At 46.3% G+C, this 141640-nt stretch overlaps 4 protein-coding genes across 12 annotated transcripts in view; 3 read left to right on the top strand and 1 right to left on the bottom strand.

Annotated features, from left to right (window-relative positions):
• Positions 1-8864: 8864 nt before the first annotated feature.
• COMMD7 (COMM domain containing 7) lies at positions 8865-29606 on the bottom strand. 2 transcript variants are annotated; one of them, XM_021688902.1, is made up of 9 exons: positions 29446-29606; positions 22146-22199; positions 21949-22051; positions 12030-12086; positions 11911-11948; positions 11363-11453; positions 10986-11035; positions 10555-10603; positions 8865-10023 (listed from the first exon to the last, which is right to left on the bottom strand). In XM_021688902.1, the coding sequence occupies exons 1-9, from the start codon at positions 29527-29529 to the stop codon at positions 9947-9949; spliced, it is 603 nt and encodes a 200-aa protein (XP_021544577.1). In that variant the 5' UTR covers positions 29530-29606; the 3' UTR covers positions 8865-9946. The 2 variants fall into 2 exon arrangements, with proteins under 2 accessions (XP_021544577.1, XP_044775074.1); XM_044919139.1 differs by having other exon boundaries at positions 22146-22196.
• A 36369-nt stretch (positions 29607-65975) lies between these two features.
• On the top strand, positions 65976-90537 carry DNMT3B (DNA methyltransferase 3 beta). Of its 5 annotated transcripts, none has more exons than XM_021689051.1 (22): positions 65976-66005; positions 66188-66350; positions 67314-67375; positions 69573-69680; positions 70834-70959; positions 71625-71834; positions 72933-73091; positions 75280-75387; positions 76284-76428; positions 78126-78251; positions 78418-78462; positions 79862-79941; positions 80252-80364; positions 80865-81048; positions 81660-81744; positions 82758-82903; positions 83384-83474; positions 83764-83912; positions 84767-84852; positions 87876-87945; positions 88678-88796; positions 90396-90537. In XM_021689051.1, exons 1-22 carry the CDS (start codon positions 65976-65978, stop codon positions 90535-90537), a joined length of 2547 nt encoding a protein of 848 aa, XP_021544726.1. The 5 variants fall into 5 exon arrangements, with proteins under 5 accessions (XP_021544726.1, XP_021544725.1, XP_021544727.1 ...); XM_021689050.1 differs by lacking the exon at positions 65976-66005 and adding an exon at positions 77010-77069 and having other exon boundaries at positions 66194-66350; XM_021689052.1 differs by lacking the exons at positions 65976-66005; positions 87876-87945; positions 88678-88796 and having other exon boundaries at positions 66194-66350.
• Positions 90538-98347: 7810 nt separating this feature from the next.
• Positions 98348-128725, top strand: MAPRE1 (microtubule associated protein RP/EB family member 1). 4 transcript variants are annotated; one of them, XM_021689349.1, is made up of 7 exons: positions 98348-98423; positions 104133-104256; positions 114974-115119; positions 117746-117953; positions 121284-121405; positions 126470-126622; positions 128255-128725. In XM_021689349.1, the coding sequence occupies exons 2-7, from the start codon at positions 104136-104138 to the stop codon at positions 128309-128311; spliced, it is 807 nt and encodes a 268-aa protein (XP_021545024.1). In that variant the 5' UTR covers positions 98348-98423; positions 104133-104135; the 3' UTR covers positions 128312-128725. The 4 variants fall into 4 exon arrangements, with proteins under 4 accessions (XP_021545024.1, XP_021545025.1, XP_044775043.1 ...); XM_021689350.1 differs by having other exon boundaries at positions 98403-98423; positions 104136-104256; XM_044919108.1 differs by lacking the exon at positions 98348-98423 and adding an exon at positions 98671-98709.
• Positions 128726-140568: 11843 nt separating this feature from the next.
• EFCAB8 (EF-hand calcium binding domain 8) overlaps positions 140569-141640 on the top strand; it is a 58988-nt gene continuing 57916 nt past the window's right edge. The window contains exon 1 of the mRNA XM_021689325.1: positions 140569-140637. Within this exon, the coding sequence (XP_021545000.1) occupies positions 140569-140637 (69 nt within the window). The remainder of the gene's footprint in view (positions 140638-141640) is intronic.

Here is a 141640-nt window from a genome sequence, read left to right as displayed (position 1 = left end):
ATCAGCAAAAACCCACAATGCCTTTGGCTGAGCACTTTTCCTCTTCTTGTTGAAGCCCAGGGGTATTTTCTAGGAAATTGAGTCCATCTGTTTCTGATTCATTTGTACTTAACTCATCACTGAGCTGTTTTGTAAGAGCCCTTTGATGTGAAAGCCGCCTTATCCCATAAGCCTCTGTAAGCCTTTATTTAGTCAACAGTAGGTAAACGGTCTCTCAGAAGAGGCCAGAGGCAGCTTCTTGATCTCCCTCAACACACTGGCCATGGCCAGGAGAAGGGAAAGTGTGGCCCTGGCACTCCCCCTCCTTGGGCCTGTCAGGACCAAGCAACAGCTCCTGGGTCTGCAAGGGGGCCTCCCCAACCACCCAGCGCCTCTCCTCCGGGGCCGGCGCTCCCCCTTGTCCACCATGCGCAGCCTGTCCACATGGATTTACGATTTCCTGTGTGTTGCCTGGGTTTCTCGAACTTCATTTCCAGTTCCTCGAAGATGAGAGGCCAGGCCTCCCAATTCACTGTGCCCCTGCCATCCCAGCACCATGCCTTGTACACAGTTTACAGGGACCATTACTTCCAAACCAAAAACCTATGGAAAAGATCTCACAAGCTTTAAGGGCCCCCAAAGGGACAAGGGGGCAGAATTTTGAAACTGGGGCTGCCATATACACAGTAAGCAGCTAAAAGAACCATTGATTGAACTGCACACAGTAGAGTATAAAGGGAAGAATCTGCCTCCCCCTCCCTCTGACATCCAGACAAAGCACTCCACAAGTCTCAAATCTCCCGTTTCATACAGCAGGATGAAAAAAAAATCGAAGAACCCCCTAATCCAATAGATGAAACTCTTCACTAAATTCAAGGGTGGCTGAGTTATAAGATATTCCTGGAGGAAGCCAAGCAAGGTGTTTTTGTTTTGTTTTTTTTTTTAAAGATTTATTTATTCACTTGAGAGAGCGAGAATGAGAGAGAGTACATGAGAGGGGGGAGGGTCAGAGGGAGAAGCAGGCTCCTCGCCGAGCAGGGAGCCCGATGCGGGACTCGATCCCGGGACTCCAGGATCATGACCTGAGCCGAAGGCAGTCGCTTAACCAACTGAGCCACCCAGGCGCCCCAAGCAAGGTGTTTTAAGGGCTGTCCCTAAATTTCAAGGCTCCACAACCCATGATCCAGAAGCATCTCTGTCAGAGGTAGACTGTTGGCAGGGTCCCCGTTGGGCTGGTCATCTTCTGTGTTTATTAAAGATGTATTCAGGGGTCTCTCAAAGGCAGGGGATGGTGTATGTAATCCAGTGGTTCTCAAATTGGAGCATATATCACAAGCACACCCCGAGGGCTTGTTAAAACACAGATCACTAGGTCCCACCCCAGAATTCCTGACTCAGTAGGTCTAGAGCAGGGTCTTTTTTTTCTTTTTAAGATTTTATTTAATTATTTGAGAGAGAGAACATGAGTTGGGGAAGGAGCAGAGGGAGAAGCAGACTCCCATGGAGCAGGGAGCCCAATGTGGGACTCGATCCCAGGACCCCAGGATCATGACCTGAGCCATAGGCAGATGCTTAACCGACTGAGCCACCCAGTGGCCCTTAGAGCAGGGTCTAAGACTGTATTTCTAGCAAGTTGTCAGGTAATACTGATGCTACTGGTCTAGGGACCACACTTTGAGAACCACTGGTCTAGCCAGTCCCTCTGTCCTGGGATGAAAATTTTAGGGGAGGGGTGTAGCTACCCAGTGTCAATGGCTCAGTTGGTTAAGCGTCTGTCTTCAGCCCAGGTCATGATCCTAGGGTCCTGGGATCAAGCCCCACATCAGGCTCCCTGCTCAGTGGCAAACCTGCTTCTCCCTCTTCCTTTCCCTCTGTGATCTCTCTTGCTCTCTCTCAAATAAAGAAATAAAATCTTAAAAAAAAAAAAAGAGGCAGATTTGAACCTTAGTCTGACTCCAAAGCTCAAACTCATTCTACCACATCATCAGGAAGCATTAAAGGCCATGCAAGCTCTGGGAGGCAAAGGACTAAAGCTTCTCTTTCTGTCTTTACCCTCCCTCCCTGCTTTTTTTTTCTTTCCCTCCTTTCCTTCTTGATTTTATAACAGTAGTGTTACGCTAAAGCTTTTCTGAGTCAAATGTACTGTCAAGATGTTCAGGTTTGGGGGCACCTGGGTGGTTCAGTCAGTTATGTGTCAACTCTTGGTTTTGGCTCAGGTCACGATCTCAGGGTCGTAAGATGGAGCCCCACGCTGGGCCTCACACTCAACCCGGAGTCTGCTTGTCCCTCTCCCTCCCCCACTCATGCTCATGCTCTCTAAGTAAATAAAATCTTAAAAAGAAAAAAAAAATGTTCAGGGTTGGATCTAGGGGAGTGACAATGAAAAGAAATGGTAAGGAGCTGGTTCCAGAGGGGCCATGGAAGAGAAGTGGGACTACCAGCTAGAAGAATGGAAGACTCCCAGGTTATGGGTCCAGACCAGCCCTGGGGAATCATCATGGCCTTGTTAGAGACAAAGTATCCAGCATTAATTCAGGTATGAATTAATTGGTTGGTATGAAGGAAGTTCAATTGTTTGGGTTGAAACATTTTTCACAAAAATAATAGGTGTTCTTTGCAATCCGGGGGTCAGGGAAGATGGTTGTTTTGAATTTTCACCATTTTCAGTTCTGTTTGAACATATGATTATGCACCTTTCATGTATTATCTCTACAAATAGAGCACACTTATTTATGTTCATATTGAAAAATTCAGAAACTACAAATAAGCAAAAGAAAAAATTAAAAACCTGTTTTTTTTTTTAAGATTTTATTTATTTGACAGAGAGAGATACAGCGAGAGAGGGAACACAAGCAGCGGGAGTGGGAGAGGGAGAAGCAGGCTTCCCACCAAGCAGGGAGCCCGATGCGGGGCTCCATCCCAGGACCCTGGGATCATGACCTGAGCCGAAGGCAGACGCTTAACGACTGAGCCACCCAGGCACCCCAGATTCTTCCTACTTTAAAACAGAATAAGAAATAAAATATTATTGGAGTGCCTGGGTGGCTCAGTCAGCTAAGCGTCTGCCTTCAGCTTGGGTCATGATCCTAGGGTCCTGGGATCACATCCCACATTGGACTCCCTGCTCAGCGGGGAGTCGGCTCCTCCCTTTCCCCCACCCTGCCCCGCCCCGCCCCCGGCATATGCTCTCTCTCTCTCACTCTCAAATAAATAAATAAAATCTTTAAAAGAAAATATTATTGGAGATGTTTCAGTGGGGGTTAGCTTGTGTAATACTTTCTAGTTTAAGTTCTGTTAAAACCTTTCCAATTTTATGGAATTTTATGGAATGTGGATTATGTCTTAAACAAACAAAAACCCTTTCTAGTTGGGAGTTAGATGACCAAGGCTCCAAATGTCGCCCTGTGACCCCATGCAAGTGTAACCCTTGGTGTATCCTTCTTCTCAGACCTGGTGTAACAACTCCCAACTCTGAGGGTGTCTTGGGCTTCAGATGAGATGATGCCTGTGAAGGAATGAATGCTGGAAACTATCCTACTATTCTTGATTCATAATCATCAATGCGGGAAACAACCCATTCCATTGGTCAGCAGTAAATGGACAAAAATAAAACACCTGGATGTATCCATACCATGAAATACAAGCCAGGTGTAAAAAGGAAAAAACTCCTGATGTGTCAGTAACGTAGAGGAACCTGAAAAACATTACGCTAAGTGGAAGAAGCAGGGCACAAAAGGGTTCATATTGAATGATTTTATTTACACTCTGCAAAAGGCAAAACATGAAGTCAGCAATCAGGTCAGTGGTTGCCTGAACTAGGGGTAAGGGGAAGGGACTGCCTATAAAGAACATGGGGGAACTTTTTGGGGTGATGGAAATATTCTATACGTTGATTGTGGTAATGGTTACATGACTATATACATTTATCAAAATTCATTCAGCTGCACACTTATAAAGAGTGAGTTTTTAAAGATTTTATTTATTTGAGAGAGTGTGAGAGTAAGAGCACAAGTGGGAGGATTGAGCCACCCTGGTGCCCCCAAAATAGTGAGTTTTACTGCATGTAAGTTATGTCTTAATAAACTTGACTCCCCTCGAAACACACACACACACACACCCCTATAGTGTCATCCAAATACAAGGTATCATCCATCAGACATTACCTATAATGCTTTTCACAGAAATTCTGAAATACCTTTGTGAAATATAACAAATGCAAAAAAAATGCAATCCAGAAAAGACCAAATATGCTTCAGGAAGATATTTGTTGTTGGGTTATCTGCCTTTTGGGAAGGCCATTTCTACACACTCCAGCAAATGCTCATGTGTGAGGCAGCTGGTCCCACTGAGGAGCAGCTGACCACTTGGGACTGTTTGGGGATTTTCCTTGTCACCACCAGCTTGTTTTTGTTTTTGTTTTCTTTTTTAAATCACCAGAGTAAAAAGAAACTGTGTCAGAACCAAACAGTGAATGTTTTCCCCACCCCAACCAGGACAGCCCTTTTCCCTCCAGGGAAAAATACAGGTATTTCTGGTTGATCTTCTCTTGGCTTGACCATTGCCATCTTAATGAACACTATGCTCCAAAAGCAAATAAAATACAAAATAAGAATAACCTGCAGCCAAAAACTAGGTTAACGGACAGCAGATTTCTAAGCAGAATAGGAACAAGAGTGAATCGATGCAAAGATGAAGTACTCACGGGTGCCTGGGTGGCTCAGTTGGTTAAGCGACTGCCTTCAGCTCAGGTCATGATCCTGGAGTCCCGGGATCGAGTCCCGCATCGGGCTCCCTGCTCGGCAGGGAGCCTGCTTCTCCCTCTGACCCTCCCCCCTCTCATGTACTCTCTCTCTCTCTCTCATTCTCTCTCTCAAATAAATAAATAAAATCTTAAAAAAAAAATGAAGTACTCACAGTAAAGAAGACCCTGCTCAAATCTCCCAGCATTTTTTTTTTTTAAGATTTTATTTATTTATTTGACAGAGAGAGAGACACAGTGAGAGAGAGAACACAAGCAGGGAGAGTGGGAGAGGGAGAAGCAGGCTTCCCGCTGAGCAGGGAGCCCAGTGCGGGGCTCGATCCCAGGACCCTGGGATCATGACCTGAGCAGAAGGCAGACGCGTAACGACGGAGCCACCCAGGCGCCCCAAATCCCCCAGCATTGCCACAAAATCCCTATCTAATAGTCTACAGGCCCTGATCAATGCCCCTGATTTCAATAGATTTTATTTGTGACAAGATCCCAATACAACAAAGCGACTGGAGGAGTTCCTGGAGTTCATAATGAAATCTGAATTAGAGCAAATGGGAGTGAGGATATACTCTCCACTTGCATGGAAATAGAGGTGCTGAAAAGACAAAACTATCAGTTACTTGTGCACCCAGCTTATCTCCCCACTCCCATAGGAACCAGCGGAGCTCTGGCCCACAGGAGGCGCTCCAAGAGCGTCCTTGGAATCACGGAGCAAGGAGGTCGGCGGCTGGTCGAAGATGGCGGCCCAGCCTGGCTGGCTGCCTTATATCTACGATCTCTGTTAAAACTAACCAACAATCTAACTTCCCCAGATTTACTCTTCTAAAGCTAGGTAGGTTCATTAACAGTTCTGCCATGGAGGATCTACACACAGGCTCATTTCATTTCAACTGACGGGACCTGTGACCAGGTGGGGGTGCGGCGGAGTGGAGCTGACTGTTAGGGTTACTGAGCTGAAAAACAAGTCTTATCGGGAAGCTCACAGGCTGGTGCGGAAGAGAATCCTGGAAACAAATAATGATAATAATTTGATCATGAATAGCTCACCGTTAGTTGAGCAGGCATAGTGATCTGCCCAATAGCCCTGTGAGGCAAGAACTATACCCATTTCACAAAGGAGGATACTAAGGTTCTGAGAAGTCAGGAGCTTGCCTGAGGTCACACCGTTGGAAAGCCGAGGAGCTAGGACTGGAACCAAGCATTCTGACTTGAGCCTACACGCCTGGCTTCTGTTGCAGATGTATTAACAAAGACCAGAGATCTCCTTATAATGGCCTGGACATGTCAGGGGAGGCCCTCAGAGGTGCCCTGGCTGCTACATCACAAAGCATGGGCAAGCCCAAGGGGAGAAGAGGCAGATGGCCTCATGGCTTGGCAGCTGTCAGCAGTCTGGTAGGACCAGACACTCCTGTATAGGATACATGCCAAGACGCAAGGCAGATGGAGGGGTAGAAGGTATAAGCAGGGCCAGACTGTGGGGGTTGGGTGTGCTGAGAGATTTGGGCTTTACCCTGGATACCATGCAGAGTCATGAGTGTTTGGATCTGTCTGCTGACATGAGACTTGCCCATACAAGGCTCACACAGGAAACAGATCAGATTGCAGAAGCTATGAGGCTGAAGACTGGGGTGGGACCATCAGGAAGCCACTGTTGTGATCCAGGCGGGGCAGGGAGGCCTCACTTGGGCAGGGCAAGGAACTCCTTGGTCAGACTCTGTCCAGTGGCCAGCTGGGTGCAACTCTTATGGATTATCCTGAGATCAGCACTGGATGGCGTACCAGGCTGAATCCATTTCAGGTCTCTCAGAATATCCCTTCTGAACTAAAGCAGGATACCCATGGCTCACAGGGTAGCACTGACCTCTGGCCAGAGACCAGTTTGTCTCTAGGATTCCATTTCCCTATATATAATATGAGTGGATGTAACTAGATTGCATTTTGGGTGTCTTCCTGTTCTGACATTGTGAATTCTTTTTACCTTAGAGCTTCATGGTAGGCACGAGGCCCTCAGAAACCTCACAGACACATTTGGACACTGTCCAAAGGCACCAATTTGCTCTTTGTAAGATTAATTTGGTAATCCTGCATAAATTGAAACAATCTCTATGTAAGTCAGTTGGGCACTGTGTTAGTTAAGGTTGTGTAACTGACTGGCCTGCTATGTCCAAATATTTGGTCAAACATTATTCTGAATGTTTCTGTGAAAGTGATATTTTGGGGAATGAGACTTTAAATGAGAACATTTAAATTGGTGGGGACACCTGGGTGGCTCAGTCAGTTGAGCGGCTGCCTTCGGCTCAGGTCGTGGTCCTGGGGTCCTGGGGTCAAGTCCGGCATCGGGCTCTATGCTCAGTGGGGAGCCTGCTTCTCCCTCTCCCTCTGCCCCTCCTCTCTCCCCTCTGCTCGTGCTAGCTCTCTGACAAATAAATAAAATCTTAAAAAAAAATTTAGGGGCGCCTGGGTGGCTCAGTTGTTACGCGTCTGCCTTCGGCTCAGGTCATGATCCCAGGGTCCTGGGATCGAGCCCCACATTGGGCTCCCTGCTCAGCGGGAAGCCTGCTTCTCCCTCTCCCACTCCCCCTGCTTGTGTTCCTGCTCTTGCTCTCTGTCAAATAAAAAAAAAATCTTAAAAAAAAAATTTAAATTGGTGAAACTTTATATCAGAATAAAACAGATTCCCTCCATAAATGTGGGTGGGCCTCATCCAATTAGTTGAAGATCTTAATAGAACAAAGACTTATTCCCCTACCTCCCTGAGCAAGAAGAAATTCTTCTAGTGGACTGCCTTTGTACCCAACTCTTTCCTGGGTCTCCAGCCTGACAGCCTTTCCTGCAGATTTTATTTATTTATTAATTTAAGTTTATTTTTTTTAGTAATCTCTACACCCAATGTGGGGCTTGAACTCATAACCTGGAGATCAAGAGTTGCATGCTCTTTTGACTGAGCCAGCCAGGCACCCCTATCCTACAGGGTTTTTTTGGTTTTTTTTAAAAAAGATTTTATTTATTTGACAGAGAGAGACACAGCGAGAGTGGGAACACAAGCAGGGGGAGTGGGAGAGGGAGAAGCAGGCTTCCCACCGAGCAGGGAGCCCGATGCAGGGCTCGATCCCAGGACCCTGGAACCATGACCTGAGCCGAAGGCAGACGCTTAACGACTGAGCCACTCAGGTGCCCCCCCATCCTACAGTTTTGTTTTGTTTTGAAGATTTTACTTATTGATTTGAAAGAAAAAGCATGCATGCCCGTGTGTGCGAGCAGGGGGAGGGGCTGAGAGAGAGGGAGAGGGAGAGAATACTCAAGCCAATTCCCTGTTGAGCGCAGAGCCTGCTAGATCTCATGACCCTGAGATCATGGCCTGAGCTGAAATCAAGAGTTGGACACTTAACCGACTGAGCCACCCAGGCGCCCTAATTCTGCAGATTTTTGATTTACCAAGTCTCCACGATCATGTGAGCCCATCCTTGAAAATCAATCAATCTCTCTATGGTTCTGTGAATATGCTACAGCCACAGGAAAGAATGTACTTTTATGTACTCATATGGAAAGTTCTCCAAGATATATTAAGGAGAGTACATACAGTGTATAATCATCTGTGTAAACACCAAAAAGAGTGTAAAAATTTAAATTCCTATTGCTTATATGTGGGGGGAAAACCCTCTGGAAGGATATTTAAGAAACAAATAGCAGGGGTAATCTGTTGGAGGAGGGCAGTAGGGAAACCGAGTAAATGGGAGGTAAAGTAGAAGGATCTTTTTGCTTTATTCCTTTTTATATTCTGATAAATGCACATATTCTTTGACCCAGCAATTCCACACCCATATATTTACTTTATAAATATACTTCCACACATGCAAAATGACATACATACAAAAATATTCAAATGCAGCATCATTTATATGAGAAAAAGAATAGAACCAACCTAAACACCTACCAGTAGGAAACCAGTTAAAAAAAATCATCCATCTGAAGAAACATGGTGCATCTGTTACAAAGAATGAGGCTGCTCTGTTTTTTTGTTAGTTTTTCCCTTTCTCTGTTCAGATGTGGAATGATTTCCAAGTGAAGTAGAAAAAAAGCAAGACACAGGATGCTGTGTGTACACTATGCTACCACTTGTGTGGGAAGAAAATCAACCTCCATGCCCATGTACTTGCAAGTGCAAAAATATCTCTGGAAGAACATAAACTATAATGGTGGTTACCTGGGGAAAGGAACTAGGTAACTGGGGAATGGGGGTGAGAAGGAATTACTTTACACTGTACCTTTTGAACCATGGGCATGTATTATCTATTCAAAATTTTAAAAAAATTCCTGAGGAGAAATCACATGCTAGGTGGGGACCTAAAGTCATCAGAACACGAAGCACTCATGCTTTTCATGATGTTTTTAACCCGAGTCTCCCCTGAACTGCTCTTACAAATTCCACCTTTGGACTACAGCTAATTTCACTGAAGACTCAGGGCCTTCAACAAAACCAGGAAAATAAATGTTGAAGATTAGAGTAGAGCACTAGCGCTCTGCAAGGCAGATGACTCTTTCATCCATGCATAGAGACAACTAGATTCAGACCTTTTCTTTAGAACCTTTTTTTTATTCATCATCTAACCAACAGAGAAGGTCAGCCTGAACCAAAACAAGCTAAAATAGCCTCATTACAACACAACAGGGCACAACCGGAAATGAGGACAGAGGTTGGCCTCAGTTCTTTTCAGAGCAGACCAAGCAAGTATTTATACACAGGTGCCCCATTAAAAACTGATTAGCAATGCACCACCACCACCACAAATGCAGAGTGTGTAGCAAAATCGCTGGGGGCTCCCCACATGTGTCAGCCATAAATAAGCCCTTGCTTTTTTGAGGGGAGGGTGATCAGCGTGCATCTTGAATGATGGCACCATCTGTTTACTCTGGAACTTTGATGGGGAGGTAACCATTTACTTCCTCCCCTGAATTTGAGATGCAGTAATAGCCTGTCTGAATACCTAAAAAGTGTCCTGGGAGATAGGTGCTGGAGGTTCTCTTAACAAAGAATTCACAGAGTAATCGTATAGGGCTCTTTAAGTACTTAATCCCGTTGTTTTCCAGAAACCTTTGCACCTGGGCTCCCAAGAAGCAAGCAGGGCCCTTATCAGCACCCCACAGGCCTGTGAGTGAGGTGCCTCTCAGAGCAGCCACCCATGGAAGAGAAGGGGGCAGGGAAGGGGCCAGAAATCAGCTCAAACACTCCATGCTGGTTCTGACTCGCTCCATCTCGTGCAGGAAGCTGTAGAACTGAGGCAAGGTTAATTCTGGGGAGAGAAAATTCAGCTTCAGGTAAATGTTTCCAACTCCACAGAATCATCCAAGAAAATGAATTTCCACCCAGAGATTTTTTTTTTCTTTTTCGACTTAGTACATCTAAGCAGCTCTTGATGGGTAATTGACCATAATAAAGAACTGAGAGCCTTGAACACAGAAAGGTTCTCGGCTCCATACAAAAGTAGAGAATTTAAAAATGGAATAACTCCACAGCACAAAGAGATGAAAGGGCATTATTCAGGATGTTCAGCACGACTTTTGCAGCAAGAGCTGCTTGCTCTTCAATCTTTGCCGTCCCTTCTCCCTGTGCTTTCCTTTTTTTCAAAGAGGCTCTTCAACTGTGGGGTCTCCAACCTGCTGATGGCTTATTATTTATGAGAGGAGAGGCAGTGGAATGGCTACTCCACAGCTCAGGTATGACTTTTTTTCTAGAAGAAATGATCTCTGTGGTGCTTCACAAGCCCACTGACTGAGGAGAACATGGAAAAAGTGAAAAGGCTCAAATAGGAATTCAGACTCACCTATGTACAAATTTTCAGTTTGATTTCCTTTCTTAACCACCAACTTTAACTGATTTAAAAAAACACAAAGGAAATAAAAGTTTAAATTAAAATGATGACAACAGGGCAAAGAAATTCTTGAAATCCTTAACACTAAAACATCGAAGCATCCAGCTTCTGACTTGAGAGTCAAACAGGAGCAATCTGGGTCCACGATCACCAAAAACTTCTAACAATTCTCATGACTACAGAACAATCAAGCTTTTAAGAAAAATATCCGGATCATATTAATCTGAGAGTCGGTGTGTTAGTGACCACGTTTTTGGCTGACAACACTTCTCTGAAGTACACAAGGCACTCCAGTGAACAGCCACTTAAAAAAATCCAATGTCGATTTAATAATTTTTAACCAAGTCAAAAATCTACCCATTTTCACAGATCAGGAGACTTACTTGTAAAAAAATACTTCCCACTTTCTCCAGTTCACTGCTCCCAGATGTTACTGTGACACAAAAGAGAAAAGAGAAAAGTAGTAAGTGATGGGTTGACAACGGACCTACTCTGAACACCCCCATCTTGCAGGCTGTCCAGCAGAAGCTGTATAGGGACGAGTATGAGGACAGCAAAACGTGCTCTTCAGGAAGTCAACTTACTGAGAGCCATGGATGGAAACAGCTGCCAAATGCCAGCGCCAATATGGAGAAGCAGCTGCTGGCCCCAACAGTCCGTGAGGACCGAGGACATGTTCTCCCCATGGAAACTATCTGAAAGCCTCTGCAACCCCACCCTACGTCCCCCACATGATCTGGGACTGGCTCTAACTAGTTACCTCCAAATTTCCACTCCATATCTATAAGCTGGTTAATCATCAGAGTCTGTCCTATGGCCCATCGAGCAAGGGTGGGAGCACTCTGTTTCCACTGAAATAAAACCAAAGAGCCAAAGTCATAACAATGGGGAAAAGCCCCCTCTTCATTCTGCCCCCAACACAGCAATGCTTAGTATTTATACAGACCAGGGGAAGACTGCAGAACCAAGGGTCCAGCCTATATGTACAGATCTGGGATATAGGGGCAGTAAAGAGGGGCAGAAGACAATGTAAGTGTTTTCTTTCATTCCAAGATTTAGTCCCAGTTTGGGACAAAAACTGCATGACAATTAAAGTCAGTCAAATCAGATGCAAAACATTAGAGATGCACTAAATACTGCCGTTTAAACACTGTATGTATGTATGTCATTTGCATGAAAGCCATTAAGCTGGGGAAATGACACAGAATGATTGATGGTTTTTCCTTAGTCGACATTTCTCATTTGTTTCTTTTCATGAAATAAAAGCAAACAGACTTAAATAACCTTGATTAAGCGGAATTATGATACCTTTTCGGAAAAGTAAGTGGCTTTCTCCTCACTAAGACCTGTAAGAGAACAGAAAGAGACTTTAACATAATAAAGAGCTGCCAGGCCCGTCACCCTGAGCAACCTTGGCAATGACCTACCAAGAGTTATGAAATCGGCCCGGACCTGATCTGCTGTGAGACTCTTCTTCAAGGCACCTGGGAAATGGGAAAAATCAGTTAAAAAGGGCGTATCAGTTAATCAATTGGCAGTAATTATCAACAGACACAACCGATATGAGAGAGGACAAAGGGGATACAAAAAAGACATGGCTAGCTCCAGGAAAATCTCAATCCAGCTGTGGAAAAAAGGCACATAGGAAGCAACTGGAGAATGAGACAGCATGCTTTGTTTCTTGTACAACACAAGCGTTGACCCCTCTAGAAACTGTGAAAGAAGTTAGAGAACAAGAATGACTTTATGGAGGGCGCCTGGGTGGCTCAGATGGTTGGGCGTCTGCCTTTGGCTCAGGTCATGATCCCAGGGTCCTGGGATCGAGTCCCGCATCGGGCTCTCTGCTCCTTGGGAGCCTGCTTCTCCCTCTGCCTCTCTCTCTCTGTCTCTCATGAATAAATAAATAAAATCTTAAAAAAAAAAAAAAAAGAATGACTTTATGGATTTGGGCCTGGGGGTACCTGATGCGAGGAAAGAATAAGGCCACGGATTCCTGGAGCCAAGTCGGGGAGCTCAATGTCAGGCTGGGCATAAGGGCAATAGCCTAGAGCTGCACTGTGCAATACAGAACCACTAAAGATGTGGGGTTATTTATATTTTATTTATTTTTATCCTAGCACCCCCTTAAATTTTAATTAATTAAAATTAAACAAAATTTAAAACTCTGTCCCTTAGTTGCACTCTTTCAAGTCCTCAATGGCCACATGGCTCTGGTGGCCACAGTACTGGACAGTATAGATCAGAGACCATTTCCATCTATTTAGATAGTTCTTTTTTTTTTTTAAGATTTTATTTATTTATTTGAGAGAGAGAGAATGAGAGAGAGAGAGAGAGAGAGAAAGCACTCCATGAGAGGTGGGAGGGTCAGAGGGAGAAGCAGACTCCCCGCCGAGCAGGGAGACCGATGCGGGACTCGATCCCGGGACTCCAGGATCATGACCTGAGCCGAAGGCAGTTGCTTAACCAACTGAGCCACCCAGGCACCCCTATTTAGACAGTTCTATTGGACAGAGCTGCCATAGAAAATCAGCTCTCTGGAGGTAATCGAAGATGGACTAACAGCTGGCCTCTACGATTCACAAGTCACTTCCAAAGGGGCCAGGCAAAGTTTCCCCTCACAAGCCCTGAGAGCACTCCCCTGTGGGGGCTGCTTTGTTCTGCTTGCGAGGTCCAATTCCTGAGAACACAGTGTTGCCAGCAATCTGGGCTTCTAAATGTTTAACCTCCGGCTATAGCCTAGAGTCACAATTTGGCAACTGCTTTAAAATTTTCCACTTCTTAGTCTTCCAGAAGATGACTAATTAAAGAATAAGGGGACATCCACCACCATCCAGAGAGGGCCCTGGAGTAATACCCTAAGCCCAACTCCCCACCCCCAGCTCACTCCTGAAAAACAATCCTAGAGGCTGTTTGTCCCCTGCAACATAAACCATGTAAACAAAGGGAGGAAATCTTTTATCGCCAAAATCAGACTGAGCAAGGAAGCCATAGGGAAATAAAAAAGGCAAGACACCAGGGAACCTTGGCCATAAAGGCCCTCCAAGACGGCCACTTCCTAGCCAATTCAATTAATTCGTAACTACCACATGCACAGCTCCTTAGTGTATATCTAGCTCAAATCCAGTATTTTGCTTGATGATCCCAAAGTACTCTGAAGTGGGGATTACTACTGAAACCTTTAATTTACCAGGAAACTAAAGATCAGAAAGATTAAGCTTTTGGGAAGAAAATCTGGCAAAGCCACATAGTCAACAACTGCACTGTCAAGGAGTCCCCCAACAGATGTGCTCCAGAGAGCACACTGAAATATACGTGCAAAGCTCTTTAGCAATGTCAGGAGTGAAGATAAAATGTCAGAAACAGTGCCCAGGTTTTGGTGCATCCACACAGCAGCCTGGGTGCCAAGGTGATTTTGTTAAAACTTGAGTCAGTCAGACCGCGTCTCTGCCCTGCTCAAAACCCTCTAATAGCTCCGGTTTCACTCACAATAAAATCCAGAGCTCTTACAACGCCCTAAAGGACTGGCCACCTCTAGAACCCCTAAGCTCTTCTCTCCCTCGCTTCCTCAGCTTTTCCTATAATATGCCGGGCAGGTTCCTACTTCCTGGTATTTGCCCCTGCAATTCCCTCTGCTGGGGACGCTCTTTCCCAAATCTGCATGGGTCCCATCCCTCATGTCCTTCCAGCTCCTCCTTGAATCTCACCTCCAAGAGGACCCCTGGCTACTCTAATTCAAGGGGAGCTGCTCTTCACCGGTACCCTTCTACTGCTGTACTTTTCTGCGATGCATTCTTAACCACCCAACTTCACGTGACACGTTTATTGTTGGTTTTTCCACTAGAGTATCAGTTTGATGAGAAAAAGGACTTGGTCTGTTTTGTTCATTGTTGTGTCCCAAGCCATACTTCAAAAAATATATTTACATCATGCTAGGCTTCAAGCCCTTGATTAATTAATTTCTTTTTATTAATTAATCAAGATAGAATTGACTCCGCACTCAGTGGGGAGTCTGCCTCAGGCTTCTCTCTCTTCCTCTACCCCTCCCCTCCACCTCCCCCAATCCAGCGTGCAGGCTCTCTCTCTCAAATAAATAAGCAAATCTTAAAAAAAAGAGGGAGAGATACAATTGACATATAACATCGTGTAAGTTTAAGGTGTACAACCTGTTGATCTGATACATTTATATATGGCAATATGACTGCCACTACAGCATTAACTAATACCTCTATCACATCACATAATTGTCATCTCCTTTCTGTGCTGAGAACCTTTAAGATCTTTTTTTTTTTTAAGATTTTTATTTGAGAGAGAGACAGAGCTAGAGCATAAGCAGGAAGAGGAGGCAGAGGGAGAGGGAGAAGCAGACTCTCCACTGAGCAGGGAGCCCTACTCGGGGCTCGATCCCAGGACCCTGAGATCATGACCTGAGCCGAAGGTAGACGCTTAACCGACTGAGCCACCCAGACACCGCCAGAACCTTTAAGATCTAAGCTCTTACTGGGACACCTGGGTGGCTCAGTCTGTTAAGTGTCTGCCTTTGGCTCAGGTCATGATCCCAGGGTCCTGGGATCAAGCCCCCCATTGAGCCCTGCATCGAGCTCCTGCTTGGTGGGGAGTCTGCCTCTCCCTCTCCATCTGCCTCTCCCCCAGTTCATGCTCTCTCTCACTCTCTCTCAAATAAAGAAAATCTTTAAAAAGATCTAAGCTCTTAGCAGTTTTAAAGTTTATAATACAGTATTGTTAATTTTAGCTCTTAACTTCTTTTTCAGCTTTCTCCTTTGGTGATTCCTTTGTCCTAAGCACATGACAGACCTGAAGCCTTGACTCTATGTCAGACAGAAAGAAAATTATAAATCCAGGGCTGGAGTCCCCAGAACATGCCACTTAGGGAAATTTGAGAATGTCCTTCTTTAAACACAGATAACCATCTGAGATGGTTTATAAAGTCCTTGAGCACCAATTTTCACCGAACAGTTGCCTTAGGCAAACCCTTATTGCCATCAAACACTATGGGGGACAAGACAAAGGTGTATGTCTAGGGTGAGGGTTCTACTTTTGCCAGGGAACAGTTGGAAAACTAGTGTATTGTTCTTCTAGTCAAAAATCTACATAAACTTATTCAGTGTAATAAGGGAAGCCCAAGGAACAGAACTAAGCATTGGTTAAAACTCCAGGAGAAGGAAGCAGATGGGAGAGAGTAAGGCACGTTCAGCTAGTGATTACTGACCCTGAAGGCTGACCAGCTGAATCCACTTCTCTGAGGCTCATGGAAAGACAGAAGTCATAGTCACTGTATGTGCATTTACTGAGGACCTGCTCGGTGCCAGCACTATGCTAGCTGCCGGGAAACATCAATGACCCACACAGACAACGTCTGCCCTTGTGAGGCTTACATTCTATTGGGAAGCAAAAGACCACAACAATAATGTAACAAGTAAGGAAGCCATATAGAGTATGACTAAAAAGTGCCACAGAGAAAAGTAATAAATACAGCGGGTGAGGCTGGGAGTCCTGGGGAACTTAGCTCAACAGTTGATTAAAAATCATGTGTGATGGGACGCCTGGGTGGCTCAGTTGGTTAAGTGACTGCCTTCGGTTCAGATCATGATCCTGGAGTCCCGGGATCAAGTCCCGCATCAGGCTCCCTGCTCAGCAGGGAGTCTGCTTCTCCCTCTGGCTCTCCCCTCTCTCATGTGCACGCTCTCTCTCACTCATTCTCTCTCTCTCAAATAAATAAAATCTTAAAAAAAAAAAAAATCATGTGTGAGGGGCGCCTGGGTGGCTCAGACATTAAGCATCTGCCTTCGGCTCAGGTCATGATCCCAGGGTCCTGGGATCGAGCCCTGAGTAGGGCTCCCTGCTCAGCAGGAAGCCTGCTTCTCCCTTTCCCACTCCCCCTGCTTGTGTTCCTGCTCTCGCTGTCTCTGTCAAATAATAAAATCTTAAAAAAAAAAAAAAAGTACCATTTGTGACTACTGTTCAATGCTGATTACTCTGTTTTTGCCCAGCCACAAAGAACTCCTTTGGGAAAGGAGAAGGGGAGTTATCACCTTTTCTTAAAAAACAATCGGGCGCCTGGGTGGCTCAGTTGGTTAAGCGACTGCCTTCGGCTCAGGTCATGATCCTGGAGTCCCGGGATCGAGTCCCGCATCTGGCTCCCTGCTCAGCAGGGAGTCTGCTTCTCCCTCTGACCCTCCCCCCTCTCATGTGCTCTCTCTCTCCTCTCATCCTCTCTCTCAAATAAATAAATAAAATCTTTAAAAAAAACAAACAATCAGTTACCCACAAGGGCCAGATATCTTGCTAAGTATTAAAATAAAACCAGGCTTAAACAGTAGCCCTACAGCCAAGTTATCTGTAATCCAGGAGTTACCTGTGTCTAAAAGACAAGCAGTGCACTGCACTCACTTAAGTATTTCACATTTAGTATCTTTCTCTATTCTTTTTTTTTTTTTTTAAGATTTTATTTATTTATTCATTAGACAGAAAGAGAGAGGCAGAGGGAGAAGCAGGCTCCCAAGGAGCAGGGAGCCCGATGCGGGACTCGATCCCAGGACCCTGAGATCATGACCTGAGCCGAAGGCAGACGCTTAACCATCTGAGCCACCCAGGCGCCCTCTTTCTCTATTCTTATAATGATGTATTATAAGCTCTGTTTTCTGAGGACACTGATTCTCAGAGAGGTTCAGGAACTTGGCTCAAGATATCAAAGCTGTTAAGTAGCCATGGTGACAAGTAAACACACAAGGGCCATCCAGCAACCAAATGCCATGTGGGGACCCTCCCTGGATCCTGATGAGAGGAACCAACTACAAACAAACAAAATGCACGAGACAATGGGGACATCTGAACACTGACTGCATATTTTAATTTCAGATACGATAATGGCATTGTGGTTTGATAAGGGGGAAAAGGGCCTTTATCTTTTAGAGATAATGACTAGGTATTCAGAAATGAAATGATATGACCTCTGAGGTATGCTTTAAAATAATCCAGTTTGGACAGCAGTGAGAAGTGGGAGGGGTGTAGATGAAACAATCTGGCTATGGGCTGATAACTACTGAAGTCAGGTGTTTTTAAGAATTACATACTAAGTAGTAAAAGAAAAACATTAAAAAACAAAAACAAAAGCCACTGGGCTTTATGCCAACCATGGGAGATACTGGCCCCAGCTTTTCCTCTGTAAGATCCTAAGCAAGTCACTTCCCTTCTCTAAGGCTCTGTCTCTTTATCTGTAAGACAAAGATTAGACTAGATCAGCACTTACAAAGCTTTTACCTGACCCGCTCCCTGCAAGAAGAAAGAGTAGGAGGGGAAGAAGATGGGTTTCATGGTTAACTGTTTCTCAGATACTGGATAAGCAGGTTTCTTTATTGTGGGCCTTTTCAGAGCCTGAGATATGTTAATATGTATGTCTCTCCAAGATTCCAAGGCTGGGGGAGTGGGAGGGAACAGTATTTCCTGCTTCTGGCTGACCACACAAGCCTTTTCTGGAAGAAAACACCAATTTGGGGACAACTGATCTGGAGGGTGGCGGCTCCCCCAGCTCTGACAAGCTGTACTTCTATGAGGAGGCCTTACTGCAAGGCAGGCCCAGGATGAGGGACAAGGAAGAGGGTGAGGACCTGGAGGCCCTTACATTTCAGATGACATTAGGAAAAAGCCTTGAATGCCATGCTGAGGATTACGGACCTCACCATGCGAAGTCAACAGTTGTGAGGAGCAACATGATCCCCAGCTGTGCTGCAGGAGTGTCCTCCAGGCGAGGTTGGAACCAGGCATGGAAGAGTAGAGGTGGAGATGTTACTGCTCACAATGAGGCAGGAAGGACTAAGAACTTGTTCTGGGCTGAGGAAGAGAAGTGACTTATAAGCTACGCCCTCAGACGCTTAGTCCTCATAATCGGGAGAAGGCATAGGACTGAAATTAACTGAACTATCAATACATAAAGCTAAAGTTTAGCCAACACTGTATTAAGTACTTTGCATATATTAACTCATTCATTCCTAATGCACAACCATACTGCTCTTATTACTGTTTTTCAGATAAGAAACGGAGGCTGATTTGACCAAGGCTGAATAGCTATATAGGTGATGTGACTAACACTCAAATCCACGTAAGCCTGTCAAGCCCACCTCTTGAATGGTATGCTATGAGTTCCTCAGGGTTCTCTGCACCTATAGAAAATGATCTGCTATAAACAATGACAATCAATCTTGCCTAAAAAATATACACCCAACATCCCCTGGGAGGGTCACAGGATCTCCCAAGTTCAGTTCAACTCATGCAGCATGTACTAAGCATCTGCTTTATGTCATCACTTTACTTGTAACCTTGGCTCAGGAAAGAAGTACAAGATCCTCCCCGGACTTCAAAGAACAAGCTCTCTGTCAAAGCCACAAAACAGACACATGTAAAACAGCCCGAGCAATAGAAAACTGTAAACGATTATGGTCCAAAATGATAACTATAGATAAAAACCATCTCTCGGGAGCTGAGAGGAAGGGAGGGCACTGCGGATTGAAGTGGTTTAGGAAGGCTTTCTGACGCAGCACAGGGGCGGGAGTTCCCGGGTTGGGGAGGACTGAAGGCAGTCTGACAGGATTGAGGGGGTGGGGAGCAGAGCTAACGAAGACCGGAAAGAAGGGAGGCAGGGACACCAGAAGACCGAAGTCTCCTGAAAAATCAGTGTCTACAACAGCTGTCAGGTAGACAGGTCTCTACCCAGACAAACCCATCCCCACAGGTAGAGGCCAGAATGAGAACAACAACTCTGGCACTGCACCCCGGGGCCCCTACCCTACAGAAACACTCACACGGGGGAGTGTACAATGTCCTGAGGCCATTCGCTGTGGCACTGTTTCTAAGAGTAAAAGGTTACAAAGATGTGCAGCAGGGCGCCTGGGTGGCTCAGTTGGTTAAGCGACTGCCTTCGGCTCAGGTCATGACCCTGGAGTCCTGGGATCGAGTCCCGCATCGGGCTCCCGGCTCGGCAGGGAGCCTGCTTCTGCCTCTGACCCTCCCCCCTCTCATGTGCTCTCTCTCTCTCTCATTCTGTCTCAAATAAATCTTTAAAAAAAAAAAAAAAAGATGTGCAGCAACAGGAAACCCCCGACCAGCTGAAGAGACACCCAGCACATGGTACATTACAGCCCTCAGAAGAATGAAGTCGACATGGAGAAATCTCCACGACGTACCACACAGGAAAAAATACAAGCTGCAAGAGCACTTTTTTTTTTTTTTTAAAGACTTTATTTATTTGACAAAGAGAGACACAGCGAGAGAGGGAACACAAGCAGGGGGAGTGGGAAAGGGAGAAGCAGGCTTCCTGCTGAGCAGGGAGCCCGATGCAGGGCTCAATGCAGGGCTAGATCCCAGGACCCTGGGATCATGACCTGAGCCGAAGGCAGACAGACGCTTAACGACTGAGCCACCCAGGAGCCCCATGCAAGAGCACTTTTATGGTTTACTACCAGTCATGAAAAACAAAACTACATGAATGTCTATGTGCGTGTCTGCCAGTGGACGTGAAAATATAAAAGGATATACACCAAATGCGATGGTGTCTGGAGACAAGTAGCAGGAGAGCAGATAGGGATTTTTCACTTCTGACTCTGCACTGTTGTAGGTTTGCAATGAAAATTTATTCCTGTGTTACAAAAGACTGCACATTGTCATCCAGCCTTTGGTTCACATGCCTTTAACCCACCACAAGGGCAACAAATGCAAGAATCATACAGAGGATGAGAAAATTTCACAGCTGGAAACCTCAGGATGTTCTGATTCAAGCCCCCAGAACCTCAGGAGCAAAGGACAGGCAAAGGAAAGGACCTGCACTAAGATATGGGAAGGCGCCCAACAGGAACAAACAAATGAGGCTCCCAACTTTCAGTGCACCATTGGGCTGAGAGCTTGGGAAGATCAGTCTACTGCCAACTTGTAAAATGTGCAAACCAGGGATGCTGTTTTACCTCCTCTCAGCCTGGTCAACATTGATTCATTCTTTGAGACTGGCCTCAAACGTCACCTCTCTCTTTACATAAAATTAACTTGTGATTAAATTGCCAAATCTAGCATCTCTTTAGAAAATATACAGTCAAAAATAAACAATTAAGACAGCCTGTAGTCCTTCCACCCAGATATAGCCACAGTTAACATTTTTTTTTTCTTTACAAAAATAGGACTGTGGTATAATAAACTATCATTTTTATTAAATAGTAATATTGTGAACGATTTTCCATATCATTACATTTTCCTCATCAGCATCTTTTTAAATTATTACAGAATTTGAAAAATAAGAGCAACCTCTTACTGAGGTACTACATTATGCATATCATTTACATTATCTCAATCTTCAAAACAAGCCCCCTTCACATACCAAGAAAAAGCTCAGATTGGCGGAACAATGTTAGGAGAGGGGTTGTTGCTAAGGCTTGGGAGAGATTGGGTACCTGGACAAAGTGACACTACTCAGCAACTGACAGACCCACATCTACCTAACTCAAGACCATGAATTTTTGACCACCACAATATTCCCCTGTAAAAACAGACCACAGCGCATTATACTAATCTCTAACTGCTGGGCAATCTGTTTCTAATTTTTCTGTATCATCAAAACAGTGGTATGATGGATATCCCTACAGCTAAACCTTTGTGATCACCTCCCTCCTGGCTAGAAACTTTTCCTGATTGCTTAGGCATATTACTTCTGAAACCATCTGCAGTGAAAGAACTTTTTTATTTTCAATCCATCATGGACTAATATTTTTGTAAAGTACAATAAAAATTAAAAAAAAAAGTTACAAAATATAAGCCCCAAATAGTTATAATGGTAAATTTTACATTATGTATATTTTACCACATTAAATAAAAAAAAATACAAGCCCCTGGGGTGCCTGGCTGGCTCAGTCGGTAGAATGTGCAACTCCTGATTTTGGGGTTGAGTGTGAGCCCCATACTGGGTGTAGAGATTACTTAAAAATAAAATCTTAAAAAAAAAAAATACAAGCCCCATTTAAAAAAAAAAACAGTGGTTTCAAAAATTTTTACCGAATTGCTATAAAAGCTTCTAAATGCTTATTCTCAATTTCTGTACTTACTGTGCAGAGGACCAGACAGCAGTTTGGGGATAGAAGCTGGGATGCAGATTGCACTTTGAGCTGTACTCTATTACATTTTCCTGCAGTTGTCTGTGTACCTGGCTTCCCTCCCTAGACTTTGAGTCCTGCCCACGCTTGGTTCTCTACCGAATGCGCTGGCTCAGTGCCCAGAGCAGCTTGCCGACTCTGTGGACTGAAAGAATTCAAGTAACATCTCCAGCCTCAGCTGCTAAGAGAGGCTACTCACCATTTGGAACCAGAAGGAGGCTTTTCACGATGCTTCTGAGAGGGCCAAGACTGATCTGATTGGTGGTGGCAAACTCAGAGAGCTGAGCCAGAAACCTTTCCACCTGCAGAAAGGGAACAAACCAGGCCTTCACTTGCTTAGCATCTCAGGGCTGTAGACCCACACTCAGGAACTCTCCTTATCACGAGGTACTTTACCTCTTTTGGCTCAGTTAGGAAGTGGAAGAGCACTTCTGTCAAGGCCGAGAACTGCTGTGAAGAGAATAACACAGAAATTCAGTAACATTCTACTCCTGGGTCAGTGTTCCCCCGTCCCATCCACACACACCCTGAGAGGGAGATCACTGGAAGATTAATAGTAGTTGCTTTTTTCTTGTTTATATTTCCACATATTTATTATTCAAACATAAGCCAATCCAAATAATTTCTTCTTCTTCCACACCCCACAAATGTTAACATATATACAATTTTTTTTTCTCTACCTTGTCTTTCAAAGCAGTTATTTCTGTGTAGTGGGATTTTGGGTGATTTTTATTTTCTTTTTTCTTTTTTTTTTTTAAAGATTTTATTTATTTGAGAGAGAGAATGAGAGAGAGAGCAGGAGAGGGGGGAGGGTCAGAGGGAGAAGCAGACTCCCTGCCGAGCAGGGAGCCCGATGCGGGACTCGATCCTGGGACTCCAGGATCATGACCTGAGCCGAAGGCAGTGGCTTAACCAACTGAGCCACCCAGGCGCCCCTGATTTTTATTTTCTTCTGTCTATCCGTATTTTCTGGGTTTCTTCCCCACAATAAACATTATGTATATGACAAAACAGTAGAGTTTACACTTTATTATCCACTGTCCTAGAACAGTCTCTTATCCTTTTTTTTTTTTTTAAGATTTTATTTATTTATTTGACAGAGAGACAGCGAGAGAGGGAATACAAGCAGGGGAGTGGGAGAGGGAGAAGCAGGGGAGTGGGAGAGGGAGAAGCAGGTTCCCCACCCAGCAGGGAGCCCGACCTGGGGTCAGGAATCCAGCAAAAGGCAGATGCTTAATAACTGAGCCACCCAGGTGCTCCTCTTATTCTTTATTTTTTTAAGATTTTATTTTATTATTTTTAAAAGTTTGTTTTCATTTTTTTTTAGTAATAAAATTAAATGACTCTCCCTGCCCCCCCCCCATTTCAGTCCCACTGCCCACAGGTGGTTACTGCTAACACCTTTGTGGCCTTCCCAGAATTGCATTTGAATTTAATTTCTTTTAAATACAAAGGAGATGGGGCGCCTGGGTGGCTCAGATGGTTAAGCGTCTGCCTTCGGCTCAGGTCATGATCCCAGGGTCCTGGGATCGAGCCCCACATCAGGCTCCTGGCTCAGCGAGGAGCCTGCTTCTCCCTCTCCCTCTGCCTCTCTCCCTGCTCATGCTTTCTCTCTCTCTCTCTATCTCTGTGTCTCAAATGAATAAATAAAAAAAAAAAATCTTTAAAAATAAATAAATAAATAAATAAAAAGGAGATGATGGGGCACCTGGGTGGTTCAGTTCTTAAGCATCTGCCTTCTGCTCAGGTCCTGATCCCGGGGTCCTGGAATCGAGCCCTGCATCTGGGCTCCCTGCTCTGCGGGAAGCCTGCTTCTCCCTCTCCCACTCCCCCTGCTTGTGTTCCCTCTCTAGCTGTGTCTCTCTGTCAAATGAATAAATAAAATCTTAAAAAAAAAAATACAAAGGAGATGATAGTGAACCTACACCCTGCACCTTGCTTTTTTTCATCCAATTATATCTTAGAGATTCATCTTGTCAGTAGATATAATTCTACCAGTCTTTTTTTTTTTTTAAAGATTTTATTTATTTGTCAGAGAGAGAGCACAAGCAGGGGAGAGGCAGGCAGAGGGAGAAGCAGGCTCCCTGCTGAGCAGGGAGCTTGACTCCGGGCTCAGTCCCAGGACCCCGGGATCATGACCCGAGCCCAAAGCAGGCGCTTAACTGACTGAGCCACTCAGACATCCCTCTACCGTTTTTAAAAAAGATTTTATTTTCTTTAAGTAATCTCTACACCCAACTTGGGGTTTGAACTGACAACCCGAGATCAAGAGTAGCACACTCCTCCAACCAAGCCAGCCAGACACCCCTCTACCCAATTCTTTTAACAACTGCACAGCATTCAACTGTATATACTTAGGGGGTGTGTGCCTGCTTTGTTGTTATTCTAAATAATACTGCAATGAATATCCTCCCACATATTTCTTTGTGACATATGTGTCTATAAAATACATTTTTAAAATGTATCTTAGGTCAAATGATATATGCATTTTAAATTCTGAGAAAATGTTGCCGAACTGTCTTGCAAAGAAGTTGCATGGATTTATACTCCCACCTGCACAGAGGTTTCTACTTTCTAAAAACTTCATGGATATTCCCTGGAAACATTTTAACCAAGCCTGATCCAGGGGTTGTCTTTCTGCAGTAATAATGATAGTGGTATTAGCCTTGCATAACTACTGATTCTATATAGTAAAAACAAGAAAAGTCAATGACTAGTTTCAGACTGTGTTCTCAGACTATGAGTTTTCCTTATTTCCCCCTGCAATCTGTGGACTGTCAGATCTTTGGCTAACTGTATTTCCTATGTCACCCCGGGCCTTTTAAGAAATGGAGCAGCTGAGAAGCCTGCCAGTGGCTTTTCCATTTCCAGGCCTGAGCCTAGCATTCAGGCTCAACCTCCCTGTGAGGCCTCAACCTAATCTGGTCTGCAGGACACACTGAGCCCCATCCCTATCTCCTCTTTTCCAAAGCCTCCTTTATCCTTCAATGTCCTGCTGCCAAGACACCATGACCCTCCCAACAAGAAAGTGACCTACCCAGATTCTTAACTTCTGAGGCTCCCTCCTGGAACCTTGCCTGAGGGCACTTAGAATTTTAAATCTTGATAAGAAACACAGACTTGTCTTAGCAGAGAAGGTTCCTTGTATGCCTTCGGATGGTCAGAGTTGTAGTTATTCCAAGTGCACAGTTAAGTATTTGTTGAATAAATCTTCCCTAAACACCTTCCCCATTCTTTGCCTTTATATCTGCATAGCTGTCTCCTTCTGGAATGTTCATCTGCTCGTCACCATCCATGAAATCAAATCTTAACTATTCTCACCAGTAAATGTATGGAAAGGCGGTCAAGATCATTCCAGATGAGAAATGCAAATCAGTAAAATAAGGAAGTACCACTTTTTAACTTATCAGATCTTCAAAAATAAAAGTTTGATAACACCAGTGCTGGTGAAAGTACCAGGAAACAGATATGCTTGCACTGTTGATGAGAGGATAAAACTGGGACAACCTTTCCAGGCAGCAATTTGATAGCTGTATCTAATTTTTAAATGCTTGTATCTCTTGACCTAGTAATTCCACTGCAGGAAGTATATCCTTCAGATATGTTCCAAAAAGTAAACCCAGACACATTTACACAAAGCAATCCATTGACAGCATTGTTCATAAAAACAAAAAACTGAAAGCAACTTAAGTGTCTATTAATATACAGCAGGTTAAATAAATTATGGTAGAGCCATTTCAAGGAATATCATGCAATCCCTTTTGTGTAAAAAAAGATTTTAACGGATACCCATATATATACAGGCAGATGCAGACTTTTTTTCTACAAAGACACACAAGACACTATTAAAATGACAGTTTCTGCAGACAAGAGAAATAGATAATTTTATACCTTTGGGGGCGCCTGGGTGGCTCAGTTGGTTAAACATCTGCCTTTGGCTCGGGTCATGATCCCAGGGTCCTGGGATCCAGCCCCACTTCATGCTCCTTGCTCAGTGGGGAACCTGCTTGTCCCTCTTCCTCCATCCCCAGGCTTGTGCTCTATCTCAAATAAATAAATAAAATCTTTTTTTTTTTAAAGATTTTTATTTATTTGACAGAGAGAGACATAGTGAGAGGGAACACAGGCAGCGAGAGTGGGAGGGGGAGAAGTAGGCCCCTGGCGGAGCAGGGAGCCCGATGCGGGGCCCGATCCCAGGACCCCGGGATCATGACCCGAGCCAAAGGCAGACGCCTAACGACTGAGCCACCCAGGTGCCCCTAAATAAATAAAATCTTAAAAAAAATTTTAGACCTTTGAATACTATTTGAATTTTCTAACTGTATGTGTTGCTTTCATTTACAGCTAGGTGAGATTGTAGACCATTTGTTTTCTTCTTTCTATTTTTCTGAATTTCCTCTCTCATAAACTTCCTAAAAATTATTTTTTTAATCCTATTCTCAAAGATGCACGTTACCTAGGACTGGCCACAGGCATCAGAGAACACATCTAGGTGCACTTAGTACTGTGCTGGCTCTCTGTTTTCTGACCTGCCCTAGCAGATCACAACTTCCCCGGCATAAGAGGCTGTGTCCATCATGCCTTTGCAAATCCCACTGGGTTTAGTGGCTATTTGGTGTACAGTAGGCATTCAGAAAAATACCCACTGAGTGAGCAATAAATGTTGATTTTAGTATATGTGCTGCCGAAGCAAGCACTGAGCAATAAATATTGATGCCCACACTGATACACTGATTCTTTTTCTCATTGATGCCTAGGCCTCAGACTTCAAAATAAATTCAGCTAACAGAGTGGGTACTTGGAAAAATCTGATCATTCAACAAAAGGCAGGGCAAGGATTCTGGTAAATTGCTCATCAGAAAAAAGCTTTCTGTGTTAAAAAACAAAGGTAAAGGGGCACCTGACTGGCTCAGTCTAAAGAGGATGCAACTCCCGATATAAGGATTGTGAGTCTGAGCCCCCACATACTGGGTGTAGAGACTACTAAAAACAAACAAACAAACAAACAAAAAACAAACAGGTAAAGATCCAGAGTAGGTTTTTTGTTTGTTTTTAAATAGGCTCCACACGCAACGTGGAGCCCAATACAGGCCTAACTCGTGATCCTGAGATGAAGACCTGAGCTGAGATCAAGAGTCAGATGCCCAACCTACTGAGCCACCCAGGCGCCCCCAGAGTATGTTTTAAAGTTAGAATATGAGGGCAAGCTCTGATTTTAAAGAATGTGGTTTATGTTTTTTCCATAAATACCAAGTTGGAGGTAACCTTAGGGATCCTATCATCCTGTAGCCTGAAAAAAGTTTTTTAGCAGCAGAATGTTTTTTATTCTCCAAATGGAAATCTTCCAGAAAATCCTGCCATATAAACAAGTGAAAACTAAGCTACCTAGTTGGGGAGATCACCTACAAAGCTCTGTTCTGTTTCATTCCCCAAAATCTAAAGTCAAGCATCTGGTCCTGAATTCCCGGCTCCACCACTTCCTGGCTGCCTGACCTTAAACAGGTCAATTTCTTTCCCGGAACCATTTTTCTTATCTATAAAATGGGAATAATAACAGCATCTACCTTTTTAGGGGTGCTACACATAAAGCACTGGAGAACAATGCCTGCCACATGGTACATGCTCAATAAATGACAGCTATTTTTGTTTAACTGCTCTGTGATTCAGTTTCCTTAATCTGTAAAATGGGGATAATAATAGTACCTACCTCCTAGGGTGGTATGATAAACAGTGGCCACTAGCCACATGTGGCTATTAAACACTTGAAAAAGGCTAGTCTAATTGAGATGTACTATAAATGTAAAGTGCACAGCAGAACCTGAAAAATTAGTATCAAAAAGTAAAATATCTATCTCACTGATATTTTCATATGGATTACACGTTGAAATGACAGTATAGTGGATTAAAGAAAACATATTTTGTTTCATTTTTATTTACCTTTTTTATTAGAGAGAAAAGATTTTTATTTATTAGAGAGAGCACGAGTGGTGTGGAGGAGGGAGGGAGAGGCAAAGGGAGAAGCAGACTCCCTCTTGAGCAAGGAGCCTGACAAAAGAGGGCTCAATCCCAGGACCCTGAGATCATGACCTGAGTCAAAGGTAGACGCTCAACCAACTGAGCCAACCACGCACCCCTTTATTTATTTACTTTTTATTTATTTATTTATTTATTTATTTGACAGAGAGACAGACAAGAGGGGGAACACAAGCAGGGGGAGAGGAAAAGGGAGAAGCAGACTCCCCTGCCAGGGAGCCCAATGCAGAACTCAATCCCAGGACCCCAAGATCATGACCTGAGCCACAGGCAGATGCTTAACTGAATGAGCCACCCAGGCGCCCTATTTATTTACTTTTTAATGATGTTATTTTCAAGTAATCTCTACACCCAATGTGGGGCTTGAACTCACAACCCTGAAATCAAGAGTTGCAGCCAAGCGCCTCTCTTTTTTTTTAAAGATTTTATTTATTTATTCATGAGAGACAGAGAGAGAGAGAGAGAGAGGCAGAGGGAGAAGCAGGCTCCCAAGGAGCAGAGAGCCCGATGCGGGACTCGATCCCAGGACCCTGGGATCATGACCTGAGCCGAAGGCAGACGCTTAACCATCTGAGCCACCCAGGCGCCCCAAGCGCCTCTCTTTTTAATTTTTATATGTGACTACTAGAAAATGTAAAGTTAGACTTGTGGCTTGCAATTTATTTACTTCTGTTGGACAAAGGGGTTTCAGAGTATGTCTGGCATTATAATTCGTGTTACTTTATGAGAAAACAGTAAGTTGTGGGGGATGCTGAGATGAAGGAGAGGGACCCCACCTCCTGAGAAGTTACAACCCAGTGGGGGAAATAGCTGCACCTTTACAATGGTGATGAGAGGTGTCATTTTAGCCTATTTATTTTGGCTGCCTTGGTGCTTTGAAAAGGGCAGCCCAACCAGCACAGGGGCAGGAAGTTGGCTGGCTGGCATTTACAGCCTGAACAAGCAAAAAACAGCTTTGCCAGCTCCTCTACTACCAAGGGGGGGAGTGGGTGGGGGGCGGGGGGGGTCCGCCACAGTGAAGAGTATATGGTTTTTTTCTTTGAGGACTACCAGATATTCCCCTTAATTGGGGGTTAGGGGTGTGGCCCTGGTCTCAGGCCCCTCCAGTCCCCACCCTGGCCCGGCCATTACCCAAACCCGTATGTGACCGCGGATTACCTGCCCCCCACTCCAGGCTCCCCCTTCCCCCGGCCCCCGCTGGATGCCAAGACCCCCCGCAGTTTCCCCCACTGGCCTCCCTACCGAACATCTCAGTTCCTCCCTGGCCCACCAAATTCCACAGCTCGCCAAACTCCCACTATTACCTCAGTTCCCCAAACCCCCTTCAGCCTTATGTAGACTTCCCCCAGTTCCTCTAAGACCCCCACAAATTCTCCTCGTTCCCAGGACTCCCGCCCACCTCTGTGTCCCCACACCCCCCTCCCCGGGACCCCTGAGCTTGCGCCGTAGGCCTCTTGAGATCCCTCGGCCCCCCAAACTCGCCTCAGATCCCCGATTCCCCTTAGCCCATCCCTGAATCTCCCTAGCGCCACACCGCACACCAGAAGCCCCTCTGCCTGGTCCCTCCCACTCTCCTCACCCCCAGGCGGCCCTCGGCCCACACCCCTCCCCTCCCTCAGCCCTCGGGACCCACGCTGGCCCGCGCCCCGGCCGCCCGGCCCACCTGCGCGCCCAGCTGGTTCAGCTGCTGCATGTCGCCGCCCACGGCCTCGGGCACGGGGTCCTGCGTGCAATGCAGCCGGCCCATGGCGTCCGCCCGGCTCCGCAAAGCCCGCCGCCCCCCAGCTTCCTCCCTCGCCGCCGCCCGCCTCGCCGCGCTTCCGCAGCCGCACTTTCGCCACAGCCGCCGCCGCCGACGCCGCCGCGCTCCTCCCCCAGCCGGCCCCGGGGCGGGGCGGGGCGCCCTCGCGGAGCTGCGGACACGCGCGGGCCCCGGGGGCGGGGCGGCCTCGCGGACACGCGCGGGCCCCGGGGCGGGGCGGGACGCACGAGCAGCGCGGCAGAGGCGCGCGCCGCTGCGACCCCTGGAGAGCCCCAAGGAGCCAAGCTGCCAAACGTGGGATTTCTTAGCGGATCTCCCTCTGGGTGACCCCACAACACAGAGCTTGGCCTCCCTGCGCCCCAATTTCACTCTCTGTAAAATGAACCCAGGGATGGCTGCTTAACTGAGGTAATTCTCCCAAAACGTTTAGACGATTAGCCTGACACATAGAAGGTCCTCAATCAGTGGCTAGCTGCTATTAACATAGGTATGATGCATTCAGCAGATTTCTTGTTGCACGCCTACTGTGCCAGGCCAGGGGGATAGAGAAGTGAACAACGCAAGCCCAGTGTCCCTCCTTAGGAGAGCTTAGAGCAGAGCAGTAAGGACTCAAATTTGGGCTTGCATCAGCGTCTTCTGGAGGGCTTGGTGTAAGGCAGATGGCTGGGCCCCACCCCCAGAGTATCTGATCCAGAAGGGTCTAGGGTACAGCCTGAGAATTTGCATTTCCAACAAGCTCTTAGGGACCACACTTTGAGAACCTCTGGAGTGGAGTAAACTGACCCCCAGAAGTGCAAGGACTGGCTCAGTCGTCCTTTTTTTTTTTTTTTTTTTTCCGATTTTATTTATTTGATAGAGAGAGACACAGTGAGAGAAGGAACACAAGCAGGGGGAATGAGAGAGGGAGAAGCAGGCTTCCCGCCAAGCAGGGAGCCCGATGCGGGGCTCGATCCCAGGACTCCGTGATCATGACCTGAGCTGAAGGCAGACACTTAACGACTGAGCCACTTCTGATAGTGGGAGGGAGGGTGGTGCTCAGGTCCATGAAGGGAGTTTATTAGGAAGGTGATGATCACTTTAACCTCAAACACTTTAAGCCCTATGCTGTGTTTTCCCAAGTACCTCTCACAGCCCGGGGTAACTATTACCCTGATCCCCACTGAACAGATGAGAAAACTGAGAAGTGCTCCCTGGAATCTAGGACGTGACCCCCAAGCCCAAGAGCTTCTTCACCTCCCCCCCCCCCCCCCCCCGCACTCAGCCTTGAGGGTAGGGAGGGGATGCATAGAAGCATGGGGTGGGGGACTATGGAAAGGATTGGCTGGCTTTCCCTACCAGGCTTTCTTCTCTACCCTTCACTAAAAATCCCTCTGGAAGGATATGAACAAAATGTCTTTGACCTAGAGGCCAAGTGCCTTCCCTTTAGTGATTATTTCATTCATGCATTCATTCAACAGGTAATAAATCAAGTGTCTACTGGAGAGTGGATACCATAACAGGTGCTAGGACACCACAGTGACAGCCAGATGCAGTGCCTGGCCCTGGAGAAGTCGGGGTTTAGTCAGGATAGCAGACACACACACACACGTGTGAAATTCACACGTGTGTGTGTGTGAAATTATTAACTGATGTCGAGAAGTACAAAGTGCTTTGAAAATGTATGCAGGGCACTTCTCCAAGTCCAAGGTACCTGGAAGAGAGTAAACCTTCAAGTTACTGACAGTGACTGAACTCAGGCCCCCTGACTCACCATCCAGGAACTTTTATTTTAAAATATTTTCAACCTTTTAAAAAAGATCCCTGCTGGGGCATTATATTTATTTATGTCTTTAAGTGTTAAATCAACTTTGTTGAGGTATAACTTATATACAATGAGATGCACTCCTTTTAAGTGTGTTTCTTTATTTTTTTATTAACATATAATGTATTATTTATTTCAGGGGCACAGGTCTGTGATTCATCAGTCTTACACAATTCACAGCACTCAAGAGAGCACATACCTTCCCCAATGTCCATCACCCAGCCACCCCATCCCTCCAACCCCACTCCACTCCAGCAACCCTCAGTTTGTTTCCTGAGATTAAGAGTTTCTTATGGTTTGTCACCCTCCCCGGTTTAGTCTTGTTTCATTTTTCCCTCCCTTCCCCTATGATCCTCTGCCTTGTTTCTCAAATTCCTCATATCAGTGAAATCATATGATACTTGTCTTTCTCTGATTCAGTTATTTCGCTTAGCATAATGCCCTATAGTTCCATCCACGTCATTGCAAATGGCAAGATTTCATTTTTTGATGGCTGCATAATATTCCATTGTATATATATACACCACATTTTCTTTATCCATTCATCTGTTGATGGACATCTAGGCTCTTTCCATAGTTTGGCTATTGTGGACATTGCTGCTATAAACATTGGGGTGCAGGTGCCCCTTTGGATCACTACATTTGTATCTTTGGGGTAAATACCCAGTAGTGCGATTGCTGGGTCGTAGGGTAGCTCTATTTTCAACTTTTTGAGGAACCTCCATACTGTTTTCCAGAGTGGCTGCACCAGCTTGCATTCCCACCAACAGTGTAGGAGGGTTCCCCTTTCTCCGCATCCTCGCCAACATCTGTCGTTTCCTGACTTGTTATTTTTTTAGCCATTCTGACTGGTGTGAGGTCCTATCTCATTGAGGTTTTGATGTGTCTCTTTAAATTATTTTTTTTGGGCGCCTGGGTGGCTCAGTTGGTTAAGCGACTGCCTTCAGCTCAGGTCATGATCCTGGAGTCCCGGGATCGAGTCCCGCATCGGGCTCCCTGCTCAGCGGGGGGTCTGCTTCTCCCTCTGATCCCCTTCCCTCTCGTGCTCTCTGTCTCTCATTCTCTCTCTCTCAAATAAATAAATAAAATCTTTTAAAAAAAATTATTTTTTTTAAAGATTTTATTAAAAAAAAAATTCCTTGAGGAAACCAGTGGATTTCCTTCATTTCTGCTCCCACAGTGACTGGTGCTGAAGCGCATAATAAATATTTGTGGAATTTAATTAGTCCATGTGACAGAAAAGAGAGAAAGAGAAAGAAATTCACTGGAAGCTGCTGTCCAACACTGTAGTAACACAGTGACTATCTTGCCTTCTAGTTTTCTTCCATGTCACAGGTCCTTGGGGTTTCTGTGATTTGTTTTGTTTTTACATATTCAGGGTTTTCCTCCTTCCCCAACCTATTTAATCTCTAATAGACAGAGTGTGGTCCTTGAAGGACACGGACACCATCTGGGAATTTGTTAGAAATGCAGACTTGTAGCACCCACCCACCCACCAATCAAATCCTGTTGATTCAGGATCTGCATTTTAACAAGATCTCCAGGTGATTCCTGGGCACATTCAAGTTTGAAGTATAAATAATAACAACAATTTTTAGATGCTCACCGTGTGCCAGGCTTTATTTGAAGACCCGAATAGACAGCATGTATAATGATAATACTTTGAACCATCTACCTATTGTTGCTCATATTATTTCTATTTTAATGTTTATCACATTGTGTTATTGCTGTCATTTGCCCATCTGTCTCCCTCACTTACTAATAATGTTGTCTTGGGCAAATTACTAAGCTTTTTGTGCCTCCATTTCTTTTTTCATTTGTAAAAATTGAGACAATAATAGAACCTACTTGAAAGGACGATATGAGACAATGCTCGTAAAACACTTAGTCCAGCAACTGGTGCATGGTAAGTGCTCAATAAATGCTTGCTATTATTATTCCAGTTTTTCAATCTTATAGAAAGAATATAGCAATAAGCATCCCTGTACACATTTTCCCCCACATCTGATTGTTTCTTTTTGAGAAATTCCTGGAAGTGTCAAGGAATGTTATGTTCAGACTATTTGGGTTCTAAATAGCAAGAGAATGGCCAACTTTCCTAGGTAGGGACCATGACTGATCTCTCCGAGAACAACCAGAAATTAGCATTTCACCCTGAATAGGGGTCTGGTGGCAGGTTCATTTCCCTGGATGAGGCACTTAAGAGCAACTCACTCTCCTTCCAACCCAGCACTCCTCAACCTTGAGGGTAATCCCAAGTCCTCTAAAAGAAACCTCAAAATCTCAGACAACTCCAGTCTTGGCTTCAACTATAAATGCTATGCAAACATGATCATAAGAGCCTGCATACTATTCTACTGAGCCAGAATATAATGCCCATAACTAATCCCCATGGTTGCCTATTTAGGTCTTTACAGTTTTTCAGTATTATTAAGAACTTGTCAGTTAACGAAAACAATAGGTAAAAAGGTCTTTCCAATGTTTTCCTTCACAGTCCATTTCTAGGATGAAGGAAGGAGTGGTGATTATTGTTAATGCGATAACTTTGTCGCAGGAAATGCAGACCTGGGGCCAGGCCTTCTTTCTAGAGAACCCCCGCCCCCAGCAGCTCCCATTTCAGCCTTAATGAGGGACCTTGCTCCCTTCATTCACTTTAAAATGTCCCTGTGGAGGGCAAAAGAGGGCCCCCTCCCCCTCCCCTGCAAGTGAAAGGAGCTCATTAAGAAGTCTTTTCTCAGGCACAAGGATTCCCGCTGGGAATTTCACCAAGGGGCCAAGTTCTTCCCCAGAGAAAGGTTGACTCTTCATGCTCTGAAATGCCAAAAAGCATTTAAAAAAATTAAATTTTTGATTGAGATAATTGTAGATTCATGTACAGTAGTAAGAAATAATACAGAGAGATCCCTCAATATACAGATCTTATCTTGCAAAGTGAGATACTGACATTGATGAGATACTGAGATTGATGTGAGATGCAGAACGTTTCTATCACCCCTGAGGATCTGGTGTGTTGCCCAAGGGCATTATAACAGAAGGGATAGATTCCAGATCCTCCTCCTACCAAACACTGGGGGGGAATATACTATGGACATTTTCGTGTTTCCATTTATTATTATCCTCATCATACCTTCAATACTAGCTCCTTTATTATAAAAGCACATAGACAAATGCAAAATTACAGTTGGCCTACACTTTTCAAAAACACCTATGTTATAGAAGTCATCAACAAAGGAAGGCTGGGGAATTGCTCCAGATTAAAAGAAACTAAAATAGACAAGATAACTAAATGTAATGTGTGGTCTTGGATGGAGGTAAACAATTACCATAAAATATATTATTGGCACAACAACGTGAATATTCTTAACACTACTGAACTGGGGCGCCTGGGTGGCTCAGTCGTTAAGCATCTGCCTTCGGCTCAGGTCATGATCCCAGGTACATCGGGCTCCCTGCGCGGCGGGAAGCCTGCTTCTCCCTCTCCCATTCCCCCTGCTTGTGTTCCCTCTCTCTCTCTCTGTCAAATAAATAAATAAAATCTTTAAAAAAATAAAAAATAAATAAAAAACTACTGAACTGTATGCTTGGAAAATGGTTAAGACGGTAAATATTATGTGGGTCTTACTTTTTTTTAACCACAATTTTAAAAAAGGACATTATTGGAACAATTTTTTAAAAGACTTTAGAGAGAGGGGGCGCCAGGGTGGCTCAGTCGTTAAGGGTCTGACTTCGGCTCTGGTCATGATCCCAGGGTCCTGGGATCGGGCCCCGCATGGGGCTCCCTGCTCAGCAGGAAGCCTGCTTCTCCTTCACCCTCTCCCCCTGCTTGTGTTCCCTCTCTCGCTGTCTCTCTCTCTGTCAAATAAATAAATAAAATCTTAAAAAAAAAAAAAAAGAAAAAAGACTTTAGAGAGAGAAGACTCCCCTGACAAGCAGGAAGTCCCCACGCAGGGCTTGATCCCAGGAACCCGGGATCACGGCCTGAGCCAAAGGCAGACGCTCAACCGCCTGAACCACCCAGGCACCCCATTATTGGGACAACTGATGAAATCTGAACATGACTGTAAACTAGATAATGATATTGTATCAATGTTCACTTTCCTGAATTTGATCATTGTACTTTGCTTGTGTAGGAGAATGTCTTTGTTCTTCAGAATTACATGCTGAAAGTATTTAAGGTAAAGGGGGATAAAATGGTTGAAGAAATAAAAATTGAAGAGGAGATAAATAGCACAAACACGGCAAAGGTTAACAATTATTGACTCTGGGTAGAGTATAACGGGTATTCTTGCAACTCTTTCATAAATTTGAGTTTACTTACAGAATAAATTTTAAAGGGGTCAAAAGAAGTTAAATGATCTTTGTTCCCATCCTGTCACAAGGGAAATAAATTTCTATTTTAATATATCTTTCAGTACTAACTGTAGAAGTGCTGGGCATTTACATGCATTTTCTTCCTTAATCCTCTCAGTAAGCCCCCCAGGAGGTCTTAACTCTTATCCTTGTTTTTTTGTGGGAGGGGGGATGGGGCTGATAGAGGAAAGGTGCTATTCAAGGTCCCACGACTGAGTGAGATTGGAACTTCCCATATGTGCTCTCAGGATCATTCTGGAATGGCCTACACTTATTTTCTCTGTTATTTTTGCTTCGAACCATGGTGTATATATATATATATATATATATATATATATATATATATATATATATACACATTTACTCTTACACTATTTAGCATCTTGCCTTTTCACATACACAGGTATCCATGTATACAGGTATCTTAAGAATGGTGTTACTGGATCTTAGAATGGAATTGCTGGGTTGCCACCTTTCATTTGGGTAGGAGTTGCCAAATTGGCCAAGATTTTAAGTCAACCCTGTGGATATATTTGTCCATTCATGCAACATGTCTTTAGTGAGCATCATGCTGGGTGCTGGGACAGAGCAGTGAACCAGACAAAAACTCCCCTGTTGGAAGACTGTTACTGGCTGAAGAAATGAGCCACTTAAAGTAGGAGGATTAAAAAAAAAAAAAAAAAAAAAAAAAGGTAAATCAGGACCAGGTAGGGCGCAAACTCACCAACATATGGAGCAGTGGAGAGATTATTGATTGGTTTTCAAATTGGCTCTGAGCTTGCTGGAAGCCATGGGGAGAGGAGTTAATTCCTCTTTCAGTTTTCTATCCTTGTATCTGCACATTAATGTAAACAGCCCTCCATTGTTGGACTCCTAGGACAATTTCAGTTCTCTTGACTTTTGCATGGGAGGTGGTGAAGAACTTGCTTACCAGTTCAAAAGTCTCCCTTAATCTCAAGATTTTTCTTTGACATAAATTCTACAAGTGGAATTCCTGGGGTAAATGTTACACCTTTTTAAGATCCTTGGCCTAAGCTCCAATGGACTTTTAAACTGCCTCCCCTAGAAATTTGTTTTTTAAAGGGCCCTTTGCGCAGTTCCTAGTTTTGAGGGTGGGGGTGATAATGCCTCCACCTTTGGGGAATCTCTCGCCCCTTATTTCAAATTCAAGGTAGGAATCTCTTTGCCTGAGAAAATGAGGCCTCGGATCTCTATTGTCTGTTTTGTTTTTCTCCTCAGGACAATTATAAAATGAATGCCTGGCCTAGCCCTGCTTTAGGACTGCAATGCAAATCGCTGCAGGGTGCTGAGAAGAGACCTGGGTGTAACCTGGGAGGGGCTGCCAGGGGAACTTTCTCTTCTAGACCACTTTTATTATCTGAAAGATGGGAAAGTCCCTTTGGTCCTCCGGGCAGCAGATATTTATTGACCACCTTCTGTATGCCAGGCCCTGTGCTAGGTGCTGGGGCCATGCGGTGATCTAGACAGATTACTGCTCTGCCCCCATGCAGCTCACAATCTAACGGGGGAGACACACTGGATTTGAAGAGTCGCTGAAGGGCAGTATGAAGCTAGGAAGGAGGGGCGGTTGGTGAGCAGGTTCAGTGCGGGGGGGTGGGGGGGGAAGCGTCTGGTGGGGGTAAGCCAGCTGTGGGTAGACCTGAAAGGTGAATGGAAGTTAAGCAGACTAAGTCGTCCACCTCTGACTGGCCCTGGACATGGGCATCAACATAACAATCAAGGGGAAGCCTGGGGGTCTTGGGCTTGTCACCCTACCTTCTCTCACTACCCACCTGGTCAGCATGACTCAGTAATCACCTTCCGAAGGCCAGCCTGCCGGCAGGGTTATCTACAAGCTGTGTATAAGGACTTCCTGAAGCTTGGTGGGAGAGGGCCTGCCCAGAGAAGATAAGGACAGGTCTGGACAGGTCTGTTTATCCCAAAACAAAAGAGGAGGCAGAGTCCAGATCCAGAGCAAATCCAAGAAGTAGAATCCTTTTCCAGTCCCTCAACAACGGTTACTATTACTGTATCAGACACTGTGTGAAGCACTTTCCATGGGGCTTTTGTATAACCTTAAGGAAACTTCTGAAGCAGGTACTAGAAGGGCCAGGGAACCTCGCGGCAGGTCACTCAGGTGTCAGAAGCCGTGCCCTAAGCCACAGGGCTTCTGTACTGTCAGCCAGGCAACTCTGTAACATGTGTTTCCTGTACCATTTAACTTTTCACAACAATACAATGAGGAAAAGATTGGGAGCTTTTTTTAAGGGAGGAATCCAAGCCTTAGATAGAAAAGATCATCGCTAGAGCTAAGTCCCAAGCCCATGTTCCCTGACTCACCAACAAATATTTACTGAGCACCTATTATGAGCTAGGCCCTAATGTAGGTGCACAGTGAACAAAATATAGCTGCAGTCAAAACAGATAGATGAGCTGTCCCTCATGGAACTTACATTGTAGTCAGGTAGACAGGCGGCAATAAGTAAGTAAATACATAGCACATTGGATGATCGTGAGGATGGGGAGTGCTGGGGGAGGATGGTGGGGGCTTGCTCTTTAATAGGCAGGCTAGGGAAGGCATCTTTAATAAAGTGTTATCTGAGGAAAGACCTGAAGGAAGTGAAGAAATGAGCCATGAAAATGTCTGGGGGGAAGAATTCCAAGTAGAGGGGTAACTGCAGAGGCCCTGAGGTCAGAGTGTGCGTGGTGTGTTCAAGGAAAAGCAGAGGTCACTGGTGAGAACTGAAGACAGTAGAAGGTGGGATTGGGTCGAGGTCATAGGGGCCCTTGTGGGCCATTGGAAAGACTTAGGCTTTTGCCCTGAGTGAGATGGGGAGTCGTGGGAGATCTTTGGACAAAGACCAGTCTGCTCAGGAAGAGGAGACAGGAGTGGGCAAGGTTGGAAGCAGAGAGCCCAGTAAGAGGGGTTGATGCAAGATTCTAGTGGAGTAAGGATGGTAGCTTGTACAAGGCACTGGCAACAGAAGGGTGGTGAGGGTCAGATTTGGAATCAGAGTTGAAGGAAAAACTTTCAGATGTGCTGACAGATCCTGCGTGAGAGAAGGGAGTGAAAAATGACACCAAGGTTTTTGGCCCCATTCCACACTGTACCATCTTTTTTTTTTTTTTTAAAGATTTTATTTATTTGACAGAGAGAGACACAGCCAGAGAGGGAACACAAGCAGGGGGAGTGGGAGAGGGAGAAGCAGGCTTCCCGCTGAGCAGGGAGCCCGATGCGGGGCTCGATCCCAGGACCCCGGGATCATGACCTGAGCTGAAGGCAGACGCTTAACGACTGAGCCACCCAGGTGCCCCTCCACACTGTACCATCTTCCTCATTTGACAGTGTGGGAAGCCAGTGCCCAGACTGGGGAAAATATTTGCACAGGGTCACTCAGTGGGTTGATGGAAGAATGAGATCAGGCTGCTGATCTTCCCTTTACCATCCTACCTCCCTGAGCAGTCAAACCTAAGCTTCCAAAAATAAAGGAAGGTCCACCGGTACTTTATGGTTTGTCTGAAAGTGAGAGAAAGATAGATAATAAGCAAGGGTTTCAAGGGAAGAAACGTTTATTGAGCACTTACTGTGGGGATAAATGTAGTCCCTGCACTCAGGTAGCTCAGAGCCTAAATACATGTGTCCCAGGGAATGAGAAGTTAATTGCTTTTTGGAACTCAAAGGAGGAATAGAACTTATCTGGTCAGAAAGAAATACATTCCTTTAGGCACTGGAGAGGAGAGGAGATTTTTGTTTTCCTCCCATTAAAATAAAAGAAGGCAGAAAAAATGTGTACGTGGGGAGTGTCCCCCATCCCCCCCCCATTAAAAAATATAAAGATCTAGAACAGGCAGTCAGTGGTGGAAAAAATTAGAACACTAATTATCTTTGTAGTAGTTGGGGCAGAGATTGCCTGGAAGGAACAATAGAACTTTCCAGGGTGATGATGATGTTCTATATCTTGATAGGGTTTGGGTACACGGGGAGCACACACAGTGTGTGTATGCGTGTATGAATGTTCAGTAAATGTACACTTAAGATTTGTTTGTGTCTTTTATGTAAATTTTACATTGAAGACAAAAAAGTATAAACAAATATTAAACTCTAGTTAATGAAATGCATGTTGAAATGTTCAGAAGGAAGTGTACTGATGTCTGCAATTTCCTTTGAAATGCTTCAAAAGATAAGATGGATAGATGGATGGATGGATGAATGGATGGATGGAGAGATGTATAAAATGTCAACGGCAAAATCTGGGTAGGAGGTCTAAGGGGGTTCCCCATAAATTCTTTCAACTTGGCTGAATCTTAGAATATTTTCCATAATAAAATGTTGGAAAATTATACAAGTAATTAATAAATTGTTATATAGTCATCTTGGACAATTGAATGGTAACTGTAAAAACTGGAAATGTACATACGTATGAGGAGGAATGTAGAGGAATGTTCTTGGTAACCAGGATTGTAATGGGAAAAACCTGTAAGCCAATGAATTGTCCACTAACAGGATCAACTGTGCAATAAATTGCAGCCCGTTCATACCGTGGGATTCTGTGAAGCAGTTACAAAGAATGGCAGAGTCATACAGGTTGACATGGACATTTTGTTCACGTGGGTCGACCAAGCAAAGGACTAAATGTTACACATATGAACATAACGTGGCCTTAACGTGCTCCCCACGTACCTCCAGGGCTTTGGGTTTGGCACTGAGAGTGACCTGTGTGGAGGTTTCAAGCAGAGGGTGGTACTGGAGTAGGGGGACTATGCCTCTATCATCTAAGATTCTTTAGGCATCTGCCTGGGTGTAGCAGACAAGAACTTCGGGTGGGCACCCTAGAACTTGGGAGGTGGGCAAGAGGTCCCGAGGATGGGACCAGAATGGGCGCTGGGGCCTAGACATTTAAAAGGTAAACACGGCCTAGTTGCTTGTTGCTGTCGCCATCACCCACCATCCCAGGTGATGTTTCTTCAGGGAGATCTCTAGACTCAAGTTCGTGCCGTGTGCATGAGGACAAACATGAGGGCATGCGTCAGTCATCCCTTTGGACACTCACCAGACCACATCTGGACAGGCGAGGCTGTTCTACCAGATAGCAAGTGGCTGAAGCAAGACGTATTCAAAGAACTTCCAAAAAGTAGAAACCTATCAAGTATGGATGAATACCTCATTGCATGATCACCACAAAATATGGAGGAGGGGCACCTGGCTGGCTCACTGTCAGAAGAGTGTGTGACTCTTGACCTCAGGTTTAGAGACTACTTAAATAAATAAAAAACTTAAATATATATGGAGGGACAGTCAAGAGTAAGGCATGCTGTCTATTTAAGGCTCAGGATGAGGAAAGCAATCAATAGTTTAGGCCTGGGACCCAAGTCAAAAGCCAAAGACAGATCACAGACTATTTTGCAGTGGAGGCTCTTCTCACAAGGGCCACTGTGAGGGCGGGGACAGTAGTGCTGTGTTCTTTCCTTCTTTTTTTTTTTAAGTTTGTTTATGTAATCTCTACACCCAATGTGGAACTCAAAGTCAAAACGGGAGATCAAGGGGCGTCTGGGTGGCTCAGTTGGTTAAGCCGCTGCCTTCGGCTCAGGTCATGATCCCAGGGTCCTGGGATCGAGCCCCGCATCGGGCTCCCTGCTCAGCAAGGAGTCTGCTTCTCCCTCTCCCTCTGCTTGCCACTCTCCTTGCTTGTGCTCTCTCTGTGTCAAATACATAAATAAAATCTTAAAAAAAAAAAAAAGTGGAGATCAAGAGTCCTGTGTTCTTCTGACTGAGCTACCCAGGCACCCCAGGGCTGTGTTTTCTTTTTTTTTTTTTTTTAAGATTTTATTTATTTATTTGACCCAGAGAGACACAGCGAGAGAGGGAACACAAGCAAGGGGAGTGGGGAGGGAGAAGCAGGCTTCCCGTGGAGCAGGGAGCCCGATGTAGGGCTCGATATCAGGACCCTGGGATTACGAGCTAGATGCTTAATGACTGAGCCACCCAGGCGCCCAGGGCTGTGTTTTCTTAATCATGTCTTTCACCTTTTAAAAATGATCTCCAGGGCACCTGGGTGGCTCAGTTGGTTAAGCCTCTGACTCTTAATTTCAGCTAGGTCATGATCTCAGGATCCTGAGATCTAGCCCTGTGTCCAGCTCCCTGCTCAGCAGGGAGTCTGCTTCTCCCTCTCCCCTGCCCCTCCCCGTGCCCATGCATGTACTCTCTCAAATAAATAAATAAATAAATAAATAAATAAATAAATAAATAAATAAATCTTTAAAAAAAATTATCTCCTTAGGCAATTCAGGGGAAGCAAATTAGTAGTACTATTATCACTATGAATAATGATAATAAATAACTTGAGCATTCATTCACTTGATGTCTGGAGAAATTGGGATAAAATGTTATCTATAGATACACAGACTGTATATCTATAGATACAGAGACTATCCCAAATGAAGGGAGGGCTTTTTTGCCTTCTACCAGCTACCATTGTGCGCGACACTATGCAAAATGCTTTATTTACATCTGATCACATTAATAACCTGTCTTCTGAAAAGCCTCCAATGACTTCACTTCTTAAGGTTTCATGATCTGGCCCCTGCCTTCTTCACCAGATTCTTTCTCTCCCCCTGCATGCTCCAGCCACACGGGCCTCCCCTCAGTTCCCTGTGTTCCAGGACCTTAGCAAGTGCTATTCCCACTGCCTAGAACACATTTCCCTCCACCCTGTAGCCTGCATTCCCTCAGAGCTCTTTCTCAGAGAATATTTCTCAGCCCCACTTCCTCTTACTTACCCTGTGCTTGTCTTCTTAGCATTTAACACAATTGTAATCTCATAATTGTTCATGAGATCAATTCAGTTAATTCGTGTCTGTTTCCCTACTCAGTTGTAAGCTCCAGGAGGGCAGCGCCAGGACTGAGTCCCTTTTTGTTGTCGGCTTTATCCCCAGTCCTTGCCATAGCACCTGGCAGGTAGTTCCATAAATTAAATAAATATCCACACCCTCCTCCACCAAGGCATCCTCTTCAGTGACAGCAGCAAGGAAAGAACTGCTTCTGTAGGGGATGTAGAGAGAGGTGCAGGACAAGGAGAAGGGCAGCCCACTTCCTATCCTAACTTCCATGCCCACCCCAGGGCATTTCCCTATTTTGAAGGAGAGAAAGGAGCAGATAGAAGGTGCCAGGAGCAAAGCCTCAGGATAGAGTTTCCCTGGCTCAGAGGGTAGGGGGCAGACTCACATCCCCAGGCAAAGGAAAGTCAGTGGGGCTGTGCAGCCAGCAAAGAGCTGTTAGGGAGAAGTAGGATGCATCCCCCTGTTCATCCGTGCCACCTCCTAGGAACCATGCTAAACCTTTTACAGGGTAGCAAGGTGGTTAAGACCACAGTTTAGAATTTAATCCCAGCTCTCAGCACACTTCCTGGCAGTATGACTTCGAATAATTACTCTGCCTCTGTGGGCCTCAGTTTCCCCCTGTGTAAAATGGAGATAACACTCCTTTCTACTTCATGAAGCTGCCCCAAGAATCAGTGCGTAATACGTGCAAAACACTGAGCCAAGTGTCTGGCACATCTCTTGATGGCTGCTACTAACATACTTATTTAATAATAACAAATAATACCTGGCCAGACTGTGTACTTGTCTAGGTAGGTATATTTAAAGCAGATCTTTCAATGGCCCATTTTTAGGTTTAAAAAAAGGCATAAAAGAAAAAAAAAGACATAAAAGAATTCTGTGGGTGGACTGGGGTAGAGAGGTCTGGGTGTTTCTGTTGAAAACGAAAGGTGAGGAACCCACTTTGCACATGAACGTGGCCTCAGATGACACTGCAGTTAAGACCAAGTACTTTACAATAGGGCTCTTTCACATACACGGGCTCTGCGGATCCCTGCAGTCACTCCCGGAAGTAGGCATTACTATTATTATTATTCCAATCAGACTGGGAGTTGACTGAGGCTCAAACTCCTTAGCATAGCACACACAGAATGGGGGTGGGGTGGGGGTCCGTGCAGAGTGGGGGTCGAAATGGGAGTCTAGTTGCAGCTCTGCCACCAACCAGTTATGGCTTTCAGGCAAACCGCCTTACCTTGCATAGCCTCAGTTTCCTTGACTGTAAAATGGGGCTCATCACACTAGATGTTGGTTGCAGATCCAGAGGTGAACTGGGCTTGCCTTAAGGAGCAGGGAGCCCAAGGGACAGGGTTCTGTGATGCTGAGGGGGCAGCGGGAGTGTTCCTCTCCGCACCTGCTAAGGGCTGAGACAGCCAGGGGAGCAGGGGAGCATGAATTCACTATTAATAACAATGTATTTTTTAAAAAGTTTTTATTTAAGTAATCACTATGCCCAACGTGGGGCTCGAACTCAGGACCCCAAGATCAAGAGTCACGACCCTGAGATCAAGGGTCACAGGTTCTTCCAACTGAGCCAGCCAGGCGCCCCAATAACAATGTATTTTTTTTTTAATTTCACAAGCACCTTTATGGTTGTTATGGTTCAAAAAGCCCGATATGTATTAACTCATATGATTCTCACAACAATTCTACGAAATAAGGATTCTTATTACCTCCATTTTATGGATGATGAAATCGAGACAGAGAGATGAAGTCACCTGTTCATAAAAATACCTACCGCATCTGAGGTACCTATTATGCAACAAGCACAGTGCTTAGCATTTTGCATGTTATTAAAACCTGCAGCTGCTGTGAGAACTGAAAAAATGGTGGTAGAATTCAACACAAATATAATATTTAACCATGACATGGGTGTAAGTCCATCAATGTGTTGATTAACACAAAGGCATGAAGGATATATATATATTTATGTGTGCTTTTTTTAAAAATTAAGTAATCTCTACACCCTACATGGAGCTTGAACTCATGACCCCGAAATCAAGAGTCGCATGCTCTTCTGATTTAGCCAGCATGGCACCCCATATGTGTGGGGTTTTTGTTTTTTGTTTAAAAAATTTTTTTTCAAGGTTTTATTTTTAAGTAATCTCTACATCCAATACCGGACTCGAACTTACAATTCCGACATCAAGAGTCACATGCTCTACTGAGCCAGGCGGCCCTTGTTTTTTTAGTATTTTAATTAATTAACTAATTAATGGAGCGCAACGCGGGGCTTGAACTCAGGACCCTGAGATGAAGACCTGAGCTAAAATCAAAAGTCGGACACTTAACCAACTGAGCCACCCAGGTGCACCTAAAAGTTTATTTTAAGTAGGCTCCATGTCCATGCCCAATGTGGGGTTCGAACTCACAACCCTGAAATTACGAGGTGCGTGCTCTACCGACTAAGCCCCCCAGGTACCCCTGTGTGGTTTATTTTTTTAACATTAATTTTCAGGGGGCATCTTTTTATTTGATATAATCCCTCATTTAATTTATAGAAGAGTTGTAGGACTAGTAGTAGGAACTCATGAATGAATGTCTTTTTAACCAGATTTTCCTTTTGTTTACATTTTCCTCCATTTGCTTTACATTCTCCCTCTCCCATACATATGCATAGTGTTTGTTTCTGAACCATTTAAGGGCAAATTGGTGCCAGTGTGCCCCTTTACCTCTAGATACTTTATAGTGTTTATTTCCTAAGAGCAAGGACATTCCCTTATCTATGTTTTTTTTTTCAGATGACGAAACAAATGACCTTTAATCACAGAATTTTTGTTGTCTTCTTAATAAACATTGATTACCATACCATCATGAGTATAATGATTGTGATCTGTTATGATAAATTTTTTTACTTACTGTTTATTTTAAATATTTTGTTTTTATTTTATTATTATTACTATGGCTTTTATTTTTAAATAATCTCTATACCCAATGTGGGGCTTGAACTCACAATCTAGAGATCAGGAGTCCACCGCTCCACTGACTGAGCCAGACAGGCGCCGCTGTTAAAATAAATTTTTTTTAAAAGATTTTTTTTATTTATTTGACAGAGAGATAGTGAGAGAGAGACTACAAGCAGGGGGAGCGGGAGAGGGAGAAGCAGGCTTCCCGCGGAGCAGGGAGCCCAACGCGGACTGGATCCCAGGACCCTGGGATCATGACCTGGGCCCAAGGCAGACGCTTAACTGACTGAGCCACCCAGGCGCCCCTAAAATAAATTTTTAAAGGAACACCGTTGCAGGGGCGACTGCCTTCGGCTCAGGTCATGATCCCGGAGTACCGGGATCGAGTCCCGCATCGGGCTCCCTGCTCAGCAGGGAGTCTGCTTCTCCCTCTGACCCTCCTCCCTCTCCTGCTCTCTGTCTCTCATTCTCTCTCTCTCAAATAAATAAATAAAATCTTTTTAAAAAAAAAAGAAAGAAAGAAACACCGTTGCACTGGTGTCCAACATGGGAAGACCTGAAATCGATCTGGAAACATAGATTCTCTTTCTACCCTTCCGTGTTCTCCACTGCCTGTGTGTATGTCTATGTGTGTAGTAAGCTATATGAATTTTATTTATTTTTTATTTTTATTAAGTAATCTCTAGGCCCATCAACGTGGGGCTTGAACTCAAGACCCCAAGAACAAGAGTTGCACTCTCCACCGACTGAGCCAGATAGACTCCCTAACTATATGGTTTTTTAAATTTTTTATTATTTATTTATTTGTCAGATTTATTTACTTATTTGACAGAGAGAGAGAGACAGCGAGAGCAGGAACACAAGCAGGGGGAGCAGGGGAGGGAGAAGCAGGCTTCCCACTGAGCAGGGAGCCTGATGCGGGGCTCGATCCCAGGACCCTGGGATCGTGACCTGAGCCGAAGGCAGAGGCTTAAGGACTGAGCCATCCAGCACCCCTATATGGTTTTTTTAAACATCAAAAAGCAAAATCTTGGGGAGTATGGGGGGAAAAAAGGCAAAATCTTTCATAAAAATTTTTCTTTGGGGGCTGGAACCTTGTCTGCCCAACTGGGTAATCCAGCACCAATGTTTTCATTTAATGGTTCATTCATTGGTCCCAGTGGCAATGAAGTATTCTCTCTCTTTGGCTGAGGAAACTGAGGCTCAAAGAGACCAGGTGATTTATCAGATTCATGCAACCTTAGAGGCAGAATTCAAACCACCATGTCTGATGAAAATCCCCCTTGTAGGACATGGGGTCCGCCCCTCTGAGAATGAGTGCTGGAGGAGGGGGTTTGGTGTGGGAGATATATATGGCATGCCCTTCCACCTAGACAGTGAAAGGAGCATTGGACAGAGTCAGGGGACGTGGGTACCAGCCCAGGTCACAGTGTGAATCCATATTCACGTGGCCATGGCAGACCTGCTGAGCTCCCCTCCAAATCCACATTATGTAAACCTTCCTCATTTAGGTAAATGCACTACCCTTCACCCAGATGCTTAGGCTAAAATTCTAGGGGCCATCCTTGATGCCATCCCTCCCTTTCTCCCTGGGGCCATCAGCACTACTTGGCCCAATCTCCACAATCTATCCCAAATTCAGTCACTTTTCTCCACCTCCTCTGCTCCCACCATGATCCAGGCTACGAACCTCAGTTTTCCAGATCAGGTCTCCTCCCCATCCACCTCCCCACTTGGATCTGATTTAAACATCTAAGTCAGATCACAGCTTAAATGGTGACATTCAAAATCCCTGCCATGGCTTATTGGTCTCATAAGACCTGGCCCCCTATTATTTCTCCCCTCCTCACTCCCTCTGCTCTGGCTACACTGGTGTCCTGGCTTTCCCTACCACATGCCATCCACAAGCTGAATCCTGACCTAGGTCTTGCCCTGGCTGCATCAATCCTGTCTCCATTTTATCTTCTTCCCAGATTGATCCACACCGGATAGTCTCTTATTTGCTTATTTATGTTCATTTTCTGACACTCCCTACCCAACAGGTAAGCTATGGGCTTTCCTGTCTGAATTCCTAGCCAGCTGCCTGCTACATAGCAGGTGCTCAGTCAAGGTCAGGCTGTCTGGCTGACTCACTTTGCTCAAGTCCCTCTCTTCTCTGGGCCTCAGTCCCCTCATCTGAAAAGGCGCCCTGATTCTCCTTGCCCTGACTCCTCGTGGAGCGGCTCTGAGGCTCAAATGAGGTGGTGAATATAACGAATGAACTTTGCAAACTATAAAGTTCTGTGTCTTAGGGAGACCTCGTGCCATTTTTCTTCCACCCGTTCTCCTGGCATTCACCCTCCTTTCCAAATGATAGGACTCAGAATACTTGCTCATTGAGACCCTCTCCTTTTTTCTTCCTGAAATTAGGTGGCCTGCTCTTCCCAGAAATGTCTGCCTTGTCCCCAGAAACCCAACCCTTTGGCATCTAAACTAGGCCTCCTAGGTGTTCTCGGTGGTACATCTTTTGCCACGTGGCAGGTCTTGGCTTAGGGATCAGGCCCAGCAGCCCTCCCCACAAGCCCACCAGCTTATATATTTCTTTCCCCTAAAGGCATACCTCAGATGGTGGGGACAAGCCACAGGCCCTCTGGGGGGATCCCCTTCTTCCTACACGGACTGGAACCCAATTTTGGATGTTTGTGCCAGTGGCCAAGAAGTTCCTCCTGCTCATTCACAGGAGGCTCCCCCATCTCACTTTCACATTTCTTTAACCTCCATCCAGGTTCCTAGGTAGGACAAGATCCAATAAGTTTGGAAATGTTTGCAGCTGCCAGAGAATTTGCCATTTAGTTATTTGCAAATACCTGGTAGGAGATGAAGGGAGAAAGCTGTGCTTTTACTCAGAGAGCTGGAGCCCCGGAGGCAGGAAACCTGTGTTCTTTCATTCATTCATTCAACAAACTTGTGTTGAACTCCTCCTGTGGGACTGGAAATACAGCTTGGACCTAGACAGACAGATGTGGTTTCTGCCCTCATGGAGTATGGTTTATAGTGTGTGTCTGTAACAAGAAAAAAACAAGAAAAAGAAAGATGTAAACAAGGAAATATCCAAAACAATTTGAAATAGCTCTGCATGGGGTGCTTGGGTGGCTCAGGTCATGATCTCTAGGGGTCCTGGGATGGAGCCCCAAATCTGGCTCCCTGCTCAGCAGGGAGTCTCCTTCTCCCTCTTCCTCTGCCCCTCCCCCTGCCTCTCCCTCTGCCCCCTCCCATGCTCGCTCTCTCTCAAATAAATAAATAAAATCCTAAAAAAATTTGAAATAGCTCTCCGAGCTACAAAGGGAATGACATCAGATAGGAGGGATGGAGTGGGGAGGCTGTTAGGTGGGGTGGTCAGGAAAGCATCTCTAAAAGATGACCTTTTGGGGAGAGAACAGAAAGGTGAGAGACTGGCCATGCAGAGTCCTCTGGACAAGGAATGTCCAGGAACATGCTTGATGTGTTTGAGGAACAGCCAAGAGGTGAGAAGGTCGAGTGAAGTGGGGCAGGGGGGAGGATAGGAGATGCCTGGAAAGGCGGGCAGGAGCCAGCTCCTATAGGGCCTGTAGGCCATCCTGTCATCATTCATTTTTCTTTCATTCTTTCATTCAACACATATTTATTAGGCATCTCCTGTGTGCTAAGATACACGGAGACCCTGACCTCACAGTCTAATGTGTGGAGAAATACACAATAAACAGATAGACAATATATGGATATAAATACCAGGTACAATAAATATTAGGAAGTACTGTTTTCCAATAGTTCAACACCCTTTAAGGGCAGAGGCACTTGAGACCTAAGAGTGGGGCTTCTTCTGCTTGTGAGGCCGGCTGGACCTGAGAACCCAGGCGGCAAAGGACCCGGCCGCCTTCCCTGTCTGCTCTCCTCTCCCTTCCCCTCAAGATGGCTGACAAAGGCCCAGCAGGGTGGGAGGAAGGAAGGACCTGTCCGAAGGTCCAGAGGGGGTGACTGACTGGCTGAGGCACGGCAGCGCCCAGGTGGCATTGCGGCTGGAGGTGGGGGTAGAGGAGAAACTCCGCCGCTGTGTGACTCCACTGGGGGCACGTCCCTCTCTGGGCCGCGCATCCTGCTCAGGGTGGGGGGCGGGGAAAGGGGGCCCCCGCTGAGTCCCAGTGTGTGTGTGTGTGTGTGTGTGTGTGTGTGTGTGTGTGTGTTTGGGGGGTGATGTCGGCTAGGGCCCCATTAGGGTCTGTTAGCCCGATGGGTGATTTAACAGGCGGAGGGGGGACAGGAGGCGGCGCCTGTGGAGGAGGGGCGGAGGGGAGGCTCCGAAGTGATTTCAAATTTCCCTCGTCCCCACCCCCCGTTTCCCCCCCCCCACCCCCCGCGCCCGGGGCCGGCTCTGAGTGGCTGCGGCGGGGGCGCCCCCGGGCGGGGGCGGGGCGAGCGCCAGGCCGGGGTTACAAGGGGCCTCGGCACCGCCCCCTCCCCACCCACTCTCGCAGCCCGGTCAGGCCTGAGCTGCCTCGGCGCAGCAGCCGCCCCCCAGCCCCGCGGCCGCAGCCCGCGTGGACGCTCCGAGCGCCCCCCGACGGACGCAACCGGCCCACTGGCAGGCCGGCGAGCGGGCGGCCGCCGCGCCAGGCCGGCAGCGCGGGGGTTAAGTGGCCCAAGTAAAAGTAGTTCGGCGATCGGCGCCGGAGATTCGCGAGCCGAGCGCCCTGCGCGGCCGCCCGCCGGCCTCCCGCCAGCCTGTCCCGACCCGCGGCTCGCCCGCAGAGCGGCGCCCGAGCCAGGTTCTCGGCAGGTGAGCGCCCGGTGGCCCCGGGGAGGCTCGTCAGTCCGGGGGTCCGGGCCTGGTGGGGGAGGGGACAGCGGAGGGGTCCCGGGACTGCCAGGAGGGACCCTCTTCCTGGGACGTCCGGGGGAGGCGGCTCCCATCCGGCTGGAGACCCGGCATGGTAGGGGAGGAGGGGTGGACCACCTGTGGCAAGAAGGAAAAAGGGGGGAAAGGACATGTGACTTGAAGGGATACGAGTGGGATACTCATGCTGTATTCCCAAGACCCCGAGGGAGAGAAGTTCGTCCCCAGGGAGGGAGACGGGGTGGCCTTCTTGCGGTCTAGAGTCGAGGGGAGGACGTGTCTCTCCGGAGAGGAGGGGAGGAAGAAGCTTCGGTCATTGGGAGGGGGTGTCCTTACCTGCCCTCGGCTTCAGAGCGAGCCTCCTTATAGGCGGGGGAAGGAATTCAGCCAGGAAGGTGGGCGTCCGTCCTTCATGACTTAGACCTGTGGGTTTCAGGCGAAGGGGCCGTTTTCTCCCCTCCCAGGGATAGAAGATAACTAGTGGATGTGCGGGCGAGCAGGTGGGCCAGGGTGTGCGCCAGAGGGGTGGTCTTTCGGGGTCCTCCCTAGATGAGCCACCCCGGCGAGGCACCGCGGGGCTTCGGGGACGCCCTCGGGAAGGGCTGCCTTCTCCCTGTACACACCTGGCGGGGGAGGAGCCGGGTCGGGGTGGCGCCGCCCTGCCCCGGTCACACTGCCTGCCCTGGGGGCTCACTTTCCATTTTTCCCCTTCCGGGATGAAGCTGGTCCCACTTCCCACACTCCGCAAACTGAGGTCTCAAAAGCTGTAGCGCCACCTCCCAGAAGAACAGCATCCCTCTTCTGATTGTTGGAGGGTAGGTGATGAGTCCCACTTCGCAGGAGAAAAACTGGAAGGCAAGAGAGACTGTGGGGTGAACTTAGCAAGTTAGCAGCAGGGAGCCGTTCTTGGGCCCAGGCTTTCCTGCTGGATTCACTCACCTGAGGCAAAGAAGGGCAGCCGTCTGGGCTCAGCCCCAGGACTGTGCTTCGACCAACAGCTTGCCTGTCTACCCCTTATCCCCTGGCCTGAGAGACTGAGCCCTTGTGCTTCCTCATCTCCCCCCCCCCCCCCAAGGTGAGAGGGTGCATGAAGTAAAGACCGTTAAGGACGCTATGAGTTTTGAACCGCCTCCTGATTTGTGGGTGCTGTGGGTTTGGACTGGTGGTAATTTTGCTGGGGAGGGATATCCCTTCTGGTGCCCTCAGGTGGAGGGCCCAGGACACAGAGCTACCCCTGCCCTCCTCTCCAACACCTGCTGTGGCTTCTTGAGGCCACCCCCCGCCCCCCAATGGGTTTCAAGGTTGCCATGATTTTTCCAGGGTGGAAATGATGATAGGGCTGGTATACAGTAACCATTCAAAGAAAGTCTGCCACTGTTAGCATCCTTGTGAGGTGAGCTGGCTGCCCTCTTTAAGGACATGCATAGGTCTTTGCATGTATTTAAATTTGTCCCACCAAGTCCATTTCCCTCTGTGGTTACAGTTACTACGTCTGCGAAATAGGAACAATCTTACTAATAACTCCAGGTTGGATAAGAATGAAATCAGTTTTATGCACGATTTAACCTCTAACCCTCCATATTCCTTAGGTGTCTGATGGGTGTAAATAGCCCCTACCACACTGGGTTTGGTAAGGGCTTGATGGGGTAGTGCTTGGTATATAGCATGTGATGAATGATGACATCTGTATTAGTTAACCGATCGCCCCTATTTTTAGGATAACCATTAATGAGAACAGGAGTTGAAGGGAGGGACCTCTGCTGGCCCCGCCTATCCTGCCTTCCTCCTAGGTACTCTATTCCTCTCAGCTATGAAAGCTTTTCCAAATCATTGTCCTCAATTTGGGAGTTGGCAGGAAGGAACGCCTTTGTTCCCTTTTGAAAGGAGCCGGGGTTTTCTTTTATGGGTTGGGGCCATTTTACCCCCCCACCAAAAGCTTGAGGCCTACCTTGGAGGCGTAATTGCAGAGCTAAGTGAGGTCCTTTACCTTACCCTGTTGGGGTGGAGAGGGCCCAGACAAAGGGGTTGGGGCTGGCTGCATCCTGCCCCTTAAAGTCATAGTCCTAGCCACCCCCCTTCAAAGGCTAGAAGGGGAGGGAGAGTATCTGGGAGCTGCAGGGGGTGAAAGGGAGGAGCAAGGGAGGTAGGAGGTGGGGAGTGGGGGAGGCTGCTTCCCTTCCTTTCCTTCCTCCAGCCACGTGGGGCCTGCAACCAAATGGTGCCTGTCACCCCTCATTATTGCAGCCCTGGGGACCTGCTTCCAATTTGGAGTGTGGGCAAGTTCTCCTTTCAGGAAAACTTACCTTAGGATTCCTTTTGTCTGGGACGCCTGGGCGGCTCAGTCGGTTAAGCGTCTGCTTTCTGCTCAGGTCATGATCCCAGAGTCCTGGGATCAAGTCCCACATCAGGCTCCCCGCTCAGCGGGGAGCCTGCTTCTCCCTCTGCCTATTTCTCCTCCTACTTGTGCTCTTTCTCTGACAAATGAATAAATAAAATCTTAAAAAAAAAAAAGAGGATTCCTTTTTTCTCAGACCAGCTCTCATGCCAGCTGTCCAGGCTTCAGGCTCAGACACCTTTTCCAATTTCATCAGAAATTAACTCCTCCTGGGTCCTGGGTCCTATACCATGACAAATACCTGCGGGGGCCCCCCCCCATCATCCAGCCCTTGGTAGGTACAGGGCCTCAGCTCTGGCCAGAATCATTCTTGTGTTAGTGAGATGTTTGTTTTTGTTTTTGTTTTTTGAGATTTTATTTATTTGCAGAGAGAGACAGCCAGAGCAGAAACACAAGCAGGGGGAGTGGGAGGGAGAAGGAGGCTTCCTGCCGAACAGGGAGCCCAACGCAGGGATCAATCCCAGGACCCTGGGACCATGACCTGAGCTGAAGGCAGACACTTAACGACTGAGCCACCCAGGTGCCCCATGTGTTTTTTTTTTTTTTTTTAATTGTGAATTCGGGTTGATTTTTCAGTTTCTTGGTGGACCAGAGAAGTGCAGAATTCCTCGTTTCATTAGTAGACCATCCTTTTCTTTGTAAAGTGATGGGCAGATTTGTCTCCCTTCTTGGTGGGGGCTGATCTCTTCCTCTTGTAGCTGATGGGACCAAGGTACTATGCAGCCCGCTTGCTTCCGCACCTTGGTGGTTAGTGCTTTTCAGAACACTGCACATTTGCCGCCATCCCGGGGCAGTGCCTCCCTCCAGAAGAGAACAGCCCACTGCAGGTGTTCCTGTATCTGGCCGTGGCTGGAGGAAGTGGCCTGGTGAATGCAGAGCAAGCCTGCACATGGATCACATTTCTGGAGATCCTCGTTCCAATCTGTGAAGTGGGTAAAAGTCCACATCTACCCGGTGTAGTTATATCATCAGGACTAAATGGAATCCAGATCCTTTTATTTTAGTTGTTCATTCACAAAATAAAGGGGGGTCCCTAACCTAAGTACAGTTGACCCTTTTAACAACGCAGGGGTTAGGGACACTGCCTTCCTGCCCCCTCCACTTGAAAATCCAGTTTAACTTGACTCCCCCCAAGTTGAATAGCCTACTCTTGACCAGAAACACTACTGATAAGTCTGTTAACACAACACATATTTTTCATGTTACATGTATTCTATAATTCTAAGAATAATACCTAACTTAATTTTTTTAGTATTTTTAGTCTATGCAGTTCATCTGAGTTTTTTCAAATTATTGGAAGTCTCCAAAGTTTTCAATTATTTGCTGAAAAAAATCAATATATAAGACACATGTAGTTCAAACCCGTATTGTCAGCTGTATTATAAAAACCTGTTATCCCCTGGGTTATATTATCCGTCTGAGTCAACAAGGGGGTTTGGGCATTAGAATCAAGTCTGGATTCATGTATATACTCCATTTATAAGTCGCTGGCTTGATCCTCAGTTGCTCCATCTGTAAATTGGCCAACAGTGGTTGGCCAGTTGCAGGGGATGTTTAAGTCAGTTGAGTTGCTCTAGATTAAAAAATTCAGTAAGTGTTGCATGTTACGGGGGCCCCTGGCTGGCTTAGTCGGAAGAACATGTGACTCTTGATCTCCCGTTGTGAGTTCAAGGCCTATATTGGGTGTAGAGATTACTAAAAAATAAAAAATACTGCATGTTATGTAGTAAACACTCAAATATTGGCAAGTGGTTATTATTTACTTCCTGAGGGAAATATCCCAGTTAGCATTCCTGAGTTTTTTCCAGGGAATAAGCAAAGAATGAGGAGGGCCTGCTTTGTGTAGGGAATTGAAATATTTAAAAAAATGACATTCAAAAAATATTTGAGGCAAGTGAAAATCAAATTTACCATCCTCCGATGCTAAGAAGAAACTAGTCATCACCTGTAATTTCACAGTCTGAAAGTAATCAATGTTTTGTTTTCATTTTGGGGCCTCTCCATTTCCATGTGGACAGGACCAGGAGGCCTTTCTAAAAGAAGGGACTGGAACGCAAGGAGAGGACAGTGGCAAGGAAAGGTGGCTCAATTGGTGAGGTCCTTAGCACTATGGTCACCATTGGGGCTGCCTTCCCACGCAGCTGGAGGACAGTGTTGGAGGGCAGTGGGAAAAGATTCTCTGGAATCTGCCACCACTGGCTTCTGCTATTTTTTTTTTTACCAGCTTGCCTGATCAAAGTTGCCTCTCACTTCCCCCGCAGAGATTTTCATTCATTAAAACCTTGCGATCTATGGGCTCTGCCTTACTGCAAACCCCTGCCTGTCCTCTGCCTTCTCTCTCTCTCTGCTTTAGTTTTGTGTCTCAGGATCAAACTCTAATTTTCCAGGAAGTTGTCTTTTTTTTAAAAATGTATTTATTTATTAAAAGATTTTATTTATTTTGACAGAGAGCACAGGTAAGCAGAGGCAGAGGCAGAGGCAGAGGCAGAGGGAGAGGGAGAAGCAGGCTCTCCGTCAAGCAGGGAGCCCGACATGGGGCTCAGTCCCAAGACCCTGAGATCACAACCTGAGCCGAAGGCAGACTTAACCGACTGAGCCACCCAGGTGCTCCTATTTTTGACTTAAAAAGGTTTTATTAGGGACAGAGGGAGCACAAGTGGGGGGGGAGGGGCATACGGAGAGGGTCAAGCAGACTCCTCTCTAACTGCAGATCCTGACTCTGGGGCTTGATCCAGGACTCTGAGATCATGACCTGAGCTGAAGTCAGACCCTTACTCGACTGAGCCACCCAGGCACCCCGAAAATTGTCTTTTATAGTCTTTGAAATTTGTGGGAGAGTGGTAGCCATTGAAAGACTAGCAGGAAATAAATGGATTTCCAAAACTGACAGAATAGATGGGCGAGAGAGAGTTGTCTGCGGCTCAAGGTTCTTAACCAATACATTTCCATTTGAGGACAGGTTGATGCTGAGCGGGTGTGGGAGGAGGTCCAGCGGGAGGAGGCCTGACATGGTTGGGCCTGGTGAGGTTGAGAGAATACAACCTGCTGAGGTTGAGAGAATACATTTCTTTTTTTTTTTTTTAAGATTATTTATTTATTTATTTGACAGAGAGAGACACAGCGAGAGAGGGAACACAAGTAGGGGGAGTGGGAGAGGGAGAAGCAGGCTCCCTGCCGAGCAGGGAGCCCAATGCGGGGCTCGATCCCAGGACTCTGGGATCACGACCCGAGCCGAAGGCAGACGCCCAACGACTGAGCCACCCAGGCGCCCCTCTTTTCTTTTTTTTTTTTAAGATTTTACTTATTTTTGAGAGGGAGAGTGTGTGTGTGCACCAGTGGGGGAGAGGGACAGAGGGAGAGAATCTTCAAGCAGACTCCCTGCCGAGGGTGGTGCCCTAGGTGGGGCTCAATTGCAGCACCTTGAGATCAGGACCTGAGCTGAAACAGTCAGCATCTGACTGCACCACCCAGGCACCCCGTCCTCTCATTCTATAGCTCTTATTAGTCAGATGTTGAGCTCCTGGCCAGTGGAATTTTCTCTGGCCATTCTTCTGTTCTTTCTTCTGACCATTCTCTGCTCAGCGGGGAGCCTGCTCTCTCCCTCTGACCCTACCCCCCACTCATCCCCCCACATACACTCTCCCAAATAAATAAATAAAATCTTTAAAACATTATTTTAGACAGAGCACGCATGAACAAGGGGAGGGGCAGAGGGAGAGAGCAAATCCTCAAGCAGACTCCCCCTGGAGCATGAAACCTGATGCAGGTCCCAATCCCAGGACCCTGAGATCATGACCTGAGCCAAAATCAAGAGTTGGATGCTCAGCTGACTACAGGTGCCATGTTTTTGGTCTTCTAGGTTTTGAGAGCCCTTGTCCCAGAAATTCCATTTGCAGTGGTGTCCTCATCTTGTTTTTTTGGATACATCTTTTATCTTCCTGAAGATACTAATTCTGGTGTTTAGTTTTCCGTCCAGTGTTTCTGAGTATTTTTTTACTGTTTTCATTTTTAATATTTAAATTTTGAGCTTGATCTTCATAATTAAGAAGGACCAAAATTGAGAGTTAAACTGGAGCATTGCTTTGTGGGGCAGTGATTTGCACTTACCTTTGGGTCTCCCAAAATGTGAAGGATGTTCTCTGTTGTCGGGTCTGTCGCCTTCCCCAGAGCAGAGGGATCTTCCAGTGCCCTGCCTGAGAGGTGGAGGCCTGGCTGCAGGGGAGGGGTACTGGAGAGTTCTCAGGCTCAAGCAGGTATCCTATGTTTCAGTCTGGCTGGAGGAGTGATGGCCTCTATGGCTTGACTAAGGCATTGGTCTGCCTGAGTCCTGTGGTCTGGAAGCCGGAGGAGACATTGAAGGGTGAGCAGCAGAAGGAAGCCGCTTACCCGGGCTGTGGTGAGAACTGGAGTGTTAACTAGGCTAAATGCCTGAACGGGCAGGTGCCGTGGCAGAGATTTTCTGGGTTGTGTGCGCAACAGCTGGAGGATAGGACTTGGAAAATTCTGAGCAAGTGTGCACAGAGGTATGGGCAAAATCTTGTCCTGTTGAGCTTTTGGCAAAAGGGTCTCTATAGTGGAAGAAAGAGCAGTGTAGGTTTTGGGGTGAACCAACCTTGTTTCATCTATCACCTAGCCTTTTCCCTATCCTCCTCCTAAGCCAGCTGGAAGCTCCATGAGCACGGGCTGTCTGGCCTTTGCCTGTGATTCTCAGTGCTGAGCATGGCTCCTGAAGCATAGCAGGAACTCTTATCTGATGCATATGTTAAGACTGGCCTTGGGCGCCTGGGTGGCTCAGATGGCCTTGGGCGCCTGGGTGGCTCAGATGGTTAAGCGTCTGCCTTCGGCTCAGGTCATGATCTCAGGGTCCTGGGATCGAGTCCCGCATCGGGCTCCCTGCTCCTTGGGAGCCTGCTTCTCCCTCTGCCTCTCTCTCTCTGTCTCTAATGAATAAATAAATAAAATCTTAAAAAAAAAAAAAAGACTGGCCTTTCCCAGTGTCCGGATCTGTCCTAGGATGTTACGTGTTAAGCTGTAAGCAGAGTACAGAGTGATTGCTCAGTATTAAATATGATTGTCACCATTATCTATGGCCACACAGTTAAGCAAGGAATAGAATGTGGATTGAAGTGCTGTTAAATTTGAGAAATTTGTCCCCACCTGGCTTGGACCCACAGAAGTGGCAGGATGCACAGATGTGTTGGGTTAAGACCCTCTAGAGGACCTGCTTGTGTCTACTACTTTGTCAACAGGCCTGCTTCATTCATCATCGTGTTGAGATGGGCAGACCCAAAACCCATACCAGGTACTTACAGCTAGTTTTTTTTTTTTTTTTTTTTAAAGCGGCTTATGTGAGATAATGGGCTTTTTTGAAAAGCTAATTTCAGTGCACAATTCCTTTATTTTGTAAATCTCACATAGTTAAAATTTATTTCTTATGATGAGAACTTTTTTTTTTTAAAGATTTTATTTATTTATTTGACAGAGAGAGACACAGCGAGAGCAGGAACACAAGCAGGGGGAGTGGGAGAGGGAGAAGCAGGCTTCCCGCCGAGCAGGGAGCCCGATGTGGGGCTCGATCCCAGGACCCTGGGACCATGACCTGGCCGAAGGCAGACGCTTAACAACTGAGCCACCCAGGCACCCCGTGATGAGAACTTTTAAGATCTGTCTACAACTTCCAAATGAACAATACTTTAGTCACCATGCTGTACTACATTATCTCCCCAGGACTTGACTTATAACTGGGTGTTTGTACCTTTTGACCATCTTCACCCATTTCTCCTACTTGCTATCTCCTAGTTTTTCTTTGTATTGTGAAAATTTTGTCTTGCTTTTTAATTTAAGTAATCTCTACACCCAATGTGGGGCTCAAACTCAACGACCCTGAGATCAAGAGCCACATGTTCTTTTGCCCGAGCCAGCCAGGTGCACTCCTCCCCACCCTTTGTCTTTTAAAAAATAATGTACCAGGACTTACTTTCTGATTATGGTAGAGGTGATCTGTAAGTCCTCTCCATGTTGAATCAACTAGGAATGTTGTCTAAATTTATTTGCATGCAGAGTTAGACTCCCTAGAAAAATCTGGGGCTAGAAAAGGGAAACAGAAATGAGAAAATGTATAAACTAAGGGATGTTTGAGACGAATAAGGAGAAAGTTGATGAAACTTTTCAGTAAGGTTGGCAGGCTTGCCCTAGCATATATGATGCTTATTCTAAAGCTGTGATGATTAAAAGGGGTGGCAAGGGTTAAATACCAAAAGGAAAAGTGAACCCAGAAACATTCTACGTATATAGAGGAACTTTTTAAAAGAAAAGGAGTTGGGGGGTGCCTGGGTGGCTCAGTCGTTAAGCGTCTGCCTTCAGCTCAGGTCATGATCCCAGGGTCCTGGGATCGAGCCCCACGTCGGGCTCCCTGCTCGGCGGGAAGCCTGCTTCTCCCTCTCCCACTCCCCCTGCTTGTGTTCCCTCTCTCGCTGTGTCTCTGTCAAATAAATGAATAAAATCTTTAAAAAAAAAAATAAAAGAAATGGAGTTGGGACATTCACGTCATTACAAGTGTTTGGCTTTCCTTAAAGGGAAAAATGAGATGCCTACCTCCTACCATATACAAGTAACTTTATTAAAAAAAATTTTTTTTTAAAGATTTTATTCATTTATTTGAGATAGAGCGAGAGTGCGAGTATGAGCAGTGTGAGGGGCAGAGGTAGAAGCAGACTCCCCTTGAGCAGGGTGCCGGATTCAGGGCTTGATCCCAGGACTCCTGGGATCCTGACCTGAGTCAAAGGCAGATACCTAACCGACTGAGCCAGCCACCCAGGCGCCCCTACAAGTAACTTTAGATTGACTAATGGCCATTTTCACTGGAAGAACTGTTTCTTGGGTAGCATCTGACTGTAAACGTAACAAGGGCATATGGTAGTTAACTCATAAGCTACCCTCCCAAGAGACGTGACTTTTTACAGTTCGAAAAAAAAAAATGCTGGAGGAACATGGCTTAATGCATATGTTAACATTAACAACTGAGATTGTTATTATACAGACTTTCACTTGACACAGCTCTATCTGCTAGTTGGTACCTCGTTCACTGTCTCAACTAGCATCACATACGGCTGAATGGGATTTAGCCAGATGCCTTTGCAGTCATGTGTTTGCAGCTTTTGCCATGATAAACAGGACAGCAGCGACCATCCTTGCATATAGGTCTTGGTAAGAGTTTTGGGCTGGGCTGATTGCTAGCAGTAGAATCCTATGTGACAGCATATGGACACTTGGCATTTGTTGGTATGCCATCTTAAAGGCTCAATCTCTGTCCCCACTGCCTCTGTATGCAGACAGTTGAGATTTAAGGCATTGGATATAACGACAGGAGTAGCCTACTGTGGGGGGTAGCACCCAGGCAGTGGCTTTACAGAACATTGGTCTTTTCTTCCCTTAACATGCGCCCCCCCCCCCCCCCAGGGGAGAGGGCAGAGGGCTCTTTGGCTCCAGCTTTGCTCTAAGGGACACATGGCCACAGGGGTGGATATGGCAGCTCTCAGAATCCTCATCTCCTTATGCTGCCCCACCCATCATTGTCTGAGTTACCGATGGTTTCCTCTGCACATTTGCACACCCTTCCAAGAGTTACCCAAAGAACTGTAGGGGAAGGGGGCCGAGTGCATTTGTTTATAGGGCAAAAAGCTTGACTCCAAGCTCTGGTTTAAGTTGCCCTGTCTTTTCAGATCTTTCTGTATACTCCTAGTTTTTCCTTTTCTTTTTTTTCTTCTAAGATTTTATTTTTCAGGAATCTACACCCAAAGTGGGGCTCAAACTCACAACCCCGAGATTGAGTCCACGAGCTGAGCCAGCCAGGCACCTCAGTTTTTTCTTTTTCTGGGAATTAGCTAAAGGGTAATTCCAGTCCACTGAGGAACATCTAGGTGTTTTGTTAGTATATTGCTAATAGGAGCAATGCTGCAAGGAACAGCTAGGTTTTTATACTTGTCCAATTTGACCCCTGCGTGGATCAGTTGTTTTGATAATTCTGATCAATATACCAAAACCCAGTTTTTTTTTTTTTTTTTTTTTTTTTTAAATATTTTTTTTTATTTATTTGAGACAGAGAGAATGAGAGAGAGAGAGCACATGAGAGGGGGGAGGGTCAGAGGGAGAAGCAGGCTCCCTGCAGAGCAGGGAGCCCGATGTGGGACTCGATCCCGGGACTCCAGGATCATGACCTGAGCCGAAGGCAGTCGCTTAACCAACTGAGCCACCCAGGCGCCCCCAAAACCCAGTTTTTACTGTACAACGACAGTGGTGCATGTAGCCATGGCCTAGAGGCACTGAGCAATCCTCCACACTCCTTCTGAATCACCATGATGAAGGGATGCGTCCCTTTGTGAGGCAGAGCTGGGAAGTCTGGCAGGATGGCACATGAAAATGTGGACGCTGCAGCTTCTCAGGGTTGTGTCCTCCGCTTTGGGATCCCTAGCGTGAACCACCCAGGGAATTATGGTGGGGTCATTTGATTTCACAAATGCTAAGACTGGGGTTCTAGAAAGACTTGAGGGGTTTTTCATTCCAGCTTGCCTGTGAATCTGGCTATTTTTGGAATTCAGCAAAGATTCCTAAAGATCAGGCGAAGGCCCTGAACTCTGGGACCCTGTTCCCTGCCACCAGCCAGGGGGGCAGCCTCTTTCCAGCCCCCTTACCTTTGTACTTAACTGTTTCCACTGCCTGGGTACCCTCCTTTCTCTCTGCTCACCTGGGTGAGGTGTCCCCAGGCTTCACTTTTATAACTGTACTTAGCATATTAGTTTTAAAATGTCTTTTAAGGTCTGGCTCCTGGGTTAGGCCTAAATCTCCATCCCTTAGTTGCTGTGCAAGCCTGGGCAAGGAATCTGCCCATCTGCTTTCTTGAGCTTTACTTTACTCATTTGGGAAAGGGGGAATCCTAAGAGTAAGCTCTCTCTTTGGATGAGGTACACAGTAATTGCTCCATCTCAACTATTTTGGAATCTTGGACAATGGGAACAGCTGGGAAAGACTTGAGCAGTCAAGGTGGGGAGGATTCAGTAGTCTAGATTTCCCTCCCACAGGCTGTGGAGAAGGACTTTTTTAAATAGGGTAGGTGGGAATATCTTTCAAGCTCCTTTTTTACTGCACCAAATCTCTAAGCCTTGGGGGACTCAGGGTGGGGCAGGGATGCCCATGTGGCCCCCTCCTTCCACCCACTTCCCGGTCATGCCCACCATCCCCCCTTCCTGTATTGTGCATTTAATTAACGCAATTACCATTTACAGGGTGCTGTGAAATAGGTCTGCTGCTGGTACCAGCCTGGAGGAAATGAATGACATCACTTCTCAGCTTTATAGCTGGGTTGGGGGGGGCAGGTCCCTGGGCCTCCTCCCTGAGTCTAATTGGGGGTGCCACCCATCCTTCTGTCTGCCACATTGCATTTGGACACGTCTGACCTGGTTCAGTTGGGACACAGGCACCCTGCGCTAATGAGGCAGTGCCTTGCAGGGAGAACCTTGCGGGTGAGCCCACCCCACATTGCTGTCCTGCCCTAAATCACATGCCGGACCCCAGCCTCTGGGAAAGGGTCAGAGTTCACCCCGCATCAAGAGGTTAAACCATCACCTCTTGTGAAGGTAAACACTCAGCTGGAGGATCATGTCCCTCTGCCACAAAGTTCCTGTAGCCCCTGGGATGGGTGATGCATTGTTCTTAAAACTAGAATTCACGATTGCCTTGTCTCAGGCACAGCAGTTAAGGCACGTGCCCTGGACTGCCTAGGCATGAGTCTTGGCGCTGCCACCTTGTTGGGTGACTTAATTAATTCATCTGAGCCTGTGGAAAGCAGGTTGATAACAGGACCTGCCTCAGGATCGGGTGGGGGTTAAGGGTGGTTTGTATACTGCCTTTAGCTTAGGGTAGGGACCCAGGAACTGTTAGAACAGTGGGGTGGCAAGGCACAGTTCTTAAGCCAGCACGGAAAAATCCCTCAGGAAGGTTCCACCTCTTTCAGGGAGGTAACCCAGCCCGTTGATTCTCTAGCACTGGAATGATCACACTAGATAAAGCAGTTGGCTTGTCTTGGGGGCCATATTATTCAGGAAGTGGTGGGAAGAGGTGAGGGTGATTTCTATCTACCATCACACACCAGTTTCTGGTGCTAGTTTCTTCCTGTTGCCAAGAGCATGTAGTTAAGTTTGTGCGTTCTTAACGTTTTCGGGACTTGATCTGAACATTTGAACAAGCCACATTGGTCCAGTGTGTATTATGTTGCTTAATCTGTCTGCCTCAATTTGTGCATCTGTAAAACAGGGATCATATGTACCACACTTTTTTTTTTTTTAGATTTTATTTATTTGACAGAGAGACAAAGCGAGAGAAGGAACACAAGCAGGGAGAGCACACAAGCAGGGGGAGCGGGCGCGGGCGCGGGCGCGGGCGCGGGCGCGGGCGCCCTGCCGCTGAGCAAGGGAGCCCGATGCCCGGCTCGATCCCAGGCCCCTGGGATCATGACCTGAGCGGAAGGCAGAGGCTTAATGACTGAGCCACCCAGGCGCCCTTGTACCACATTTAAAGATTAAATGAGTTAATACAGGAAAAGCACAGAAGTGTTGCATATATAGTAGTAAATACTGAAAAAATTACTGTATTATTAGGCAAGAGGATTTGTTTACCTATGTGAGGAGGGCCAGATGATGCTTTTTGGAGCAGAAATGTATTGAGAGAAGGCTTCCTGACTTGACCCATGTGGTTTTGAAGTCTGAGTAACCAGCAGATATGTGGTAGGGATGGGGAGGGCTTCCAGGCGAAGGGGGGCAGCAGCAGCACATGCCTGGAGGCGGGCCTTAGAATGTAGTCAGGGTAGAGTGGTCAGAGGGGGAAGAGGAACTGCCCGGGGTATCTGTCAGTGGGCACGGATTCTAGATGCTGGTGTGTGTTGTGGCAGTAAGGTGCAAGGGAAGTTACTGTCCATGCAAACCCAGGACGATGAAGACTACAGAGAAGGAATTTTGTATGAAATCACATGATCGAATTATGCAATCGAAAGGGGATATTTTTGCTGCCCACGTCGCCAAGGACACTTAGAGTTGGTTGGTTTCCTTGCCTGAACCTTCCCCCAGTGCCCATGGGTCTAGTTCCTAGAGGTAGATTTTTTTCCTGAATGTCCACATCTGACTTTGGGAAGGTGCACTGCCCCCGTGTCTGTCTGATGGCCTGGCGGTCAGGTTGGCACTGCTGAGGCCCTAGGGGAAGGCCTGAGGTAGTTAATCATTGTCCACTCTGGGCTGCGACTCCACCTGGGCCTGTTTAGGAGAGGGAGGCTTCTGACTGACACAGTTAAGGGCTGTCTGAGGGAATCCTGGGCCCTGGACGAGTGGGAAGTAATGGCCCTCAGTTTCAGCCTCTGACCTGCTTGCTACCAGCTCCTGAGTAGAAGCCCTGGCTGCCCGTTCCTCCCCTAAGCTTCTGTGGGCCCTTGGTCTCTTGCACCCGCGACCCAGCCTCCCACCCTGGGTTAGGCCACCCAGGTTACTTAGTTCACTGATTTGGCCCTGGGGCAAGACACTGGGAATTAATTATTATTTTGAACCACACTCCAGCAGTTTCCCTGGGATTTTGGCTGCTTGGCCTCACGGGATCTGGCCATAGGTCAGCCAGCTTTTTCTTCCGGGTCAGGGCTTGGCAGTGAAAGAGGCTGAGAAGCAGCTGATGGGGCTAGGTCCAGTATTCCTCTTTTCCCCCGGGGCTGGTGAGCTTCCTTAACATGTACTGAGAGAAAACAGACCAGGAAGTGTGAGCCTGCACATCCTGGGCCACGTGGGGTAAATGCCACACTGTGCTGTGGATAAGTATACATTTAGAACCAGAACAGTGCTGTTTTAACTTGCATATAATCACCCAGGGATCTTTTGAAAATGTTGGTCTTGACTTAGTAGGTCTAGGGCCATGCCTGAGATTTTGTAGCTCTTAGCCATCTCCCAGGTGATTCCAGAGTCGCTGGTCCCTGGGTCTTGTGGGAAATGTAGCAGAGGTCTAGCAGCCCGGCACCCAGGCCTGGGGGAGGGACAGGTGCAGAGGATAAAATTGGGACCCCAGGTGATGTCCCATATCCACCTGGGGGCGCTGCAGTACAATTCAGACAGCTCCGCATCGCCTCCTGGTGGACGTGGTGCCACATCCCCTGCAGTCTGAACCCTATAACCCTGACTAATGCTTCTAGAAGGTACCCTGGGAGGCTAGTGTGGGTCATCTGGTACTGTGTGGTGAGTCCCCAAAATGGGGCATAGGTCTGGGAGTGCTCAGTGCTGATAAGCGGCCCTTGGCTGAGAAAGCTTTTTCCAAGAGAGGATCCAGAACAATAGGGTGTGGTGCCAAAAAGCTCTGGAGCAGTTTGGGGAAAACCAAGGGATGGGAGTCTGGGGGCCTCACCCTGTACCTAGGCTCCATTTTTACCTTGGCCTCACCTCTTAGATGTCATTTTTGACCTTGGAACCTAACCCAGTCTGTGTGTCAGTTTTCCTGTTCTATAAAATGGGCCCATCACATTATTAGGAGGAATAAATGAGAGAAAGGTGCAGGTTCTAGCAGCTAACATATGTTGCAGGCCAGGTCGAGGTCACAGAGCCCTTGAACCCATCAGTGAAGACCTGGCCTGCGCTGGTGGTCTCAGCTGAATAGCCTGGTGATGATGCAGTTACCAGGAGGGGCAGCAGTGGGGAGACAAAGGCCCAGAGGTGGGGCGAGGCTGGAGCCGATGGGGAGCATACCCCTTGTTAACTGCCCCAGTCCTTTGCTTGTGCTCCTCCATCCTTTCCCTTCTTGGGAACTTGGGACTCTGAGCCCCAGCTGGTGAGGGAGGAGGGGAGTGAGTGACAGACCAGCAGACCAATGGGCCCCTGAGGTTGGGGTGGGGCGGGGCTTGTGCTGCCATGGAGAGGAGAGAAGCTGTTCTGTGGGGGAGGAGGGGGCGGGTGGGAAGAGGACCTGGAGATTGAGGGGAAGGGAGAGAGCAAACAAAGGGGTCAGGAGGGAAAATAATGCACTGGCTTCCTGAGGCCCTGCGGAGGCTGGGCAGGGAGAGGGGGCCAGGGGCAGAGGGGACCAAGGCTGGCGGCAGGCAGGCCGGGGCAGGCGGGTCCTAAATGGCATTGTTTGAAGTGGCCGGCTAATTGCACAGAACAGCCTAAGCCTCAGACCACAGCCCAGCCCCCTCCTCTGTCCTGGGTGCTGGTATCTGAGCCTTCGGGGCCGCCTGGCCACATGGAACCAAGTCCTGAGCCTCCGAGTTTGGTGAGGGGGGCAGGCTATGGGGGGCAGCCTGGGTGGGGTCCTTGGGCAGGAGTATCACCCGGAGAATGTCAAGGGGCCTCTGTTGGCCTGAGGACATAGAGCCATTGGCGGGAGGTCCGGGGTGTGCTGCCCCCTTGTGCCCTTGCTTCCCTGCTACCCTACCCATTCTGGCCCTCCTGCAGGAAACAATGAAGGGAGACACCAGACAACTCAACAGAGAGGAGGACGCCAGCGGGAGGGAAGACTCCATCATCACTAATGGGGGCTGCAGCGACCAGTCTTCTGACTCCAAGGATGCGCCCTCACCCCCTATCCTGGAGGCTATCAGCACCCCGGAGATCAGAGGTGGCCGGGCCAGTGGGGAGGAGGGGTGGGACAGGCACTGCAGACAGCAGCAGCTGGGGCATGAGCCTTGGAGCAGGCTCAAGGCAGGTTGTGGGGAGAGGGTCTGGTCTCTGACAGGCTCTGCCATACCTCTCGGGGAAGGGAAGTGGATGTAGGCAGAGCCCAGCTCATTTCTCATCCCTGCCTGCGGGCCCTTGCTCCCCCTACTGCCCCCACCTCGGTTGGGATTCTGAGGAGTTAACCCCAAGGTTATGACACCTGTCCTTTTCCAGCCACGATGGGGTGTGGTTGCAGAATAGGCTGGGGTCTTTGGCCCTTTTGCAGTGGGACCCCTCTCCCCTTGCAGCTGGCATTGTGATTATGTGGGAAGAAGACACTCAAGTGGGGAGGGTCTGAGGCCTGCTTCCTTTCCCATCCTTCCCTTCCCCACCCCTCTCCTGTGCAGTTCTGGATCATATCACCTGGGGTCCTCCCCACTGAGATTTTCTGACCCAGCTGGTTTGGAAAACCCTGTATTATCCCACCCTGCTGTTGAAATCCTCTCGAGCTGTGCTGTCTAATAGAACTTTCTGTGAGGGTGAAAGTGTTCTGTTTTCTGCATTGTTCACTATAATAGCCATTAACCACATGTGAGCACTTGAAATGTGGCTGATCCGGCAGGCACTGGATTGTTCATTAGTTGTAGTTTGGTGGCCACAATTCTGGAAGGAATTTGATGCCTTCCCTCATGAGTACCTTCAGTATTGTTTTTGATCCTGTTACGTGCCCAGCTCTGCCCTGTTGCCTTATGAATACATTGACAGGACCACAGATCCTGAGGGGCTAGGAGTTAAACCCTGAGGATGCCCATGGGTTTAGAGAGAGGAGACGTCAGGGACAGCAGGTCAGCAAAGGACGACACGGCTGCTTCCCAGCCCAGAGGGCTGCCCCTTCCTCCAAACAGACTCTGGTTCTTTATTCCAGGCCGTAGATCAAGCTCACGGCTGTCCAAGAGGGAGGTCTCCAGTCTGCTAAGTTATACTCAGGTATGTGCTCTACTGTCCTTTTTTCAGGGTTCCAGGGGAATTCCCTTGAGCTTTCATTAAATGGGGAACTTGAGGCTGCCTCTAAACTGGTACCCAATAAGTACTTGTTGAATGCTGAATTTCAACACTGCTAAGCATGGAGAGGGCTTCAAACAAACTCATGAATGATGGCATTTTTTGTTATGTGCCAAGTCTTAAAATCATAAACATTTATTTTACTAAATTACAAAGTTTTTTACTGAATGCTTATTTATTTATTTATTTTAAAGATTTTATTTATTTGACAGAGAGAGACATAACGAGAGAGGGAACATAAGCAGGGGGAGTGGGAGAGGGAGAAGCAGGCTTCCCGCAGAGCAGGGAGCCTGATACAGCACTCGATCCCAGGACCCTGGGATCATGACCTGAGCTGAAGGCAGAGGCTTAATGACTGAGCCACCCAGACGCCCCACTAAATGCTTATTTAGCATATTTTTTGAAATTGTCTTTTTCTCAGTGGATGATCAATTACATAGATAAATTTCTAATGTAGTAAACTGTCTTTTTTATTCCTGGAGTGAGCCCAACTTGGTTGTGGTATGTTTTGAATTTGATTTACTTTAGCATCTGTTCATGAATAAAATGGATGTATGATTTTATCGGAATATATCTTTGTCCGGTTTTGATATCAGGGTTATGTGGCCTCAAGGAAATTTTTTTTTCCAAGATGGAAAGAACTTGCCTGGCTTGTTTCAGGGGATTTTAAACAATCATTGCGGGCGCCTGGGTGGCTCAGATGGTTAAGCGTCTGCTTTCGGCTCAGGTCATGATCCCAGGGTCCTGGGATCGAGTCCCACATCGGACTCCCTGCTCCTTGGGAGCCTGCTTCTCCCTCTACCTCTCTCTCTCTCTCTGTCTCTCATGAATAAATAAATAAAAAAAAAAATCTTTAAAAAAAAAAAAACAAACAATCATTGCAAGATCTTTGAATACTTGCTGCAAGGTTTCTACTTGATAAGTTTTTTTCCAAGTTACGGTTTTTCATAATTTTTTTTTTATTCCTGACCTCATTTCTGCCTTCTGGGTTCTTATTAATCATAGTAGAGTTTTTTCACTTGGGTTATTCTTTTGGAGAACCAGTGTCAGGCACGGGGCACAAAGTTCTGGACAAATGAAAGTTCACATTTGCACAGCTTCTGTTCTGCTGGAGAGCAACCCGTGGGCACCCAGATGGCTAGAGTAAGAGCTGTGTGGACATTTGGGACCATGTGCTCCGGACAGCTGTTTGAGTTCTGATGGACCATTACCAGCAATGGGAATGGAACCTCCTGACTGAGCATTTCCTCTGAGCCTGGCCTTGGGCGAGGCATGCATCGTTCATTCTCATTATCACCCTGTTGTGCTACAAGGGAATTACTGTTAGAGTTTTAAAGAGAGGAATGGACTCACTCAAGGCCACAAGATTGGCAAGTGAAAAATCCAGTTCTTAACACGACAGCTGGGCTTGGGGCTGCTCACTAGCGCTCCACTTTGTGTGCCCAGTTCTTTGCGTTTTGCTCTGGGGCATGGGACATGTACTGGGGGTTCTACATGACTTGACACAGAATTGGTGCTGTTTCTTCCTGGTAATGGTATCAAGAAGCATCTTTCTTGAACCTTTGATTTCTCCCAGACACTCAGTTGTACGACATGACCAGCTCTCCCTGCTGGGCATAGCCAAATGAGTCTCCCTGTGGTGTACATACGGGAATCTTGATGATATATATTGAATTCATACCCTATCTTGGGCTTCCTGATTTCACTGGGATTTTATTTTTCTTTCTTTTTTTTTTTTTTAAGATTTTATTTATTTACAGAGAGAGAGACAGCAAGAGAGGGAACACAAGCAGGGGGAGTGGGAGAGGGAGAAGCAGGCTTCCTGCAGAGCAGGGAGCCTGATTCGGGGCTTGATCCCAGGATGCTGGGATCATGACCTGAGCCGGAGGCAGACGCTTAATGACTGAGCCACCCAGGCGCCCCTGGGATTTTATTTTTCAATCACGTCTTGAATTTGTGATCCCCATGGTAAGCCATTGTGTAAAGTATGTTGAGCAAAATGTGGTAGTTGAAAATATTTTGAGGTCACTTGGCCCAAAATGATTGAATCTTGATTCTTAAACCGTTTTGATTATGTGACCTTTTAATGACCTTTACTGTTCCTAATGCTTCATTTATAAAGGATCTGACGGGTGATGGAGATGGCGAGGGGGAAGACGGAGATGGCTCTGACACCCCAGTGATGCCCAAACTCTTCCGTGAAACCAGGACTCGGTCTGAAAGCCCAGCTGTAAGTCCCCCTCCCCTCAGCCACGGCCCTTCCAACCACTCGTAGGCCTGAATGAAAAAAAAACCTGTCTTGGATCTTCCTTTCTCCTTGGAGCTTTGGAGAGCGAGGTGAACAAATGTTTTGAAATTGGAAAATGACAGCAAGGTTCGTGAACTATCGTTGTGAAAGCTAGCTTTCATGTGGCAGGTTTTCAGCTCCTTGGACATTGCTGGCTTTAAGTGCCTAAGAGTGGATAGTTTGTAGGTGGATGGCTCAACTGTCAGTTACTTTTGGGAGTCACTTCTGTGACTTACAGGGTGGGGTCTAGAAATAGGAAGGCAGTCTTCGCTAATGGTCACCCAGCCCGTTAGAGAGCAGGTGAACACTTGATGGCCATTGCAGGGCTAGCTTATAATCTCACCCAGCGTATGATGTATATCATGCCCTTCTTACAGATGAGAGAAGATTTCCAATAACTTACCCAAGGTTAAATAGTAGTTCTTTTTAAAATCTTTTTAATTTTTTTTAAGATTGATTGATTTATTTTAGAGAACAAGCAAACAGGGAGGGGCAGAGTGAGAGAGAATCCTGAAGCAGACTCCCTGTTGAGTGGAAAGCCTGATGTGGGGCTTGATCCCAGGACCCTGAGATCATGACCTGAGCCAAAAAATCCAGTTGGCTGCTCAACTGACTAGGCCATCCAGGTGCCCCATAAACAGTCATTCTTGTGTGCAGGATTTGAATACAGATGTACAACACCTAAATTCAAGCCATTTTGAGAAAGGAGCCTAAGGGCTTCTAATCTGTCTTGATGATCGAGTGCCTTCCTAAAGAAGGCAACAATTACTCCATCGCTGTGGGGGGCGGTAAATGTTTGGTTTGGATTTTAGTTTTCCATTCAATCTGCAGGTGCCAGCCGCCTCGGCCAGGCAGCGTGGGATCTGCTGTGGACTGTTGGCAGGCCTGCTGACACCCTACCCCATTCTCCCACTAACTGGGGAGTTTCGGGGTGGGGGGTCCACGTGACCCATCCAGAGTTCTTCCCTAACTTAACCACCTCGTTCACTTTCATTGATGTGAGGCGACCTCTCAAGACCAGTCCTCTTGGCCCCCTGTCCGGAACGCCATGCCTGTAGTCACCAAAGGCCTCGTGCTTATCCTCTCTTGCTTCCAGGTCCGAACCCGAAATAACACCAGTGCCTCCAGCCGGGAGAGACCCAGGTCCTCCCCGCGTTCCACCCGAGGCCGGCAGGGCCGCAATCCCGTGGATGAGTCCCCTGTGGAGTTCTCAGCTACCAGGGTTGGTTCCCCGGATACCCCCAGTCTCTTTAAGCGGAAGATCGGTCTCTCTCACTGTGCCACCCAAAGTGGCTGGTGTGCGACCTACATCCAATCTTCACTCTTATCACCTTTTCAGGGGCTTCCCTTACCTCTCTCTCCTGGTTGCTGGGTAAGCTTCTCTTAAGCCCAATGACTTCTCTCCTGGCCTGATCCTGGATGGAACTCGGGTGGGAATGTGTGAATTCCCTGCTGACTGGGTTCTTGCTCCTCCTCGGAATGAGTTCGAGTACTACTGACTCCAGAACTGTTTTGTCTCCCTGGTATCTTCTTTGACTGTCTTGAGGCAACCCCAGTGCTTTTCTCCACTCCTGTTGCAAGGCTGGGCACACAGTAAGCATTTAAGGAAACCAGCAGCCCTCTCTGAGGTTGGCTCTCAGAGCCTCTCGGCCTCCCTCATTATTCTGCCTTTGTCCTTGATTCTGTCTCTGTTCTGATGGAAGTTGCTTTTTATCCCATCACTTGAGGGATACTGGTTCCCGGAAAACCGTCCTTGGTGGTCTCTGTTCTCTTCAACTTAACGTCTTTACTGTTTCTGCTTGCTTGGGAAGCAACTGGGGGTTCCACTGGTCTCTGGTCACCTACCTGGTTTGCCATGGCCCAAGTTCCATGTCCTTCTGTCCACAGTCCCTGAGGCGGCGGACAGTATCCTTGGCAGGCACGCCGTGGCCGTCCCCAGCCAGCCCCTACCTCACCATTGACCTCACGGATGACGATGTGGTGCCCCAGAGCAGCAGTACCCCCTACACCCGCTTGGCCCAGGACAGCCAGCAGGATGGCCTCGAGTCCCCACAGGTGGATGCAGAGGGTAGAGATGCCGACAGCGCCGAGTATCAGGTACCACAAGAATGGCCTAGATAATAGGGAAGAATAGACGCTTACCCAGCGGGGGCCATTCCTACCTTTTTGTGGGGGCCACTTCTATTGTAATATTTGAATTTCTTTAGCATATAGATTTTCCATACGCAACGTGTCCCTCCTTTATCCTGCTTCTCTGCCAGACATAATTCAAACACCTGATTAATGAATTTCCAAATGTCAAGTATTTGTACCTCCAAATTTATGTACCTCATATATATACCTTGTATATGTAATACGAGGTATGATTCTGTTCATTATATTTTATGTACAGTTGTAGACTAGTTAACTTTATTTGTTGGGAGCTGGAGTTGCCTCATGCTCACATCTTTTATCCACTGTATTATATGATCCATCTTCTGTATTGTTCATGATTAGCCGGTTGGGCTTGCTTCATTCCAGCACTGCTGCATACATACGTATGTATGTATAATTCTGTTGCGTAGAAATCTTTTTTTCTATGTATATCAGACTGTACATCTATTTTTTTTTAAAGATTTCATTTATTTATATGACTGAGAGAGACAAAAAGAGAGAGGGAACACAAGCAGGGGGAGTAAAAGAGGGAGAAGCAGGCTTCCTGCAGAGCAGGGAGCCCGATGCGGGGCTCAGTCCCAGGACCCTGGGATCATGACCTGAGCCGAAGGCAGATGCATAATGACTGAGCCACCCAGGTGCCCCTGTATATCTATTTGAATAACTTGTTTTTTCATGGGCATTTTACATTTTATGGTAAGCTTTTTGAGGCCCGTGGTGGGAAAACCCAGGTGATTGTCATGAGGTAACTCTGATCTTATTTCCTGTGAGTTTTCAGTTGACATCTTTCATTCCCAGATAGAGGTTAAAGGTTACAGGTGAAATTTTACAAATCTAATAAATCCCATGTTCCTATCAAAAAACAAAACTGACCCCTTATATTCAAGGGGTTCTCACTCACATTTCTTATTTTTTTAAAAGTAATGCCCTAAGTTGTACCCTAGGGCAATGGCCCTTGGGGTTAGTGGGGTGGGCAGGATTTTTCCTTGGCCTAGGTGATCTGTCTCATTGGGATTCCTTCCATGTGTTTTTTTTTTCCAGGATGGGAAGGAGTTTGGGATAGGGGACCTTGTGTGGGGAAAGATCAAGGGCTTCTCCTGGTGGCCTGCCATGGTGGTGTCATGGAAGGCCACCTCCAAGCGCCAGGCCATGTCCGGCATGCGGTGGGTCCAGTGGTTTGGTGACGGCAAGTTCTCTGAGGTGAGTCCAGGGCTAGGCAGGCTCTCATGGGCCACAGACCCATTTCCTGTGTTTTCTTCACTTCCTTTTATACTTGACGTTTTAATATGAGTGGCCTGTGACTGCTTTCTCCAGATGGGTGAGGCTCTTTGACTCCTTGTGCCTAGGAAGGACAAAAATTTCTTGTTAACTGGCTTAAACAGATATATAGGGTCTCACAGGCCCAGAGCTCAATCTGTCTAGTCTTATAGGAGACAAAGAGCTGGAAAGCCCTCTGAAGCCATTTGTGGGCACTTATGCTCTATTGGTTTTTATTTCTCCGGGCAGAGTCACCAGGATGGATTCCTGGGCAGACACCCTCAAAGATTTTCCTTGGAGAAGCCAGGAAGAGATAGGAAGGGTGGTCTCTGCTTTTGAGAGGTGTGGGGAGGGGCATGGGAGGAGAGGTGGGCCTAGGGCCACTGCAGAGTACTGATTTCAGGCTTTGTTGGTTATTGGTGTTAACCTCTTTTTTTGAAGATTTCTCTATTTGAGACGGAGGGTAGGGGGGAAACAGAAGCTGAGTGCAGAGCGGGACACAGGGCTTAATCTCATGACCCTGCGATCATGATCTGAGCTGAAATCAAGACGTTAGATGCTTAACAGACTACGCCACCCAGGTGTCCCAATCTTTGTGGGGTTTTTTTTTTTTTTTTAATGTTAACCATTTTTAGTTCCTCCTTGATGAGAGTCTGTGGGGTAAGAGCTCTGCTTGTTGGGCATGAATCCTGCAGTTCTGATTCTTAAACCCTGTCAAAGGCACATTCTGAGATCTTGGCCTGTGATGGTCTCTTTTCGAAATGTTAGTCCAACCTTCACATCCAGAGGTTCGATGAGGAACAACAGCAAGCTGGGTTGGGATGGAGGCAGATGTGGGAATGGAGGACCATTCAGTACATCTGTGGGATTTGGTCTCAAATTGAGGTTCTTTTTCCCCCCATGATTTGGGATTTGCTGTAAACACACTGAAATTCCCAGAGGGCAAGATAAATAGGACCTGGAGTCTTCCCTGGTAGGTAGAATGCATGTAGAAACTCTCTCTTTGGCCAGCAGAGGGAGCAGGATTACAAATGTGGGCCTTTGCTCTCCCTGAAGCATCTAACTGCAGGGATATGGGCCATGAGTTCTGTGAAATGAAGAAACATGGATTGTTTGTAATTACTTTGGCCCAATGAGACCTATAATGAGCTTTGCAAGACTGGGTCTGATGCTAATAAGATGAAGTGTGGGGCTGTTAGCATAGTAAGGGATTGCAACACAGGTCCTTGTGCTTGGGCTACACACAGCACGAGAACAGTTGGTGCTGGGATGAGCACCTGCATTTCTCTGTACAATCACACTGATCCCCAGTTTCTTATAAATGGTGGCAACAGCCCCTCGTGGGAGGTCAAGATGAGAGGTGTAAAACGGAGGTTGGCATGAGAATGAGCATGCACTGTGTGGGGAAGGAGACGTCCCATGGTTCTCCGGGCTAATCAGAGTCCCCGAACACCAGTTTCATCTCATCCCACCGGCAGCCTGATTTGTTCGTGCACGGCCAGGGGACTTGGGTGTGAGACTTGTGGACTACAGGTATTTAGCCCCGATGTAAGGCACATAGCAACAAATCACACTCTGTGCCAAGCACTATTCTCTAAACCTGCACATTAAATTAATTCTGTTAATAAAAGGCTGTATCACAGCTGTTTGTCATGGTCGTGAATGAGGGAAGAACATGTGCGAAAGCAGCAATGTTGGAGCATCCACTGTGAATGTCAAGACGGAGACGGGGCCCCCCACCAAGGACAGTGTGGGTCCGTTGTACTTAGAATAGTTTGGATACAGCCAGATGCACCCTGTAACCTTGGTTTGAGGCCCTCAATCCCAGTGGGCTTAAAGCCCCCATGGGCCCACTCTAACATGGGCTTCAGCTGGTCCTCCAACGAGTCTCCAGGACTGAATCTGGCTGTATCCATTTGGGAGTATCCTGCTTTCTCCCATTTGGGGTGTTGTGTTCGCCATGCTTCTGTCGGTAGGGTGTGTCAGAGGCTGTGCTCCTGTTTCTGTTTTCTGCTTTTCTCTTCCCTTCTTTTTAGTCTATAGCTTGATCCCCAGGAATAAGCCTGGGAGAGACACAGGACACGCCAGACACCAGCTGTAAATGGATGTTGATGATGGCTTTCTCTTCCAGGTGTCTGCAGATAAGCTAGTGGCCCTGGGGCTGTTCAGCCAGCACTTTAACCTGGCGACCTTCAATAAGCTGGTCTCTTACAGGAAGGCCATGTACCATGCGTTGGAGGTAACATGGTAGTGGGTGGTGAGGGCCTGGCCTCGAAAACAGAGGTAAAGCAAGAGACTTCTAGAAGGCCAGGTCAGGCCACAGTGTGCCCAATAGCATGGAGGGGGCAGAGCCACCAGGAAGGAAGTGTATGCGAACATGACAGTAGCCCATTGACTGGGAAAGAAAAGGAGGGATTTGAGATTTCCTGTGAGTTCCCAGGACTACCCCCAGCTTCCATGCCTACTGACAGAGGGAAGAGGAGCCCTCAGGAGCAGGAGACAGTCTTCATATCTGTGAATAAGTTTTTGTAGAGCCTCAAAGCCTCTTTCCTTTGAGTGCTGTGGTTTGAGGTCCAGACTGGAGAACACCTGAGGCCAGCTGCCTCCTCTCCTTGTCTGTGGGGGATCCATCAGGCTCTGTCACTCCTTCTGCTTTGATTTAGAAATGAAATGTTCTGTGGCCTTGGTCCAGCATTTATGAGCCAGGCTTTGTGCTTAATTAGACATGTAAAACTTCCTGGTGCCTTTGTAATAGGACTTAATACTTCCCCACTTCATTAGGGAAATAAAACAAGAAATCTGAAGCTTCTCAGACACAGTGAGACATGCTGGCTGATGCTTCTTCTGTATCTAAAAGTGACAGAGCTGATCCTCTGCCCTTTGAGAGGGAGCTGAGCACTCAGGTCCCTACAGGGGAGAGATCATATTTGGTATCTGCAGGGAGAGACTTAATTTCCCTCTCCATAGCCTCCTGCCTGTCTCCCTACACAGGCCCTTCCTCCCTGTCACATACCACTGCTCAGGACAGCTGCTGGGCTGTGAAAGGGAATGCAGGCCCCAGCGGGGGGGAGTTCCTGGGTGTGGCCTGGCTAGCACCCACCCCTCCTGTTGATCATAGCCTCTTTTTCTCCACAGAAAGCCAGGGTGCGGGCTGGCAAAACCTTCCCCAGCAGTCCTGGAGACTCATTGGAGGACCAGCTGAAGCCCATGTTAGAGTGGGCCCACGGGGGCTTTAAGCCCACTGGGATTGAGGGCCTCAAACCAAACAACAAGCAACCAGGTGGGACTGGGTCCCTGGGCAGCACCCACCGTCCACTGCTGCTGGGGACCCTCTTGGGAGATGTAGTTACCCCCTGCTGCCACCTACCCTACCCTGGCTTCCAGCAAGCTGTCAGGCCTGGAGCTCTGTCACCCTGTGAACCCCCAGGGAAGCTGGAAGAGCAAACAGCCCAGCCTTTTCCAGCTCCCCTAGTCACTTTTCCTGCTGAAGGTCAAGTACAAGTAATTGGAATTGAATCTGTTGTGAAAACTTGAGTAAATAGGAGGCCAAGATGGAATCTTCACTGGTGCCCTTTTTTTAAAGGAAAAAATAATTAAGCCATGCTCACTGGAGAAAACCTGGAAAGTGTTACCCCCCCCCCCCCCCCCCCCCCCCAACCCCATAAGCCACCTCCGTTCAGAAAGAGGTATCTCCCATCCTAAGGGTTTGACCAATACCATAATTCCTCTAAGATAAGTGTTGTTTCCACATTGTCACTCAGGAAATCCCAGATGCCTGAAATCCAGGGTTTGTCTTAAGAATCCATACATTTAACATAGTATTTTCTGTTTTTGTTTTGTTTTCCTCCCCCCACAAATAAGTGGTTAATAAGTCGAAGGTGCGTCGTGCAGGCAGTGGGAACTTAGAATCAAGGAAATACGGTATTCCCTTCCCATATTTTGACTATGCACTGTTTTCGCTGCACTTTCTTTCCATTTCTTGCATATACAGGGGTCACTGGGAAAGAATCCAATCTTTAAAAGTCAACCTGAGCCCTCACCCACCCCTTCACTCCCAACCCTCACAACTGCCCTCCAGGTTAACGTTGGGTGTGCACATCCTTCCAATTATTTCTGTACACTAGTTGGATTCTTGCTTTCCCTTCACTTCTCAATTATAATAGTGTATGCACTGTCAGATGTAATTTTGTCACTAAAGGGTCCTTATGATTTCTAATGGCTATATAGTTTCCTTTAACCATGTTTCTTATAGATGATATTTACAGATTGAATGAAAATATAACAGGAATTTATAGAAATATATAAACAATGGCCACATAATACAAATTTTTGTCTAGTAGCAACATTGGAAAAAGTACAAAAAAAGGGTGAAGTTAGTGTAAATCCAATATTTCCGGCATTTTACCATTTCTAACAATCTGTATAAAAATTAATGAGAATTCTACATTTTCTTTTAGAGCAGTTTTCAAAATCTATTATTTTGACGTGTCATATGATCTCTCAATTTTTACGCTACGTTGTCATTAGAAACATTAGATTTATATTTTTATAGATGTCCCAAGTTCCAAATGAGACAGTTGATTGGCTCCACTGGCGGCTTTTGAGTGTGCATCCAGATTAAGTGTAAAAAGCAGTCACTCAGTTACACAAGTAACATCTCAAGTGCACAGTCACTGCATGTGGCTATTAGCTCTCGAGGTGGGCATCCGAGACCAAGCTTTGTCTAATTTTCCTTGTGCTGGGTCTATGAGGATGAGTTCTCTTGCACCCATTGCTGTTTAAACCCCGATAAATACATAGTGAGGGATTTTGAATTCTGTCTTCGTCCAAGTTATCCACAGATGGGCTGTAGGACACCCAGTATGGAGCCATGTCATGGCCCAGATGCAGGTGGGCACCCGGGCATTGCATGGTTCTGTCCCAGGCCCCTTTCTCCCCGTATCTTGGCCCCGGCTGCCATCTCCTTACCTTTCACAGAGAACAAGACTCGAAGACGCACAGCTGACGACTCGGCCACCTCAGACTACTGCCCCCCACCCAAGCGCCTAAAGACCAACTGCTATAACAATGGCAAAGACCGAGGAGAGGAGGACCAGAGTCGAGGTGATCATGGGACAGTGAGGAGGCTGGGGGAGCAATCTCACCCGCTGTCAGCTTTGGACTGTCAGGGGTGGGTGGCAGGAAGGGCCATTCAGCAAGGGACTGTGTCAGAGCTGATTGAGGAAGAGGCTCCCTGACTCCGTGTCACACTTTCCTCTTTTCTCAACAGAACAAATGGCTTTGGATGTTTGCAACAACAAGAGTAACCTGGAAGGTAATGTGCTTTTCCCTGTCCCCCCTTCACGCCCTGGGCAGTGCTCAAGGTCGACCTTAGCCTGCTTGCCTGCCCTGCTGGAATCTGACCCAGAGCTCCTGTGCCTTGGCCTCGGGTTGCGGTGGGCTCATTTTTGTTGCTACATTTAATAGAATGTGTTGCCTGATTTTCATGGAGGCTGATTCTGCCCCTGTGAGTGAGCAAGGAGGGTGGGGTTGGGGCAATTTGGCCCAGAGAACCCCAAACCTGAAACCGCTATCTGTGGCATCTTGAGCCTTCCCCAGACAAGAACTGGAACAGGCTTTGAGGTGCGAGGTGCCCAGGTCACTCTCAAGTCAACTGGTCTGTTTATCCTGGCTGGGAATTAGCCAGCCACTGGAATTGAAACTCTGCCCAGAATGTATCTAACAGAATTCAGAATGCGTGAGGACAAATGGATTCTCTCTTGTTTCCTTAGCCTGATGTCCTTTATTTAACAAATACTTATTGAGTGGTTATCTCAATGCTATGTAGGGAAACAGCACAGCTCCTGACCCAGAACACCCTGGGGAAAGCTCAGGTTTGGAGCAATCCCTGTCAATCCTGGAAACCTTGACCCATAATCCTCCCATTCCTCAAGACTCTGCACCCATCCGTGTTGCCTGGCTGGGGTTGCTTGGTCTCAGGCATTTTCTTTTTAAGATTTATTTATTTATTTTAGAGAGATAAGAGCGTGCCAGCGAGTGGGTGGGAGGGGCAAAAGGAGAGGGAATCTCAAGCAGACCCTGCTAAAAGTGGAGCCCAATGCATGGCTCAATCTCATAACCCAGAGATGACTATGTGAAACGAAGAGTCGGATGCTTAACCCGACTACACCACCCTGCCTCCCAGGTCTTAGGCATCTTAATGGCCCTGCCCACATGATAAGTGCTGTGGATCAGTCCCGACTGCTGGTGTGACGGCAAGGCAGGATATCCAAAAGGAAGGTACCCGTGTTCTGAATAGTATCCATGGCTATGTTTAAGGTTGGTGTAGGCAACTCTTAATGAAAACAAAAGCAAATTGGAATCACCATAGATTACCCAAGTTTGTCTTTAAAGAGTCTCAAAGATTTTCATACCAGGCCCACCGAAGCAAGTCCCTGTGTTGGAGTGGACTTTGTTCCCTGTCCTGCCTCAGGTTTTCCTCCTGGGCCAGGCCTTTGCCTGTCTTTGGGACCGCCTGCTTGGGGCTCCCGTTCTGGCCTCTCCCCATCTTTGGAATGGGGTTGGCAACTTCGAAGCATTGCTGAAAGGAACAAAACATGAGGAGTCCTTGTGATTTTGCTAGCCTGGAGTAACTATTCAAAAGCCGTTAGACTTAAGGCTTCAGCCCTGGTGTTGTGGCCGTAATTGGTGCAAACTGCATTCCTATCTTATAGATAGCTGTTTGTCCTGTGGTCGGAGAAACCCCGTGTCCTTCCACCCTCTCTTTGAGGGTGGGCTCTGCCAGACGTGCCGGGTAAGTCCTATCCCCACCCTGGGCGTTCCTGCCCCTTCCCGCTACTCCCCTGTACTTCCCCCAGAAAAAAGCACCTGCGTGTCACTCTAGGGAAGGCTCTAGCTGTCCCCTCTGAGGGTTGGCTGCTGCAGCAGCAGGGTCATCCTGCGGTGGCACGCAGACCCCAGCTGGTGGCCCTGGAAAGGGCACCAAGCCACCGGTGACCTCTTCTGTGGCTGCCTCCTAGGGCCTCAGCCAGCAAACAGGCGGGGGCCTGGGGGTCCCTGGTCCCTGGTCCCCGATTTCACTGGCGTTTCCGTCTGGCTGCCAGGACCGCTTCCTCGAGCTGTTCTACATGTACGACGACGATGGCTATCAGTCCTACTGCACAGTGTGCTGTGAGGGCCGCGAGCTGCTCCTCTGCAGCAATACGAGCTGCTGCCGGTGAGCGGGGCTGGGCGGGGGGCGGTCAACGGGGGCCGGTGAGCGGGGGCCGGGGGCCGTGGACGGGGGGGGGGGGGGTGGCGGCCAGGCCTGCAGCCCTGAGGGAGCCCAGGCAGCGGGCTGGGCCCAGGCCAGGAGGCCACAGGGCCGTGGTCCCCGTGTGCTTGAAGTAGAACTGGGGTGGAGGGATGGGCTTTAAAAAGCTAGGCCCCTGAGGGTAGGGAAGGCCCCCTGGAAATGGGCCCATTCTGGGGATGGGCCGGGGAACTTGGCTGTGCAGCAGCCTGTGGGGGCTGACGGTGCATGCATCGGTCTCCACGGAAGAGGTCCCAATGAGTGCAGCCCAAATCCTGGCACCGTGCCTTCCAGCCCATGGGGAAGAGCAGCGGGGGCCCAAGAAGGTTCCAGGCAGCCTGTTACCATCTCCAGGGGGCCGGTGGGGGGAGGCAGGGGAGCTGCCTGCTGACGAGGCTGTCCTTCTCCGTTGCTGGCGGGTGCAGGTGCTTCTGCGTGGAGTGCCTGGAGGTGCTGGTGGGCACGGGCACCGCAGCAGACGCGAAGCTGCAGGAGCCCTGGAGCTGCTACATGTGCCTCCCTCAGCGCTGTCATGGCGTCCTACGGCGCCGGAAGGACTGGAACGTGCGCCTGCAGGCCTTCTTCACCAGCGACACAGGGCTCGAATACGTAAGCCATAGGCTTCTTCCCCCCGCTCCCCGCACCACCCACCCCCAGGGCTTCAGGGCTCTGGAGCACTCTGGAAGTCTGTTGGCAAGAGTTAATGGAAAAGATCCATTGTACAGATGAGCATCCGAGAGCCTCAGACCTCGTCCTCTGTACAGTTGTCAGCCTTCTCCAGTGTTCCTCCTCCCCTCCTTCATGCCCTCTCACTATATGGATTTTCACGTGCCTGCTGAAGAAATGGTTACAGAACTAACCAAGCCTTAGCCTTAGTGGAACTGAAGAGGGAAGGGAGGCCTGTGACTTACTCTTAAATCATGGGGGGAGTGGATTTTCCTGGGCTCCTGCCTGCAGTTGATGGAGGGAGGGGAGGCTCCAGGTCTTTCCGGGGTAGGGAATGTGTTTTTGTGTGTGTGTGCATCTGTATCAAAGTCGCATCTGTGTTCACGTCTAGGGTAGAATGGCCGTTCGTGCTAGAGCTCTCCAGGGGATCCCAGCTAGGAAGTTGTAGAGCACAGGGTTTGTGACTCAGAGGAAGGTCAGCCCTCCCCTCCACCAGAGGCTGAGTCCTACCCCCTGCACCGTGACTTCCATGACCTCCTTCTTTAACCTGGCAGGAAGCCCCCAAGTTATACCCTGCGATTCCCGCAGCCCGAAGGCGGCCCATTCGAGTCTTATCCCTGTTTGATGGAATTGCAACAGGTGAGTTTGGAGTTCACCTAGGGACGCTCACCTGCTCCAGGTGTCCTATCATCAGTGCCAAGAAAGACCTCTGGGATGACCTGTTGGTCACTTGTTCTGAGAAAACCACTGGCTCCTATTTCTCTCCTCAAACCTCTCTACCATTTCCCCTTCCGGGCCTTCTTTTGGGGCCTCTTTAAAGGCAGGTATATCTTAGCTGTGTTGGATTCTTTTATTATGTGCAGATATCTTAGAAAAATTTCCTCTTCCATAAGGCTAGATCTGTTGGAGCTGAAGTAGGCAGCCCCTAATACCTCCAGTCTTGGTTCCCTCCCATATCCCTCCCGTTGCTCAGGTATAGAGGAAGCATAGCCAACGTGCATGCTGCCTCTGGCCGACGTGTCTGATCTAACTCATTCAATTCAAAAAACTAGCCTGTGATGTATTACGAACATCTCTGTATTCCCAGAGAACGAAGCAGAGGAAGGAGCTGCTATGCACTTTGCATCGTTTGTACTTAATGTGTGTACTTCGGTGTCCAGATTCTGAAATCACTGACAGCTTTTAGTGACACCCCCAGGTCACTACTCGCGCTTTGTTTTCCCCATTCTGTTTGGGTCTTAAAGACCTATTTGTGTTGGCGCAGATCACACCTAGTAGAACTGAGCCCTGGCCATGCCACCAAGCCTTGAGTTTCTCTAAACATGGTTTTGGTGAAGATTTGTGTCCGTGTGTCTGTGTTTGACTGTGCTAGGTGGTAGGTGCTGGGACCTTGGCTACGTGCCTGTCCGTTCTGGTAGATCGTGCTGGGGGGCTCTACCAGTTACCCATATATTTTCTTCATGAAACTCCGCCATCCAGGGAGCCCAGGGTCACCAGCATTCGGTTTCTGTGCCATCTGCGTGGGTTCCCTCGAGGATGACCACGTCCCTGCTGGGTCTGGTCGGAGCTCTGGAGGTGGCTTAGTATCACTGGAGGGAGAGTGCCCTGGGAGGACAACCCTGATGCACTTTCTGTCCCCTGGCCCCCTACAGGGTACTTGGTCCTCAAAGAATTGGGCATCAAAGTGGAGAAGTACGTCGCCTCTGAAGTGTGTGAAGAATCCATCGCTGTTGGAACTGTGAAGCACGAGGGCAACATCAAATACGTGAACGACGTCAGGAACATCACGAAGAGAAATGTAAGGGCAGCCTGCACCCCTTCTGGGCTCTGCCCCACCCCCACTTCCTCCTCCACGCCCTGAGCCCCACACATCCTCATGCCCATGTGGTCCCCTTCCCTGTGCCCAGGGCTGTGGTAGAAGAGCGAACCTGGGGTTGCATCAAGCTGTAGGAAGACCCACAAGTTGGCAGATTATTCAGAAAGATTTAGATCTTAGGGAACCTGGGGCATTGGGTTGTCTTGCGTCAGAAGTGGAGTTGGGAAACTTTACTGACCAAGTGAGATTCTAGAAGTGAGTTTTCTTTTTTTTTTCTTTAAAGTAGGCCTCACACCCGATATGGGGCTTAAACCCATAACCCTGAGATCAAGAAGTGTGTGCTCCACCAACTGAGCCAGCCAAGCACCCCTAGAAGTGGGTTTTCTTGATAGGGTTACCTGGCACCTAGGCTGTATTCCTCCATCCTCACCCCCACGAAGAGTGACTGTTTTTCCCTCACAGATTGAAGAATGGGGCCCCTTCGACTTGGTGATTGGTGGAAGCCCATGCAATGATCTCTCAAATGTGAACCCTGCCAGGAAAGGCCTGTACGGTGAGCATCCCTTCTTTCTGGTGGCCCTAAGAGACCCTCTGTCACCTGAGTGCTCTTGAGGAGGACTGTTTGTTTCTGGCCAGCTATACCATTGTACGTCCTGTCCCCAGAGATAGTACTGAATCCTGGCCTGCTCGTGCCTGTGTCCTTAGTCATTCCAGAGGAGTGCAGGTAGAAGGCCTGCAGGGTGTGGCTGTAGGCAGGCAGTCACTGGGAACCCACTGGTGTCAGTGTGGAGGGTGGGCTGAGGGGTGTGAACCTGGCTCTGCCATCTTCTTATGTGGCTCAGAGGGTACAGGCCGGCTCTTCTTTGAGTTCTACCACCTGCTGAATTACACGCGCCCCAAGGAGGGGGATGACCGGCCCTTCTTCTGGATGTTTGAGAATGTGGTAGCCATGAAGGTTGGCGACAAGAGGGACATCTCTCGGTTCCTGGAGGTGAGGGCACCTAGGGTCCTAATTGTCAAGACAACATGGGAGGGAAGGCCCTGTTGGCCTTGGGAGGTGGTTGGGAGTGATTTCTGAGTTCTTAGTGGACACGGCTAAATCCAAAACTAACGGAGTCATGTGGGTCGATTCTTTTTTAGTGTGTGGAAAATATTTGATCTCTAACCTCAGCCAGAACCCCCTGAAGTCAGACGATGAAATCCTCGTCTACTTTTGGGGGCCTCAGAAGACTTGACTCAACTTGGTTTACTCTAGGGAGTTTTTTCTCCTCCCTGTTCTGAGAACTGCAGCTTTAGGGACTACAGCCGGTTCAGTATGAAGCATTATCATCGAGCACTATAGTAAATGCTTTTTATACATTTCAATCATTTTCTTCAAAACTTTACCACCTAAGTTTTGCTGGAGATGTTATAGAACTGGCTAGTTCCCTCACACTGTGTGAACCTGGCAGATGGGTGACAGAAGCCATGTTTTGTCAACACTGCATTCCTGCAACCAGGACTCCCAGCTTGGCCAATTTCAATTTTGAGCTGCGTTTCCTACCTGTACAAAGCACATTCTGTAATTATCTGTCAGGTCCGAGGGTGTATCTTCCTTCAGAACCTGCTGGTCCAATCTGGTCTCTCTCGCCACGTTTAGTATATCAGGGCACTAGCTGTGTCTTCCAGCCAGATTCTTGATGGGGATTGGTCTGTCTTTTTGCTGGCAGGAACCATGCCTCCTCTATAGCGGGCTGAGGGGGGGGGAGGCGTGCCTTGTCACCTACCCAGGTCAAACCCCACTCTGGATGGCTTCCGCATGAATTCTTACATGGGCTCCCAGCAGCTGTCCCTCTCTCTCTGCAGTGTAACCCAGTGATGATCGATGCCATCAAAGTGTCTGCCGCTCACAGGGCCCGCTACTTCTGGGGCAACCTGCCTGGAATGAACAGGTAACAAAGGGGCTCAAGGTGGGACAGGTAACAGCCAAGTTAAGTATAACTAATGATGGGAGCCCCAACTGTGAACTCTTGTGACTCAGAGACCCATTCATGCCTCCTAGAAAGCACTGGCTCTGCCGAGAAACAGCCCCACTTAGGATTCAGACCAATCCCTGTTGTCATGTTGGAAGCCTTTTGGGAAGCTAGCCCCGACCTGGGAATCTCAGGCTAGGATTCCTTAGTCTTCTCTGACTTGTTCCCACTCTGCCCACGGGCCAGGTTCTTCAAAGTGCCTCGTGCTGGAACAGAGCAGACAGTGCTGATGCTTCCATACCCCGCCTCTTCTTCCGGTTACTGTCCCACTGGGAAATGCAAGTAGATTGTTAGATGAAGTGATCCCTGGCCGTGAGACCTGTGGTGACCAGCCCAGTGGCATAGCTGAGATAACCTGTCCCCTTGGATTTTCTTAACCAAGGGCTTTTCCCAACTTTTTTTTTTTTTTAAAGATTTTATTTATTTATTTGAGAGAGAGAATGAGATAGAGAGAGCATGAGAGGGGAGATAGTCAGAGGGAGAAGCAGACTCCCCACTGAGCAGGGAGCCCGATGTGGGACTCGATCCCGGGACTCCAGGATCATGACCTGAGCTGAAGGCAGTCACCCAACCAACTGAGCCACCCAGGCGCCCCTTTTCCCAACTTTTTATCAATCTTTTCATGTTGAAAGCCACAAAGTAAGTGGCTTTGCTGAGGATTCATTATCTCCTCCATGTGGTTTCCAGGGAAACAACCTGCTAATTAAGATACAAAATATGATGGTAATGTGACATCCCAGACTTGCAAATGAGTTAAGCTTAAAAAAAAATTCTCTTTTAGAAGGAAGTGCTGGAAGCATAACTTTCAGGCATTTAGCAAAGTGTGAACAGAGGGGAGAAGTTGCTAGAATAGCTTGTAGGATTTCTGTTGGGTATGTTGCATTTTTATTTGGCTAATCAGCCAGTGAAATGGAGAATGTTCATGTCTGGATGAAGTGGGCTCTTCACTCAACACTCGAGCTCTCACACTGTGCCAGGCATTGCTGTACGTGCTGCCGGCTCAGTGGTGAACACATTAGATGTCAGTCTTGGCTCTCGTGGAGTTGACATGTAATGGGGGATGTGTAGAGAAGACAGTAAATAATTTCACCGTCCTGGCTGGAGGTGGGGGAATTGGAGGAATTGATGGGGAGGCTTCTCATTCCACCAGGGCCTTAAATGAAGGAATGAGGCCATGTAGTTAATTGAGGGAAGAATGAACATTCCAGGCAGAAAGAATAGGGAACAGGGTGATGGTGAACAGCGCATGGGAAGAGCAGCTCAGAGAACAGGCTTCCAGGGGCCAGAATGGCTGGGACAGTACAGCAAAGGACTCAGAAATATGGGCCAAATTATGTGGCATTTGTGAGTCATTGCATGGGAACTCATGAGCCATTCAAGCAGGTGAAAGGTATATCTCAGGTTCATGATAGTTGCTCATAGAGGGATAGACAATAGCAGGATGACGGCAGCAGTGGGGAGACCAGTGAGGGTGGGCATTCAGAGGAGGGCGCCATCCATACATACTCAACACAATGCAAGTGTGGCTCTGGGGGCTTGGCAGCTCAAGAGTTCTGTGGAACTTAACAGGAGGGATCAGATTATAGGTAATGTGAGGGAAGGGCTAACAGGATTTGCTGATGCCTTAGATGTAGGGTATCAGATGAGAGAGTCTGCAGAGCCTCCAGAGCTTTCTGTCTGAGTTGTGAGAATAACAGTGTTTACAGCTGGGCCCTGCAAGGGTGGTGACCCAACCATCACCTGGTAGTCACAGACCCAAATCCAGCTGTCCGACCTAACACCTTGGTTATATAGATCTCAGTCCTACAGTCAGCACCAGGTGTGGCCGTAATGTGTCCCCAACTCCCTTGGGTTCATGGAAGAGTAAAGATTGGGGGTAGGCAGGCATTTAGCCCGGAAGGTGAGGTCAAGGAAATCTCTGACAGAATCTAGGGGAATGTTTTGTGTGATTCTGTGGCCTCTCTTTTTTTTTTTTTTTTTTTTTTTAAAGATTTTATTTATTTATTTGAGAGAGAGAGAATGAGAGAGAGCACACGAGAGGGGGGAGGGTCAGAGGGAGAAGCAGACTCCCTGCCGAGCAGGGAGCCTGATGCGGGACTCGATCCAGGGACTCCAGGATCATGACCTGAGCCGAAGGCAGTCGCTTAACCAACTGAGCCACCCAGGCGCCCCTCTGTGGCCTCTCTTGTGGGCATCATTCATTCCTACATCTGATTTCCTTTTGGCCTTGAAGTTCCTTACACAGAGGTTGCTGTGGTGTTCATCAGCTCTGTGCATTCAGACCTTTTGCTGGTTTTCTCCTCTGGAACGCTTAACCACTCCTCAAGTTCTAGCCCTCCGCCTTCTCAGGCATCTCTCTGCCTCTCTGCATTTGCAGGTTTCAATGGTGAAAGTTACAAGGGTAATTGTTCCTATTGTCAACCATCTCCTGTCCTTCTTACCTGTACCTCCTGTTAGCCCTGAAACCGTCCCGAGTCGTCTTTGGTGTAAGCCACCAAATCATGGGTTTAATGTGCCATGTGCTAGTTGCAGCAGATCCACAAAGACCTAATCTAAGCTCCTGAGGCCCAGAGAGGTGGCCTGACTTGCTCAGGGTCACTCAGTGAGCAGTGGGGCTGGACTGGAGGGGTCTCCTGACTCCTTCCAGTTTGCTTTCCTTCATCCTGCTCTCTCTGCAGGAAGGCTCTGATTAATACTAAAATTTGGAAAGGGGGAGCATTTGCTCCTGGACGTTGGGCTGCCCCTTCAAGGGGCTAGTCTGTTTCTGGCTTTGGCACATAGTCTTGTGTTCTTGCCAGGCTCATTTTTTTAATCAGCTAATTGTAACAAGTTCACTGCCAGAGCACATTTTGCAGTCTTTGGCCCTCATTCCCACCTTGGGAAGCACCTAACCGAGGCCCCTTTATAGTTGGTAGAAAGTAATGGGTTTTGGATGTTCCCAGGCCCGTGATAGCATCAAAGAATGATAAACTCGAACTGCAGGACTGCTTGGAGTTCAATAGGACAGCAAAGGTAAGACGTGCTAACAAATGGTCTCTGGAAACGCACTTGGTGACCTCCAAGCGAGGACTTGACCTTGGTGTTCAGTTTATTCCTGCCCCTCCCCCCCCACATGATTCCCTGGTGCTGGGCCTCTTTCCCCACTTAATTGTTCTGTCCCATCTTAAAATAAAAGCACAGAGTAGGAGAGGCTCTTGATACACAAATAATCACTATGAGAAAAGGTGACTAGTTTGCGAATGCAAACTCCATAGAGACACAGATAATTTCAGCTCATCTTCCCAGTAGCAAATGAGTAATTTTTGTTTTGTCACAAAAATTGTCTACTGTTAAAATTATATTGAGATCTCCACAAACTTAATGTTTACATCAGGCTAGGTTCCATTCATTCAAAATCCAGTGGGCCGTCCTCAAAATCTGGGTGGGTTTTTACTTTTGCTTAATTCTGCTTGATCAATAACTCTGGTGTTTTCTTGGCCCCCATGTGATCTCATTCATGGTCACTTTTTTATCTGTTCTCTGAGGCTGGTCCTTCCTGTTCATTAACTTCTTGGTGTTCGTGGGAAGCACAAGATGTTCTCACCTTCCAACACTCCTTTTCTCATTCCCTCTGTGAGCCCAACCCTGCCTCCCTCTCTCCCACGCCTGCCCTCCCTCCTCCAACTTCCCGAGGTGATTATGAGCTTTGACTTGACCCAGACCCTTCATCCTGTGCTCACTCCATGATGTCGTTTTGTTCTCCAGTTAAAGAAAGTACAGACAATAACCACCAAGTCGAACTCGATCAGACAGGGGAAAAACCAACTTTTCCCTGTTGTCATGAATGGCAAAGAAGATGTTTTGTGGTGCACTGAGCTAGAAAGGTGAGCAGGGCTGCACGTGAAGAGGGGAATCATGCAGGCAGAGAGAAAGGGGAAGAACATGTGGTCAAGGCAGGCAGCATAAATGGGCAGGTGTTTGCCTTAATTCTTCTGCATGGTCTCACTGACCTATGTTAGTGGGGCTGGGAGTGATGCCTTTTCAGAGTTAGTGCTGATTTTCCTGGTAGAAATGGCAGAAGGGTGGTGGTGGTAAGGAATCTGAAACATGAGGTCATTAGACCACGCCATCTCTGTTTCTGCTGTGCTGCCCTGGCATTTAACTGCCCCAGCATGCTGGGCCTCCAGGGCATATGAGGAACCAGCCAAAGAAAACCCCACTGACTTGGCCATTGGTCTTTCTCAGATTCCCTCTGCCAGTAAAGCTGGTTCCTACTTAGCCAAAGTCTGTCTTCTCCTTCCATTTACTTGGCTAAGTTGATCATTTAACTGTTTGGATTCAAAGAATCAGCTCTTGGATTTCAATTCTCCTTTTCTGGTTTGTTTTTTTTTTTTTTTTTTTTTCCCCTGTTTATTTTGTTTATTGTTAGAAATGAAGGAAGGGCTATGAATATTCCTCTTTACATTTTTGGCTGCATCTCAGAGGATTTGATAAGAGTATTTTCATTTCAGATATTTCAGTCCTACAACTGGTTTTATTTCTTTACCAATCGTTTTCTTAGCCTAAAATTAAGTTCTGATTCATAGAAAGAAACTGGCTGGTAACCTTGCCCATTCATCTGTGGGTTATTTTGTATTTTGAGAGCTAAGCCTTACATGCTGAGCTGGCCCTGTGATACTAGATGGATGCAGATGATACTAGGTAGGTGCCTATATACGTGGGTACAGGCACTTATGAAGGCACTATATAGGCCTACAGTGTTACATCTTTGGCACATTGCTTAACACCCATTGGTGTGCTTTTTAGTATTAGATTGTAAGCCCAGGAAAGACTGAGGTCTAGTGTATCTGTAGCCTCTTCCCAGGCCTGGTAGAATCTCCTAGAGGAAGCTCTTGGTATATTTGGTTGCCATCTGCCATTAAGTCCAGCTTGGCCCTTGATCTAACAACTGGTTTTTTTTAAGAGGGAGAGAAAATGCAGGATACTTCCATGTACTTATGGTTAATTATCTGAGCATCTGATGATCTATTTCTGCAAGGTTCCTTAATTCTTATTAAGGAAATTTCCCTTTCCTCCTCTTGTGATTTGAAGGCAGATACATGTCTGTTTGCTTGCTGTCTGGCTCTCTTGGCATTCATTCATTCATTCATTCATTCATTAACATGGGAAAGGTCCACTGAGCACCAGCTATGTGCCCGGAGCACAGCGCTAGTGCTTAGGGATGCACGCAACAGGCCTCCTTCTAGAGGAACCGTGCCCTCTGGACCGTTATTTGTGTTCTGTAGAACCGGTTGATCTGGCCTCTGGGGTTCAACCAGGGCTCATGTGAAGGCCCGGTCGGCCTGATGGAAAGGATGGGACAAAGGGCAGAAAGAGCAGTACCATGCTCTTCGTGTGAGGATCTCCCAGAGGTAGTAAGCATGCTGAAAGGGGCATTTCTGACTCCCTGTCTTTTTATTCTGGTGCCCCTGCCCGCCCCCCAGGATCTTCGGCTTTCCTGTACACTACACGGATGTGTCCAACATGGGCCGTGGTGCCCGCCAGAAGCTGCTTGGGAGGTCCTGGAGTGTGCCTGTCATCCGACACCTCTTCGCCCCCCTGAAGGACTACTTTGCCTGTGAATAGCCCTCCCAGGCACCCTGAGCCCAGGAGCACTGGGGCATGTGGGGCAGAGCCAGGACCCAGTAGGTACAGCCCCAGCTCTGCCCTTCCTCTGCCCAGCATTGTGGGGTCATGCCACATAACCTTGGCAGGAGTAGAGCTGAGTGTGACCCACTCCTGGCAGGGGGAGCCCAAGGTGCCACCTCCTTGTGCACAATTCAGACCTGGCCGCTAGGAGCGGCCAAAGACGGTGCTCATTTTGTCTTCTCTGAAAACTTAAAACTTGAAGTAGGTAGTAAGATGGCTTTTTTTTCCCTCCTGGGTTTACTCCTCAGAGAAACAATGGCTAAGATACCAAAACCACAGTGCCGACAGCTCTCTAATACTCAGGTTAAAGCTGAAAAATCACCCAAGACAGTTATTGCAAGACTTTAATTTTTTTTTTTTTTTTTTTAAACATCTGCAGCCCCTCATTTCCAGGAGCATGCAGTGGTAGACATGTAGCTAAGGGACATTTTAAGAGCCCTGGGTGTTTTTTTTTCTCTGGGGCTAGCAGAAGAGGAAAGGATGCCTGTCTTTCTTGAATTTTACCCAGCACGTTCCCCTGGCCTCAGTGTAAAGGGCTGGGACCTGCTGTCGGTGTCCGTGTAGAGTATTTTCCATAACGATGATGATTTCAGCAGGGATGACCTCATCATCACATTCAGGGCTATTCCTCCCCCCCTCCCCAAACAAACCCAAGGGGACAGCTACCCTTAGCTAAATGCCCTCCCAGTGACTGCAATAGAACCCTCAGGGGAGCTCAGGAAGGGGTGGGCTGGGTTATCCGCTGCTGGATATTATGCAGACAGGTGTGGCTTCTCTCGGTCTCCCTCTTCCCCATGTCAAGGGAGCAAAGGAGGAGGCTTAGGGAAGGCATCCCCCTCCACCCCCAAAATGCACCCTCCAGACTACTCTGCAGGCACAGGTCCCCACATGAGAGGACACCCCGAATCCTCAGCCTTTTCCTAAACTGAATAGCAGTGACAGCAGGGCAGACGCACATTCCCCGCCCTTTCCCCTCATCTAAGAGATTGCAGGGGGAAAACTGCAATAAAAAGCTCGACCCTCCCTCCAGAGATTTTAAAGTCCTTTTGTATCCCACGAGAAGTTTTTAGGGGGAACGGGAGGTCGGGAAAGCTGCATTTCAGAAATGCTGTCCTAATGGTTTTTAACAACTTTTACTCTTCTTATTGGTGCTATTTTGTAGAATCAGGAACAACGTTGACAGGTTTTGTGGGAATTTTTTATACACTTTTTTTTTAATCACAGACTTCTATTTTTATGTTTTAACATTTTCATAAATTTTTTTTTTGTAACTGGAGCCACGTAACAAGTATGGGGAAAAATTGTGCCTTGTTTCAACAGTTTTGCTAATTTTTAGGCTGAAAGATGACCGATGCCTAGAGTTTACCTTATGTTGAATTAAAATCAGTATTTCTCTAACAGTCTGGTGTCCCTTTCCTTCTTTGCAGGTCAGATGGGTGGGACTTTGGGAGGGCCTGGTTAAAGCGGAGTGGTGGGAGTTCCAGTTGGTCATTGGTTTATGCAGCAAGCACAGTGCAGGAATACCAGTGTGACCCCATGGAGTGGTCTAGAACACTGGTCCCCAAACTCCAGGGTACCAGCCTCCCCTGTGAGGTTCATTAAAGTGGAGATTTCTGGGCGCCAACTTGAGTTTCTGATTGATTCACTGTCTCAAGTAGAGCCCGAGAATTCTATGCTGCTGGTCCAGGGACCACACTGGGCTAGTGAATGAGTTTCTAAACCTTGGTTCTCAAAACAAGGGACTGGAGCCTTTGAGTTCACTTTAAAGGCTTGAGGTCTGGAAAAGCCATCTGACATGCTCTTGGGGAGCTGATCAAGGTGATTAACTCAAGAATCCCAGGGCTGCTTCTCCCAGTTGTCCATGCCTTTGTTGGATTCCCTTGCACCTGGTTGCACTGCTCCCAAGTTGTCTGTTTCAGTCCAGTAACTGGACCGGTTGCGAATGGCCCCATGATTCCAACCTAACTGCCTGTGGCCACAGCTCTTGGGGTGGAGCGTGTACCCATTGCTCTGCAGTTTACCTGGGCCAGCTAGCCCGGTGTCCCAATCCCCCAGCCCATCCTGCCATAGTCCCATCACTAGATCTAGCTATTGGTCAGGGACCAGGAGCCAATGAAGATCTCCGTGCCTCTCCAGAGGTTCATTTTGGTCAGCTGGTGCATGTGGAGGGAAAATGGTGTGGAAAAAGGATGCACATGCAATGGATCAGTTGGAGTTCAATTGGATGTGGCAACTGTATGAGCCTCTCAGTTTCTTCAAATGTTAAGAAAGGCTCTAATCCTGGCCACCTCCAAGGCTAGAGTTGTATGCCTTATTAAGTTAAATGTTGGAGTGGAGGATGAGAAGTGTTGCCATGGTGAGACCGTTGGCAATTAACAAGTGGGCTGGCACTCCTCTGAGGTGTTGGCGCCCCAGGGGCCTCGGCTTCCCTATTAAGCCATCTTGTATACAGTGCTGCACCAAATACCAGGACAGGATGAAGCAAAATAAAACAGACCCGGTCTCGAAACCCCAAGAGAGGAGGTGGACTATCCCACCAGGTGAGGGGCTCTTGGGTTGGCCCAGTCTGTGGGGCAGGCTGGGGGTTGGCTTTGGAGGGGCTGTCGGGGCAGCTGTTTGTTTAATAAGCTAAAGATGGAGGGTTATGTTTGGATCTCCACGATCCCAGGCACAATGGCAAGGGGAGTATGTGAACATTCTGATCTTGGGGATGAGGTTAGACCTTGTAGGACTTTTCTGAGGCAATCTTCCAGTTGCCTGGGGCTTTAGCCGGGGAGATTTGCATCTCTAACCGGTAAGGACCATAAATCCTGACTACTACCTCGGGCTGCTGTCAGGGTTCAAGGGCATGATGTGTGCATGCAGAAGCCCTCACATGTCCTGGATGGCATTGTGATAACAAAAGCCATTAGTCAATACAGTGTTAATGCCTGGGGGCTGGTAGTGATGTTGACATACGATATTTATTCATGTTTAATAAAAAAAAAGGAAGGGCAGGGCAGTGATCTCCCAGGGGTTTCCCAGTAGCTGGGCTGATGATGCCAACTGTAGCAACAATAGTATCTGGTGTGTTCATCACCGGCCCCCACATCATGTTGGGGTCCCCTTGGTCCTTGTTAGGGAGAGCGGATGGGGGTGGCTTTGGCATCTGCCACCCCAAAGGCCTGCGGAAGGGATCTTGCAGGGACCGGTCCATAGCTGTTTGGTGGGGGGGGAGGAGGACAGTGCCAGCTGGACAGGGTCTCTTACCCACCCTCAGTCCCTCTGGTTTTCCAGCCAACTTCTTGAATGATACTGTGTTCAAGGCCTGCACCTGGTTCTTGATGACTGTAGTGCAACTGGGTGTCTGCCCTGTCTTCACCCACTCATAACTTGTGACCTTGGGGGCGCTCCATATCCTCTCGGTGCCTCAGTTTGCCCAAGTGTGTAACAGGATAATAATCAACCTTCTAAGGCTGGTTTGTGGATCAAATGATTCAAGGCATGTGAAGCATGTGGGAGAGTGCTTGTGGGTAGCAAGCATTGGGTAAATGGCAGCTGCTTTGTTGTTCCTGTTGGGAGAAGCTTCCTAGCAACCCCAAAGTGAGGCCCTGATTACCATGATTACCTGGAAGGGAACTAAGACTCAGAGGTCCCATAACTGACCCAAGGCCACATAGCCAGAGGCAAAGGAGTTTTGAGTTGGAATCTGTTCTGTGAAGCCAAAGTAGTCTGCTATCTCTTCTTGGTCCCACCTGCACCTGTTTATTTTTGGTGTGTGTGTTTGTGTGTGTTTTGTTTGTTTGTTGTTCTGCTGGAGCTTGAAATTATCTGCTGCCCTTTGCAGCCTGGAGTACAATTTTCCTGCCTTCCTTGTTTCTTTCCCTAATTACCTTCTTCCAGCCTACCCCCTCTATCCCTTTCTTCCCTCCTTTCTGCCTTCTTTCCTTTCTTCCTTCTGTTTAGCTTTATTGATTTCTTAAAATTTTTATGTAAAATTTCAGATATACAGAAAAGTTGGAAGAACAGTACAAAGAATTCCTAAGTACCTGCCACTCAGATTCCTCAAATGCTAACATTTTGCCATGTGTTTTGTCATCCTCTCTCTACGTTGTTTTTTTCTGAATCATTCGAGAGTAAGTTACAGAGATGATGTCTCTTTACCCTTAAATCTTTCAGTGTGTATTTCCTAAGAACATTTTCTTATAACTACAGTACATTATAATAATAATCAGGAAATGAACATTCGTTTACTTCCTTATCTAATCTATAGACCTTATTTAGATTTTGCCAGTTGCTGCAAAATGTCTTTATCGAGGAAGATAAATAAACATATATTTTCTGGTCTGGTATCCATTCCAGAACCACACATTGCACTTGGTTATTTTTTATTTTTAAAACTTAACTGTGAAATATACCAAGAGGGCTGTGCATAAATCCTGGTATTTCAGGCCTTATAACCTACCTGTGCTCTATGAGCTTTGGTTCATCCTGAGGTCTCAGCATTGCAGAAAGGGTACAGAGGCTGGCATTACTGGAGCTGATGATTGCTTACTCTGAGTCTTTGCACATGCTGTTCTCTGCCTGGAACAGCCTCCTTCTTTCCAGACTCGTCCTCCAGTTCTCACCTCTTCCAGAAAGGCTTCTTTGCCTCTACTCTAGGCAGGATTAGAAGCCATTCCCTAATCTGAATCCCCCTTCCCTGTGGATATAGAATCTATCTCAGCACAAAACACTCCGTATTAGAATTTATTTTTGTAGTTGTCTCCCCCTTGAGCTGGTCAGGTCCCTAAGGCAGCTGAGACCTTCCAACACCGTTTTTTCGTCCCGTAAACTTGTCATACATGTGGAAAACTTAGGCCTTGACGTCATAGTTTTTGTTCTGTTTTGTTTTTGGAGAGGGGATTCACAATTTCTACCTGTGATAATGAGATCACCTCCATGTTAAAACAGTTGCTTAAAGACACATATTAAAGTCTCCACAGCTATTTCTCCTTCTGGGTAGAAACCGTTTTTCTTATTACTCTCCGGCCTTTTGCAGTCAAGGCTTAATCTGACCCTGATAACCTTGGCTAGCCCTGTCCTGAGGGAGGAAAGTAGACTCTAAGCAGATCACGTGCCCCTTTCCCATCTCTTTGGGAGCAGATCCCGGGAGGGAAATGAGTTTTATTTTGGAGGCTCTTTTTTTTTTTTAAAGATTTTATTTATTTATTTGACAGAGAAAGACACAGCGAGAGAGGGAACACAAGCAGGGGGAGTGGGAGAGGGAGAAGCAGGCCTCCCGCCGAGCAGGGAGCCCGATGCGGGGCTCGATCCCAGGACCCTGGGATCATGACCTGAGCTGAAGGCAGACACTTAACGACTGAGCCACCCAGGCGCCCCTATTTTGGAGGCTTTTGCTCAGAAAACTTAGGGGATGCCCTGTGTCCCCAGAATCAGGTCCAAACTCTAGTCTCGCACTTAGGCTCTTCTTGACTTGGCTGTCTACTTGTCTCATCCCCCACTCTAATGCCCTCCCCCAACCAAAGTGGCCTTTAGGTAACGCTGACAACTAATTGACATTAATGAAATGTTGACATTAATCAAAAGGGACTCAGAAACCACTAACATTACTGAGCACCTACTATGTGCTAGGAGTGGTCTAAGAGCTTTACACACATGTGATTCTAACTCTTAGCAGGGTTAGGATTTGAACTTTGTTACTTATGAAATTCACTTATCCTATTGAAAACTTCATGTCCTCGTGTATAAAATGGGGGTAATTCATGTTGCCCCACAGCACTTGTGAATGTTTTTGCTCAATTATCCATGCTTCCTATCAACTCCCTATGATGCTAATATTACCATTATAATCATTTGACCACAGGGCTATAATCATTTGACCACAGGGCTCTTTGCTGTATCTTCTTGTTCACCCTTACCTACTTCAAAGCTTTTGCTAGGTTAACATTTCATCTTTTAGGGCAAGTATCATCTCTGGGAAGCCTTCCCACACTGCTCGGGTGAGGTCAGGCCTCCTTGTGATGTACTCTTGGAGTGCTGCATTTGGGGGAGACAACTAGTAGTTCTGGTGGTTAAAATACTGAAATGCCTCCAGACCAGTTGATAAATGGTTCCTGCCCCAGCTCCCTGCGGACTTTGGCAACTAATTGGGTAACACTTCACCCAGAAGGAGGCTTCCAGGACCCTACTTCATTCAATGTAGGTGCTGTCACCCTTGCCACACACTACGTCTGGTTCGTAATTACACAGTGATTTGAGCCATTGGTCTTGTCCTCTGCCTCTCCTACCAGACAGGAAACTTTTATTTATTTATTTTTAATTTACTATTTTTTAAGATTATTATTTTTAGGTAATCTCTACACTCAACATAGGGCTTGAACTTACAACCCTGAGATCAAGAGTTGCAGGCCGTATCAATTGAGCCAGCCGGGCACCCCCTAGACTGGAAACTTTTTTTTTTTTAAGATTTTATTTATTTATTTATTTGACAGAGACACAGCGGGAGAGGGAACACAAGTGGGGGAGAGGGAGAAGCAGGCTTCTCGCTAAGCAGGGAGCCCGATGTGGGGCTCAATTCTAGGACCCCGGGACCATGACCCCAGCCAAGGCAAACGCTTCACGACTGAGCCACCCAGGCGCCCCTAGACTGGAAACTTTTAAAAGCTCAGAGGCTAGGGGCGCTTGGTTGGCTCCGTTGTTAAAGCATGTGACTTTTGATCTCGGGTGGTGAGAGGGTGGTGAGACCGACGTTTGGCATAGAGCTTACTTAAAACACACACACACATATAAAAGCTCAGAGCCTATGTCTGGTTTTTGCTCACTATCAAATCCCTTAGGACCTGATTGATCAGGAAAAATAAATATTTGTGGAGCACATGAATAAGTGATATCTTTTTTTTTTTTTTTTTTTTAAGATTTTATTTATTTATTTGAGACAGAGAGAATGAGAGGGAGGAGGGTCAGAGGGAGAAGCAGACTCCCCGCCGAGCAGGGAGCCCGATGCGGGACTCGATCCCGGGACTCCAGGATCATGACCTGAGCCGAAGGCAGTCGCCCAACCAACTGAGCCACCCAGGCGCCCCTGAATAAGTGATATCTTGACAAAAACCCAACTCAAAACCTGGGTCAGCTTCTGTGACGCTGGGCAAGTCAATTGACCTCTCTGAGCCTCAGCTTCCTTTTCTACAAGTGGGTTTAATTCATTCTTTCAGCAAGTCAGGCACTGGTACACAGGACTGAGAAGATCCTTGCTTCTGTGGAGCTTAAGGAAAGGCAGACAATAAAGGCATAAAAGAAAAAAGATGATTTCACAGGTGCTAAGAGGAAAATAAACGGATGATGAGATTACAGGGTCATTACAGAGTAGTCACAGAATGTGTCTCTGAGGTGGCTTTTAAGTCTTTCCTCAAAGCGCCTATCAAGTATCTTTCTTATCAAATAACCCATTTTTGTAGAAATTCATTGGAAAACCAATTCTTTTGGCTCCTGAGGTGGAGAATTTGTAACTGAATCCCGCCTTCTAGGCGGAGTCACACCCGGCCTGTGGCGGGCTCTCATTGGCTTCGTCAGACCACGTGGTTGGGCAATCCGGCAGCCGGCGCCCCGCCCCTTGGGCACCTCAGCTGTCGATCACTGACCGGGCCCCGCCCCCGGCGCGCGGCCGAGTCCCTCTCTATAAAAGGAGCCGGCGCGCAATGACGAGCCTGTACGTCGGCGCGTAACGGAGGGGGGTGCGTGTGAGGTCATCGCGCGGGCGGGCGGGCGGGGTCGGGCGGTTTGAACAAGACGAAGACGGAACCGAAGCCGGGCACAGGCCGTGGACGCGGTCCCGCCGAGAGCCGGTGAGGCGGCTGGCGGGCACGGGGCGGCGGCCAGGAAACGGCCGGGTGGGCCTCGGGCCGGACAGGAGCCGGCGGGCCCTGCGGGCGGTGCCTGGGCCGCTCCCCACGGTGGTGCAGATCGGGCCGGGTGGGGGAAGGGCGGGGCCGTGACCCGGCGCGCGCGGGCTGGGCTGGGGGCGCGCGCTCAGCTCTGCCAGGGGCGGGGCCTCAGGCCGGAAGTGGGGGCTGCCCCTCGGCGGTATGGGGGCTTCTGGGTCGCGGCCTAGGTGTGGGGACTCGGACAGCCGTGGCGAGAGGTTCCGGGTTAGTTGGGCCCGGGTAGGGGGTGTGTGTGGTTATAAGTGAGTCCTGCTGGGAGTTCTGGGGACCCCCACAGTAGGAGGCGGTGTCGCCTGATGGTCAAGAGTTCGGTTTTGAATTCAGACGTGGGTTCCGTTTCCTGCTGTGCGACCTTGGGCAGGTGCCTGAACCTCTTGGCCTCAGTTTCCTCATCTGTAAAGCGGGGACAACGATAAGACTGCGGAAAGCTCTTATCACAGCACGTGGCAGAAAGTAAGCCAGCTCAGTGGTCTCCTTTCTTCACGGGGTATTTGTTGAGCGCCTAAGTGCTGGGCGCTGTGCTGAGCAAAGGCCTGCTCTCCAGGCGTCTGCACTGTGGTGGGGAGACAGATAGGAACTAAGAAAATGAATACATGGACAAGATAATTTCATATAATTACTACGAAGACAGTATAACAGGGCGATATGAACAGTGCTTTTCCAGCCCCTGCTTCACAGCTGCCCTGAGGTGCTTCAGGATAGAGTTTGGCCTCTCCCCCATTTTGAGGATGAGGATCCTGAGGCCCATTGAAGGGAACATAGACCAGGCCTGGCATTCACTTCCCTCTTGGGGTGCTGTAAGATAATAATAGCACTCTTTGCTAATTGGGCACTTGCTGTGTGCCAGGCATTGTGTTAAATGCTTGATGTGGCATTGTATCATTTAATACCATACTCTCTCTAAGAGATCCTGCCTTCATTTTACAAATGAAGGACTGAGACTCCGAGAGGTCAAGCGATTTACTTTATGCTGTCCAGCAGTTGGCTGAAGCCGCATCTGTGATCATGAGTCCAGGCTTTTAACCTCTATATTATGCTGCCCGCCTGAGAGCTAGTGTGTTTTATACCAATTTGCCCTTGGTGGTGGTGTGTCAAAGTGCCTAACACAGTTTCTGGCACAAAGAGAAGCTTAAGACATGATGTTCTTTTCACTGAAATGTTTTCACTAGATTCTCATTTACTCCTCACCACCACCTTGTGCAGAATATGTTGTTCATCTTTTACAGGTGAGCCATTTGTGATCCAGAAAGGCGAGGTGTTTACTCAGGGTCACATGGCTGTTTTCTGGCAGTACCTCCCTCCCTCTTTTTCCATAGGGCTCAGTATGGTGCCTTTGAAAGTAATAGGGTGCCCCTCAGCCAGCATCCAATCAGAATGGGTTTGAGAACATGCTAGGAGAACTGCTGAGGGAGGAGAGATACCTGGGGAGGTAAGAGAGGTTTTTCAAAGCAGTTGAAACCTGGATCACGGAGCCTTTTAAAGGTGAGGCTGGCACAGTGGTTTGGGGTTTTCCGTTGAGGCCAAAGCAATGGAATCCTTATGGAGGAAGAGTAAGCTGTAGCTAGCTGTAGCCATACCTGTGAGAACTAGACTCTGTTTTGACTGCCTGGAAGAGCCAATTAATTGGTTGAGTCAGTGGATGTTTATTGCATATCCACAGGGTGCCTAACCCCGTGTATTTAGTGGCTGCAGAGTTTGCGGAGCACATGGGACCAGGTATTAATGTACTGCTAATGAAAGCGTTTTAAATTATATGATGATGAAAGGCCATTAACGTTTTCGGAGCTGGGGTGTGGTCAGGAGACACACGTGTCTTAACCAGCTGCTTACATTTTATGGTAGCATGACCCGTACATTACCCATTGTATGTATGAATGTCGCCAAAATAGATTACAAGTGCTTAGCCTGGAACTGTTTTTTGTTTGGATGTGTCTCTCCTTAGTACCTGGTAATAGTATTTTGCACACAATATGCATTTCATTTATTCATTCAGGGATTTTAAATAGGGAAGACACCTGATCTGATTTGTGATTCAGGAAATTTGTTGTGGTTGCTGTATAAGGACAGATTAAAGCTGGGGGACTAATTTGAAGGCTGTTGCAGTGGATCCGGATGAGAGATGGTAGCAGGTCTTGGGCACTGTTTTTGGCACTGGAGGTAGGAGGATGAGTGGGACTAGGTCCATCCCTACCCTGGATCTTGTTTGTTTAATACCTGTTATGTTGTCAGATGCCATGCCAAGCATTTTATGTACCTTATCTCATTTAAACCTCACCTTGTAATTTTTAGGTAGGTGGCATTAACTCATAAGATAACTAAGGTGTACTGAAGTTGAGTAACTTGCCCAGGGTCATACAGCAAAAGAGTGATGGCCTCACACTCTTCTCAAACCCAGGTCTTCTTGGCTTGAAATCCTCGGGTCTTTTCATAGAGCAAATTGCTTCCTGGTGCAAATCTGGTCTGGGAATGATTCAGAAATGAGAGATAATGACAATCCAGTGTGATAATGCCTATCATAGAGGTTTGAATGAAGTGCTGTGGGAACAGGAATTAATTTCCCAGTGGAGTTAGGAACTTAATTGTGTTGGCTTCTTATATTTATAAAATATATCATCTGAGTTTAAAAATGTAAGAGTGTTGATGCTTTCCTTTCTGAAAAAAGTTTATATAGATACAGTTTTCTGTGTTTGACACTGTCCTGCCAACCTGAAAACAAATAGCATTTACTGAGTGCTGTGTGCGAGGCACTGTGCCAAGTGCTGTGGAGGATGGGTGAATGTGGGATGTGAGGGCACAGACCTGATAAGTTATTTATCTTGCTAGGTCTCAGTCACCCCGCTTATAAAAAGGCGATTGGTTGGGTAGATCTCTGTTTCTTCCAGCCCTCATATTCTGTAGCTGTATGACTCATGAGGCTTGCAGGAGACTGGTTTAGGAAGACCAACTCACTAGGCACTAGGTGGATGGAAGGAAGTGCCACAAGAGATCATGGGCTCTCATGATGGTTCCAAATTTGCTCTGAGTTTTTACTCTTCATTGGTAATATTGGTGTCTCAGGAAATGAGGGAAATTATGTCAAGGTCACTATGAAATCTGGTGCTTAATAGTTAGTTGTGTGTCTTCATGGTAATTGACCAGGGATTTCATTAGGTCTGGATCAACCTCCCCTTCCCTCATTGCTTGAGTTTTCCTTTCCCACGGTCCTCTACCAGCAGTCGGGTGATCTTTTTCATATGTTGGGGAGAAAGAATTCCTGTCTGCTCCAAGGTTCTTCTAGCTGGACTGAGAATCAAATTGACATGAGACAGATTAACAGGAGAAAATAAAATTTAATAGGTGTATATACGGGAAATCCGCATAGATGGGAATGCCAAAGACAGGCAAAATGAGGTCTATATGTTACTCTCAGTAGAAGCAGGTAGAGGTCTGGGATTTCAGAGGAAAGGAATGCATTTCACAGGGCAATAAGAGCAGGTGTTTGGCAATTAGATGTTTGCCCTACTGTACAGATGGGTCACTCAGATAAAATTTATCTCTGCTAATACCCCTTAGTCTGGAAAGACCCTCCCAGTTTAGATTCTTCTGTGTGGTTACGGGAGGGACAAAAGTTTTTCAGCTCAACAGGGTCTCAAGTGCCTTAACTCAAGATAATCCACTTGCCAAAGTGGCACATTCTGGGAGGGGGGTGTCCTGAACCCCTTCACAAACTTAAAGGAGGGTGTGATTCTACTCTGTTTAAATCCCCACAATGGATTCCTTAGCAATTCCAGGATAAAATCGAAACTGCTTACCATGGCCTGCTGAGTCCTAACATGATCTGGCTTCTTCGCTTCTTTTCCCACTTCTGTTCCCGCTCTCCCTCTTGCTTATTGGGTTACAACAACCTTTCACATCTCCATGTGACTGCTTCCTTCTGATTGTTAAGCTCAAATGTCACCTCAGAGAGACTTTCCCTGACCACATTCCCCACCACCCCTATTTCCTAAATGGTCGATATGAAATGACATTTGTTTGTGTATTTGGTCTGTGTTAGACTTCTGCTACTAGAACATGAACTACCTGTGGACAGGCAACTTGTCTCTCTTGCTTAACTGTTTCCTTGGCCTTAGAACAGTGCTTGGTAAACATTTGTTCACGTTTAATACCATTTTAAGTTACTGTGTTTCTGTGTTGTGTTTTGAATTTGAAAGCCTAGCAGAACAGTGAGGGGCAGCATTTTCTAGTGGCAGGGAAAGAATGTGGCTGGTGGGGCCGGGCAGGTTTGGCTACCAGTTCCTGGGGCTTCTAGGTTGAGCCTCTCTTTCCTCATCTGTAAAATGAGGAGAATGAGGTGACCCTTTTGGGCAGTTGTAAGGGTAAATGACAAGTATCTGTGAAGCTCCTCAGATGTCTTCCTGTCCTCAGGTGGTTCAGGAGAGTATTAGTACCAAGGACCCTTCACTGTAAGGTCATTTCCCACCACATTTGTAGTATGTAGGTTTTTGAAAAGTTTATTTACTATTTTGATTATAAAAAATGGGTATAGTCTTTATTTATTTTTTTTTTTAAAGATTTTATTTATTTATTTGAGAGGAGAGAATGAGAGAGAGAGAACACATGAGAGGGGATAGGGTCAGAGGACAAAGCAGACTCCCTGCCGAGCAGGGAGCCCAATGCGGGACTCGATCCAGGGACTCCAGGATCATGACCTGAGCCGAAGGCAGTCGCTTAACCAACTGAGCCACCCAGGTGCCCTATTTGTTTTTTTAAAAGATTTTATTTCTTTATTTGACAGAGAGAGACACAGCGAGAGAGGGAACACAAGCAGGGGGAGTGGGAGAAGCAAGGCTTCCCACGGTGCAGGGAGCCCGATGTGGGCTCGATCCCAGGACCCTGGGATCATGACCTGAGCCAAAGGCAGATGCTTACCAGCTGAGTCACCCAGGCGCCCCTGGGTATAGTCTTTAAAGAAAAGTTGGAAAATTATGAAAACTATAAAGAGGAATTAACAAAGGCCCACCATCTGAAGGAAACTGCTGTGAACATTTTAATGTTAATGGATAAGTTTTCTGGACAGAGAATGTTGTTTGTACATCAGCCTCTTTCATAGAGCATTTATTTTTATTTTTTTTAAAGATTTTATTTATGAGAGAGTGTGAGAGAGAGAGCGAGAGAGAGCATGAGTGGGGGGAGGGGCAGAGGGAGAAGCCAGCTCTCTGCTGAGCAAGGAGCCCTATATGGGGCTCCATCTATCCCAGGACTCTGGGATCATGACCTGAGCTGAAGGCAGATGCCTGACTGACTGAGCCACCCAGGCGCCCCCTTCATAGAGCATCATCTCTTTACTTAGTGTCTCTGGTTCCTTAAAATTTAATACTAATCACATTAGAATGGGGCCTAACTTTTAGGCTGGCAGGGGTTGGGCAGTTCATTTAGGGTTATGCTTATGTGTAGCAATCCAAGTTCATTTCTGGAATCCTAGTGTCTGATTTGGCCTCTTGGGGAAGAAGGCGAGGCTTAAAAATTGAGTCTACTACAGATCTGCTCTGGGTGACTGACTCTTCAGGAAATGCTTAATCTCTCTTGCATGCCTAATAATGTAAGCCCTTCTCTTTTCCTCACATGCTGTAGAAGATGGCGGTGAACGTATATTCAACATCAGTCACCAGTGATAACCTAAGTCGACATGACATGCTGGCCTGGATCAATGAGTCTCTGCAGCTGAATCTGACGAAGATCGAACAGTTGTGCTCAGGTAAGAGAAATCCACTAGACCATTTTTCCAGGGAAGCCTGCAGGTCCTTCAGGAATGGACAGGCCTGTATCTGACTGCAGAGGCCACAGGTTCAGGTTCTGTGTCAGGCTGCCCTGTTTCTTCCTTTCAGCCCACCCCAGTTCCACTTCTGGAAGGAACTGTGCTGCGAGAGAGTGTGCTTCTGTGCCACCATCTTTACATTCCGACGCCTTCACTTAGCCCAGCTTCTCTGTCTGCACTCTTGTGCATCCAGATTTGAAATGTTCTCTTTGAAGATGACAGTTGTAACTGTTCTAGCTTTATATTAGTTTTATCAGTGGCATGTCTTATTCCCAGGCAGCACAAGACCAAAGTCAGGCAAATGCCATTTGAGCCACAATTTTATTGAACTGTTGTTTAATAAGGATTTTACGGAGAGGTAATGATTTAAAACGAGAATAGAAACGTGGTGTTTTTTTTTTTTTTCTCTGTGTATACTAATTGACATTTAAAGAACTAGAAAGAAGAAAATAAAAAATGTTGGTAGTTCCATTATTCAGAGAAAGCCGCTGTTGGGATATTTTTTTTCACTTTTCTCTGCACATATATATTTGTGTATATCCCAGCTTTTTTCACGTAACTATATTGAGGACATTATCTAGTGTCATTCACTATCATAAAAATAACTTATTTTTAATGGCTGTGTGCTATTTCTGTGGATATGCTAGAGTTGTTTAATATCTTCCTGATTTGGGAACATTTAGGTGGTTTCTAATTTTTCCATAGTGAATCCTAGAAATGGAATTACTAGATCAAAGAGTATGAACCCTACGCTCTTGGTAATTATTTTTCATGAAGATGTTATTTGTTTATACTTCCTCTATAGACTTCCTGTCTCACCTTTGGGGGTTCTACTGACTGCCCTTGACTGTCCTCACATGGTATGGATTGTGTTGGGATTACCAAAACTGGGTCTACCAAAGATAAGGTGGGGTTAAGAATATGCCAGAAGGATGAGATGTACACCTTGCTGCTACTTCAATTCTTATCTTATTTGTGGGAGAGAAGAATTATTCCTGGGTGTAACAACAACAGTCATTTAATTGAACACTTAATGTGCCAGGGTCATGTAAATGTTTTTCCGATATCTCTTCATGCAGTTCTCACTATAGCTCCCATGAGGTAGAGATGTTTATTAACCCCAGTTTACAGATGAGGAAACGGCTTAGAGAAACTGAGTAACAAGTCCCGGGTTATACAGCCAAGAAGAGAATTGAGACTTGAATCTTTGTTCAAATCAAGAGCTGATGTTTTTCAATCCCCATGCCCTACTCATTCTTCAGACTTTTCCTTTACCGGTGCCATTTGGATTTATTTATTTATTTATTTATGATTTTATTTTTAATTAATGTCTACATCCAACGTGGGGCTTGAACTTGCAACCCCGAGATCAAGAGCACATACTCCACCGACTGAGCCAACCAGGTGCCCCCATTTGGATTGGTTTAAATTACTGCCTTCAGGGCGCCTGGGTGGCTCAGTTGGTTGCATGTCTGATTCGTGATTTCATCTCATGGCAGGATCTCAGGGTCATGGGAAGGAGCCCTGCGTTGGGCTCTGCGCTCAGTGGGGAGTCTGCTTGAGAGTGTCTCTCTTTCTCCTTCTACCCCTCCCCCTGCTTGTGCATGCTCTCTCTCCCAATAAATTTTAAAAAGTAAAATTACTGTTTTCGGGTGCCTGGGTGGCTCAGTCGTTAAGCGTCTGCCTTCAGCTCAGGTCATGATCCTGGGGTCCTGGGATCGAGCCCCACATCGGGCTCCCTGCTCGGCGGGAAGCCTGCCTTTCCCTCTCCCACTCCCTCTGCTTGTGTTCCTGCTCTAGCTATCTCTCTCTCTGTCAAATAAATAAATAAAATCTTTAAAAAAAAAAAAAAGTAAAATTACTGTTTTCATTTATGTGATTTTTAAAAATAAAATGAATTCAGCTTCTATACTTCCTTATTTTGTAGCTGGATCCGAGTCTTGCTCTTAGTTTCATTTGCTCATCTTGTTACATCCTCTGTGAGGTTTAATCTCCATTTTGCAGATGGTCAGGGGGAGGCTCCATATGAAGTTGTATAGTGAAAAGATGGTGCTCATGAGTCATGTTAGTTTCTCACTAGTTACTTTAGTTGTAGCAGGCACAGGTTAGTTGAAGGCCCAGGTTGTTAGCCTTAGATCTGTACTGCCTTCCCCCCCAGTTTTTGTTTGTTCCCTCAGTCCCATCACCACATCCCCATTTGTTTGAGGCTCTTAGAGCACTTTTTTGCCCTGTGATTTGTGACTAATGTGGGGATGAGGTCATCCCAATTTTCATTGGAGCCAGCTTTTTCACCAGCAATTTCTCCCTAAAATTTACCTCTTTGGGGATTAACATAAGAATTAAAAAAAAAAAAAAAGTTTCCAAAAAATCTGGTAACATTTAGAAGAATGTAATCTTATCAGAGATACTTTCAATCTATAAAAAATAAAACATATTATCTATAAAAAAAAAAATTTACCTCTTTCCTTAAATATACTCTGAAATATATTTCACTTAATTAGAAAATTAGATCTCTCTCTTTTTTTTAAAGATTTATTTATTTTTAGAAAGAGAAAGAGAGCCTGCGGGCATGGGTGGGGGAGGGGCAAAGGGAGAAGGAGAGAGAGAATCTCGAGCAGACTCCTGGCTGGGCTGGATCTCACAATACTGAAATCATGACCTGAGCCAAAATCAAGAGTTGGATGCTAACCGCCTGAGCCATCCGGGTGTCCCTAGATATCTTTTCATGTGTGGATGAGTGGTACATGTATGATCTGGCTCCAGATCAGACAGGGAGCTGTTGTGGATAGTCAAGACTGGGCATGAAGAGGCTTCAGTCTGCTGTGAGCCGTAATTTTGGACGAGTCCCTTAATGTTCTAGTTCCTCATTTGTAAACTGGAGTAGTAGGACCAGGCCCACCTGTAAAAATAGCTCTCAGATACTGATTCTGTGCCAGACCCTGGATGTGAGCGTAGCTCTCTCAAGGGAGCGTGCATATGCTTCTCTTACAAACGAGGAGACTGTCCGTGGAGCACAGCTTTATGCATTACAGAGCCGGGTTTTGAACCCAGATCTTTCTGACCACAGAACCGACACTCTTTGTGCTGCATTCATGTTCGATCTTTTTTTTTTTTTTTCCACGAAATATCTTTTTAAAAGAAGCATTTGGAAGAGAGTTAAACAAATGTAAATTATATATAATTAATTACAATGATAATTGTCTCATTAAAAATCCCTATGAAGAATTTCAGCTTTGTAAGCTGCCTGCCATTTTTCTTATCCTGGATAAAGTGCTTTTCCAGAGCAGAAAGTGCTAAGTGCAGGACACTTAACTGTGACTTGTAAGCAAACTTTTATTCATTCATAGTTGGTTTTCCTCTGGGAGCTGTGTACGACTTCTCTCCCAAGTATGTAGATGGTTGCATCATGTTTCACATCGATGTTTAGAAAACCAGGTCTCTGTTTTCAACATGAGACCAAACAGAATGAGCTGCAGACACCATGTCCCTGGAGAAGGCCTGCTGCCGGGGAATTGGGAGTCCTGGCGAAAGTGAAGTTCCTTAGACCCTTGCATTTTCTGAGGCCTGAGCAGCATCCCAGTACCCTTTAACACTGGTGCGTGATCCCTCCCATTCTTACCTCTTATGAGCAGAGGATCAAGCTGACTAGAATCTTCTATGAAACCCAAGCCTTGAAGGGTAGGAATAGGTTTTTCTCTTGAGAGAGTAAAGCTCTGAGGTCCTGCACTATTAATGTGCTGGTTGCCAATGAAATGGCCGAGTTTTGTCAGCATTGTGGCCCTGCCCCACCCCGCCAGTGAAACAAGCCTTTGCCTGGCTCTTGTGCGGTAAGGGGAGGGTAACTTTGAGTCACGGTTGATAGGTTGTTTCAGGGTTCCTTTCCATTCCATAGTCTCCCTGTTTATGAGAGCTAGTCATGAAGTATTTTGGAAAGATAGTCGTCAAGAAAAAAACCCTGATCACTGAGAATGATTTGGATGAGGGATTGCTTATATCAGACAGGGGATGCTGGTTGCTTTTTGTCAACCAGTCACCTGTTCCCTCAGTTCCATTCCATGTTCAGGCCCTCCGCATGTTTCCAAGGGCCCACCATGGTTCTTTGAACCTGTAGAGTGTCCCTCACTGAGTTTTCTCAGCGCCCCCTTCTCTTCTTGTCTTCTCCGCTCTAGCCTCGCCTCCATAGTTCCTCTGCTGCCCAGAATAGGAGAGGTGCAGGTGTGCAGACACTCTCCGGCAAGTGCTAGATTTCCTTATTCCTCAGCTTGTTGTAGGAGCCCTTGAGTTTCTCTAAAATGGCCTGTCATGGGATGCCTGGGTGGCTCAGTTGTTAAGCATCTGCCTTCAGCTCAGGTCATGATCCCAGGGTCCTGGGATCGAGCCCCATATCGGGCTCCCTGCTCTGCGGGAAGCCTGCTTCTCCCACTCCCCTGCTTGTGTTCCCTCTCTCGCTGTCTCTTTGTCAAATAAATAAAATCTTTTTTAAAAAAAAAGGCCTGTCAGTCTTGCTCATGCTGCTCTGAGCATGACCACGCCCCTAACCAGGCCTCCTCCACTTCATTTTCTCATCAGGTTAGCTCCCTTTTCCAGACACTCCATTTTGGGTCATGATTCCACCATTTTTCCAGTGTTACAGGCCTCCAAAGAGACTAATTCACCAAGTTCTGTATGTCTTCTGATGGGTGTTTTGGATCTAGCCCCTTCTCTGTTTGCTCACTGTTGCCGCAGTGGCCCCTCACCAGGCATGGGTTCCCTCCACGTTCCCCCCACCGGGTTCCCCCTCATCGGGTTCCCCCTCACCGGGTTCCCCCTCACCGGGTTCCCCCTCACCGGGTTCCCCCTCACCGGGTTCCCCCTCACCGGGTTCCTCTGGCACCACAGTAGTCTGCAGCCTTTCTTAGAGACCATTTTTATTGAGTCACTCCTCTGCTCAAGGAAGGATCTCTTCCAGCTTTTTTGCCTGACTCTTCAAGTACCTTCTTGGTTTTTCTTTGCCTTAATTAAAACAAAAGACAAGAAACTTTTCTAATTATAAGTTATTGGGTCTTACAAAATATATTAAGAAGAAAACCATAATCTGCTATCATGTCACAAGCTAGTGGTGGTGGTATCTTTTAGATGTATTTTTTCCCCCTAATTATGGCTTTATTTATTCAGCACTTACCATAGGCCTGGCACTTTCCAAAGTGCTTTACATATATAACCTGGAAGGTAAGGACTATCATCCCCATTTTATAGTTGGAGAAACCGAGGCATAGTGAGGGTAAACAACTTGCCCAAGGTCATTTATTGTAGCTGTACTTTCAGTATTTAGCTATAATTATTAAAAATAATTGACATACACTGTATATACAGTTCTTGTTTTTTGAGTATTTTGAAATAACTGAAGGTCTCAAAATGGTTTAAAATTCAAAAGGAGCAAAAAGATAAACAGTGAAAAGCTTCCTCCTTAACCCTGTCAACTAGCCACCCAGTTTCCTGCTCCAGAGAGAGTGTATATGTACAATCAAAAACATCTGTCCATATTTTGTGTTCTCTTTTCTCCTTTTTTACACAGATGGTAGCATGTTTAATCACACTCTATATTCCAGAGGATGTTTCATATCAGTGTATCAGATAACCACTTTCCTTTCTTTTTTGGCTGTGTAGATTCTAATTTCCTTGGAGCAGTCCCCTAACAACGGACATTTGGTTTCTTTCCAGTCTGTTGCTCTTACAGACATTACATTAAGTAACAAGCACATGTATATGCTGGACAGTTTTGTTTCCTGCTTTTAAAATTAAAATAGGATTATTTTTCCCATGTTAAAATACCTTGAGGCTGATTTTTTAAAAATAAGATTTTATTTATTTGACACAGAGAGAGAGCACAAGCAGGGGGAGTGGCAGAGGGAGAGGGAGAAGCAGCAGGGAGCCTGATGTGGGGCCCGATCCTAGAACCCTGGGATCATGACCTGAGCCGGAGGCAGACGGTTAACCGCCACCCAGGCGCCCCGAGGCTGATTTTTAATGTCTGCATTAATGACTCCTCATAACCCTCTATTTCTAAATTTTACTTTAAGATGACTCAAGCCTCACCTATTCTCTAAAGTCTGAACATGCTTACATTTAGTAGTCAGTGTGTTTCCTGTGTGTTGTGGTAGAACTTTGGCAGCTTTTCACCTGGAGTCTTCTTATTGGGAAGCATCTCTTCTGTGCAGAATGTTGGCTGCAGTTTTCTTCTAATTCTCCAGGGGTCTCTGGACCTGAAAGGGTTGAGAGCCAGTGCACTTGAGATAGTGCAAGCTTTTGGATCAGGGGTTGCCTTGTTTTGTGTTCTCTCCTTGCAGCACAGAAGTTGGTAGGGTGAGGCCGCAGCAGCCGGTGAGACTTGGTATTTGATGCAGTGACATACGGCTGGTCCTGTCCTAAGTCTGTCTGCATCCTCAGGCCACAGATTATGTGGGCCTGTTCTCCTGCCACAGATCATTGGGTCAGCAGCCATCTGAGAGGGACCCTGCTTGTGTTGCCAACCTTTGTTATTAAGGCAGACTGGAAGGCAGGCCCCTTTTTAACCTATTCTTTACCTAGTTGGGACATTTATAGGCCAGGAGTTTTCAGCCCTTTTGTGAAAAGGAGCTGATAGATTTTTTTCTTTTAAACATTTACTTTCTTTTTTTGTGTTCTGATTATAAAAGTAATATTTACTGGGACACCTGGCTGGCTCAGTCAGTGGAGCATGTGACTCTTAATCTTGGGATGGTGAGTTCAAGCCCCATGTTGGGTGTAGAGTTTACTTAAAAAGTAAAAAAAGTAATATTTACTGTAGTACATAATTGAATATTTAAAAAACAGAATGCATTCAGTACCACCCCCCAGAGATGGCCACTATTAAGTCATTTTTGATCTACAAAACAGTAATTTCATATGGTTTAACCTGATAACATTGTGTTTTTTCTTTTTTTTAAGATTTTATTTATTTGTCAGAGAGAGAGAGACAGAGGCAGGCAGAGGAAGCAGGCTCCTTGTGGGACTCGATCCCAGGACCCTCGGATCATGACCTGAGCTGAAGGCAGACGCTTAACTGACTGAGCCACCCAGGCGTCCCCATTGTGTGTTTTTTTTTTTTCTATGCGTATATATATTAGAGTGGCTATTTTTATATATATGAAGACATTTTATGGGTATGTTTCTGTATCTTGCTTTTTCTTTTAACATTAGATCTTGAGTTTTCCCCGCAAATAAAAAAAAATGTATTTTGAATGCTTGCATAATATCTCTTAGGCAGCTGGTGTGCTAATTGATTGCTCCTACTGTTGGACATAAAGGTTGCTTCCGTTTTTTACTCCTGTGAATAAAGTTAGCATAGCCAGTTTCATAAGTGAGTCTTTGCCCTATTCTTTTTTAATTATTTCCTTAGGATGAGTCCCCATGTGTTTATTAGCCATTTATATTTCTTTTGTGAATTGTCCAATTGCTCTGTCCATTTTTAATGAGGTTTTAATGTTTTTCTTTATGTATCATCTCTCCGTTTCAGCCAGTTACAGCATGGCATATCCTTCCCCCCCCTTCCCCCCCAATCCAGGAAATGCTTCTTTATTCAGCTACAGGGTGTTGTAAGAGGAAGTCTGGTGGCACTGTGGAAAAGAGCAGTGGACAGGGAGTCAGGATACCTGGGTTCTGGTCCCAAGCTTGGTCTCTGGCCTCTGTGGTCTTGGGCCACAGTTTTTTGTCCTCTGTTTTTAAATTTATAATGGCTCTAAGGATTCTCCTAGCTCTAAAATAAAGAACTGTTTTTTCTTTTTTGAAGATTTTATTTGAGAGGGGGAGAAAGAGCACGAGCAGGGGGAAGGGGTAGAGGGAGAGGGAGAAACAGGCTCCCCTCCGAGTAGGGAGCCCGATGTCGAACCTCGATCCCTCGACCCTGGGATCATGACCTGACTGAAGGCAGATGCTCAACCAACTGAGCTACCCAGATGCCCCAAGCAAGTTTTCTGTGAGAAGCAGATGATTGCTGCTTTTAAGTGGTTTTGGTTGACTTTAGTGGGAAGTCAGTGGCTGGCTTGAGAATAATAGTGTGTATCTAGTAAATACACATTATTTTGCTGTTTCAGAAAAATACTTTCATGTATAACACAGTGCTATGAGTATAGATGCCTCATAGATTATCTTGTGTGTGTGTGTGCGTACGTGCGTGTGTGTGCGTGCGCGCGTTTTGAGTTGATTTGTATGCATCCGGATCCAAACAAGATCTATACATTGCAGTTGGTAAATTATGACTTTAAAATCTCTTTTAAAATATAACAGGGGCACCTGGGTGGCTCAGTTGGTTAAGTGGCCAACTTTTGATCTCAGCTCAGGTCTTGATCTCAGAGTCATGAGTTCAAGTCCTGCATTAGGCTCCATGCTGGGTGTGGAGGCTACTTAAAAAAAAAAAATAAATAAATGTAACAAATTACCCTTCTTTATGCTATTAGTTTGTTAAAGAAACTGGGTCATGGGCGCCTGGGTGGCTCAGTTGGTTGAGCGACTGCCTTCGGCTCAGGTCATGATCCTGGAGTCCCTGGATCGAGTCCCGCATCGGGCTCCCTGCTCGGCAGGGAGCCTGCTTCTGCCTCTGACCCTCCCCCCTCTCATGTGCTCTCTCTCTCTCATTCTCTTTGTCTCAAATAAATAAATAAAATCTTTAAAAAAAAAAAAAAAAAGAAACTGGGTCATTGTTCTCTAGAATTTAGGAGCTATTTGTGTCCCTATTTTAAAAATATAAATATTGCTAATTCAGTGCCTGGTACACAGAATTCCTTCAGTATATTTTTTTTGGATGAGGAAGTAAATTGGGCACCTCGAAAATCAGGCTTTCACTTTTTGATGCTTTTTTCTACGCAGAATGCCACTTTGGTCACTGAAGTGCTTCTGCTCTTTCCATCTTCTTTCCAAAAATAATAATGGCACTGTTTATGCTAGAACTGGCAGGGAGCCAGATTGGTCTGAGTTTAAGTTGACTATGCATATGATGGCAGTCTCATTCTGCAGAACACCTTTTACTTAAGTCAGTGGATTTCTTGCCTCCTTCCCTGGCTGTTCCTTTGGCACATCAGCCCTGCAAGGGCACTAAGTGCACAGTGAAGCCTGCCCTGTCTTAGGAGAGTGCAGTTCGGTAGGCATTAGAGAAATTACATTCATGGAAATTTTAAGCACCAAGAAAATACTTCTGGGGCTGGTGATGGGAAAGAATGGGCAAGTGGGGGAAGGAATGGAATTGGAAAGCAAATAGGATGAAATATATATAATAATTTTCTATAGCTGCTTTTAAAATAAAAAAATGAAAAAAATTTCTTTTTATTTAAGATTTTATTTATTTATTTATTTATTTATTTATTTTTAAGATTTATTTATTTGACAGAGACACAGCGAGAGGGAACACAGCAGGGGGAGTGGGAGAGGGAGAAGCAGGCTTCCCGCGGAGCAGGGAGCCCGACGTGGGGCTCCATCCCAGCACCCTGGAACCATGACCTGAGCCGAAGGCAGACACCCAACGACTGAGCCATCCAGGCGCCACCAAAAATTTCTTCTATTTAACTTTCTTTATAAACAAAGGTTAAGTTTATTTAGAGATGTAAAACCTCAGGGAGACCGACATCTTAGAAAAACATTTGTTTAACCTAGGTCAGGGAATGGATCTTTGAAATACTTGGGAAATCCCTACTCCTATCAGTGGGGAGGAGGATATGTCCTTGCAAAAACTCAGATGGAATTACCTGTTTCCCTTTTTTCTTTTCTAGGGGTTCATTTTTCTTTGTAGTGGTCATTTTATTGTCATGCTTATTTCTTATAAAGTTTTAACATAGGAACATTTCTTCTCTCCTCATCACAGACTTCCAGATTGCAAGTATGTTAGAATTTAGGTGAAACCAGTCTTGTTAGAGATTTTGAGAAATTGACTTTGACGTCAAGTGGTAATGACGTTTTTGGGTTTTGTGGTCCACTTTATTTTTTTTTTTAGTTGTTGTTGTAAGTAAACTCTGCCCCCAACACGGGGCTCAAACTCACACCACCAAGATCAAGAGTCACATGCTCTACCGATTGAGTCATCTAGGCACCCCAGTATAGGTCCACTTTACATCTTTTTAAATTGTATGTGGGTTGGGGGCGGCTGGGTGGCTCAGTCGTTAAGTGTCTGCCTTCGGCTCAGGTCATGACCCCAGGGTTCTGGGATCGAGCCCCACATCGGGCTCCCTGCTCGGCAGGAGGCCTGCTTCCGCCTCTCCCACTCCCCCTGCTTGTGTTCCTGCTCTTGCTATCTCTCTCTCTCTCTCTCAAATTAAAAAAAAGTAAACAAAAAAAAATTGTATGTGGGTTAAGTAGGTTTGGGTAAAAGTTCATCCTGCTTCTTTATTTATTTTAAAAATCTATTTATTTATTCTAAGAAGCATGTGAGGTGGGGGGAATCAGGCAGAGGGAGAGAAAAAAATCTCAGGCCGACTCCCCTCTGAGTGTGGAGCCTGACCCAGGGTGGGGGGAGGGTGCTCGATCTCACAGCCCTGAGATCATGACCTGAGCTGAAATCACGAATTGGATGCTCAACCTACTGAGCCACCCAGGTACCCCAGTTCATCCTGCTTCTTTAATGATAGTATTTAATGACCTAAGTGTGTATATTAATCTTCTTTTGTTCCTTCAGGGGCTGCCTACTGTCAGTTTATGGACATGCTGTTCCCTGGCTCCATTGCCTTGAAGAAAGTGAAATTCCAGGCTAAGCTAGAACATGAATACATCCAGAACTTCAAAATACTACAAGCAGGTTTTAAGAGAATGGGTGTTGACAAAGTAAGTAAATTTTACTCTTTCAAAGTTGTTTATTAATTAGTAACTGTTACTAAGGTTGGACATTTTCTACCCCCCCCCCAACCATTTATATAATTACCTTTTCTCCGTAAAATAGGATTTACTGGGAGCAGCATTTCTCTGTATCCTCCTACCCCTGGTTCCCTTGCTGTCTTCTTTCTTTATTTTGAAGTTACTAGTGTCTGGAGGAATCAGCCTGTAAATCTGTACTCAGAATTTTTTTTTTTTTTTAATAATACTGTTTAATCTTTATTAGTCTGAGATCTAAATCCTTTTTATCTCTGGATCTACTTTTGTAAAGCATACCATATGGTAGAATAAGTAGTTCTAATAGAGAAGATTCTAGAAATACTTGCTTTTTATAGTAGGATACAAGGAACATCCCTTATGTGTGCTGTCAAGTTCCCTTTTGCCCCTAAGGATATTTGAAAGTACCAGAAACATAGCCCACTAGGCTTCATTAGGACAAATATTATCTCTGTTTTAGTAGATAATGAATTAACGCAAAATTTAGCAGTTTCACTCCCATTAGAATGGTTTATTCTTTTTTTTTTATAAGATTCTATTTATTTACTGAGAGAGAGTGCAAAGGGGGAGAGGAGCAGAGGGAGAGAGAGAATCTCAGACTCCATACCGATTGTAGAGCCTGATGTGGGGCTCTCTCTTATGACCCCGCGATCATGACCTAAGTCAAAATTAAGAGTTGGATGCCTGACTGACTGAGCCACCCAGGTGCCCCAGAGAATGGTTTATTCTTTTAAGCCTTTTTTGGGGGAAATGTTACTTTAGTAAAGCTTGTAATCACCCCCTAGTTATCTTGGTGATGTGTCTGGTCTGTATTTACTTTGAAATCAGTTTTCTTTTAATTTAGTTTTGTCTCTGTATATGAAATATGCATTTGTATTGAACGAATATCATTTAGGTACCAGGGCTTAGTTTAAACTAGATGTAGTTTACTTATGTGCAGTAATTTTTCTTTTTATAGAATTGTATTTTATTTTTTTGAACAAGGAAAATTTTTAAAGTACAGAAAAGTAGAGCAAATAGTGTGATGATCCCCTCAGGTACCTCAGTGATTATCAAATGATGGCCAGTTTGTTTCAGATATCCCTTTACCCCACCTGCTATACTCAGGGATTATTGAGAAGTGAGTTCCAGATAACATTTTGTTTATAAATGTTTCAGTACCATACAAATTTTTTTTACAAATTTTTTTTGAAGATTTTATTTATTTATTTGACAGAGAGAGATCACAAGTAGGCAGACAGGCAGGCAGGCAGAGGGAGAGGGAGAAGCAGACTCCTCACTGAGCAGGGAGCCCGACGTGGGACTCGATCCCAGGACCCTGGGATCATGACCTGAGCCGAAGGCAGACGCTTCACTGACTGAGCCACCCAGGCGCCCCACAAAGTAATTTCTTAAAATTATACTTATTTGCTCAGAGGAGTGGATATAGTTCAAAATATTACATATATTAGTTTTTATAAAACTACCATTGCAACTGGAATCCTTGACGAGTTAAAAGATAGTTAAACTCTTCCTGACAGTCCAGCAATTTAAAGTAATACCTGATAAGTATCCTTGTACAATAGGAAAGTTTACAGGGTTATATTTTAATAGGACTGGAATTACTTGAAAAACATACCAGGGGCACCTGGGTGGCTCAGTCGGTTAAGCGTCTGCCTTTGGCTCAGGTCATGATCCCAGGGTCCTGGGATCGAGCCCCTCATTGGGCTTCCTGCTCAGTGGGGCGCTTGCTTCTCCCTCTCCTTCTTCTGCTCCCCCTGCTTGTGCTCCTGCGTGCTTGCTCTCTCTCTCAAATAAATAAAATCTTTTTTTTTTTTTAAAGATTTTATTTATTTGACAGACACAGCGAGAGAGGGAACACAAGCAGGGGGGAGTGGGAGAGGGGGAAGCAGGCTTCCCGCGGAGCAGGGAGCGCGATGCGGGGCTTGATCCCAGGACCCTGAGATCATGACCTGAGCCGAAGGCAGACGCTTAACAACTGAGTGACCCAGGTGCCCCAAATAAAATCTTAAAAAAAAAAAACCATACCATTTTGTAGAAATCTGTTGTGGGACAAATTATGTACCTTGACCTATTTTTAAGACAATTTTTTTCCTTTTTTTTTTTTTTCTGGATAAATTTTTTTTCCAGTTTTATTGAGATATGATTGATAAGACCGAATTTTCTTTAACACAGTTCATTGTAGATACCTGTGGTTGGTTTGTGCTCTGGGTTTCCTACTTTGTGATGGGCATTGTGGCCATGCAAGCTGCCTGGGAGATTTACTCTCTTTCAGTGGAATGACATGTTTTATTATGTGCTTGGATGTGTGTATGTGACTAATACATGATTTGTGTTCTTTCGCATTTCTCATTCCTTTTGATGGACTGGGAGGTGGGTTGGCAGGTGTAAGTACTTTGTGGAAGGCAAACTGAAACTTGCTCTATAAACTTTTCAGGGCTTACTTAGCACTAAGTTCTTGCCTCTAAAATTTTTTTTTCTCCTTTTGGCAGAGCTTTATACTGATTTGATGCATGGACAAGTTTGGTGCTTGCCAGAAACCTCTTGCTTTGGGCTAAATAGTCTTGATATTTTTCTGCAGATAATTCCTGTGGACAAATTAGTAAAAGGAAAGTTTCAGGACAATTTTGAATTTGTTCAGTGGTTCAAGAAGTTTTTTGATGCAAACTATGATGGAAAAGACTATGACCCCGTAGCTGCCAGACAAGGTCAAGAAACTGCAGTGGCTCCCTCCCTTGTTGCTCCAGCTCTGAACAAACCGAAGAAACCTCTCAGCTCTAGCAGTGCAGGTAAAACTACAAAACAAAAATGCCATTTCCAAATAATAGTATTCCAGGTATTCATTCAGTCATTCATTCATTCAACCTTCAACCAGAGGGTTTTGAGCAGCCATAGGCTTAGGGAGAATAAGGAGTGCAAGCAATCCCAGCCATGTGGCAGGATCATAGATTGTGGCATCAGGCAGACCTGTGTTTGTTCTTAGGTCTCTGTAGCCCTGTTTAAGCCACTTTATCTCTCCCCCCCCCCCCCCCGTTTCTTCCTCTGTAAAATGGGAATTTCAATACTTGCCCCAGAGGGTTGTTCTTGAGGCCTGAATGAGTTACTCTATGTAATTTTTGCCAGTACTCTTTAGTTGTTTGGGATAGAAATTCCTCAGGTTAGCTCACAAAGGGAGCTTTAGTTTGAACACAAGGACTTTTTTCACGGGGCCCTGGGATGGGAAGTTATAACCAGACCTCAACACCCAGGAACTGAAGGAGATTTCTAGGTCTCTTAGGGACTGTGCTTGGCTCTCTGCATCATCATTCTGTCTGCCGACCAGCTTCCTGTGCTTACTGTGGCTTCCCTGCCCTCCCTAAAATTTGAGCTGCTAAGTGGCTTTGGCTTGCTATGATGCCAGCAGAATCTGGGAGGCAGTTTTTAGAGACCTCCTCTAAAAGATTTTGGCCTGGTAGGTTTCCCAAAACCTGTTTGCAGTCATGTATTCGTAGAACATGTGTATACTTCAGGGCAGGGCAGATGTTCTACAGATGCTAACGCCTCCTTTCCCAGAAGGTGGAAAGAATATTAGTTAAGGTCCCATAGTACCTTTTTTTTTTTTTTCCTAAAGATTTTATTTATTTATTTATTTGAGAGAGAGAGAGAAACAGCATGAGAGGGGATAGGGTCAGAGGGAGAAGCAGGCTCCCCGCCGAGCCGGGAGCCCGATGTGGGACTCGATCCCGGGACTCTGGGACCATGACCCGAGCCGAAGGCAGTCGCTTAACCAACTGAGCCACCCAGGCGCCCGTACCTTTTTTTTTTTTTTTTGAGATTTTATTTATTTATTTGACAGAAAGAGACACAGCGAGAGAGGGAACACAAGCAGGGGGAGTGGGAGAGGGAGAAGCAGGCTTCCTGCGGAGCAGGGAGCCCGATGGGGGCTCGATCCCAGGACCCTGGGATCATGACCTGAGCCGAAGGCAGACGCTTAACGACTGAGCCACCCAGGCACCTCAAGGTCCCATGGTACCTTTAGAGAGAGGCTGATCCATCTGCTAGGTAGAGAGGGACATTGTGTACTTTTTAATTTTCATAGCTTTATTGAGATATTGTGTATGTGATAGGATTCACTTGCCGTACAGTTCACTCATTTAGAATGTACAGTTGAATTCTTTTTAGTGTATTCACAGATACGTTCAACTATCACCACAACCAGTTTTAGAATGTTTTTATTACTCCCTAAAAGAAATCTCGTATGTGTCCCATAGTGGTCACTTCCATTTTCCCCCAGCCCTTCCTCTTCCCCTCAACCCCAGGCAACCACTAATCCACTTTGTCTGTGGATTTACCTATTCTGAATGTTTCACACAAATGGGGTCATAGAATATGTGGTCTTTGTGTCTGGCTTTCATTCATTTAGTGTAATGTTTTCAAAGTTCATCCATGTTTTAGCACTTGTCAGTACTTCATTTTTTTAATGGCTGAGTAATACTCCATTGTATGGCTATACCACATTTTATTTTAATTTTTTATGGCGGGGGGCAGAGGGAGAGGGAGAGAAAGAATCTTCAGACTCCATGCCCAGTGCAGAGCCTGGTAGAGGGCTCGCTGTCACAACCCTGAGATCATGACCCGAGCTGAAATCAAGATGTGGACGCTTAACTGGCTGAGCCACCCAGGTGCCCCCACATTTTATTTATTCATCAGTTGATGATCACTTGGGTTGTTTCCCCTCTTGAGCTGTTAGGAATAATGCTGCTTTGAATATTCCTATACAAGTTTCTGTGTGGGCCTATGTTTTCATTTCTCTTGGGTATAAATCCAAAGGTATACATTTGTGGGGCACAATTCTTAGGTCGTATGGTTCCTCTGTTTAACGTTTTACAGAACCACCTGACTCTTCTCCAGAGTGGCTGCACTGTTTTTATATTCTCATCAGCAGAGTGTATGAGGGTTCTGATTTCTCCAAATACTGAGTGCTTAGCTTCCTAGAATGGGGAATCTGTGTAGATGCTGGTAACAGGCAAGTGGAGACTTGCAGTAAGCATTTGATCTTGGGGATAAACATATACTAGAGATCGTCCAGAGGAAGTGCCTATGCCTGTGGGTGAAAGGCCTTATGGTTATTGAACATTTTGGGGTGTCAGGAAGGTCAGATATTTCTGAGCCTGGCATCATGTACAGTTTTACAAAATGATTGCTAAATAAATGATTAAAATCACGAATGATAGGAGCGCCTGGGTGGCTCAGTCGTTAAGCGTCTGCCTTCGGCTCAGGTCATGGTCCCAGGGTGCTGGGATCGAGCCCCACATCGGGCTCCCTGCTCAGCGGAGAGCCTGCTTCTCCCTCTCCCACTCCCCCTGCTTGTGTTCCCTCTCTTGCTGTCTCTCTCTGTCAAATAAATAAAGAAAATCTTTAAAAAAAAAAAAAAAATCACGAATGATAAATACACCTCAGGGAAGCCCGTTCTTGATTATTCTTGTGTTAATTTTATTACTCTTTCCTTAACTTTATCAGCTTTTGGCTCTACTCATAGAGAAGTTTGTAAGTCCTAGTCAGGGCGCTGCTTTCCTCTCCTAACCCTCCTAACCACCTTCTAAAAGGTGAGTAAGATGCGGGTTTTGAGGTAATGAGTGATAAGAGCAGTCTCTACCATCCTCCTCTTCCTAAGCCAAGGAGTTTGAGGTTCTAAGATGGGGGGCATCTTACCTTCCAGATGGGAAACGTTGGGCACCCGGCAGCAGCTGGGACTGTGAGCCCACTCCTGGCATGAAGTTTGCCTTTGCTCCATGAAGTTGCCCTCTTTGTGGATTTGGTTGGAGTTAGGTTAAGGTAGATTGCACCAGAATGATTGTGTCTCTTTCAGATGATAGTCCTCTTTACCCCAGCGGAAAAAAGACCTCACAGAGGGACTCCTTCCCAGCACAAAAGATGGTGGCTAAAATTGGTACTTAACTCCGCTGCCATAAAAACCACTTCGGGCAAACACGGGAGTGCTGTCTTGCATGCTGGGCTCTCTACGTTGGGTCCCTTCACTGCATTGATGTGGAGGGCAGTTGGTCACAGCCTCCTCTTGTCTGGTGGGTTTTTTTGTCTTGAAGTTTCTCCTCTTAAAAAAAGCTCTGCTCCTCTCTCAGCTCCACAGAGGCCCATTGCAACACACAGAACTACTGCAACCCCTAAGGCTGGCCCAGGTGTGGTGCGAAAGAATCCTGGTGTGGGCAACGGGGATGACGAAGCAGCTGAATTGATGCAGCAGGTAGGCACCTCCTCTGTCCGAGACAGGAGTCACTTCAGGAGAAAGGATGCTTGGCAACGCTGACCGGGGGAAGGCCGTCTGTGTTCTTGGAGGAAGGCCTGCCTTGTCCGCCTGCTGAAGCAGTCCTCGTGATTTGTGAGCACTTTGGGTGCTGTGTGGGGAGTGGGAGTGTGGAGGTGCAGGTGGAAGAGCGGCATTGGGCGTTTCTTTCTTTCTTTTTTTTTTTTTTAAAATTTTATTTATTTATTTGAGAGAGAGAGAATGAGAGAGAGTACATGAGAGGGGGGAGGGTCAGAGGGAGAAGCAGACTCCCCGCCGAGCAGGGAGCCCGATGCGGGACTCGATCCCGGGACTCCAGGATCATGACCGGAGCCGAAGGCAGTCGCTTAACCAACTGAGCCACCCAGGCGCCCAAGGGATTGGGTGTTTCTAAGATGTGTTCGTGTGACAGAAGCCGATGTCTTGGGAAACCCGCCCATACAGTAGAACCCTGTCACAGATCTCTGGAACACCTCTCAGGGTTCTATGGGATTCAGAGAGTGTTTCTTGAATTTTGGCTCTGACAAAAAATAAAGGGGAGTTCCTTTCTTTTCTTTTCTTTTTTTTTTTTAAGATTTTATTTATTTGAGAGAGAGAGCACATGAGATGGGGGAGGGTCAGAGGGAGAAGCAGACTCCCCGCTGAGCAGGTAGCCCGATGCGGGACTCGATCCCAGAACTCCAGGATCATGACCTGAGCCGAAGGCAGTCGCTCAACCAACTGAGCCACCCAGGCTCCCAAGGAGAGTTCCTTTCTAAATAGTAAATAAAAAGAAGATTCCACGGTGTCTGTGCTGAAATCCTGGGTCACTAAGAGATCCAAATTAGAGTGGAACTGGTATGGAAAACCTGTTATTGCTCTTCTGTTCTTATTCTGTGATTTGAAATGTATGCTTCAGGATTAGTTAAATATCCCGAAGGTACTTAGCAGAGGTCTCTGTGGATCTGAACAACATTTAGACTTAGACATTTTTTCACCAACCCTTATAGTTTTGTTTGTTTGCTTTTGGATGATTCTCTTGATTAACTCCAGTTTTAAAATCAGGGATGCTCTATGATTCCTGTGTGTTTGGGATTGAATCCTTTCACTTTCCTGAAAGCTAGTGCCAGGGGTGGGTGGCCATCCTGGACTTCATCTTGTACTCTGTAGGAGAAGATGCAGCAGGTTCTGTGGGGCTCCTGCTCTGGGCAGTAGTGTCCTGTGTGATGGGGCACGGGCTTTGGGTCGTGTGGATTTGGGGATTTTCCTGGCTCTGCCGCTTCTACTTGGGGCAAGTCAGTTAACCTCTCTGAACTCACTGTGTTGAGTGAAGTGGGGCTAATACTTTGCTCGTGGTAGTTGAGCGGATTACATGAGCTGATGTCATGTCAGGTCCCTGGAGAGTGGTATCTGGGATAAAAGGGGAAAATGGCAGTGGATAAAAGACAGTTGTGATTATTACAGTTCTTGTCCGTGGTCTTGATAGAGCAAAATAGATTCTGAAGTATTTTTTTTTTTTTTTTAAAGATTTTATTTATTTGAGAGAGAGAGACTGAGAGAGAGAGAGAGCATGAAAAGGGGGAGGGTCGGAGGGAGAAGCAGACTCCCTGCCGAGCAGGGAGCCTGATGCGGGACTCGATCCAGGGACTCCAGGATCATGACCTGAGCCGAAGGCAGTCGCTTAACCAACTGAGCCACCCAGGTGCCCACCTGAAGTATCTTTTTAAAAGTTCACGGGAGTCCAGGGGCGCCTGGGTGGCTCAGTCGTTAAATGTCTGCCTTCGGCTCAGGTCATGATCTCAGGGTCCTGGGATCGAGCCCCGCATCGGGCTCCCTGCTCCGCGGGAAGCCTGCTTCTCCCTCTCCCCCTCCCCCTGCTTGTGTTCCCTCTCTCGCTGTGTCTCTCTCTGTCAAATAAATAAATAAAATCTTTAAAAAAAAAAAAGTTCACGGGAGTCCAATTGTCTTCACAGATGTTAATAATAAAAATAAAAATAATGGACGTTTTTAGAGTGGTTGCCATTGTTCTAGTGAGTACTTCACTTTTGCATTAGCCCTGTGAGGTCTCACAGATAGGGACAGTGTGTCTGGGGAGGTTAAATGACCTGCCTGGAGGGTTGAGCCAGCTGCCCCAGCCCTGCCTCTGGAGTACTTGGGCTTGTGCAGGATTTCCTTTTTTTTTTTTTTTTTTAATATAAAGGATTTTTAAAGGTTCTCTCCAGGTTGCCAGAGTCCTTACCTGTAACACCCTGGTACTGACTCCCTTGGCTCATTTACCTTATCTCTCTGGCCCCTTGGAAGTATTTGAATTTGTGGCCCTTGACAAAGGTGTGGAGGTCTGGGAGACATGACTGATGTGGGGAATAGAGCCAGACAGGCTTCTTAGGGCAAGAGGACAGGAGTGTATTCTACACGGGTTACCTCATGGTGTCCGTTTCTTTAGGAGATCTGCAGCGATTCTGCAGTCTTAAGGCATCCTGGAGAAGTTTACTTTGAGTTGATTTGAGTCCAGAGCAGTACTGTTCAAAAGAAATAGAATGCAAACCAGAAATGTGAGGCACATAACATAATTTAAAATTTTCTAGTAGCCACGTTAAAAAAAAAGTGAAAAGAAACACATGAAATTTCTTCTAATAACCCGTTACCCAGTGCATCCAAAGTGTTATCATTTTAACATGTAATCAATACAAATAATCATCAATGAGCTACTTTATGCTTGAAGACAAGGTTTTTGAAATCCAGTGTGTATTTAATATTTACTGCCTGTCTCAGTTGCACTGGCCACATTTCAAGTACCCAAATAGCCGCTTGTGGCTCCTAGCTACTCTGCTGGCCAGTGCAGGTCCAAAGCATTCTCCTTGGGTTTCCTAGGTTATAGCTATTACTTTACTACAAGAGAAGGTTTAAGAGTGGCATTGATTACTAGCCACAGAGTTTTAATAACCTCATAGGTAAGCATTTAGAGGAGTGGGGAGTGAAAGCCGGTGACTTATTAGTGTATACTAATTGTTTCTTGTAGATACGTACTTATTGAATGATATCACGGAGGAATGCTGCTTTGGCCCCTCACGTGGGGCCCAGAAAGCTGGGTTCTGGTGCCCTTGATGATGTGTAGGACAAGGAAGTTGGAGTGGGTTTGTGAACCATGAGTGATGGACTCCAAAGTGTAGTAAGCTGTTTTGACCTCCCTTTACTCCTAAGTCACTAATGGGATTAGAAGGCCTCTTCCCTGGCTCTTGGATCTTAGAACTCAAGATTTAAGGCAGCTTCCTACTGCTGGGGTTGGTCAGCTCTTGCCCCCCCCCCCCAAAGATTTATTTATTTATTTTAACGAGAGTGTGAGTGTGAGCTGGGAGAGGGGCAGAGGGAGAGAGAGAATCTGAAGCGGACTCCACGCAGAGCCCAGTGCGGGGCTTGATCTCACTACCCTGAGACCATGGCCTGAGCTGAGATCAAGTCAGACACTTAACTGACTGAGCCACCCAGGTACCCCAGCTCTTGCCCTTCTATCCTCTCTCATACTCCACTTTGGGACTGATAGTTTATTTATGTGTGTGTATTTATGTGTGTATGTGTGTGTGTGTATATATATATATATATGTTTGTTTATTTGTTTATAGTATATTTTATTGAAATTCTCGGTTATTTGTAAAAGGTGATTTTTGTGGTTGATAAAGGAAGGGTTGAAAGTCTTTTTAGAACCTTGATTCTGGTTTGGTTGGTTCAGGCCTTTGATGATGAACATTGAAATTAAGTAATTGACAGAATGGTCCTGGTGGTTCTGGACACCTGTTCTCATCTCTGGTTGCTTCTCGACTGCAGCTTATGAAGGGGGAGTGTTCTTCCGCCCTGGCACAGGACTTGATCCTTTTGGCTATGTCTCGCTTCTTTGTGAGGCCGTGGGGGAACTAAAGAAGCTGTTTGCTTCAGTTTTTGCCACTAGTTCAGAAGGTTGGACTAGTCTGTGGTGCCTTTTTGGCTCTCAGAATTCCCTGCTTCCCAAATTGTTCTCAGTAGCTGCACCTTTGATTTCCTGGCTTGGCCTTCCCTGTGGCCCCAGACTCTGTCCCGTGAGGATTTTATGCTGCATGGTATGCCATGTAATTTGTATTTCAGTGAGAGTTAAATCAAATTCACATGTCATAGAGTTGAATATACTGGAATGAAGATGTGCTCTGTGCTTAAAATACACAAAGGGCCATGAGAGTTCTTATGACATTGATTGCTCTTGGCTAGATAAGAGTCCTGGCCTAAGCACTGAGATTTATTTCTGCACTGGCCTGTTATGGGAATTAGAGCCCCTCAGCGGGGTGCCTGGAGGATCCTTTAGCACGAGTGGTGAGCTGACGAGATGCTTGGTGGAACGTGCTGGGTCTGCTCCCTGCCTCTGTGTCTTCTCTCCCTTTTGAAACTCTCTTGGGAGAGAGACCAGGCCAGGACCTTCTTCTCTTCTTTTGAGTCGTGGATTACTCCCCCCATCCCCAACATAAGGCGGCCCTGTGTGAACCACTGAGTTCTCCATGCCCAGGTCGCTCTCACTTCTAGCTGTCTTTGGCTAACAGTAGTCATCTTTAGTCAGTCTTCCTCTCCTGCCTTGGCATTTCTTTCCTGCTTCTTTAGACCAGACCCTCTCTTTCCATTGACCTCCACGGGCAGAAAGACTGGATTTCACTGACCAGTGCCCTGGTAAGGACTCGGTGTATGCTTGTCAGCCACTTTGCTGGGCTGGGTTGTGGGTTCTGCATCTGTATTTGTCTCAGGATCCCAGAGTTTTTTCTCCTTGATCTTTTCTCAAACCCTGAGAAGTTCCTCATGATTCCTGGTGTAGCCTGCCTCTTCCTGGGAGGTGTTATAGTCAAGGTGGCCACAAACAAGCCTACGTTATTTATCTGGAGCTGAAGAAAACTGATATTAAACAAAAGTGGGTTTTGGTCCATGGTAGAGAGTGTGATGGAAGACCATGTCTCCGTTTGGCTTAACAGTTTGTCTGATATGGTATTGATACATAAACGCGGAGTATCTCACCCTTCACAATGTCTTATGCAGGTCAACGTATTGAAACTTACCGTCGAAGACTTGGAGAAAGAAAGAGATTTCTACTTTGGAAAGCTAAGGAACATTGAATTGATTTGCCAGGAGAACGAGGGGGAAAACAACCCAGTATTGCAGAGGATCGTGGACATTCTGTATGCCACAGATGTACGTGTGGACATGAGGATATTTTCTTGCCATTTTGCCATCTAAGACAAAGTAAATTTTATCTGGTTGGTTTTAGCAAACTCAGTGCTGGTGCTTGTCGTGTTCCAGGACAGCATTCATCAAAAGACTTTCACTTTGCCCTGTCAAAGTCATCCAGAGGTCACCTCTGCTCAGCCTCAGCCTCTGCTTTGAGGTCTGTGAGCCTTTGAGGCAGGAATAGGACAAGGAGGTGGCTGGCTTGCCCTGCTTCTGTGGTTTATGTCCACTGATAGGTGATGAGTGCCACAAAATGCTCTTAACCCCACCATCTGTACCCCCTGCAACTTGGACCTCTTAGCTCCATTTTATCAGGGCCCCAGGCATGACCTGGGAACCAGGTTCCTGGCCCCTTTTTGATGTCCCCTGCCTGTAGCTGTCAGATTGTATCTTTGTTCCTCCTCCCTAGGAGTGTGCCTGGTTCCCATTTCCTCACAGTACTTTATGGTCAAGTTGCCCGGGATCCCATGTATATTATTACACAGCTGAATCTGCTGATATTAATCATGACATGCTAGCTGATCAGGGGAGACTGATTTTCCCTACATTTAGGATTTGGTATCTTGCTATGTCCATTGTTTAATGGCTTTGCTTATTTATAAATCTGCACACCTAGTAAGGTCTGTAGGATCAAGCTACAGTGTTACTTCTTAAGTGTTTTATGGTATGTATAGCAGTATACAAATATAAGGAAATATTAATATTGTCATTAACACTGTTCTCTAAATATACCAAGTGAATTTCAGGGGATGAAGACGGATGATTGAAAAGATGATACTTTGTTCAGTAAACCCTTATTCTGGGCTGCTCTTTGCCAGCTTCAATGAAAACAAAGATGATGAAGATACTTGGTCTAGTCTGAGTATTATTTTAGTGGAGTCCTATCTTAAGTAAATTCAGCTATAGAGATTTAGTTGAAAAAAAATAAGATGGTGGTCGAAGGGAAAGTCTGATTTTTATGGTGTGTAGCCGTTACTAGATGCCAGAATGCCCTAGAGGGAGTGTGAGGTGGGAGCTGCGAGTCGGCTGTATTCCCATGCCACTAATGTTGGATCAGTCTTGGTGGCTACCGTGGGTATTGTGAATATTTTGGGTAAACGCACAACACCCACAATGGCATGCATGGTCCTTAAGTGCGATCAGAGGAGGGCGTAAAGAAAAGCTGGCTGTATAGACAGTTTATTGAGAGGAGATGGCATGGTACTGAACTTTCATGATGACTTCAGGGATTTTTGAGGGTATATATATATATTTTTTTTTAACAACCTTACTGAGGTAGAATTGATGTAATGAACTGTACCTATTTAAGTACAACTTGATGATGTGTGAAATCGTCATCATAATCAAGACATATTTAAGAAATCATCTTTTGAGGGTAAATTTATGCTTAGTTTTTGCCTTTTGTGAGATGTTTCCACTGTCTGATAAAGTGGTGGTCACGTGGCCTTGTGCTATTAAACGTCAAGTGTGTGGTAGAGACAGGAAGAGCCGTTGACTTTGAGAGGCTGTAAATATGAGGAAAGTGGCCCCACAGTAGAAACTAATCCTTCATTTGGTGCTGAGTAATAGCTTTCCCCTCTTGTTTTCCCGTTTTAGGAAGGCTTTGTGATACCTGATGAAGGGGGCCCACAGGAGGAACAAGAAGAGTATTAATGGCCTGGACCAGCAGAGCAACATCCGAATTCTTCACTCCAAATCATGTGCTTAACTGTAAAATACCCCCTTTTATTATTCTTAGAGGACTCACTGGTTTCTTTTCATGAGCAAACAGTACCTCTTCTTAAAGTGCACTTTGCAGAAGTTTCACCCCTTTTCCAATGAGTTTGAGTTAGGAGCTTTTACCCTGTAGCAGAGCAGTATTAACATCTAGTTGGGTCACCTAGGGAACAAAGAGGCTGACCATGGGGCTCACCGTGTGGACGCTGGTAACACTGATTGCTGGAGAAGGTGTTTTTATGTGATACTCTGAGGTGGAAACCTCAGTAGAGAAATGTAAAGACTGATTTGAATTTTAAGCTAATGTGAAATCTTGGCAGAGAACGTTTTAATAAATAAATGCCTTAAGAGTATTTAAAATATGCTTCCATATTTCAAAATATAAAATGTAACATGACAGGAGATTTTACATGTTTGACATTGTATCTGGGAAGGAAGAAGGGCTAGACCTCTGGACCTTCGGAATCTGCTGTTCACAGGCCTTGCAGGGCTGCTTGAATCCTCAAAGACCTAGACCTTGGCCCAAAAGGAAAGTTTAAAAAGTTGCTCTGTAAAGCCATTTGGTGTCCTTGACCAATAGTATCCCTGCTCTAAGAAGTAAGAGGCATTGTTGCCTGGATGAATAGAGGGTGTGTTTCAGCCCTGGGATGTTTGAGTTGAAGAGCTTGAATTTCATTGAACATTTCTCTGACGATTTTTTCCAGTTATCCCTGAAATTTCTATGTATTGTGTTTCTTGGGGAATGAGGTATGTCCAGTTTTTAAATCTAACAACTACTTTTGGGGACTTGCCCACATCTCTGGGATTTGAATGGGGGTCGTGTCCCATTTTACTGTCTTTTAAGTTTACATTGAACATGTTTCTCTTCTCTGCTCCCCTCGCCCACTGGGGACTCCTCTTTGGCTCCTTAAAGTTTGCTGCTTAGAGTGTAAGTTCAGCAGGCAGGTGGTCACGCTGCAAGTTCTTTCTGGACTTCTGGCAAAGGGAGTGACCATTGAAGGCCATCGCTACCTTGGGATCTGCAAGGCTGGGTGTTCTCGGTACCTGCTGTCCACCGCCCTCCACTGTTATCAGAATACTTTGCCAGTGCACTAATCTCTTTGGAGATAAAATTCGTTAGCGTGTTACTAAATGTTAATTTTCTTTTGCAGAAGATACAGTACCGTGTCTGAATTAATTATTAATATTTAAAATATTTCATTCCTTAACTCTTCCTCATTTGCTTTGCCCCTAGCCTATTCAGTTCCTTTGTTTGGCAGAATTCTGCAAAATGTGTGTCACCCACTACTGAGATTGTTCAGTCCCTGATGTATTTGTATTGATTTGTTCCTGGTGGTAGCTTGTCCTAAAATGTGTGTAGAAAGCAGATATTTTATGATAAAATTGTTGTGTAGTGCATGCTCTGTGTGGAATTCAGAGGAAAACCCAGATTCAGTAATTAACAATGCCAAAAAATGCAAGTAACTAGCCATTGTTCAAATAACAGTGGTGCTATTTCTCTTTTGTGGCCTTTTAGACTTTTGTTGCCCTAAAATTCCATTTTATTGGGAACCCATTTTCCACCTGGTCTTTCTTGACAGGGTTTTTTTCTACTTTAAACAGTTTCTAAATAAAATTCTGTATTTCAAGAGTGTCATGTCTTCTGAAATTTGTCTTGTCCTGGGTATATTCTTTTAGGTTCAAATGGTAAGGTACCGATTCTTCTTTCTTAAATTCAGAGTGATCTTTTCAGTCTTTCACTGTTTTTTCAAATGTACTTATTTCTAAGCCTGTTCCTTTTTTCTCCGTTCTTCACATTTCTCAGTCTCCTGCTGTTAGACATTCTCATGTTACTGTGAGAGGTCTTTGAGAAGTCCAAGGCTTGGCCCCGCAGCCTTGAAGCCTTTTCAGGCGGATTCCTCCTGAGAACTGCAGCAGGACAGTGCTTGCTGGGTACCATGGGGAGATACTTTTTCCCCCCCCCTCCCCTGAAAGTATGTTTCAAAGGCAGTGAACACAGTCTGAATCTATGAAATAACCTGAAATTGTCATCATTTTCCCCTCCCTTTTAAAATTCTATGCTATAAGAAATGGGTTCAAAAGGAGACTTGCTGCCATTTTCAGTATGAAATAAAGTTAAATGGGTAGGAGGTAGTTTCTGTATGATCTTTAGGGTTCTTGCCACACTTATGGATGCTCTGTAAACCCACCTTGATGATTTTGCCTAGGGTTAAATCCACGTTACTTCCCCTAGAAATTAGTGGTATGATACCTTTCTTGAAATGTTGTGCACCTTCAGAAGGAATTTGACACCCCATGTGTTGGCAGTCTACAAGAAGATACCTCCAGGCATGCTTGGAGTTGGTGAAGATACTATATATAGGGTAACGTCAACTAAGAAGTTAAACTTGGAAGGAGTGAAGCTGATCCTCTGTGTACCTCTGGCCTAAGTCTATTGACCTTGTTCTTTAGGCTGAGGCCTATAAAGTCTTGATAGGACTAGTTCAGGTTAGGTCACTTGGTGCAGTTAACTTGAATAAGCTGTTTGGTTTGCTTGGCGAGTTCTCTGTTGCTTGAGGAAAGGTAAACACATGGGTCCTCTGGCTGGATTGGGATTTATGATTCACTCAGGCTGGTGGTCCTCAAACTAATGGGCTTCAGAATCACCTGGGGAACTTGACTGACGTATTTCTGAAGTCCATCTCCAGAAATTGAGTCGGAAGATTGAAAATCTGCATTTTACTATGTATCTCAGGCGACATGGGCTTGATGTAGCCCTCAGACTTGTACTTTGGCCTTACATACGTGCCTACAAGTTCAAGTCTGATTCTGATGGGGGAACATCAGATTTGAGTCCTTGCAGGTCCCTCCTAACTTTGTGACTTCTCAGCTAATTGATCTCTCTTGTTCTGACCTGCAAAATGGGGATGATGATGTTGGCTGAAGTCCCTCACTCACTGGGTACTTGTTGGGATCAGTATGAGCTGCTAGAAAAAGCAGCCACAACGTTAGAAAGCCCCGCATAGGTTCTTCAGATCAGCTGACATTCTCTAGAATTTCTAGATCTGAAAAGTTTAGGACAGGGTTTTTGTATCCTGAAAATTCAGGAGGGCACTGCTTAAGATAGGCTTCCAGTACTTTGTAAAGTAAGTAACAAGTTCCTTTACTGTTTCTTTTTCAGCTTGGTGGTGGTATTGAGGAGTCCAGCTCCTTTAGGTTTTCAGATTATGATTTTCATCCTGTTTTTCCTGAGGGAAATTGAAGTCTAAACACACATTTCACCATTTTCTTTGAAATGAAGATTCAGTGATTCAGTAATTCACATTCATTGATTTAAAAACTTGTATTTTCTTCAAGGTGTACTCTCTAGAACGTAATACGGTGTTGGACAGGAAGCAGTTTTGCTATAACCAAAGTGACTGTAGAGAAGTTTTTCTTTAAGGAGTATTTTACAAGGTTTGGTATGAGGAGCTCCTTTTGTGATATTTACCACAGTTCACCATAGTCCACAAACACAACCTAGGCTTTAAGCCTAATGAACCTAATGAGATTAGTGCGGGTGACCCAAATCTGGCTGGTGTCAACAGAGAGCATGGAAGTAGAAGTAATGGCTTGAACCACACTGAACCTGAGCCTGTGGTCAGTGTTGAGGTAAAATTTAGGACGATGTCCTACTTTTGAGTTCACACAGTGTAGGTTAGCCACCAAAGCCTAGAACTTTATAGATGGTATCAAGAGAGAGATTTAGAATTGCAGAGTGATCTGTCAGCAGTTGGCAGTTCTGTCACATCTTACCTTAAAAATTAAAAAAAAAAATTCCTCCCTTTTCCTGGTTTATTTGAAGTGTTTTCCCCAGTCTGCAGGTATTGTTGGGATAAGCTGGGTGCAGGCATGAGCAAGAGGAGGAAGAGGAATTTATTCTTTTTACTAACCCTAACCCTAACTTTCAGTTCTGGTTGTAGAATGAGATTTGGGAAGTTGGTAGGTGTGATTCAGCCCATCTGGGTAAGTCTTAACAGAGCTGGCTTTATGGTTCCTCCTAGTTTTCAGTGGGGGCAGAGAGGAGTTTCTAAGATTCAGCCTTAGTGTGTGAGTCACAAAATTGCAGTGTAGACTATTAAAGTCAAGTCCAGGGTTAAGCATACAAGTGGGTAGACTGAATGTATAAAGGGAGTGTGTGGCTTGAGTCCTCTGACCTTTACCAAAATGAACGAGGGAGTCAGTGGGACCAGCAGTTGATACCACGGTCCTCCTCCAGGCCTGCATCCCAGGTCTCCAGAGCACAGTTTTTCATTGGTTCAGTGGGGAGTGGGCCAAGGATGGTTTCCCCAAGATCTCTTTTGGACCAGAGACAGTTACTTAGGTCTGTGAAAAGCTGATCTCAGAAAAGAATGGAGGAGTGCCTAGTTCTGGCAAATGATGCCCCTGGGGCCAGTTTTCATCAAGAGAGGGACAGCTTTGGTTCAGAGAAAAACACGATCTTTCTTAGCATCAGCTGCATACACTTTGTATGTGGAAGTTTGAAAAAATTCTCACAATGAAATTGTAAAGTGTACAATTTCTCTGTGTTTTAGTAAAAGTTTTGACTCTAGGGGTGCCTGGGTGGCTCAGTTGGTTAAGCATCTGACTCCCGATTTCAGCTCAGGTCATTTTATTTTTTAGAGAGGGAGAGAGAAGGGTGGGGAGGGGCAGAGGGAGAGGGAGAGAAAGAATCCCAAGCAGGCTCCATGCCCAGTGTAGAGCCCAATGTGGAGCCCAGCATGGGGGCTCCATTTCACAACCCTGAGATCATGACCTGAACCAAACTAAGAGTTGGTCACCTAGCTGACTGAGCCACCCAGGTGCCCCCAACTCAGGTCTTGATCTCAGGGTTGTGAGTTCAAGCCCTGCATCGAGCTCCACGCTGGGCATGGAGCCTACTTTTAAAAAAAGTTTGTAAAAGAAGCTTTGACAGGAGAAGTAACAAGTAGTTTAACACGCATTTGGCTGCAAGCTGCAGGGAGAGCTTTGCTAATACAGCAGTCCCACCGTAGCTGCAGAGGATACATTTCCAAGACCCCCAGTGGATGCCCGAAACCGCAGCTAGTACTGATTCCTCTGTGTACTACGTTTTTTCTATACAGACATACTTATGATAAAATAATTTATAAATCAGGCACAGTAAGAGATTAGCAACAACTAATAATAGAACAAATGGAACAGTATACTGTAATAAAAGTTCAATGAATATGGTCTCTCAGAGGATCTTAGTGTGCCATCATCCCCCCTTCTTGTGATGATGGGAGATGGTGAAACGTCCATGTGTGGAGGTGAAGTCAGGCGAATGACGTAGGCACTGTGACGTAGTGTTAGGCTACTGTTGACCTTTGCTTCCAGGCCGCAGTTGGCTGTGGGTGACAGGCCGTGGAGAGTGAATCTGTGGGGAAGGGGGCCTGCTGTACGCCCATCCCCGAATCGCCGTGTAGTACAAGACTCTAGATATGCTGCACTGGGATCTGCTGTGGCTTATCCTAGTTGGGTTTGAGTGACCTGCAGGTTCCTTTCCTCCCTTCCTCGCTCACCAGTAGTTTTACTACGTTTGTATTCATAGTTCTCATATGGGGGCCCTGTTGATTTATTTTGAGGTAGTTCTAGTGATTTTAAGGTCTGTCATACCTCATGGTCCATCTGGATTTTAGCATTCTAAAGGTTTCTAACCCAATACTACCTTTTTTTTTTTGTATTTTATATGTTTTTCTATAGAAGGATGGGAGAGTTAAATGTATAATTACATATGACTGCTGTTTTTAGTTTAAAATCTGAATCCTGCATGGTTGAATGGAATAAACTGTTTGTGTTTTTTACAGGTAGCTGTAGGCTATCCCAGCTTGCCTCTGTGTGCACCACCCTCCCTATTAATTTTAAAGGCTGAGAGAAGAAGTAATTCAATGTTGAATGAAATAAAAATAATTTTAAAAAATTTCCTAAGAATTTCTAATTCTGTGATTTAATATTTTCCCCCCAGTCCTTAAGAAGTGTTTTCTTTTGGGGGGAGGAGGTGGGTAAGTACTTAATGAAGCACATTGAGAATCTGTTTTTTTTTTTTTTTTTTTTAAAAATCCTGGTATTTTGAAATCTTTGGCATTTGAACTGTGTTAAAGATTTATTTTAGAGAGTGTAGGGGTGGGGAGGGGCAGAGGGAGAGAATCCCAAACAGACTCCTTGCTGCAAGTGGGGCTTAACACAGGGGCTCCATCCCACGACCTGAGCTGAAATCAAGAGTCAGATGCTTAACTGAGCCACCCAGGGGCCCCTAGGAGATTTTACTTGTGAACATCTTCCTTCCCACTTCTATTTTTAGTTTTTTGGGTTTTGTTTTGTCTTGTTGTGTCTTTTGGTTTTTTAACCTGAGTTATTGATGGTCATATTTTCATTCTTTTTAGGTGGGAGTTTTCTGAGCTTTCTTTACCTAAAGAGTGGAATGCATCTTAATATTTCCCCTTTTTTCTCCTGTTTCTTCCCAGGGAAGGAGAAATATATTTATTATGACAATTTAGCATATTTTAGGCTCATATCGAAAAATTGACAAGTGCAGGAATACATAGATGTATGTATGAAAGCCAACAAGAGTGGGAAACAGTCAAATGTGGAGCCATTCGCCTTGTTTTCTTTTTTCAGTAAATCCTTCTAGTATTAATACCTAGTTTAATAAAACTGATTTTAAAGAGTTGTACCTTTTATGACATTTCATTGAACCACCACTCTACTTTTAATATTCTACAGTGTGATAAAATTGTGTCTCCATTATTGATGAAACGGGAGCAGACTTTTTCTTTTTTTGTGTGTTGGTGTTGTCTTTGTGGTATAGATCTGGGGAGAATGTCTTGTTTGGTGGTAAATTAACATTTTGGTAACATCTAGGTCACGAAATAGGATTTAACCTGGGTATCTTTAAACCCGGGTATCCATGTCCCTGGTTGAAATCTTCCCAACAGATTTATCTTTGACCAAGTCACCCTGTTGTGTTGTGCCATGGACCAAGATTGAACAGTGCTGCATCTAGTCCAGGCCTCTCTGAGGTTAGATCGAAGGACCCCCATCCACAATGCTCTTGTAGCCTTCCTCTTGTCAAAGAATTGGAGCTCACGCAGAGGACAGCATAGAGAGCTCCTGTGCCTTCCGTGTCCCAACTGTGGGGGCCAATTGGCCTTTTGGTTTTGGTGAATCCTCCTTTATAAGGCCCCCTGGCATTTCCCACCGTTTCCGTGAGAGGTGGGCACTGTGCTGTATATGCTACGGGGCATGTTGTACTCATACTTGTCCTGTCTGAGTGTGCTGTAGCTCCTGTCGTTGCTGTAAGCTCAACTTTTATCAATAAAGAGAATGTCTGACATTGGATGAAAGATGGCTGTGTGGTGTGGTTTGTGGGATGGATTCTGATGTTCCGTTTTGTGTTCTGCATGTGGAACTGTCTCGTTCTCCTGGTTCTAAACGTGGCCAGCTGACTGCGGAAGCCCTCGGAGTTCTGCAGTGACGTCATAGAGGAGCTCCTTGGGACTCCGGGACAGCGCCAAGATGTCTCAGTTGAAATGGAAGTCGAAAACCAGCATACCTTTGTCAAATGTAGCCAGCAAGGTTACCTGGGGAGAACACACTGGTTCAGGGTGAGTGAGGGTTTCGAGTTAACGTTGTCTCCCAAAGATTGGACACACGGGCCCCAAGATGCATTTGCCTGCAACCAAAGGCTGAACAGGAGGGCATCTCTGTTTCCAGGACAGCTGTAACTGTGTTTGGCCTTAAGTCATCTGTCTGTATGAATTCTTACACACCAATTCCGCAAACCAATGATTCTCTTCCCATACCTGGTATGCTCCCCTAGTGGCTGTTCCAATCTTTCTCCCGTTTCCAGGTTTGTGGCGTGCTCCACCCCGCCACGTCCCCCAGAGCAGGGAAAGGTGAGGGAGTAGATGGAGGCCAATGGGGATGGCTTCTCCTTATCTTAACCTGTTCTCTAATTCTAGATAGAAATTTAATTTTTTTTTTTTTAAAGATTTTATTCATGAGAGAGCATGAGCAGGGGGAGGGGCAGAGGCAGAGGGAGAAGCAGGCTCTCCACTGAGCAGGGAGCCCAAAGCGGGGCTTGATTCCAGGATGCTGGGATCACTACCTGAGCCAAAGGCCGACGCTTAACCATCTGAGCCACCCAGGTGCCCCTAGAAGTTTAATGCTACATCTCAATTTTTTTCCTTCACTAGTAGAGTACTAGTATTTCTCTCTGCTTCTTATTCTTACTCTTAACTTTTCTCTTGGGTGTCTCTTGCCCTCAATCAGTATTTTTCCACTTGTTTGGTCCATGAACATACACAGAGAAGGGTGTTTTGGTGAGACACATACTTACCACTCATGAAACTTTTAGTAATTTGAAACAATTAAAAATATTTAAATAGTTGTAAGAATGGTATAAAGAACTTGCATTTGTCCAGATTGTGAACATTTTGCTTTATCATTATACATGTTTGTTGAATTCTTGAGAATAAATTACATTGTACCCTTTTGCCCTTAAATACTCGTGTGTATTAAGAACAAGGACATTCTCTCTCTCTTTTTTTTTAAGATTTTATTTATTTGAGAGAGAACACAAGTGGGGTGGAGGGGCAGAGGGAGAGAGAAGCAGACTCCTCGCTGAGCAGGGAGCCCAGTGCGGGCCCTGATCCCCGGACCCTGGGACATGATCTGAGCTGAAGGCAGACGCTCAATGGACTGAGCCATCCAGGGGCGCCTGGGTGGCTCAGTCGTCGAGAGTCTGCCTTCGGCTCAGGTCATGATCCCAGGGTCCTGGGATCGAGGCCTGCATCGGGCTCCCTGCTCAGCGGGAAGCCTGCTTCTCTCTCTCCTACTTCCCTGCTTGTGTTCCCTCTCTCGCTGTGTATCTCTCTGTCAAATAAATAAATAAAAATCTTTTAAAAAGAAAAGAATCTGGAGTCCGTGTTCAAATTTCACCAATGGTCCTACTAATGGCCCTTAGAGCCCACCCCCCCCCAGCCCCCACAGCTCTAAATACTGGAGTCCCCTGCCCAAAGTGCTTTGAATCTGATTCTTTGTGGGCCTGTTGCCCAGTGCATAGTTTTTGAGGGCAGCCCCCTAGGTTTGAGGTGGCCATGGAGCAGTGGAGGTGAGGTGTGGCTTGCATGTGGGCTGGGGTGTCTGTCAACCTGCCACCATCCACAAGCCCCTTAACCCGGACGGGTTGAGTGTGGTGGGTGGGCAGAGGACTTGGAAGCTGGTTCTGTCCACACTGCCAAATTCTGGCACTTTGCTGAGGAGTTCAAGAACTGTAAATTTGAAACTGGTTTTCCAGGTTATGGAAAGTATTTGTCAAGGTAGAAGAAGAGAATGTGCTTTATTTAATAGTATATTAACTTGATTTCTAACTACTTAAAACGACTTGCTCTGTGGACCTATATTTGTTCTCTTGTTCTCGGCCCCATAATTGTTAAGGGTAGTCCTGTTTACAAATGTGTGTATGTATGTGTGTGTATGTACACACATGTTCTTATATGTGTAAATACATACCTATTTGTCATTCTTTTATTTTTTTTAATTTATTTTTTTCTAAAGATTTTATTAATTTGACAGAGAGACACAGCGACAGAGGGAACACAAGCAGGGGGAGTGGGAGAGGGAGAAGCAGGCTCCCGGCCGAGCAGAGAGCCCGATGTGGGGCTCGATCCCAGGACCCTGGGATCATGACCTGAGCCGAAGGCAGACACTTAACGACTGAGCCACCCAGGCGTCCCTGTCATTCTTTTATAAAAATTGGCATCGTACTGTGCACTTTTTGCATCTTTTCTTACTTATTACTACCTATTGGAAATCCCTGCTAGTCCTCTGCTGAAGGCCAGGTTCAGCCTTTTGAGTGCTGTGGGGATGTTCTGAGCGCAGGCGTACTGATTCACTCAGCCGCTCCTCTTCCATAGCCAATTTGCCTTATTTTTTGCCGCTACGAATGCTGCCGCAGCGACCACTCCCAGCCAGTGGTCTTTCACAGATGAGTGATGTAAATCGCTACCCACCACTTGACCTGCTCCACCGAAATAAATCCTAAAGATTGCCATGAATGTTTTTTGAATTAAAAATGGAGAAATGCGGGGCGCCTGGGTGGCTCAGTCGGTTAAGCGACTGCCTTTAGCTCCGGTCATGATCCCAGGGTCCTGGGATCGAGCCCCGCATCGGGCTCCCTGCTAGGCGGGAAGCCTGCTTCTCCCTCTGCCCCTCACCCTGCTTGTGTTCCCTCTCTTGCTGTGTCTCTCTCTGCCAAATAAATAAATAAAATCTTTAAAAAAAAAAATGGAGAAATGCATGATTTAGACTATAGAAATCCTCCATAGGGCGCCTGGGTGGCTCAGTTGGTTAAGCGACTGCCTTCGGCTCAGGTCATGATCCTGGAGTCCCTGGATCGAGTCCCGCATCGGGCTCCCTGCTCGGCGGGGAGCCTGCTTCTCCCTCTGACCCTCCCCCCTCTCATGTGCTCTCTCTCTCTCATTCTCTCTGTCTCAAATAAATAAATAAAATCTTTAAAAAAAAAAAGAAAAGAAATCCTCCATAATCTCACCTGCCAGAGATAACCACCACTAAACTTGGAGTGTATTTTTCCAGGCTCTGTTTCTATGCATGTGCCAACATATACATACACAATATTCTTTTTTTTTTTTTTAAGATTTCATCCATTTACCTGACAGCACAAGCAGGGGGAGCGGCAGGCAGAGAAGCATGCTCCCCACTGAGCAGAGAGCCTGGCATGGGGCTCAATCCCAGACCCCAGGATCATGACCCGAGCCAAAGGCAGACGCTCAACCAACTGAGCTACCCAGGTGCCCCCATGCACAATATTCTTAGCAGAAGTGGATCTATGAATCCACTCCTGCAGCTTTTTTCCTCAGTGACCTTTAATGGCTGTGTTCAGTGGCCTTGTCTTTTTCTTACCCTCTCCGTCCACTTTGAGGCTTCCTTCCTCCTGTCTTTTGCATGTTTCCCCTCCTCTTTCTATCCCCTAAATGTAGCCAGTCATCAGTTTCAGGCCCCATATTTCCAGGTATTTGTTTCTCATTTCTAATTGGACAGCCCAGCATCACATGCATGAAGCCACTTTCCCTCCTTGCTGCCTTTCCTGGAAATGTTACCCTCAGTTACCCTGGCTCTTGGCTTCCAAATTTCCTTTCCTTTGGCTCCTTCCTCTCCTTTGGTTTTCACATCTGAGCTGCCGCCAAGACAATTTAGGTTGGGACACGGTTGGCCAGTCTTCAGTCTTCCCTCTGCTTATGCTGATGAGTTTCCATAATTGCCCTTCATCCTGCTCGGACTCCCTGGCAAAATACTGGAGCTTCTACATTCTGCTTCCATTTCTCTTTCCTCTCTTCACTCCCACTATTCCTCTCCTCCCCACACCCTCAGGAGCTCTTTGTCAAGCCAGTCTGGCTCATTGGCTCTGTCCCCTGAGCCTGTCTGGGGCTTGACTCTTTCCTGGCCATTCCCCTGCCATCCTAAAAAGCTCTTTGGATTCTTGCTGGCGAGGCAGACTGACACTCAAATGATCCTAACAAAGTGCTGTCTTCCATCTTACATGGAGGAGCCACTGACCCAGTAGAAATATGTCCTTTCTATTCTCAGAGCAGAACTCTGTGGACCGGACCTCTTCCATACTCTCACGTGATCCCATGTTGCAGTGAGGAGGATTCCGTCCTTCCAGAGAAGTCCTGTCTCCAGGCACACGGGAGGGCCGGTGGGGGAGGGGGAGGAAGTGGAAAGTAGGGCCATCCTTCACCATCTCCGGACCCTGTGTTTGACCCTTTGGACATGTGCCTGCCCCTGGACATTCTTTTCCCGGTATGTGAATTGTAGTTGGTCTCCTAACTGCATGGCCTCCTAAGCCCCTTCTAATTCTGTAGAAAGTGTGGCCTGCTTTAGGAATCCTCTGGCATTCACTTGAGAAGCCCCAGGGCTTCAATAGGACAACTCCTTCCCATCAGGGGGAGGAAGGCTCACAGGGATAGGCTTGGGAAAAGCTTCCTGCTGGAGGAGCTCCTGGGGAAAAAGGATGCTCATCAGATGCGTGCTGGGGGTGTCTGTGGGTACAGGGCAGCAGCCCCCGACCCCCGACCCTGACTTCTTTTCCACCCTCTTGTGACCTAGCTAGGTCAGCCTCCCACATGGTCTTAGAAAGTTGGAATAAAGTGACCATGATTCCCTTTTCTAGGTCAAGACCAGTGTCTTCCGAGGACTTAAGAGAGAGCCCTCAGTCTCAAAAGGTAAGAAAACTATTTGAGGTTGGTAAAGGGGAGGGGCGTTCCAGAGCCGCCCAGGTGTCGCTCATTAGCTCAGAAGTCTATCAGTTATCAGTCTCTGCATCAGGGTAGCAAACTCAGATATTCACAAGGCCAGGTAGGTAAGTTACCTGTGCCTGGCAGCAGGCTGGTTTTCCCTTTTAAAGCACTATGTTGGCCAAATGCAACAAATCTGAGGCTACCAATTTGCAGTCTCTGCAGGGACTATCCTTAATTTTGTCCAGCCAAGTTGTGGCAGTGGTGGGATAGGCTGTATACATTACCCTCAAGCCTAAGATAAGCAATTAGTGTCTATTGTATGCTTGGGGCTGGAGAAGAGAGAGATCATTAGTACAAGTTAAATTAAGATTAAATTAAGATAAACTAAATATGTCCTTGCCTTCAAAGAGCTCACTAGGAGACAGGAGTAATAATAGGAGCTATCATTTATTACGTAACTACAGTCTGCTGAGACTGCCAATGTGTTCGGGGGTCATGTAGGTACTACCACAACCCTGCAAAGTGGGTACAGCGGGTCTCTGTTTTGCAGATGAGAAACGTGTGGCTCAGAGAAGTGATGTGATGTGCCCAAGGTAAATTAGCTTGGAAGTAGGGAGCCAGGCAGAATTCTAACCCAGAGCTCTGGGACTCTACAGCTGTGTGTTTCCCTTGCCTTCTACACGTATGGACAGACATGCACAAGTATCATGCATGCATGGCAGATACGAACAAAGGGTTTGAGAGCATGGAGTTGGCAGCGATGACTGTCACCTGAAAGTTATGGAAAAGCTCCTTGGAGGAGGTGTCATTTGAGCCAGGGTTTGAAGAGTGGGTAGGAGTTCACGTCAAGGGGAGATGGCCTGCATTGCATAGAGGGAACATGTGAGTAAAAGTGGAATGCTTGCTGCGTTTGGGGATGATGGAGAGCAGTTGGTGTGCCTGGACCATGGTGTGAGCATTGAAACTAGAAAGATAGGTCAGGGCTACA

The sequence above is a fragment of the Neomonachus schauinslandi genome, chromosome 10 (genome assembly GCF_002201575.2).
Source record: "Neomonachus schauinslandi chromosome 10, ASM220157v2, whole genome shotgun sequence".
NCBI lineage: Eukaryota > Metazoa > Chordata > Mammalia > Carnivora > Phocidae > Neomonachus > Neomonachus schauinslandi.
This window is presented reverse-complemented; position numbering and strand designations above follow the sequence as displayed.

Coding starts and splice junctions, on each gene's coding strand:
- COMMD7 (XM_021688902.1), bottom strand. CDS start 29,529: ATGGGCCGGCTGCATTGCACGCAGGACCCCGTGCCCGAGGCCGTGGGC. Junction 22,200..29,445: donor TGAACCAGCTGGGCGCGCAG/GTGGGCCGGGCG, acceptor TTCTCTTCACAG/CAGTTCTCGGCCTTGACAGA. Junction 11,454..11,910: donor CCACTTACTTTTCCGAAAAG/GTATCATAATTC, acceptor GTTTTATTTCAG/TGGAAACAGAGTGCTCCCAC.
- DNMT3B (XM_021689050.1), top strand. CDS start 66,194: ATGAAGGGAGACACCAGACAACTCAACAGAGAGGAGGACGCCAGCGGG. Junction 70,960..71,624: donor TGGAGTTCTCAGCTACCAGG/GTTGGTTCCCCG, acceptor TTCTGTCCACAG/TCCCTGAGGCGGCGGACAGT. Junction 81,049..81,659: donor GCGACACAGGGCTCGAATAC/GTAAGCCATAGG, acceptor TTAACCTGGCAG/GAAGCCCCCAAGTTATACCC.
- MAPRE1 (XM_021689349.1), top strand. CDS start 104,136: ATGGCGGTGAACGTATATTCAACATCAGTCACCAGTGATAACCTAAGT. Junction 104,257..114,973: donor GATCGAACAGTTGTGCTCAG/GTAAGAGAAATC, acceptor TTGTTCCTTCAG/GGGCTGCCTACTGTCAGTTT. Junction 126,623..128,254: donor ACATTCTGTATGCCACAGAT/GTACGTGTGGAC, acceptor TTCCCGTTTTAG/GAAGGCTTTGTGATACCTGA.